Source organism: Molossus molossus, unplaced genomic scaffold, assembly GCF_014108415.1.
Source record: "Molossus molossus isolate mMolMol1 unplaced genomic scaffold, mMolMol1.p scaffold_m16_p_8, whole genome shotgun sequence".
NCBI lineage: Eukaryota > Metazoa > Chordata > Mammalia > Chiroptera > Molossidae > Molossus > Molossus molossus.
The window spans coordinates 25,267,335-25,376,084 of NW_023425402.1; the positions used below are offsets into that span (position 1 = coordinate 25,267,335).

General features: G+C 36.5%; 1 protein-coding gene across 1 annotated transcript; it reads left to right on the forward strand.

The window, feature by feature from the left end:
* Positions 1 to 2,371: 2,371 nt before the first annotated feature.
* Positions 2,372 to 101,171, forward strand: HCRTR2 (hypocretin receptor 2). The gene is made up of 7 exons (XM_036248944.1): positions 2,372 to 2,956; positions 68,409 to 68,587; positions 77,453 to 77,696; positions 84,691 to 84,806; positions 95,304 to 95,524; positions 98,160 to 98,281; positions 100,769 to 101,171. The coding sequence occupies exons 1-7, from the start codon at positions 2,734 to 2,736 to the stop codon at positions 100,996 to 100,998; spliced, it is 1,335 nt and encodes a 444-aa protein (XP_036104837.1). The 5' UTR covers positions 2,372 to 2,733; the 3' UTR covers positions 100,999 to 101,171.
* Positions 101,172 to 108,750: the final 7,579 nt, after the last annotated feature.

The following is a 108,750-nucleotide window of genomic DNA, read 5'->3' on the forward strand; positions in this document are numbered from 1 at the left end:
ACAACCTTTCCCAATTTTTTTTTTTTTTTAATCCTCACCCGAGGACATTTTCCCACATTTTATTCAGATAGAGTAGGAGAGAAAGAGAGAGCGAGAGAAGCATCGATGTGAAAGAGACACATCGCGTGGTCACCACCCACAGGACCCAACCAGGGCCAGGGACAAACTGCAACCAAGGTACGTGCCCTTAGCGGGAATCGAACCCGGGTCTCTCTGGACCACAGGCCAACGCTCTAACTGCTGAGCCAAAACGGCCAGGGCCAACCTTTCCCAATTTTGAAAAGAATAGTACATGGAGGAGGTAAATACAAATATTAATAAATCAGAGGAACACATATACCACAGGATAAAGTTAGCAGAGTTATATCAATGTACTTGAATGAAGCTACAGAAGGCCTGCTTGTCAAATGTATTGATGACAAGAGATCTGGAGAAATGGCTAATGCCTTGGGTAATAGAGTCAGCATTTAGAAGATTTGTTTAAACATAAGTTTAACAAAGTTAAATTAATATATGCATATTTCATTTGGGTACCTTACTTTGATGTCACCTCTTCACAAAGGCCTTTTTTTTTTATTTGAATTTATCTATTTCTAATATGGCCTTTGGAATTCTACACTCACCACCATTTCACCCTGTTTAGTTTTCAACATAGTACTTACCCCTTTCTAATATTTTTCTTATGTATTTATTAGTTTATTTGTGTTCTCTCTAACATCAATGGAAAGTAAAATGCATGAAAGTAGTAACCTTGATTAACTTGAATCACTGGGAGTGGAACAGGATCACCAAGTAAATATATGTCCCCAAAATAAAATGCCTATTTATTCCTTCTCTTAAAGAGAAATTTGACTAGGGAAATATGGGTTAATCCCACAATAGTATTTCTTGTGAAATACGACATCTGTAGAAAAAATAGCAGCACCAAGCGTGGACCAGAAGAACTGGATGGTTTTTCCCCCAAGTAGTCGTTTGACCTTTGATCAATCATGTAATTTTTTCAGGAATAGTTTCCTCATCTGTGAACAAGGGTTTTAAAATAATGTGTATAACAGAGTTTTATAAACTATAATAAACAAAACAAATGTGAAGAATTATGATTGGAGGTTGGGGTACAGTGTTGACTAAATGTGCAGTATGAACCTTCAATGTCTTATGACTTGAAAAAATAATAGGATATAAACATTGGTTACATCTAAATAGTAGTAGACATTTTGTACTGGCAAAGCCTAATGACAATTTTCTAAAGGAAGACCAAGCAAATATAGGTTGTAAAGATAGTGTCATTTGAAAAACAATGGAAATAGTTGCAGAAAAAGTGAAAGGAGGGAACATGGAAAGGGGAGCGGACTGTGATGTTTATTTTGAACTAGTGAAGAATTGTTATGTGGAAGATTTATTTCATGGAGCACCAACATGCAAACTAGAACTTGGGTATAAAAGACAGAGAAAGGCAAATGTTGGTTAAAGACCTTGTTTCAATGTAACGAACAGTTTTCTAACCTTTAGAGCAGTCCTATATGGTTAAGGTAATAAATCATGGTGGTCACATCCAACTAGGTAGGGACACATCAGCAATGTTATCAGAAGGCTTCTAAGGTCAAGCTGAAGTTTAGAGTAGATGATTCTAAAGTCCTTCCCAAGTCCAAGATTATAATCAATCAAGTACAATAGTCCTGTCATGCTTATTGAGAATGAAAGAATCCTGGACTCAAACTCAGACAAATCCCAAAATACTTTTCTTAGAGACCAAAGCAAATAATGAGAGAATGGCAGGTGATATCAGTCCTGAATTAATGAGAAGAAAGACCAGCGGGGTGTGGTAATCACCAGAGGGATACACCACTCCATCCTACTGAGAATCTGTTTCATGCTGTTTGGCATGTCTCCTTTGCTTGACAACATTAGCTATAAGCACATTTATGACCCTTCGTGTCCTTTAAGAATCTGCTGCTGTATTTCATATGCCACTTGCCATTGCGAATACGAATTCTAACTAAATATGCCTTAAATAGGGTCTCATTTCCCACTTTGGAGGAAGAGATGCCTTAAAGGTTCAGCGAGTGCTACATTGGCAAAGCCAAATAATGTTAAAATATTTGCCTGAAATGACTTTTGCTTACTCCTGCTGGAGGAACACCGTGGCTCCTCCTCGTTCCCTTTATGTTTACATTACAGAGACAAATATATCGATCCATCCTGTGTTAACCATGTGTTGACAGGCTTGCCATGTTCACAGACACATGTGTGGTTTATAGAAACTGCAGGTGAGAAGCGCAGAAGAAACAAGTAGGAAAAAAAAAAACAACAGAGATTGGACCCACAGAGAAACAGGTTAAAATAATTTTCATTACTTTTTTTTTCTCTCCCACTACAGCTCTCCACCAGCGCGGGAGGAGGCTGCGGGCTGCGGACTCAGTGCTGGAATGAGGAGTAATTGAGCTTAAGCCGAGCCGAGGTAGCGTCTCCTCCCGTGTCACTGCTGCAGCCTCCAGGGCCAGGTCCCTAGGTTCTCAGCCGCCTGGTCCTCCGTACAGAACCGCCCTGCAAAGACACCAAAGGCGCGGCAGAAGTTGCCTGGCACAGGACTCCGGAGGCATTGGCTCCTTAACTTTTCACGTCATTTTCTGCTCCGGAGCCCCTTCTCGCCTCTTCCCACCGCGAACCCCCAGAGCTCATGGGGCAGCGGAAGAGCAGCTTGCAGCACTGAGCCGAACCGGACTCGAGCCCGTGATGTCCGGCACCAAATTGGAGGACTCACTCCCTTGTCGCAACTGGTCATCTGCTTCGGAGCTGAATGAAACTCAAGAGCCCTTTTTAAACCCCACCGACTATGACGACGAGGAATTCCTGCGGTACCTGTGGAGGGAATACCTACACCCGAAAGAATATGAGTGGGTCCTGATCGCCGGCTACATCATCGTGTTCGTGGTGGCTCTCATTGGGAACGTCCTGGGTGAGTCTGGTCCCCGGCAGCCCTCCAGAGGGCTGTCACGTCCCCTTCGCCCCGGCTGCAAGGCTCTGAGACCCCTCCCTCCCCCTGGGATGCAAACAAAGAGGTCGCTGCTATCGGGGTGGGGTTTTCTATAAAAGAAAGAAAGTTTTCTGATTTTAGGAATCGGGACCCAGCCTTGGAATGGTGATTCCCTTTTTTTTTCTGCAGAGAGAAGCGGAGGATAGCGTTTCTCTTGCCAGCACCTGGGTTACAAGTGCCCGTAAAGGGGCAGCGGAGGTGTCTCCAGGTGGATTTGAGTGTGGGGAAATTAGTCATCCTTTTCTGGAGCACGGCTGGGGGCTTCCGGGAATGGGGGAGAGGTAAAGCTGGCAGGATGAAAAGCTGTGCCTGTAAGGAGCAAGCTTGCTTCGGCGTTTGAAATCACTAAGGATTTGTGGGCGAGGGACAGTGCCCTTTGGCGAGGAGGTTTAGGCTCTGTCTAGAGGTAGTAATAAAAGGGCAGGGAGTGGAGACAGAGGCAAAGCAGGGAAGGGCACTCACACACTGAGTCTGAATTACACAGGAACCATGCTGGGAGCAAGCTAGAAGGAGGGGCATCTGAGAAAAGTGCCAAAGAGATCGCAATCATTCGTCCATTCATTCATCTGCTGGAGATTATATATATATACCCCCCCACCACCACCACCACCCAGAATGTGCTTGTTGCCAAGCTTCCGAAATATTTGTAACTGATTTTTTTTTTTTTTTCAAAAACTAGATCAAGCCTAATGTTAGGCTATCTCTATCTGTTCCCAAGTGTGCATGCTAATCTCCACACTTCCTACCTTTGCACAATTTCTGAGGGTTGGGGAATGGGAGCAAAGGCGACATGGTGGCTGTGGTGGCGGAGTTTATTAGAGCAGCTGAGTAATCCACTTAAAAAGAGCTTCAGGAGGGCTTTGAGGACTTAACATGACTTGTGAATGGACTGAGCATGTACCTTGATGAATGGAGAGTGGGAGGCAGGTCATATGTAGAGGGCAGTGTGGAGGGAATCTCTGTTGAAAAGAACAGGAGGCGATGGGGGAGGCTAGGAGAAGATGCTCTTTCCGTTATAAAAAGGGAAGAAGAAGCGTAAGTTGACCTAGGCTGGGAGGTTTTGGAGTCCAAAGCAAATCATTTGTAGCTGCAATGGAGGATGACAAGGAACTCATCCGGCTTTCAGCACTAATCTCATTTTTGCTTTTTCTCTCCAAGTGTGTCAGTCTGCACAGGAGGCACTCAAAGTAGTCTCTCACCAGTTCAGCAGGTAGCGTAGTTGGTAGTATATGTATGACTAAGAGGCCTTCTGGAGAAAGTTGGTAGAATAGTATTTGATAAGAGAAGTAAGACTCCTCTGAGAACTTTACTTTGCTCTTCCTGTATTATTTTAGACAGTTTTTGTTGTTGTTGTTGGTGGTGGTGGTGGTGGTAGTTTTTTAAAGGTAAACATAAGAGAATCTTTTGGGCATGCAAACAAGGTGGATGAAGGTGGAAACACACATGATTAGGACCCTTTGTTATAAGGATACGTCTGTCAATAACAATGCCCATATTGCATTTCTTCTTTTTGCTATCCATCCTTAGGGTTGCTAACTAATATTAAGACACATGGCCACTGGTATAGCAACATGTTGCTGCATTATGCCAACATTATAATAATAATCCAAATTGAAAATCTGTTGAGTACCTAATGTGTGCCAGACCCCTTCATATTTATTCTCTTACTTAAACCTCAGAGTAACCCACATTTGACAGAAGAAGAAGCAAGACTTAGAGAACTAAAATGACTGATTAAGGAACATGATTCAAATCCATTTTGTCTAACCTCATGTCCAGAAATCTTCACTGATATCCCACTTTAGAGCTAGAAAGCATATAGAGATTGTCCCCAAGCCTAGTAAATGCATTTCCTATTCTCTTCAGTGCCCATGTCCAATGCCAATCAATTATCACAAGGGGTTAATGGCTCTCCTATTCTCTTCAATAAAAACTTAGCCAGAGAGAAATGTTACTGTGTTGCAGTAAAGTTTTGACATGTTTTGGGAATAGATAAAATCATAACTATTTCCCTTCTCTAATTTTATTTCAGGCTTAATCTTGGTAATAAAATTTGCTCCTCTTTTGTGATTTCATTCTGGCTTTGCACAGACCTGTGATGCATAATCTTTATGTCCTAATTGAATAGATTAGGGGTACATGCTTGCTAATCGGGGGAGTCTTTTAATCTCAAGAAGGAAATACCTCTATAGTAAGACAAATTGTTTGACTACCTAAAATAGCACTGTCCATAGCTCTAAGTGCTGAAATGGCCAATTCCATTTAGCTTAAAAAGAAAGATTTTCTCAATGCAGTCTGCTCTCAAGATACTGACAACTGTTTTGTTCAGCACTGAATGACACTGAAATCCTCTTTGGCTGAACTGAAATGCATTCTTTACTGACATATTCTGAAAGTTGATGAGGTTAAGTTTGACATTTATACAAATGAGCAGTGTCATTACTCACAGACAACTTCCTGCTCTTTGATGTCACTGTCAAATTTGCAAAACAGATTAGATTGAGAGTTGCTTTTTAGCCCCTCTGGTATAAGTAGTTTTGTGTAGAGAATGGCAGGACAAAAAAATTACATTATTCTGCAAGATAAAGAGGCAACATTAGATTTGAAGGTGAAATACCACAATGTAGGTAGCAGATGTAATCACTGACCTTTTAGGTTCATTCGCCATTTACACTTGCCTGTAACTGACTGCTTGGAAAACCTCGTTGAACTTACAAACATAATGTAACAGTTAGAAGTCATTTCCACCATAATGTCTTTTTGTGCAGTGATGTAACAGGATGACAAAGTCTTGATCATCTCCACCTTATTTTCTTTACTCCACAGTTCCTCTCTCTCATTATATGCCCTCTCCACTATCAGGTGATGCTTTTCAGAGATGGAAAGCAGTTTCCTGGGGGAAAATGTGACAAAAGTCATTAAAAATAAGGCAAATATTATTCTATATGGAATTTTATATGTATATACATTGTAATAAAAGACACACAGATGTTTAATTATAAAATTTAAGTCCCAAGGGGAAGGTGAGACAGTGTTCTTTTTGGAAGCAGTGTTTTTCCATTATCTTTGAAATTATGCCCCATGAAACCTATGCATAGCTTGTACTATAGCCAAGTATATGCATCCAATTATTTGACCCACACATTTTGAGAAATATTAGTTTTCAAATCAATGTATTTAGGGGGAAAGGACTCTTGGGGACACTCAAAGGAAAATGTTGAATGTAATTTCTACCTCTTATATTTTGAGTTGAAACTGGGTGGAGAGATGGGTTCTATTCAGTTCTAACATTAAACATTTGGAGGAAGTGAGCAATTTTCTGCCTCTCTCCTGCATTTAAATATATCATTTTTTAAAACCTAGAATGCTTTTAATTTTCCTGTTGTTTCCATATAAAAAAAATAAGGAGAAAATTCAACAAATAACCTGAGTCCAGCTGTGCTTCTTACTTCTTGTGTGACCATTAACAAGTTATTAAACTCTCTGAGTCTGGGTTTTCCTATTGAAAATGAAGGATGATAATGCCTGCCTTGTAGAAATCTGATGAGGATATCATATATAGATTTCATATATATAGATATATAGAGAAATATACACACAAATATATATGTCTGTGTGTCTGTCTATCTATATACATGCTTTTATACCATATGTGTGTGTGTGTGTGTGTGTGTGTGTGTGTGTGTATATATATATATATATATATATATATATTCATGTTTTATCCCCTCAACACATAGTAAACACTAAATGCCAGTTTCTATCCTTTTATTCCTATTGTTGAATTCTCTCCTCAATGTGATTTGCATTCACCTTCTGCCTCCATGGCCAGTCTGTAGTTCTGTAGCTCTTTATGGCTTCTGCTCTAGCCTTCTTCTGAATTGAGTGTTTTACTAAAAGGTATTGGTAAAATGGATCTAGCCTTTTTCTCAATTGAGAATTTTGCTACCAGCTATTAGTAAAAGATAGTTGGCCCATGTTTCTCTCATTTTTCATATGAGCTCCACCCACCCATCTCCTAACAGGTGCTTAGTGCCTTTACACTGACTATTTAACATTGCCTTCCCACCTGACTATAAAAAGCATTCCTATTATGATCATTTTTTCTCTCTTTAATGGTTTAAATTTGCCTGCACTGGGTCCCTTTCACAGAGATTTTTAATTATTAGTTGGTTGGTCTATCACTGCTAATATTTTAAAGAGAACCCCTCCACACACAAACACATACTGACAATAATATGTTGGTTTAACTCAGTTGAATCACACTGCCCATTAGGGATTTACTCAGTAACAGTTAAGCTAAGTTGTGTGGGTGGGATAGGAAGAATATCTGTAGTAGGGTTGCTTCGTCCACAGTTAATCTTATGTTCCAGATGTGGAAATGGCAGAGTTACAGGTTCTTACTACTCCTAAGCCTAAGAGACATTTTTTTTTTTTCATCCTCACCGGAGGACATTTTTGCATCTATCTTCAGATAGAGCGAGAGGGAGGAAGAGAGAGAGAAGCATCGATGTGAGAGAGACATATCGACTGCTTGCCACCCACACGGCCCCAACTGGGGCCGAGGACAAACTGTAACGGAGGTACATGCCCTCAGCGGGAACTGAACCCAGGACTCTCTGGTCTGCAGGCCGACGCCCTAACCACTGAGCCAAACTGGCCAGGGCTAAATGTGCATGTTTTTAGTAACAGAATACAAAACATATTTATTTGAATAAGCATTAAAGTGGTACCTCCACATTTTTACTAAAATTATAACCACTTAGTTTTACTGTGTAAAATAAATCATGTTTTTTACTTGAACCAAATCTCAGTAATATTTTTTTAAATGTCTGTCTCATAGATAACAGCAACATTTATCATGAACAGACACTAATGTGATACCATGTGCTACTAATAATTTGAATGTAATGGATTCTTCCTATTGAAAAAAATACATGAGTAAAGTGAAATATGAATAGCAATTTGCAAAAGACACCCAATCTGACACTCAAATACAAATGCAATATTTCAGCTTTAAATTTTCTCTTGATTTTTATTAGGGCATACATATGCATTTCTTACATTTATATGATTTTAATTATTTCCTATTTTAGAATATATTTCCAAATCCTCATGTACTGCAGTGATTTTAGCATCCCAAAGTCCCTGAATTCTCACTCAGTGCCTCAGATTTCAGGAATGTCCACCGCTGGTGTTATTTCCCTGGCGAAAGATCTTTCCACCTTTCTCCTGATAGCATTCTAACATATCCTACACCCTCAGTAATGTTGGCTCCATTACGTAATGGCTCACTCATAAGATTCAGTCAATGTCAAGTGATGAACGCAGCTGAGGGTATTCATTTCTAGTTCCTTTCCTCACTGCAAGGAAAAGAAGGGTATTTATTGAGTACTGTAGGCCAGACTCCACAATGAATGTCAGAATGTCACTGAGCCCTCATAACAAGATTTTACCAAGGAAATGGATAGCTTTGTTTTATAAATAAGAAAAAAATGAAATTCATAAAGCTATCTTAACTCGTTCCACAGTTTAGTCATGTAGTAAATAGCAGCGCTAGATTTCAAATACAAATGTATTGGGTTCCGTGGCCCACTTGTCTTCCATTACTTCATCCGGTTTCCCTGCTTTGCTTCTAATTCGGATTAAGAAACACAAAAGAAAAGAAAGTGGAAATGATACTTAGGTGTGCCCTCCAGACAATGTACAGAGTTGTTCTGGCATGTTGCCATGGCATTTTCCTGATAGGCTATAGCTGTGAGCTCATTTGATAAGCTTACTCAAGGTCAGGCTACAGTTACTTCACGAGAGAAAATTTCAAGGTAAAAAGGGTGCTGCCAAAAATGCTTTTGCCTGGTAAGGGGGTGATTCACTGGATACATGTGAGATAATTGTGACCAAGGATTATTTTGTTATTGAAGGTGCTGTGCTTAGATGTAACATAAGATTGAGGGTCTATCATTCAATATCTCACATGAGCTAAAGATCTTTTTTTTTTTTTTTTTTAAGTTTTCAAACCTACATATGCATTTTTTCTCCTTAAATAATATTAGCCGTTAAACAATTACATTTCTTTTGATTTGACTAAATGGGTCAATCCGAAGAGACATTACCTATCCCTCAGATATAAAATGACCTTTAGACACTGACAAAATAATTATTTTGAGATGCTATTAGATTAAATACATGACATCTATGACCAGTATTTTCATAGATTACTCATAGGGCTGAATTTGTTTATTTCGCCTTTGTTCTCAATGAGAGATGATCTCTTAACCAAGTAAATGGATTATATATGTATTTAAAATGGTGTTAAATTTCTTGCCAGTAGAACTGTTTTCTAATAAACAAAAACTAAACTGTTCAGAATAAAGATGTACTTTATTCTTGAAAATATTTTGGAATAATTAACATCAAGTCTTTTCCAACAATTTGCTTTCAATATCAAATACATATAAACAGTGTTTAATATTTCTATAGTGTTTCACTATTCAGAAGACATTGTTACATATATTGTGTCTTCATGACACTTCTATCAGTCAGGTCTTATTTAGTGGGGAGAAAAAATTCAAGTGCTTGAAAGGATTTCAGATCACCTTGAAAGAAAAGTTTGAGTACATGGGAATATCAAGGGGCTGTGTGGCAGCTTGGGAAACATTTGCTAGTTTTTTTGTGTTAGAAGAGGGCAGAATTAGGGGTGCCAACTACCTTTGTCTGGCCTTCAGCTGTGATGTCTTCAATACCTGATTTTGGCAACATGCTGTGTTTGGATGTACATTAACTAAATTCATATACCTGGCAAAAAAAGAAAATGAAAGAGTTCCAAAGTTTTAGTATAAAATAAGAAGTCACTCTTACAAGTCCTAGAATATTTAAAGTCCTTTCAATCATCACAGCCTTCTTCTGTAGACATATATTATTATTATTATTATCTTTAATTTATTTTTGTTATAGATATTTCTCCTTTTTCTCCACAGACCCCCTCCTCCCTATCCCTCCCCCCACCCATGCATCATTGTCTATGTCCATTGGTTACACATACATGCACATAAGTTCTTTGGTTTATCTCATTCCTCCCCCTGCCCCTCTCCTCTGAGGTTTGTCAGTCTGAACCATACTCCTTTCTATGTCTCTGGGTCTGCTTTGTTCATCAACTATTTCTGTTCATTATATTCCACAAATAAGTGAGATCATGTGGTATTTGTCTTTCCCTGATTGGCTTATTTTGCTTAGCATAATACTCTCCAGGTCCCTCCATGCCATCCCAAAGGATACAAGATCTTTCTTTCTTACAGCTGCATAATGTTCCATTGTGTAAATGTACCACAGCTTTTTTATCCCCTCATCTATCAATGGACACCTGGCCTGCTTCCAGATTGTAGAAATTGTAAATAGTGCTGTTATGAACATCGGGGTATGTATATTATTTCTGATTGGTGTTTCAGGCTTCTTAGGATATATTCCTAGAAGTGCAATCACTGGTCAAATGACCGTTTAGTTTTTAATTTTCTGAGGAAACACCATATTGTTTTCCATAGTGGCTGCACCAGTCTGCATTCCCACCAGCAGTGTACTAGGGCCCCCTTTTCTCCACACCCTCACCAACACTTGTTGTTTGATGATGTGTTGATGACAGCCATTCTGGCAGGTATGAGGTGATACCTCACAGTCCTTTTAATTTGCATCTCTCTGATGATTAATGATGTTTAGCATTTTTTCATATTTCCCTTGGCCATTTGTATGTACTCTTTGGAGAGGTGTCTATTTAGGTCCTCTGTCCATTTTTTAATTGGAGTCTTAGTCTTCCTTTTGTTGAGTTGTTCTGTAGACATATCTTTATGAGAGCTTTATTGGTGTGAATAAGTAGACTCTGCCATACAAGCAAATAATCCCTGAATTCTCATTGGCTTATTATCACAAAAGTTTACATCTTGCTTATTTAATATCTCATGTGAGTTGGAGAGTCTGTTTCATCTAATAACTCATATTCAGGTGTCCTCTGTGTTTTATGTACCACCTTGTCCCATGGTCTCCATGGTAACCAGCCTCCCAGTGTTCCTTCATTTTCTGGTCTTCACATCCGGTATAGTCCCTTTTTACTTTGTGCCAAGATTAGTCTGGGTGACCGACAACATACAGCACAAGGAATAGTACGTTACTTTCATATTTACATTATAAAGGATTACAGCTTCTGCCTGGAGTCCCCCCCCCACCCCTGCTCTTGGATTTCTTGCTCTAGAGAGAGTAAGATGCCTCGTGTGAGAGACCCATATGGTAAGAAATTGAAATAATCCATCCAACAGCCATGGAGGGAATATGGCCTTCTAACAACCACATGTATGATCTTGAAAGCAAATCTTTTAGCCAGATTGTCTTGGGATGACTACAATAGCCCCTTCACTAAGACTGAATAACAGACTCTGAGACAGAACAATCTGACTAATTTTCTCACAGATTCCTGACCCTTTAGAAACTGTGAGATAATATATTTGTTGTTTTAATTTTTTTAAAAATCTGGGGTTAAGTTGTGATATGGTCTCTTAAGTTGTCATGGTAGGAAAAGTGTAAACTAGAAAAAAATATACTGGCTTTTAACTACCTTTGCCCCAAAACTACACATGTCAGTTGTATCCATAATCATTTGGCCAAAAGCAATCACACTGTGATTGAAAGTCAGACTGAAAAGTGTACATGAACCTCATGTCTCTCATAGAGACCATACGAAGAGTGAAAAGACTTTTAAGCTTGCATAGACTGAAAACAGGGCAATTTAGAGGAATCATGTACTTAATGGCCTAAAGCTAACACAAGCTGGTAGATATTTCCACTTCACATTTTGAATCTCTGCCAATAAAAGTAACTTATCATATTGGGAAACTTTGCTAAGTTGATTACTGTGCAAAGAAGCTAGGGTACCAAGATAATAGAAACCAGGGAAGTTGGAGAGACAAACATATTAATAGATTATTTCAGTATAAAGTGGCAAGTGCTCTGGCAGATGGTTATAGGATGCAGTGGAAGCAGAGAGAAGAGCACTTTATTCCATTGGGGGATTAGAGAAAGCTCCAGGGGGAGATGACACCTACACTGAGTTCCAATGCAGAAATTCAAGTTACGCAGATGACAAATATTGGGTAAGGATGTTCTAAGCAGGGGAAACAACATGAGCAAAAATCAAAGGTGCGTGAAATAGCATGGGCTATGAAGAGAATGTTCAGCAATTGGGTAACTCAAGTGTAACTGCAGATGAGGAGAGTCTGGGGATGAGGCTGGAGCATTAGATAAGGGTTGGGCTACGAAGGGCCTTGTGTACCACACTGAAGAACTTGGTTGGCTTTGACACTGAATTTAAAGGGAGCGTCTAAATGTTCTAAGGAGAGTGCTGCCATTGGTTTAAATTTTTTATGAGAGCATTCTGGGGATAATGTAAAGAATACATCCAAAAGGAGAAAGACTTGTGAGGCTTTTACACTGGAGTTTGAGTCCTATTTGGGGCTCATTAAATCAAGTCTACTTCAACAACAACAACAAAAAAAAGATAACAAAAGACAATCAAAATTCTCTAAATAATTACCTTGAAGACATTTTCTACATGCTATATAAGGGAGGAAAAGAGAAAAAAAAAGTAAGAAAATGAGAAAAAAAATAAAGGCAGGGAAAAGGAAGAAGACTAAATAGGAAAAACTGGTGCTATTTTTGCTTTGCTGAATATTTAAATTTGAGAAAAAATTTCAGTTTAAATAATGTTTCATATTTTTTTTCCTGAAAGATGTATGTATGAATCTTACATGTCATGGCTTTATTGACTTTTCCAATACTCTATACAGTTTTCATTAAAATCATTTTTATAATAACTTATTTTGGGGGGGTTTCAAAAAGTTACTATACTCCTAGCCACCCTCAGCCTTTATTTATTATTTTTAAATTTTTTTTCTTTTCTTTATTGGCTTTAAAGCAAGAAGAAGGGGGAGGGGGAGAGAGAGAGAAACACTAATGAGAGAGAACAATGATTGACCGCCTCCTGCATGCCCACCAGTAGGGATTGGGCCCACAATCTGGGCATGTGCCCTGACGGGGGTTTGAACCAGTAACCTCTTGATGCATGAGTCCACACCCAATCACTGAGCCACACCAGCTGGGCATACACCCTTAGCCTTTAGATAACTTTTTAGCCTCACACTAAAACCCAAAAGATGAATAATTTTAGATCTAATAAAAATGTTTATGTTTTCCAATGAAATACCCAATTTTCACTCCCACTTCCTTGTAATTTTCTGAAGATGCTTATTTGAAAATACATTCTAAATGGCATTTTTATCTTTCAAATAATCAATGGAGATATCACATTAACCCCAGTTCAACCCTAAGAGAATTACAGGGAACATTTCTCTATAATTTGACGTGGTAACACTTCAAAATGTCTAAATCTGTAGTTAGTTTAAAAAAACTTTACACAATGGAGTATGGAGATGTTGTATTACAAAGTTAAACACATGAAATTTATATAATGTTACTAACCAATTTTACACACAATGCAGTTATTTTTAAGAATTAAAATAAAATATAGAGGAAGTTTTAAACATATATATGTATATATATATATATAAAACCTTTCATTTGCTATTCCTGGGTCACAATGAAAATACAGTGGTGATTACATATTGTAATATTTTCTAGATTTTCAGTGAGTTCTTATTCCTACAGAGTGACTCTAAAATAAATTAATACTGGACATGGTATGTAACCATGTGGGACCTCAATGTTACCACTACATGGCTAGCAATGTGGTCAAAAAGGCACTGTCTTTAATACATTTCATCAGTTCAGAATGAAGTTGATGAGTCATCCACTTTCGGAGGAACTGTTTTGCTTATCAATATCATTTCGAAGCCAATTTATTTTTTCTAAAATGTGCAGATTGTGGGACTCTATCTGGATAGATGTGTGAAGGTATGGTTAAGTGCTTATGAAACCATTTGTTCATTGGGTGAAACTGAGTCAACTTTTTGTTTTGATAAAATAGCTTAAAACTTAATCTCTCCAATTAGAATACTTATGTAAAAATTTCTCAATTTTAGAAAAATTAATTAACAAATCTCATTAGCTGGTACAGGAAAGGACTTCATAATTATTGGGACAGTTACATGCTTGGGCTTGATACATTTCAGACACAAGAAGCCCGGGAAGACCTTGTTCTTTACAGTATCAGAAATGGGGATGGTGACTCATACTCAGAGATTCCTGAAAGGCAGTCACCTAGTTTATAGATTTATGTGTTTTATTTTTCCCAAGCACAGTGAATTTTGTAACTAGTCACTGAGAGGAAGCCAAACTATTTCTGTGGAAAAGGGAAATAATTTAAGAAATTAAATACTCATAAATGGAAACAGGTGCATTTGCACACACATGCACACACACACACACACACACAGTGAGACACATTTGGGAGATTGCATAATATGGCTAATAGGATTTTAACACACCCTAGTTTTTTTTCACACACTTGTAAGAACCTACCTCCTGAACTTTAAAAATCTCAAAACTGGTTACAAGGCCTTGATTTTCTGTAAGTCGAGATATTTTCAACTATCCTCTGAGTTAAAAAGCAAACAAACTAGCTTTTAGGGAAGTAAAAATGATAAATACACTAGAGATGAGTAAGTCCTTCAATTAACAGTCATATAGGAAGGAGCATTTCTTGGTCTCTTGATAATTATACTATAAGTTAATTCTCTTGAACAGACTCAATATATTTTTGTTTTAGAGCCTTCGCAGTTTCTAACCTCTCTGACCCTCTCATGGCTGGCTCCTTCCCAGTTCACATGTCATGTCTTCAGTCAAGGTCTCTAAGAATGCCCAGTCTGAATCATCACCCCTGCCCCTGCCATGTACGATAATGCCATCCCATTTTATATTTCTCATAGAACTTATTACTACTTGAAATTATACTCTTGGTTTATTTGTTAATTTTTCTGTGTCTCCCTTAAGTATCATGTAAGTTCCCTGAGGATAGATCCTTTATTTTTGTTTTTGGCAGGTATATCCTCAGTATCTAGAACAGTGCTAGGCATGCAGCAATTTTTAGCTACCAAATGAATTAAAATATTAGACTTCCACCAGAAGACCTACTTTAGTTAGGAGTGCATTTTTCGAATAGGCATTACAGGCTTAAAGTTTCATTGATATAAACATTTTATATGAAACTGCAGTAATTTGAATTATATTTGTGATAATTTGGTCAATATCTTAAGGAACACACACACTTTAAAATGAATATTATATAATGACTAAAGTAATGATTTGGGAGAACATTTGCAAATCTCTCCCCAGTACTGAGATCCCCTTGACATTACCATGGAATTATTTGGCTCTTGTCGTGAAAAACAAGTGGGATTTACAAACCGTGCTGGGTTTGTTTATTTTTCTTCCCCTCCCTCAAGTAAGTTATACTGAGATCCTTCCAAATAACATGATATATATCTGCAATAACTGAGGAGAACGTGGAATGTACAAAATTCTTACTTAAGCCCTCTTTGCTCTTGGTTTCAAAATAATTCTTAGGTGTTTTTTTTTTTTTTATGTTTTTATGAAAGTCAAAGGAAACATTTGACCATTTGTTTCCCAGATGCAGTAAGAGAACTGAGACTGAATGTTACCAGGACTCCACACTTTCTATAATAAAAAGGGCCCAATATATACTCATCTGAGCCTAGGATGTTTCAAGAATACCCACAGAGCCTCTGCGTCAAGAATCCTTTGTCATTCTGCCCATTGTCAGTGACATGACTATACTGGTCATAAATATACTAGATGGTGAAGACAATTGTAAAAAGTCATACTTTGAGACAGAGCCCAAGAGCAGTGTTGGTAATAGCTGAATAGTTCCAGACACTTCATTTAATGAGGAATAAGGAAAAAAATAAACCCTTTTGACTAACTCTGGACATCAGATTTCTGAAATATTCATAAAATTATAATTTTTTATTTTTTGATTGATTGATTTTTTAAATATTTCTTTATTGATTTTTTTTAGAGAGAGAGAGAAATAGAAACATCGATGTGAGAGAGACCTATCAATTGGCTGCCTCCTGCATGCCCCCTACTAGGACTTGAGTCTGCAACCCAAGCATGTGCCCTGACCAGGAATCAAACCTGAACCTCTCAGTTCATGGGATGATGCTCAGTCCACTGAGCCACGCCGGTCAGGCTCAAATTATAAATTTTTTAAAATCAAAGTGCTGTCTTGCCCAGAGAAGGGAGGCACTGATAATTCTAGAAAACCTTGACCAATTAAAACAGTTTTATCAATATTTCTCATTATTGTGAATGAAGTAAATTGCAGTAGAATTTACACATTAAGCTTTTTAGAGTTCTTATATGGTCCTAATTACATAATTCTTTAACGTTTTAGTTAATCCTACAACAACCTGTGTGATTGGGCTATTAGTCACTCTATTCCCAAGGTAGTGAGTGACATTTACTATTAGAGAGCTGCTATTGTGTTAGTGTTTGAATAGCTTTCGATACTATCACTTTGCTTCCCTATTTCTGAACATGAAATAAACACAGTGCTCTGTTCTCCATTCCCGTTTCTCCTCTATGCTAGTGTGCATAATAAAAATATAATGTGTGATTTAAGGAAAACACAAATTTTCACATGCATTTTTTTTTATAAACTCACCTGTAAAGGTCTAGAGTTTCAGGGACTGATCACCACTGCCCCAGTGATCAGTAACTTGCAGTAGGTACCTGGCCACAGAGAAGGGAAGAAGAGTAGCAGCAAAATTAAGCCTGGCCCAGACTTTCTTCCCTGGTAAATAGGAGTTTGTAAGACTTCTCTGAGTGTTCAATCATAGCTAGCAACAATGGCAGTACCTACAGATGGTTGGTGTGAAGTCATGCAGATATATTTTTATCATCCAAATGGAGGTAAAAGCAGCAAAGGGCTCAGCCCAACTGAAGCAGCAAAGGGTGCACACAAAAAATAAAGCAACCTGAACCAAAACACAGGTTTTCTAGGGCTTATCTAATTTGGATCTATTTCCTTTCCTTATTTCATTCAGCAAATATTTATTGAACACCCACAAGGTGTAATCTGTTCTATTACATTCTGTGGAGGAAACACAGGAGCGAATGCAACATGGTGCTTACCTACAAGGAATTTCTAATCTTGTGGGAGAGAATAGCATGTCAACAATAGACTACAGTAAGGGTGTTACTAAAGAGGCATAAGTACTAAGTGTTAGAACATGGAAACAAAAAGTTGGATCTGACTTGGGGTAGAAAGTACTCCTTTGTTTAGGAGGTAGCATTTGAGGAATTGGCATGTAAGTATAATTTTGAAAAGTTCCAAAGCACCTAAGTTGATGAAGTAGCCAGAGAAAATTTATGATTGCTTACAGATATATAAATAACTATGCTGAAATGTCACTCAGGGAAGACTAGTAAACACAGGATTTCGTGAACTTTTCTGGGTAATTTCAAGTAACAGAGACTTCAAGTAATCTCCTCTGATGCTTTGTATTACTTTTATGGCTTTTTAAATAGGTATCTGCCACACACATACCTGTTCTGTTAAATCATGGTAGATTTTATGTGAAAAGTTTAAAATCCCTGGAGTTCTTTGAAAATAAGTTCTGACATATCAGAGCTCCCAAAGGAAGATTAGTCTTGGGCAATGGTAAGAAGTGAAAGTTATGAGAGACCAGGTACTGGGAAGCCAGTTCGGAGCCTGTTGAGACTTTTTAGAAAAGTGATTATAAGAGTAAAACCAAGACAATGGAGTTGAATACAGAAAAATAAATGAAACAAATGTACAAGACATTCTAGAGATAGATTCTGGCAACCCATCAAATGTAGGGATTTGATGGGAACAGAAATAATCTTCTGAATAATAGACATTTTTGCCTAAAGAAAGAACATTGATTGTCTTATTATTATTATTTTTTAATCCTCACCTGAGGATACTTTTCTATTTATCTTCAGCTAAAGTGGGAGAGAGGGAGGGAGGGAAGAAGGGGGAGAGAGAGAGAGAGAGATTGATTGATGTGAGAGGGACACATCTACTGGTTGTCTCCAGTATGACCCTGATCAGGACCGGGGACGAACCACAAGTGAGGTACGTGCCCTTGACCAGAACCGAACCAGAGACTCACTGGTCCTCAGGCCGATGCTCTAACCACTGAGCAACTGGCCCGGGCTGATTGTCGTATTTGTCTTTTTCTTAACATAGACAGAAAGTGTAGAAATAAAATAAAATGTTGTGAGGAGAGGGGTCAACATGAATTTGGCCAAGTCAGGTTGAGTTAGAATTACTAGAGTATACATAGCTGTTCAATAGGAAGTGGGCCTTACTTTCCCACATGCCACTCACAATTAGTTTACTACTCAGAGATTGTTTTCTTTTTGTCCATGCAAGCAATGTATACAGTTTATGTGAGAATTGCTTAGGAAATGTTTTCTGGAATAATTAAGAGCATACAAGGAAATGTAAATTTGTTACTAGGTGAATCAAGTGGCAAGACCTTTATTTGCAACAATAAAATTTATTGGTTCATTAAATAGCTATTCTGTGCCCATAACAGCTTAACAAAACAGACAAAGCTCCTTCCCTTAGGAAATTTATATTCTAGTGGTCACATTTCAGATATATTTTGACAGTAGGATCAACAGGATCTGCTCATGGATTGAATACAGATGTGAGAAAAAGAGAGGAGTCAGCATTGTCATGACAAGTAAATAGATATTGGTGCCATTTATTGAGATATAGGATGCTGGGGTGGGGGACAGGTTTCAAGTAGGGAGTGAGAGAGAATAAAAAGAACTATATATTTGAGATAGTTCAGGGAGATGTATCGTGAGCATTTGAATATCAAGTCGGGAGTTTAAGTATCAAGTCAAGCCAGGTGAAGTAAACCTGTGATTTATAAGCAGTCATCTTTTATGTCCATGTCTTTGTACATATTCCCAATATATATGAAAGACTATACTAGAAGGAACTGTATAGTGAATACAAAATTCTTTCTTACATATTATTTTAGTCTTGGCTTTCTCCTGTATGATATCATTACAGATATGTTTCCTTAAATTGGGAAAAGGATCACCTTGAGCCATAAATCAAGAAACAAGAAGAAAAATTAGGGTGCACGGTAGAAATTTCATTTCAGGGCCTATGTCCGACTTACTTACTGAGTCAGATTTTAAGGGGTGGTAACTCTAGAATCAACGTTTTATTTTTTATTAATTTTTTTCTTGTTTATTTTTTTATCCTCACCTGAGGACATTTTTGCATTTATCTTCAGATAGAATGGGAGGGAGAGAGAGAGAAACATTGATGTGAGAAAGACACATTGAGTGGTTGCCACCCACACGGGACAAACTGCAACCGAGGTACGTGCCCTTAGTGGGAACCGAACCCAGGACTCTCTGGTCCTCGGGCCAATACTGTAACCACTGAGCCAAACTAGCCAGGGCTAGAATCAACATTTTAAATAGGGTTCCAGTACACTAAATATGAGAATGTCTGCCGTAGGAAAAGGTAAAAGTTAGCTTCCTATTATATGAGGCCTATTTGGGACAGCCAATTTGAAAGCCAGGTGATTTTACACTTGACACAAATTCAAGTGTGCCTATAAAGAGGTATCAGAAGAGAGAAGATGAAAAGACCTGCTTCAAAATTGGCTTAGGGGAAGGAAGGAAGGAAGGAAGGAAGGAAGGAAGGAAGGAAGGAAGGAAGGAAGGAAGGAAGGAAGGGCAGCAAAAAGACAACAGGAAGTGTTGAAGGAGAAAAAGAAAGGGTTAAATGTGTGGGAGTTCCAAAAGTCTAGTGATAACTTTGAAGTAATAGTTACATAAAATTTTGAGCAGAGGTATCAGTGGGCACATTGGCTCAATTTATCATTATTGTAGTCAGTACACATTGTTTGTTACCCAACGTTAGCAAAAAAGGACATTTCAGAAGTCTGGCATGACAAGTAGAATTCACAGCAAAAATAATTAGTAATTCAAAGATTTAAAAAATTCTGGAGAAAATAGAATTAGTAATGCACAGTTTTTTTGCAATTTTTCATTTATGATTTTTATATATGAAGTCATTGTTCCAGGATAAAAATGAAATGTACTTCCTTTTACTGTGTCCCTTGAACCATTAAACAAAATCTACATGTATATTTCTATGCATAATAATTGTAGTTAATCAGTATTTCATGGAAGGAATCTGAGGGTTGCTATGAAAATGTGTTTGATCCCACAAAAGCATGTGAAAGGCTGGCTTTGATTTAGATCTATTAATTCTGATGTATTCAATTATATATGAGCGGAGGTATTAGTTACAGACTAGATACTAGAATTATTTGAAAAATCTTAAGTTGGTTGTCTATCCTGGTAACACTAGGCAAATTTTTATTTATTTTTTTCCTGACAGGTTTAAAAATAGTGGCCTAAAAGTGTCTGTGTTTCATTTGTCTAAATTCCCATCTTCCATGGTTATAGATAGTTGAGTTTCAAGGGAAGTATCTTCTACATTTCCATTATTGACTCATCATTATTAGGAAAGGGGAGTAGAATATAACAAATCTTAGAGTGCAAGTTTCTGTTCCAAGTGTAAAGGCTTAGGTTTTGCTTATTTTCAATAGCTTTGGGATGAACATATTATTGGAAACATTAATTATTTTCAAGTTCATTTATTTAAAATCCTAATAGGAGAATATACAGGAGTAGGCAAAAATAGGTTAACAGTTGTGGTATGGAAAATACAGCATTTATTCTTGTATTATGATAATCATTACCTGCACATCTTTTTCCATATGAACAACTGTAACCTCCTTTTGCCTACCCCTGATTTGCAATAGTAAATGAAGAATTCATTTTAAACATGTTCTTCATATTATAAGCCATATTTTCTCTCTCTCTCTCTCTTTTTAATATGTTGTTTTTTATTATTGATTTTTTAGAGAAAGAGCTAGAAACATTGATGTGAGAGAAAAACATCAATCGGCTGCCTCCTGTGTGCCCATTCCCCGGGCATGTGTCCTGACTGGGAATGGAAGTGGACCATGCTGAATCCACTGAGCCACACCAGCTGGGCCCTTTTTCTCTTTTAAAAAGTAACAAGAATGTCATCTGAAAACACTGATTAGTTATTAGAATTTTTTAAATGATTTAATATATAATTAAATATGGACGTTCAAATTTCAAATCAGGAAATATATCTGAGATGCTAACTAATCTCAAACTATGTTATTTCTACTTCACTATCAAGAAGATAGGACTTAAAATATTAATATTAGAGTCTAATTTTATAATAAAGAGATGAACAAAGTCAGAAATAAACTTGAGATTTACTTTGGGATATTCTGTCCTGTTCTGTTTGGCCTCAAAATAGTTAGTTTTCATAGTTTGGTATTTAATTATGTTTCTTTGTCACTCAGTGGGCTGGAAGTATGACTTGAAATACTAAATCAATGAGACATTAATTATAGTTCTTTATTTTTAAATCTGGTGCTTTCTTAGTGAAGAAGACAGAAAATGAGATTTAAAAAAGGAAAAAAGGGAGAAAGAACATGAGAAACTCTGACTACCTTTATTCCTTTATTCTTTGACATGTGTACACTTCTCAGAGATTGTTCTTCTCTAAGTTAATGAAGAAGGATGAAGATGATATCTATGCTTGTAGCCTGGGTGGTCCTCCAGAGAACCCTGATTGAATGAGTCAAGAACAGGTTATTCCCTCAGGAACCTTAAATCTACCTTTAAGTCCAATCATACTGTAATACTAACAAGAAACCCTAACTGTACCCTAACACAATGCTAACTAACCCTAACTTAAGAGTAACCCCAAAACTAACTCTGAATCTGATTATAGCCATAACCCTATTGTCCCCTAATTTTGACCTGAAAACCAGACATAAACTAAACTCAACCTTACCTCTAAAATTTAACCCTAAAACTAACCACAGTCCTATCTCCATAACTAGCCATAAAACTAACCCAGCCATAGCTCTAACACAAGCCCTAACACAAATCCCAAACCTTTCTCAAATCCTGCCTCTAACCATAATTGAACATTTACCTCAAACCTATCTTACACTAACCAACCTAACCATAATCCTAACCACAAATGTACCTCTAATTCCAACTCAAACTCCACTCTGCCCCATCACTACCTCTTACCCCAAACCCACCTAACCCCAAACCTACCTAAGTCCCCCAACTAGAATATAAATTTCAATCCTATTCCCAATCCTAGCTCTGACACTACACATAATCCCAAATGTATCTCTGTTGGATAGTCTAAAACTAAACACGACCCTATCTTGAACCCCAGCCCTTACACTAACCTCAACTCTACCTATAATCCTAACTCTAATTTCAGCACCAAACCTGCCTCTAACACAATCTATAACTCTAACTCCAAACTGACCTCAAGTCTAATTCTAATTATAATCCAGCTCTGCCTCAAACTATGACCCTAAAAAATAACCCTAACCCTTTTCATATGCTAACGCTAACACTGACCCCAAATCTAACTCTAATTTTAATTTTAAACCCATTTCCTATGATTAACTCAGAACCTGTCTTTAATCCTAAAAATTCAGGCCTACTCCTAACCCCACCCTAACTGCAATCTACCTCAAACCCCAAATCTAACACAAAATTTACCTCAAAATTTAGCCTTAAACAAAACCCATATTCTATCTATAACCTCAATCCCATACCTAGCAGTAAACCTAACTCTAAAACTAATCCCAATCCTTATCTGGACCCCAACCCTAATACTGCCCACAACCCCATTTTTGACACCAACCTTAGGTTTTAAAGTAACTCCTAATTATTTTAAGTGGTCTAATGCTACAAGAAAGCCCAAACCTACTTCCTACTCTAACCTTGAAATTAACCCTAACCCTATCTCTAACCCTAACATTAACCTCAAACCGACCTCTAACTAACCCAAATCCTGCTCTAACCCCAACTATAATTTCGAACCTGATCCATAACTTATCTTAGCGCCCACTAGTGTTCTGAGCATCACTGTTTGCTTCATTCCCTTCCTTCTTTCCTCGCTGCCTTTTAATAAGGAATCCGAAGAAAACACAGAGCAATCTGGGTGTTAGAACTGTTGTATTATCCAGGAATGTTCCTACTGCAGGTGACAAGGTACAAACAAACTAACTTAACAAAATTAAGTAAATGTGTGTGTTTTGAAGTGGGACAAGGGGCAGGGATAACTGGCTCAGGAACTGAAAAGTCCAGATTGCCTGGATTCACAGATACCTGAATTCAAAAGTCCCAGTACTGCCATCTGGCTTCAGTCTATCTCCAACTCCAGACTCTCTCTGTTGGCTTCATTTTCAATTTTCCTCTGACTATATGGCTACAATTCCAAGCCTATAACTTACCTGGACCAATTCCAGTGGTTAAGAGTCTTCCTTTTGGCCCTGGACGGGTAATTGGGTTTGTTAGAGTGTCACCCCTACACACCAATGTTGTGGGTTCAGTCCCTAGTCAGGGTACATACAAGAATCAACCAGTAAATGCATAAATAAGTGGAACAACAAATCAATCTCTCCCCAACCCCATCAATTAAAAAAAAAAAAATGCTCTTCCTTTTTTTATGGTTGTTCAAGCCTAAATCCCAGGACTACTTTAGATAGAACCTAGTTAATTTTGCTTGGATCAAACTGCATTATTAACTAATCATCATTAAACTGGAATTATTATCTGCGTATGCCCCTCTCAGACAGAACTCTAGGGGAACCATGCCATTGGAGGCATTTATATGAAGAGTGGGAGGCTTGGGGTTTTCTCCAAAAGAAAAATAAAGTTATTGTTAACAGAAGAAAGAAAATCAGGCACTTGATGGCAAAAAAAAACACTAATGTCCTCTACAAATTTTGAGGAAGAATTTTTCTTCATTATGTCTAGCCCAACTTTGTAACTTTAGGAATGATAATATTGTGGATTTGATCATTATTTTAATGCAACATGTCACAAAGTTGGGGATGGATTAGCATCTTAAAAATTTGGAGACAGCCCTGGCCGGTTTGCTCAGTGGTTAGAGCGTTGGCCTGCGGTCTGGAGAGACCCGGGTTCGGTTCCCGCTAAGGGCACGTACTTCGGTTGCAGTTTGTCCCCGGCCCTGGTCGGTCGTGTGGGTGGCAGCCACTCGATGTGTCCCTTTCACGTCGATGTTTCTCTCTCTCTCTCTCTCTCTCCCTCCCACTCTATCTGTACAAAAATTGCAAAAATGTCCTCGGGTGAGGATAAAAAAAAAAAAAATTTGGAGACTACTTAACTAAAGATGTTTAGAAAAGAAAGAATTGAATACTTTCAGGAATGTAAACACTGGCCTATCTTGGGTAAGGCAGGTACTTGCTAGGAAAAGCTGACTCATGACTTCATTCTCTTTCTAACTCTTAATATTCCTTTTTTTACTGTAAAGTTATCTTCTTTTTTTTTTTTTTTTTTTGCTAATTTATCTATCCCTAGTACACATATTCAAATTTAAACATTAGATTGATTTTCCTAGTAATATATTATTTTAAAAAACAATGGGAAGGTATATACAAAATATAATCACACATTTAAGAATAATAGTGTTCGATGTCCTTTGTGCACTTGAAAAAAAACTGCATTTGTTTTATTTTGGGAAAGAAAAGCAACAAGAAGATGTAATTGGGGGATGGTTTAAAGCTAGCAAAAAAAAAAAAAAACATTCATCATAATTAATGATATGAAAAAAATATTATATTAAAATTCCAGATATCTCCTGTTTCTGTGAATGAAATGAAAAATTCATAAGGGAAGGATTTAATCAGTCTGTCAAAAATCTAAATCCATCACAACATTATTCATTCACTGCACACTCTCAATGTGTTTGGGACTTGAATGAATACATTTTGTAAAATCTACATTTTGTGCTATGAACGTGAATGAAAACAACAGTGGTTAAGGGCTGATCTTTGGGGCCTGGGAAAGATGGGGTCTGCCACTCGCTGTCCCAGGTGAGCACCCCCATCTACCTGATTTCTCCACCTGGAAGACCCACTCTGATGGCAGCAATCAAGATAAAAATGTTTATTATTTATTATCTTTTTGTAAAAAAAAAAAGTAGGTGAACCTAAATGCTCTTTCAGTATATGTATTATCTATCCTTACAATGTTCTTTTTAAGAATTTAATTGTACTCTGTGCATGTTTGTTTTCTTGTTTCCTAAAATTTTTTTAGTTATTTTTGAAAGTGGGACTTGCAAGCTTAATTCTACAATGGTTTCCAAACATGTCAATTGTTTAGCAAAGCCATCCATTGTTCTTTCTCCCTTTGCAGTGCTTAAAATTTTTCATGATTCCATATGTCTCTTTATAATTTTCTAGATCCTATTCTCAATTTTAAAACCTATAGAGTAATTTTTATTTTTTGCCATTTGAGAGAAGACATTTAGTATAATTTTGACTCTTCTTATCTACAATTACAGGCTCAATATATTTTTCATAATACTAGATATTCTATAAATTTTATTCTGTATAATAGCGTTTAGCATTTTTTTGAATGATATATACATATTTACAAATTATTTTTGTTTTTTAAATAATGTAATTTGTTACACTATTCAACTATTGTTATTCATACTTTGTTTTTCCAGGGTTGATGTCTTGATTTTGATACATTTATTGGTTTTGTGGATCCAAATTCCCCTTTCCTGGCAGACAGTATAATTTTATTGGCTTTGCAAGTGAACATAAGATTGATTGGACATAAAATTCTTTAGTAATAATGTTTTAATGTTTTAATGTCTGATTCTGTACAGATTTGTCCAAATGTCTTTACACTTTAGTGCTGTAAGGAAATGATTTTAATCAAACCTGCCCGTTTTGCTCTTTAAGAATTAACATTTTTCTCCCTCGCTGGTAATCATTCATATTATATGAAATTGTATGAACATATTCCACCAGTTTGAGTCTTATGTTTAGAAAATATATCTATTCTTTTCCTGGTGCTTTATTTTTGTAATAGGGCATATGATTCTTAAGCTATATCTATGTCAATTCTATTCTCTTACATAGTTTTATATCATTCTCTTTTTCTACTGAATTTTGGGATGTTTCTCTGCACAGTGTTGGTTTTAGATTATAGTACCTTGACTGTGTTTTTAAATTCTTCCCTTGAATTTCAAGTCTCATTTTATTATTTTCAATTTATCTACCTTTTGTTCTCTATCCTCATCTCATTCTTGAATCTTTACTCTTCTTCCAGAGAGGTCACCATATTCCTTCAATTTTGGAAAAACTCAAGGAAAATGTTTCCCAAGATTTTCACCTGTTTCTTAGAATACCATTTGTATTTTATTTTTAAGTTGGATAAATAAGGATCTCGTTTTCCTCCTGTTTGCCTCCACATTGCATCCTTGTATGGGTACAGAAAGAGTTGAACTGATGAGAGCAGCAATTAAGGTAGACACATTTGGTGAGTTTTGTGAAATTGTAGAGGATGACCATCCTTTTTTCTTGGGCATTGAAGCTGTTTATATCTTGGAATTGGGGGCAGACAGAGCAGACGTATCCAACTTTCTCTGTCTTCCTTAGTGCCATTTGTCCTGTTGCACTTTAGGCAGAGAAGCAAACGCAGTCCAAGAAGTTCCATCCAGCTACATCAATGATGCGACTAGTAAAATTCCACTCACACTTAGAATTTTGCTGTCCCCTTTTCTCTGTGTTTACGTCATGCTCATTATTCAGACAATTGTGAACAGCAAGCTTAGAGAATATATTAAAATACACATGTATTTTCAAACATATGTATGAAATTCTAAAAGTAAATTCTAAAAGTAAATTTTCATGACACAATTCTAATTTATAATGAGAAAAATGACATTACTTTTGGCGATTTCTGTGCACTTATAAATATCTTATTAAGTAGTAGATGTAATATACAAATTATTGCTTTTCTTGCTTAGTAATATTGGTTTATTAGTAGTAAACAAAAAGCCCAGGCAAAAATAATTTTTCATGGGTATCAATGAACTCATAAATGCTATATAGAATGCTTAGGAGGGCTTTGTATAAATTTAAGAGTTCCATTTCACTTCCTACTTAACTAGAGGTTAAATATTCTATATTTGAAGAAAATTTGGGGTAGCTCTAGCTTTTAGCAGGTTATTTAGATCCACAAGCTGAAATTTTACAGCAAATGTCTAGAAAATTAAGCCAGAAACATCTACTAACATCTACTTACATTGCTCAGATGTATGGTATGATTGCTGTTTTTGTTGCTTTTGAAAAGTTGTTTGTTTGTTTGTTTGTTTTTACCATAGGCCTAAATAATAAATTTATTTTGGAAACAATTTTAAGAATCTAATATTAGAAAATAACTAGAGATAAAACAATATTAAAAATTAAACAAAAGTTTCTGCCTTCACAGTGGAGGTAAGTTCAAGGTTATATGAGAGCTCATAAGCTCTTAGATTTGGGAATAAAAGTAGAGAAAACTTTCAAATAAAATAATATATTAATTAAATTTTAAAGAAAAGCTTTAATAATCTGGATAAAATAAGATTTTTAAAAATTTTTATTTTTGCTATTTAGGCAAAAAATAACACTTTCTAGCTACATAGATCTGCTACTTTCTAGCTACATAGATCTGTTTCTTTTTTATCCACCTCCTATTCTTGTTAACACTCCTTTTTGCCCATTCACAAAATTGAATCTCATTGAAAAGTATTTATTGACTATCCATAGTGTAAGCTACCATTTTTTTTTTTTTTTTTAGAGGTAATACCTCAATTAAAGGAAGAGTCTATATAAATGTTAGCCTTTGTCATCTTGGCCTTAATGTACATGTCTGACTTCAAGAAATGAGCTATTTTCATTAAATGGCTTTTTGCTAGATAAAACCAGTCAAAAGTATGGCAGGAACAGCCCTGGCCAGTTGCTCAGTGGTTAGAGCATAGACCCGCGGATTGGTACCTGCTAACGGCATGTACTTTGGTTGCAGTTTGTCCCCTCCCTGGGTGGGGTCCTGCGGGAGGAAGCCACTCGATGTGTCCCTTTCATGATGTTTCTCTCTCTCTCTTTTTTGCTCTCCTTTCCACTCTATCTGAAAAAAATAGAAAAATGTCCTTAGGTGAGCATTAAAAAAAAAGTATGGCAGGAACAAAGGGTATGGGGGACAACACCCCCCCTACACATACCCAATTTAAACTTCAGTAGCTCCAATTTTATCAATGTAATATTTTATTTAATATCAAAGCTGTTTTAAATATATTTCCATTGTAAAAGCAATTGTTATTTGGAAGAAAAATTCACCTTCCATTTTTCAGAGTTCTCCATGCTTTATTGACATGTCAAAATAGAACTGGAGACACCATCATAATTTGGTCAAGATACTCAAAACACTGCCTCTCAAAAATTTTCTCTATAAAGAGGTACTCTGTGTGTTCTCTATGTATATGAATGTATAGAATAAAATTCCTCTCAAGATAGAAATCTGTCCTTTGTCTTATATACACAAACTCATTTGACAAATAACATGAAATAACATGTTCAAAGTTTGAGAAATTATTTTTTTTGATTACTTGCTATATTTCTTATTAAACAATGGTATTCGATAGTATAGTCATGGTTTGTTTTTGTTTTTTGTTTCTCCCTTGTGGGCCTGTGTGTTACATGCCTATTTGTGTTAGAAGTGTGAGGGATGGAGTAATGAAAAAGCAGAAAGAATCCCTGTCCTTGTAGATCTCATTTCTATTGGGAAACAAGAGACAATGAACAAAAGCAGTAAGTAAATATGTACATTTAAATTTTACATAAAATTAAGTGCTATAAAAAATATTAAATTGCACCCTGGTCAGTTTGGCTCAGCGGTGTTAGAGTGTCAGCTTATGGACTGAAGAGTTGAGAATTTAATTCCCGGTCAAGGGTGCATACTTAGGTTGCAGGTTTGATCCCTGGCCCTGAACAGGGTTTTGCAGGAAGCAGCCAATCTAAATGTCTCTCTCACAATGATGTTTCTTTCTCTCTCTCTCTCTCTCTCTCTCTCTCTCTCTCTCTCTCTCTCTCTTTTATTTTCTCCCTCCCTTCCACTCTATCTAAAAATCAATGGAAAAAATATCCTAGAGTGAGGAGATATATATATATATAATGGGAGAGGAGTTAGGAAATGCCTGGTGGTTATGGGTTCACTTTACAATGGATAGTTAGAGAAGTGCTCATCGAGAAGGTAACATCTGAGTAAAGATCTTCAGAGGGGAGAAAACAGCCCATGCAGATATCCTAGGAAAGAACATTCCCATCAAAGAAAATTGCTAGAGAAAAAACAAACAAACAAACAAAAAACCCTGATGTACAATTTCACTGAGAGTATATGAGGAAAAGTTAGTGGCAGGGAAAAGGGATACAGTTGAAGACCATACGGAACATCTGATAAGAACTTGTAAGCCATTTTAAGAATTTATTTTTTTTCCCCTCTCCAAGTGAGATAGGAATTCATTGGAAGGGTTTGTGCAAAGAAATGATTTACATTTTACATGATCACTCTGCTGTTGGGTTGAAAATAGACTGCAAGGGCACCTATTTGATGCTGTATTGACTTTACCTTATCTGCTCAATGCTTAGCTCTCCAGCCTGATTTTTCATTTTTATGACATTTTGCCTAAAGGCTTCTTCTGTGCTCTCTCGTAAGAGCTGTACATAGTTTTCATACTGCTTTTGTTCATTATCTCTCAATTCTCAGTAGAAAAAAAGTACCATGGACCACAGATAAGAAGCACACTCTCAAAATATCATTCATAGTAGTTGGTGGTGGATAAATACCCCAGTTTTCTCTATCTCTCCTGGGTGGGGAAATTCTGAGATGTGTGTTCTATAGTATCTCCATGAGGGCTCCCTCTTATTTAAGCTCAACGTACTGACAGCCATATCATGCTCCTTGACATCATTTTGTTAGATAATTTTTTTCCTTTATTGATTTTTAGAGAGACAGGAAGAGAGAGATAAAAACATCAATGAAAGAGAACATCAATTGGCCACCTCCTGCCTGCTCCCCACTGGGGATTAGGTCCACAACCTGGGCATGTGCCCTGCCTGGGAATTGAACCAGCGACCTCTTGGTGCATGGGTCAATGTTCAACTACTGAGCCACACCAGCCGAGCCTTGACATCATTTTTATTAATTTTCTTCTCTTCCAACCTCACTTCTCTATTTCTCAACAGTATGTTTGGTGAACACTTCCTAAATCAACTATATTTGCTTGAATCCTTTTCTTACAAATTTTTTTTCTAGGGGAAACTGAGCTAAATCTGGGCCAAGAGTAAGAGTAGGGAGGGAGGAACAGAGGGAGAGAGAATTCAGTGATGTCACCAAAGTTGCTGCTCTAAGCAAGTGGAAGCCTGGATTTGGATCGTTCAAATGTTCAAAATCAAGAATATAAAAATTTCACTTTTAGTTATTTGCATTTGAGATGGCTATTAGATATCCAAGTGGATAGGCCAAGTGGGTACTTAAATATATGAGCATGGAATTTTGTTAGAGAAGTCCAGGTTGAAGTTATATATATTTGGGAAATGTCAACAGATACTTGGTATTTAGTGAATAGCCCAGATGAGACTACTAAGTAAATGAATATAGATAAAGAAGAGAAAACATCCAAAGTCTGAGATGTGGAATATTTTAATAAATGTTAGAAAAGCAATGAAACGTAAGAGCAGATTGAAAAGAATGGCCAGTGGAGAAGAAATCTAAGGGAGCCAAGGTTTAACTGTTCAAGACGAGTGCAGTCAGCTGTGTCACTGTCAGGTGCGATGTGGAATGAGGATGGACCATGAGGGCTGACACTGTGAGAATCATTATTAACCTTAAGGAGAACACGTTTGGAGTAGTAATAAGGTAGAAGAAGGATAGTAATGTGTGTTCAAGAGAGAATAGAAGGAGACGAATTAGAGATTGATACAGACCAGTGATTTTCAGCCGGTGTACCACAAGAATTTTTAAAACATGCAACACCTGACTATTTAATCAGGGACACTAACTTCTTTTCCCTTAGCCTGTCCAAAAAAAAAAGGCAATGGACAACACAACAATAGCTGTGTCTGGTGTGAATGAATCAAATTGTACCTATTTTTTGGTCAGATCAGCAAACAATACATTGTTTTGGTGTGCCACAGTATTTTAGTAATTAGTTTATGTGTGCCATGAAATGAAAATGATTGAACATTGCTGATATACACAATCACTTCAATGAGATTTACAATTAAAGAAACAAGAAATGGGAAATGCTTAGAGAATAGAATAGTCTTGAGTGATTTCTTGAGTTTTTTTGTTTGTTGGTTGGTTCAGAGTTTGTTTTTCAGGTGGGAGAAATATTCATATTTGGATCCATGTTTGTGTCCTTGCTCTGGCTGCCTGCTGTCACACATTCATATGTATTGTTAATCTATCATACAAAACCTAGCCTGGACGTTCTCAAGCACTTATTATATTTGCGCTTTCTTTAATAAAACTTTTTGTGATCTTTTTACATTTATTAAATAATGTTGATTAACTATCGTTTATTGAAACCATTCTTTTTGTGTTGTGTGGTACATGCCCCTATCGGGAACCGAACCCAAGACTCTCTGGTCTGCAGGCCAACGCTCAACCGCTGAGCCAAACTGGCCAGGGCAAAACCATTCTCTTTTTTATTTTATTATTTTGGAATGATCGAGGCCTAAATAAGTATTTAATATGGCTTTGTGTGGAAACATTAAATATGGAAACATTTAATAAAATGAAAGGAAGGCTAAGTATTGATTGAAGAAAATTTCAGATATTTTGATAGTAGGAAAGACTAAGTTATGGCTCAACCACTTTTAAAAAATATGTTTTTTTTCTTTATTGATTTTAGAGAGAGAGGGAGCTAGAGGGAGAGAGAAATAGAAACATCGATGAGAGAGATCACCGATTGGCCGCCACTGAGAACTAGAACCACAAACTGGGCATGTGCCCTAATGGAAAATCAAACTGGCAATCTCTTGGTGCATGGGTCGAACACTGAGCCACACCAGCCGGGCTCAACCACTTTTGATACAAGTGTGTGGGTATATTTATACAAATTATCAATTAATTTTTATAAAAATTAAAACCTATATTTGAATTTATAATATTTAAAGCAATTTTAAAATTAGTGAACTTCTAGCTATAATTATAAAAATATAAAAGTGCAAGAGAATTATAAACAAGAAATGATCTATGACTGAGATTATACCTGGGAATTTTCTTCACATTCTTAAAAGAAAAATATTTAATCTTCTATTTATATTTCTTTTATGAAATTATGTGTTTCAAAGATAAGCTAAGATATAGTATGAGAAAAGATGAAAGTAATGTTTCAAACAGAAACTGGAAGTAATGAAAACTGTGTGAGGCTAATAAGAATTGATAAGCATTTGGTTTATTTTAAAAGAAAAATCACTACAAGAAATATGGTTAAAATAATATCTACCTATCAGGATTTTCAAAGCCACTATGCTTTTGAAAATGTCAGCTATCTAGAATTAAGGTTCATGTCCTTAGTTCATTCTAACTAGACCAAAAATAATGGCTGCAATAATAAGATATGTGACATTTATTGAGAATAAGAAAGGTTTTATATGCATTATTATATATCAGAAAGATTTTATCATTTAATTAATTTCAAAAAAATTTAACATGTTCCTCTTATAAAGATCAGATCAGAAAAGGGAAAAAACATAATTGAATAATTGGAGTGGGATAATTTTTTTGTGAGTATTATCAAACTAGAGTCAATTTCCAAGTTTAGGATTTATCATGCAATGAAAAAAAAATCTAGAAGACAGGCATTTCATTGTATTTCTGTCTTTAAAACTAATTGATATATGACCATATAAAATATGCTAACCTTCTTAGCCTTGGTTTTTTTCTCTATAAAATGAGAGGATTGAGGATAATGTCCAAATTAGCTCATAACTTAACCCTTTCATTTAGGTATGAAAATTTATATTCATCAATAAATAAACACATTTTACTGAAAAGGTAAGAAAAGTTTATTTTACAGGTGTGAGTGTCTGGCTTGTAAAATAAAAACACTCAATTATGAAAGCATTTTTTGACATTTTAAATGAAATATTTAATATATAAATCAGACTGTTTTCTTTGTTTTGAACTCAGTTAAATGTAGAAGTTTATAAGTTAAGGATTTGAGTTTTCTATTAGTTTAATGATTATTTTCTTTCTTTTCAATGGTTTCCATATCAAGTCTGAAAAATGTGAGTGTGATTTGTTTTAAACTTGCCATTTGACAAAACCTAAAAGCCAGTTAGATTATGAGTATGGAGGAGACACGAACCAAATTGATACGTTTGTGGGGTTGTGTTAGGACAAAAGAGTAAAAATAATAGGGAGGAAATTTTAGCCTACAATAGGGAAGAACTCTTAAGAATCATTGCAAATAATGTAAGAGGCTGAAGTAATGACTTTAGTTCCTAAATGCTTTAAAGGTTTAAACGTTTCACTGTAACAGGAATATTTTTTTTTTTTTTTATCCTCACCTGAGGACATTTTTCCATTTTTTGTTCAGATAGAGTGGGAGGGAGAGAGAGGAAGAGAGAGTGAGAGAGAAACATCGACGTGAAGGGACACATCGAGTGGCTGCCACCCTCACGACCAACCAGGGCCAGGGACAAACTGCAACCCAGGTACGTGCCCTTAGCGGGAACGGAACCCGGGTCTCTCTGTACCGCAGGCCGACGCTCCAACCGCTGAGCCAAACCGGCCAGGGCGTGACAGGAATATTTTAATGAATATTTTTCTTTGGCTGGGACATCAGAAAGGTGGCCCATAAAGTTTCTTCTAACAGTAAAATAATACTACTCATTTTTTTTTCTGTCCTTTAAAAATATCTAGTATCAAGAGAATTTATGCAATAGACTATAGCTGAAATGTCATTATATCAGTTTTTGTTTGTTTGTTTTTATCCTCATCCGAGGACATTTTTTCCATTTTTTGTTCAGATAGAGTAGGAGGGAGAGAGGAAGAGAGAGAAAGAGAGAAACATTGATGTGAAAGGGACACATCAAGTGGCTGCCACCCACACTACCAACCAGGGCCGGGGACAAACTGCAACAGAGGTACGTACCCTTAGCGGAAACCGAACCCGGGTCTCTCTGGACTGCAGGCCGAAGCTCTAACTGCTGAACCAAACCGGCCAGGGCTATATATGTATCAGTTTTTATAGAAAAAAAAAAAAATCTGCTACAACTTCAGACATTGCAGAAGAAAAAAAAAAAAAAAACAGTTTGTAATCATTGTAATCCTAGAACAAATTTAGCCTTTAAAAGCAAGCCAACCTTTCTTTTTTTTTAATATCTCTTTCTTGGATCTGGCTGAGCTTCAATGACATCATCATGGGCTATGGCTTGAGCTTTTCATTTGGAAAAGCTTTGAACAACCATGGATTGCTACCTTAATGAGGCAAGACATTCAATCTTTTTAACAGAAGCTATTTTTTGTTTTACAAAAGAAGCAGAATTCTGAAGTTTATCTGTAAACCTCCCCTTAAGCATGTATTACTCATAAATTTGCCAAATTAATGATTAGATCTAAATCCTCAGGGATATATATTTTTATGGAATCAAGAAAGTTAGCTGAGGTTGTTTCCCAGGAGGTCTATTGATTTCTGCTCTGATACACACAGATAAAGTTGCACCGCACACTTTAAGCTAGTGCCATTCCTCCCATTTTTTTTCATGATGTGCATTTCAGGACCTCAATATTAAATCTGTAACAGAATTTGGCAATAATAAATATTTATAGGTGTATATAGATGGACTCAATGCTGAGCCATGTTATAATCAACATCAGTCTTAGATGAACTATGTAAATGGAAGGACCATGCATTGAGTTGACATTCATGCAAAAGCATTAATTACTCAAGTTTACATGATGCTAAGCAGAGTACTTAGAGTGCAAGGACTATCTTGAATTACACTGTCACTTAAATCATATTTTTTGGACCTAACTCAAGGCCCAAGTATGGGTACTGCTACTGAGGCATCTCTCAGAAAGGAGATGTGAAGTACTGAATAAACATTTGCAAGTTGAAAGATCCATTTTATTTTACTTAGCATTATTGTTTTTATTATAAATGTATTTTCTAAGTTAATTCTTCACATATTTACATTTGGGCTATGTTAACATAATGATAAAATAATCCAGACTGTCTTTTAAATCCATTAAAGTGGAGGCCACTAAGGGAATTACAAACAATTATATTCTACCATATGTTATTGTTATGCCTCATGAGAGATGATTTACTCTCTAGGCTACCTGAAATCACATGCTAAAGAATCATATAATAAAAGAGTCTTAATCATGCTGTTTAAGCATCATTGAAAAGGGTTTGTCAATCAATAAGATTTACATAGAAAAAGATTATAGAATACCTTACTGAATGGAACAGTTTTCCCAGAAAATGTCCATTGGTGTTCTTTTCAGAATGATACCATTGGAAATTATCTAACTCAGCATAGCTTCTTTGATGTTAAAGAAATTACATAAATAAGGAGAATTATAAGAAATGTGTTCTTTTTTAAGCTGGTATGATAATAGATATAGTATGGCTACATCTTTTAAATTACTAAATACAGTTAATCACACAATTATTAGACTAGAAGTCTTTGTTTTATTAGTGCTGTAATAAAACTTTTGGGTTCATTCCTAGCTCAAAAAAAAAAAAAAAAACAAAAAAACACCTTTTGGGGGGACCTGCTCTCCAAATCCATAGGACTGAATGGTCTCCAGACATACACTGTAATCCTGTAATTCTGACCTTCTCTGAACAGACCAGGAGTGGTTCAAGAAGATGTTTTCTTCTTTAAATTTATGGTATGAACTGAGAGGCTGTAGCTAATCTCTGCCATCACTTACATTAGAATAAGACAAGCACTCATATTTTACTTTTTTCAGTGGGGATCTGAGGAACCCGGCCCACAGAGACAGCAAAAGAAGAGAATACAATAGTTAAGGAAAGAGAATGAGATGTACAGAGATGGCCCTGGGGATTTTCTCTTTCCTGATCACAGTCCCTTCCTGTGGCCAGATATAAACACGTCTCTGGGCTCTGAAAGACATGTTTGTGTCTTTACAACAGACTTCTATTTATTTTCATAAGCTGGAGTTGGTTTCTTTAATGCAGCAAAAAGACCTTGAACAGTACAACCTGACTTTGCCACATTCTCCTGGATTTAAAAGCCCTTTTGGACATCGGTTGGCATTGTTTTTACTCCTTAAGAGTATTGTGAAGTCTGTTTTATTTTATAGCATTACATTTGATCATGAGGTCATTGAAAACAAATACAATTTGTAAACTTACAGTAAATTTTCAACAGTGAATGACCTGGACCATCCATCTCACATGTATTTTGCAGAGCATAAAATGGTTATAATTCATATCCCTATTAAAATACCTGTTGCAATTAATACTCTGCTTGGTTCTGGAAAGAGAACATCGTCTAACTGTTTATAGAAGACTATGGATCTTTACCCTCCCCACCATTTAGCTCAGTACTTCATTTAATTGAGGGGTTATGTGTTGCTTGTCCATATCGGCTCTTGAGTGGAGACAAATCCCAAATGCCTTGGTATTTTTAAAAGCCTTTGATGGCCTAACCCCATCTTTTATGACTTTCCTTTCCACCCCTATTTTCTGCCCTATGGATATCCCTCAGATTGTTGAACACAACATTTCCCCCTGAACTTTGAACCTTTTCCAATACAGTATTCCTGATGTGGATCTTCTTAAACAATCCCTACTCCTTCTGGTCACAGATTGGACATCACTTCCTCTGGGATGCGTTCTGGGAAGTCCAAGATACTGGGATATGTACTTCCACAGTGTGCTGGGCTGTGTGCCACAGCACCCGCCTTGTTTTATTGTTATTGTTTATTCAATGATATCTTACAGCTAGACCATGAGTCCTGGTAGAATAGAAATGACATTATCTGGTGCCCTGTTTAGCATGGGGTCTCTTTATAAGTAAGTGCTCAATAACAAAACGACAAATGTTAAATGAACACTCACAGAGGGAAATAGCCATCTTTGCTGACATCCCATGAATTTGCTGAATGTCCAGCATTTGTTCATAAATTCCTATGCTGGCACAGAAGATGAAAGATGAAGATGACATCTCCCTTAGAACCTCCTCATGGCTAAAGTTCTATTCTGAGGATGAGTTTTGCTTCTAGTGGGATTGAAGGACTTTTGACCCCTCAAAATGACACTATTTGGAAATGACACTGAGGTGGACATGATTAAATACCTACCCATGTCATTTCATCTTTTTCCTTATGCTAGGCATCCCAACTTTGTTCAAGTAGCAATGTATCAGTTTCCATGATGAGTCTTGATTTTTCCAAAGCAACTATGAGAGTCCCGTTTCCTTTTCCCAAAGCATGGTATGGATCTGGACACATCAATGACTTCCATCCAGTGGACTTTAAAGGGAATTTATTTTTGGAGATTTTGATAAAAAAAATTTCTTTCTTCACCCTGGAAAGGTAGCACAGTTGTTTGAGCACTGTCCTGGTACACCAAGGTTTTGGGTTCGACCACAGTCAGGGTACATACAAGAATAAACCAATGAATGTATCAGTAAGTGGAACAACAAATTAATGTTTCTCTCTCTCTCTCTCTTCCTTCTCTAAAATTAATAAAGTAAAAAAAAAAAGAAAGAAAAAGAATAAAAATAATTTGTTCTCTAATAGAAAATAAAAGCAGTACCAGGAGAAAATCCTTAAGAACTTTCTCCTCTTCCTGGCTTCAATGTGTGGAGAAAGTCTGATACCATGATTTGAGGTAGATGTTTTTAAATTTTCTGATGACTAACTTGAGAAGAAATAATCATCTGCTGAAATGGCAGAGTGGAAGAAAATAAAGAAATTGGGTTATTTTTACTTCATGAACTAGTGGCCTGTACCTGAGACAGAATTTATTGGGATTCTTGTTAAATAATGTGTCCTTGTAGTTTAAACTGTTCTCTACAAATAGACACATCATAAATGATGCAATATTCCTTTGCTCTCATCAAAATGTACCAGACAAGAGGTCAAAAGTGTAAGAAAAGATACTATCAAGGTGTTCATGTGTTCAATGGGGATATCTTCCTGTATCACTGGTGTTGTGACCATAAATCTTGGTGTCCTTCAGTGTGGATCAGATCGTGGCTAGACTACTATGGAAGTAATAAATAAAGGGGAGAAGGAAACTAAAGTACATGAAAGTAAAGAGAGGTAGGAGGATAGAGGGAAGAGAAGAAAGAACAGCAGGACAAGGTCAAACCCTGGGTAGAAATAAGGAGGTGCCAGTGAAGAATGTAAAGTCCTGAGGTGTTGGGGAGCTTGGGGAGGTATAATGGAATAAAGTGAGCATGAAACAGCAACATGTGGAGCCCTGTGGAGGGAGTGCAGAGGGTGCTTGGCTGTTTAGTAAAGATCAAGTGTCACCAAGGTGACAATCAATCTTGTGTCATCTTAAAATTATCAACATGAAAAGCAAGCAATAATCATTTAGATGATTTTCATTGTGTCTTGCCATGTATTAAAAATTTGGGGCCCAGCCCTGGCCAGTTTGGCTCAGTGGTTAGAGCATCGGCCTGAGGTCCAGAGAGACCCGGGTTTGATTCCCACTAGGGACATGTACCTCGGTTGCAGTTTGTCCCCAGCCCTGGTTGATCGTGTGGGTGGCAGCCACTCGATGTGTCCCTTTCACATCCATGTTTCTCTCTCTCTTCCTCTCTCCCCCTCCTACTCTACCTGAACAAAAAATAGAAAAATGTCCTCGGGTGAAGAAAAAAAAAATTAGGGGCCCAGCTGGTATGGCTCAGTTGGTTGAGTGTCATACCATGCACCAGGAGGTCAACGGTTTGGTTCCTGGGCAGGGCACATGCCCAGTTTGCAGATTCAATCCCCAGTAGAGTGTATGCAAGAGGTATCTAATTTATGTTTCTCTCTCTCTCTCTCCCTCCCTCCCTCCCCCCTTTCCTCTCTCCAAAATCAATACAAACTTTTTTTTTTAATTGAGGGAGAATTAAAAATGAATTAGCAACTGGATGGTGCCATCAGCTAGAGGGCAGAGGAGGAAACCGCAGATTCTTCTTCACCCAAGAGAGACATGACTCAAAAACTATACATGGACCAATTTCATTTGAGAGAAATTTAAAAACCAATAAAGAGGCTAATGTATCCCAGGCAAACATGAAATGAACCACCTTGAAACTGGTAGGAACATCTGTGGTACTCACTCCCCATAGTTCATCTTCTTGGCACACCACAGAGCAATGGAAGGGAATTCCCTGATTCTGATTTCTCTCTGGGAAAAAAAGAAGGCTGAAACATTCACGTGCATTCAGATTTGGGGGGGGGGGGGGGCTGTACATGGGGAGGTTTCTGCTTTTCCTGAATCTAAGTACTGATGGGGAAGGGAATGGGGAGGGGGGGCTGCTGAGAACAGTGGCAGTGTTTGGATTATCATGTAGTCATTCACCATAGTCCCTCCCCCAGCTTAGTGTGGGATGAGCTTGAAAAAACCCCAACACTCAGCTTCTCCCTGAGGAAGAAATGAGTTAGAGCATGTGTTCAATTTCAGACTCTACTATATATTAAAAATTTATTGAGATAATAGGTTTTATTTATGTTATGTGTTTTTACCGCAATTAAAAAAAAAAATAAAAAGAACCAGTTGCTAAAGAATTTGCCAAATGTACTTGCAGTAATTTGACTTTGCATAAGATGCTGCTAAGAGAGAGAGAGAGAGAGAGAGAGAGAGAGAGAGAGAGAGAGAGAAAGAAAGAAAGAAAGAAAAAGAGAAAGAAAATAGTAGAGTCTACTTAATTTGTCAATATATCTCTTGTCATTTTAGGGATTTTTTTTTTACAGAAGCAGAGTATATGAAGTATGTCTTTGTTCTAATGTTCTAATGCCCATTTTTTTTCCTAGCTTATTTCTCTATTTTTTTTAACTGCTAGTAAATTTACCTAAATTATTGACACTATATTTGACATTTTATTATATTCTTGGGTAGCAATTAGAAACCTTTCAATTACATCTGTGTGATGCCAAGTAATTAGTAGATCTGGTTAATTTGTGACAACAGTCCATCTGGTTTACTTTGGTGAATAGGCCCTTACTCAGTTTTCCTTTATGCCTTCTCTGAATTATGATCATCCTGTAACAATGAATTAAAAATATAGCCTGATGAAACTTCTTGAAGGGATTTTTATGCCAGTATATGAGATAAATTCCCTCTGTTTGGTGTGCTTTGATCCTAATGGATTCTTAGAAATTCTTAGCAAAATCATTGTTAGTTGACTGGGGTCAGGAGGGATCTTTTTTTATGTATTTTGTTACTTATGTTAATATTGATTTTTATAATTAACTCTAGGTTTGTTATTTATTGATTCTTTTATCAGTTGAATACTTTTAATACTCTAGTTTTTCAAATTACTGTATGGTGAGCATCTTCTCCAAATTTAAGTTAAACTGCAGATTAATTAAAAACCTGGATATCATGAAGAAAACTGAAGAAAACCTGTGACAGTTCACCTGGCATAAACTGTAATCACACTTAATTCATATACATCACATATTCACTTTTACATAATAGATCATTTTAGAATAATTTTGTTCATTATGAATAAGGATGAAATTTCTTATTTAGCTCCATCAAATACAGTAAGTAATAGTTGAACAAACACACATTTCCAAGTGGGTGCATTTTCTGTAACTCACATTTTAGAGACAGTTGCTAACACTTTTTCAGATGTGTAATCTAATCGTCTTATTTAGATGATGAGGTATTTTTTTTCCTGATTTAGAGTTACCTGATATTCTTTAGTCTTAATTTAAAATAAATATAAAATGTTCTATTTTCTTAAATAATTTTGGTTTTAAAACATTAGTATTGATAAATGCAAAAGTTAGAAATTAAGATGTGAAAATGATTTGTAGTGTATATTATTGGGCTATATTCACATAAGTCTTTATCTCTACAGATTTATTATAGAAATATGCAAACAGAAACATGACTTTACAAAAATGGTGCATATGGTCATTTATCACCATGGGTATTTTTTTAGCCTGATTCCTTTAAAGAATAAAACAAAACATGTTCTCATTCTCACTCCCAACCTCCCATGAGTTGAATTATGGACCATCATTCAGAGCGGTGGTGTAATGCTTCCCTCCCAGATGGTGAGCCAAAGGCATGAGTTGTTGTAAGCATGGTCTCTATAGGCAAAATAAAAAACTCAGCAAATGTTTCTTGAAAGGTTCTACTACAATATGTTCTATATCCTGTACAAAGCACAGAGAATAAAACTGGGAACATAGTCAGTCACTCTCAGGTATTCATTCAACAATGTCCCAGTACCTAGAAATGCCAGTGTAATACATTTTAATTCTATATACATATAGTGTTTAGATGTACAAAGAATGATGCTATAATTAATAAACTGTAAATGCATTCAAAGAATTCACTATAATCAATTTGCAATACTTTGTTAATCCGTAGGAACTAAAAGTATAACCTCTGTTAAGTGTAACTTCTTTTAAGTTTAGTTTCAATTAAATGCCTTTGACATTCTTTACCTTATAGAAGAGTCTATGTACTTGAAATGTTAGGTAAGTCCTACTTCATATGCTTATCAATGACAAGATTATTTTTATGTGGTCCCCACCACAACACTGAGAGGCAGGCTAAGCTGTTTTGTGCTTCTTCCCTAAGTGAGCATCAGCGTGTAATGGAGGGGTAAACAAGATGGTTTTAAGGTCAGGAAGACTGGGTTATGGCATCGTTTGGAGATTTATAAAAGCAATAGTTATTAAATGTCACCAATGCACATATCTTTAAAGTGTGCTGATCTTCATGCCTTTTCCATTATTCTTTTTTAAACACCCATTTATTTTATTTTATTTTTGATCTGTATTTTTATTCTACACACCATTACAGTTGTCTTCATTTTCCCACCTCCACCCAGCCCTACCCCCTTTCCTCTGGCCATCACCATACTGTTGTCTGTGTCTGTGGGGTATGCACATATGTTCTTTGGCTAATTTTTTTGGTTTATCCTTTCTTACTCTCTTCCTTTTCTTCCCCTCTGTGGCTTTATGGGCTTCATTAAACCTATATTACAATGTAAGAAGAATAAAAGAGCCCTAAAGTACTTTATATTTGTTCAGGGTGGACTCCAAAATTAAAAACTAAAAACAATGATCCTCATGGCATTAATAAAGTATAAGGACATCTAAATTCACTGTACTTATATTCAGTCTCTGAGCTATGTAAACTGTGGAATGATATCAAGTCCCAGAAAATTTTTTTACAATAGGAAAGAACTCACGAAAACAGGATGTGGGAATGACTGAAACATTTTTTTTTAATTAAAAATGTAACCTTTTTTGCCCTGGCCAGTTTTGCTCAGCGGTTAGAGCATCGGCCTGCGGTCCAGAGAGACCCGGGTTTGGTTTCCGCTAAGGGCACGTACCTCGGTTGCAGTTTGTCCCCGGCCCTGGTTGGTCGTGCGGGTGACAGCCACTCGATGTGTCCCTTCACGTCGATGTTTCTCTCTCTCTCCCTTCCTCTCTCTCCCTCCCACTCTATCTGTACAAAAAATGAAAAAATGTCCTCGGGTGAGGATAAAAAAAAAAAAAATGTAACCTTTTTTATTTCAAATTTAATTCATCTATTTTACAAAAGGGATAATTTAAATTTTAAAATATGGGTGATGTAAAACAAGGGAAAACTAGCATAATTTAATAATAATTATAATTGATGTTTACTGAGTATTTTATTAGATGACAAGCATTGTTCTGTTACTTGGATTTCATTAACCCTTAGAGCATTCTGTGAGGTCAGTACTCTTTTTATCTAGATGTTGTTATAGATAGGGTGTAGTTCTATCCGACTCCAGTTTCTCTCCCCCATTTCATGCATGTACACACAACATAAAAACCCAGTCTAATGTTCTGTAACACAAAAAGCATTAATGTTTAAAGATCTTTGTTTGAGAGAGGAATTCGGTACTGTATAAAAAGCTGCCTTGAACAATATACCTAGCCAATCACACAGAACTAATATTTGATTGTTGATTCTTTGTGTTTCTGCAGTAGTTTCCTGTTTTCATGAAAACCATACTATTCTATGAACAGGTATTTCATCATCTCTATTTCCCATGGCACACAGTACTTGATTCAAAGTAGATTCTCTTAAGGGAGAGGGTTACAGGGCTGGGTAAAAAAGGTGAAGGGATTAAGAAAAAAATTCATAGACACAAACAACAGTATGGTGATTACCAGAGAAAAAGGGGAGTGAAAGGAAGTAGAAGAGCGTAAAGGAGGGATACATGGTGATGAAGGAGACTTTGCTTGGGGTGGTGAACACAATACAATATACAGATGATGTATTATAGAATTGCTCCCCTGAAACCTATAGAATTTTATTAACCAATGTCACCACAATAAATTCAATTTCAAAAAGTAGATGCTCTTGGTTATGTTTGGTGAGGAAAATGGTGGTGGAGGGATTAAACATGATGAATCAATTTCTATTGTGAACAAAGGGGTAAAAGAAAGATAAATAAAATTGAACTAAAAGTTAAATTATGATTTAGAAGTATAGATAAAACTATGTTATGAAGATATCAAAATCCTGGACAAAGTGTTCAGAAAAGATATATAAGGATAGTCATAACAATTATCGTTTATCCAAATAAGTAGTAACTTGACAGGTGACAGACAGGAGATTATTTAGGCACTGGTTGGAGTCTGAGAGACGATTCAGTCTGTGAGTTTGTTTGGGTCAAAGGCACTGTGGTGGAAACAGTAAGGGAGGAGTCCGTTAAGAGTCAGAACAAATGCAGAAGCCATGGTTGAAGTAGTAAGAGGATTACCAGGACAGTGATGAATCACGGAATCACAGCAGAAAGAATATGTGGTCTTATATCATAACATGAATAATGATAGAACCAGGGGGAAATAAGTCAAGCAGAATGGGAAGAAAAAAGGTTTGAAATTTGTGTGTAGAAGTGCAAAAAGGGAAGTTAAAACCTGTAGAACAAATCATTTTAACTTCAATTTGGAAAGAAGAGAGTTTAATAAGCAAAAATCAAAATGTAGACATTCAATATGTAATACTTGAACACTTTCATAGCATCTTTAGCTTGAAATGTAGGACTTTCTGTGTCTTACGTTTTTGTGTCTGTTCAGAAGTCAGGGCCATAATATTCATTATATTCATTTTTTATTAATTTAAAATATTTTTATTTTATTATTTTTTAATTTAATTAATAAATTTATTTTTGTTGCAGATGTTTCTCTTTTTCCCCCTACTGATACCCCCTCCCTTTCTCTTCCCTCCCTGTCCCCAGTTTTGTTGTCCGTGTCCATTGTTCATGCATATATGTATATAAGTTCTGTGGTTTATCTCTCCCCTTCACCACCTCTTCTGGGGATTGTCAGTCTGTACCCCACATCCACGTCTCTGGAACTACTCCATTCCTCAGACTGTTATGTTCATTATATTCCACAAATAAGTGAGATGATGTGATATTTGTCTTTCTCTGCTTGGCTTGTTTCACTTAGGATAATACTCTCCAGGTCCCTCCATGTCATTTCAAAGGATAAGAGATCTTTCTTTCTTACATATGCATAGTACTCCATTGTGTATATGTACCACTGCATTTTTATCCATTTGTCTACTGATGAACATTTGGGCTGTTTCCAGATCTTAGCTATTGTAAATAGTGCTGCTACGAACATGGGGGTACATATATTCTTTCTGATTGGTGTTTCAGGCTTCTTAGGGTATATTCCTAGAAGTGGGATCACTGGGTCAAATAGAAGTTCAATTTTTAATTTTTTGAGGTAACACCGTAGTGTTTTCCACAGTGGCTTCACCAGTCTTCATTCCCACCAGCAGTGTATTAGAACCCCCTTTTCTCCACAACCTCACCAATACTTGTTGTTTGATGATTTGTTGATGGTGGCCATTCTGACAGGTGTGAGGTGATCCCTCATTGTTGTTTTAATTTGCATCTCTCTAATGATTAGTGATGTTGAGCATTTCTTCATATGTCTCTTAGCCATTTGTATGTCCTGTTTGGAGAGGTGTCTATTTAGTTCCTCTGCCCATTTTTTTTTTTTTAATTTTCTTTTTTCTTTATTGACTTGAGAGAGAAAGGAAGGGAGAGAGAGACAGAAACATCAATGAGAGAGAACATCAACTGGCCACCTCCTGCTTGTCCCCCACAAGGGATTTGGCCTACAACCTGGGCATGTGTCCTGACCAGGAATCAAACTGGCGACCTCCTGGTGCATGGATCGATGCTCAACTGCTGAGCCATATCAGCCAGACCCTCTGCCCATTTTTGAATTGGGTTCTTTGTCTTCCTTTTGTTGAACTGTATGAGTACTCTATATATATATTGGAAATTAAGCCCTTATCTGATGTATCATTGGCGGTTATGCTCTCCCATAGAATGGGTTGCCTTTCCATTTTGGTGGTTGTTTCTTTTGCTGTGCAGAAGCTTTTGAGTTTGATGTAGTCCCATGTGTTCATTTTTTCCTGTATTTCTGTTGCCTTAGGTGATGTATCAGTGAAAATTCTGTTGCATATGATGTCTGAAATTTTGTTGCCTATATTTTATTCTAGGATTTTTATGGATTCTTGAGTCACATTTAAGTCTTTTATTCATTATGAGTTTATTCTTTGTTATATTCATTTTTCCCCACTGGAATCACAATGATTTCTTCAATAAACTACAAGTTATAATGTTGATAGACATTCTAAAGTGAACCAAAATTTTTTCCTATAACATGTCCTAATCTTTTGCAGCAAACAGCCCCTGAGATTTCACCTACAGTCCATTTTTCTGTTCAGGCCTCATTCAACTTGCTAGATCAAGTGGAAGCAACTTTCTAAAACAATGAGTTCATTTGTGTTCTTAAACCTTTTTAGACTAAAGAATTTATGTCTTTATCTTTTTTCTAAAATGACTTTCTTTAACAACATAGCAATTGAAACATTTTCAAGGTCTCTTCATTCCATTTTCAATTCTGTGGTATAGATCTAGATATAATAAACTAATATTATTTGTCCACTGACCATAAACATAATGCTTTTATGGATGCTATTTGCACTAATATCTCTAGTAATACTAACAATGGAACAGGAAAAAGCTTGAGATGACAGGGTCCTTAAAACCCAAGTATATAATTCATAGCCCAACAGCAATAATCCCCTCATGCAGAGACTTCAAGAATTTCTTCAAAATGTATAATATAAATGAAAGAAAAAATAAGTTTATCAATGAAATTAATTGAAATCAATTTAAATGAATGAAAATAAACTTTAAAATGTATATAAATTACCAAAAAGATAAGTTATAAAAATGATGTTATGTTTCCTGAATATATATCCAAAGATGTGGAGGGAGAAGTATTAAAAAGATAGAATCAGAACATCTTTTATCATTACTTAGCATGGTGATACATAGCATAATAACATATATTAGTAACTATATAAATCCCCACTTAATATGAATGGATACATGAATACTTGGAAACAAATTGTTAACATCCAAACTACAGTATGTAGTTTTGTGTTTTGCACAAAATGAACATGTGTTGAAACATGTGAAAGTTATTAAAAACAGAAATATTATCTTTAATAAATACATTGAAAGAATAAAATAATAAATAAGAATTCAGGCAAAAACTGAAGTGTGGGTCGGTCATTACCCAGGGCAACAATTCAGAGACTTCTTTTCCTGTTTATTTCTAGCCAGTGAGATCTAGGCCCTTTCCCCTGTAATTTCCTGTCTTCAGAACCAACCAGCCACCCCTTACCCCACCTGCAGCATATCTGCCTGCAGTGACAGAGAATTTACTTCACCTGAAGTCTTTCATTGAGGGCTGTGACTCAGTGAGAAGGATTAGGTAATTTACTGTTTTCCAGGATTAGCCCAGGTAATTGCTACTTCCCATAACTCCTAAGCCCCTAGGCTCTTTCCCACACCACTTTCAGACTAAAGTGCCATTCACAGATGTGGTATGATTAAGCACCCAAAAAACACATTTTTTTTTTCTTTCTGAAAAACATGGTCCAGTCAATATCCTACTTATACTAGTCATCTACATATTTCAATAACTAAGCCAAAGTGCATACAATTTATAGATAGCAATTTCTTATTTTTTTTAAATAATGGACATAGACTTGGATATTCTATAAAGGGTACTTTTAAATTTTTGACCAGGAAAGATATCAATATCCATTTTTATTATTTTTTAAAGTTACTGGAACAAAATTAAACATGTGAAGCAAGTACTAGCTTTTAAGAAGTAAACTAAGATATCTATATAAAATTATATAGTGGATTATAGTTCTCGTTTTAATAAAAAACAAAGTTTAAAGGAACACCTACTTTAACAATTAAAAGTACCAGTGTTGCCCGGCCGGTGTGGCTCAGTGTTTGAGCATCAACCCATGTACCAAGAGGTCACCGGTTTGATTCCTGATCAGGGCACATGCCCAAGTTGTGGGACAAATCTCCAGTGGGGTGCATGCAGAAGGCAGCCAAATGATGTTTTCTCTCATCGACATTTCTGTCTCTCTCTCTCTCCCCCTCACCCTTCTTCTCTCTCTCTAAAATCAATAAAGAAAAAAAAATTTAAAAATAAAATAAAAAGTAGCAGGGTTGTTGATTTCTAATTTAAACTATGATACTTGCTTTTCTTTTTTTTTCTTAATGAAAGGAAGCAAAGATTTGTAAAATCAATTATCTAATACGTATCTTTTCAAATTAGAAATGTATGACTCTAGGATGGCAGGTTGAGTCATTATAAAATAGTATTTGACAAAAAAATATGAAGGGAAAGGAAGAAAAAGCAATGAACTCAGCCATGAAAAGGAAAAGACTGTCAAGGCTTGCAAATGTATGAGTTGGTAAAATGACAAACTAAATACAGGCCAACATGAGCTATTTTGACAAGCCTTTCTTTTAATAAATGCTCTGTCATCCTAGACAGGTCCCTATCTTCAATCATACATTTTGTTGTTGTTGCTTTAAACCTCAGTGCACAACAGCATATGCCCTTGTATAAGCAACTTAAGCACATCAAATGTAAATGTCCACAATGACACTCATGATCTCCTCATCTCCATCCTGCTCCTCCTACTGTGACTAATTTCTCCACCTCTCTTAATTGCCCAACATCTTCCACAGAACAGATGTGTCCTAACCCATTTTCCTAAGCACAATTGGGTATATCAAATTATTTCCTTTTTTTTTATTTCCAAGATCTATTCCAACAGAAACATTTGGCCTCAGCATATAATTAAAAGCTTAACAATACTAATAGTTCCTTCAAAAAGCGTCTCTTTTTTGTCAATGTGCAACTATTTACATTCATTTGCATGTAATTCACTTTCATACCCATTCACTGGGGTATGAATATTACTTAGTCAAATGGGCAATTAATTAATACAATCTTTACATATTCACTTATTGAAATGCACCACGCAATTCCTATTTCCTTGGGAGTTCTCACTGAATCCATTGGGTGTGAATTTTGAACAGCTGCGGCCACTTACTCCATTGCTTTTGTTGTCCAGAAGAACCAGGTGGACATTCATTTTTTGTTTTCTCTTCATGCACTGGGTTGAAATTTTAAAAATCTCACTTCCTCTGACATGCTGCTAAAAGGATGTTATCTTACTGTACTCAGTCTGAGCCCTAAAACTATGAAATGTTTATCTATCACCGATTGCCAGTCAAATTTTAAGTATGGAACAAAGGTCAGAATCTTCAGTGAAATTTTAAAAATAGCCAGTGCTAGAATCTTTTGTTGTTGGATGACAAGATAACTTGTGGAGAATTTCATTAAGTTTCACTCCGTTAAAAATATAATTTTTAGTGGATTCCCGTTGCGAGCTCTGTACCAAATATTATTATGCTCATTAACACAATTCTAGGAGATAGGTACAGGTATCTCAATCTGATACCCGACAAAACTGAAGCACAGGGAGGTTAAGTAAACTTTCCCAAGTTTGAAGGATTTTGAAGCTGGAATTTTAATTAGGTTTATAAACTCCAAAATGGATCATCTTTACCTCTGCAAAATCTATTTTGTTTGAAGAGAAAATGTATAATACAAGTGGTTTGATCATTTAAAAACGAGGCGCTCTTTTTTCTTTCTTTCAGAAAACAATATTTTTATCCCACTCCAGGTGCTTATCAGTGATTTGAAGAATGGAATGTTTTATGATCTAAGAAAAGTGAGATATATTTTATATAGCCATGTGGGAGAAAAGGGTGCCATTTAAAAATTAATTAGCCAGTTTTTTAAAAAGGGTTGTCATACACTATTATCAAACTTCACTTGAACGTCATAATTCTAGACAAGCCTAAAATTAGTAATATTGGGATAAGATACAAATAGTCTTTCCTTCCACTTACTCAGTTATTGCGATTATATTCAGAGCTACTAAGTGAAATATGATTTAAATTTATTTAGTCAAGTTAAACATGTAGCAGATTCACTTATATTTATTAAATATAAATTACTATAAAATAGAAATCAACATGGTTTGCAGTAGATATTGTACTTTTCATAATTATAATGTACCTATGCCCCAGCAGAAAGGTTTTTCTTCCATTTCTAGCTTAGGTGCAAACACATTTAATGTGGCCCATTCTATTATCTGAAAGGTCATTCTGTTGTTTTCAGCCTTCATTCAAGACTCTCTCAGACACTCACTCTATCAGAGATATGTGTGAGCAGAATGATGTAAAATGCCAGAGTGGAAATAGGTACTGTGATTTACATATATTTAATTCTCCTTTTTCTCTCCAGGATTAAAAAGTCATGATAAATTCTCTAATGTACAAAAAAAAAATCTGAATCATGCAAATTTTATGCAATCAAGCAACCATTCAGCAACCATTTATTGGATATCTACTATATTCAGAATAGATGACTTGCCTTTAGAAAATAAAATATAGGTTATTTAAAATGACACAATTTTAGGAAAGATAAACTATATTAGATGGTAAAAATATAAAAGTTGACAAACTACTGTAGAAAGAGGGGCCAGAGATGGCTGGAACAATTTGAGGGATACCAACTTTTAAAACAAGTCCAGATTTAAACTCGGGAGCCCTCTTGTAAATTGTAAAAGAAATTATATCTAGCCCTGGCTAGTTTTGTCTAATTGTATAACTGGCAGTATTTCACCCATCCACCCACCACCATCCTATATGGCAAACATTTGTTCTCTGTATCTATGAGTTGATTTCTGTTTTGTTTTGTTTATTCATTTATTTTGTATTTTTGGGTTCCACATATAAGTGAAATCATACAATATTTATCTATCTCTATTAAACATAGCATAATATCCTCTAGATTCATCCATGTTGTTACAAATGGCAAGATTTCACTCTTTTTTTATGGCTGAGTTATATTATACTGTATACAGTTATCACATATTTTTTATCCATTCAACTACATTTAATATTTTTTATATTATTTTATTTTTTATTTAATTAATTAATTTATTTTTGTCACAGATGTTTCTCCTTTTTCCCCCACTGATACCACCCTACCGCACCCTGTCCCAAGCTTTGTAGTCCATGTCTATTGGTCATGCATACATGCATATAAGTTCTGTAGTTTATCTTTCCTCCCCACCGCCTCTTCAGGGGATTGTCAGTTTGTATCCCACATCCACGTCTCTGGGACTACCCCATTCCTCAGACTGTTATGGTCATTATATTCCACAAATAAGTGAGATAATGTGATATTTGTCTTTCTCTGCTTGGCTTGTTTAGCTTAGGCTAATACTCTCCAGGTCCTTCCATGTTGTCTCAAAGGATAAGAGATCTTTCTTTCTTACAGCTGCATAGTAATCCACTGTGTATATGTAGTTTTCTGTGACTAGGTCCTTTATTTCTTTGGTTAAGTTTATTGCTAGGTATCTTAATTTTTTTTGCCATGATGGTAAATGGGATTGTTTTTTTAGTTTCTCTTTCTGTGAGTTCATCATTGGTGAATAAGAATGCCATCGATTTCTTGACGTTAATTTTGTATCCTGCTACTTTGCCAAATTCACTTATTTCGTTTAGTAAATTTTTGATGGAGTCTTTGGGGTTTTCTACGTATAGTATCATGTCATCTGCGAATAATGACAGTTTTACTTCCTCCTTTCCAATTTGGATCTCTTTTATTTTTCCTTCCAGTCTGATTGCTGTGGCTAAGACTTCCAGTACTATGTTAAATAAGAGTGGCGAAAGTGGGCATACCTGTCTTGTTCCTGTTCTTAAGGGAAATGCTTTTAGTTTTTGTCCATTGAGTATGAATTTGGCTGTAGGTCTTTCATATATGGCCTTTATTATGTCGAGATATGATCCCTCTGTTACCAGATTGCTGAGCATTTTTATCAGAAATGGGTGCTGATTGTCAAATGCTTTTTTGGCGTCTATTGATATCATCATAAGATTTTTATCTTTCATTTGTTTATATTGATTTGCAAATATTGTACCAGCCTTGCATCCCTGGGATAAATCCCACTTGGTCATGGTGAATAATTTTTTTGATGTATTGCTGGATCCAATTTGCTATTATTTTGTTCAGGATTTTGGCATCTATGTCATCAGGGATATTAGTCTGTAGTTTTTGTTTTGTTTTATTTTGTAGTGTCTTTTTCTGGTTTTGGAATTATAATTATGCTGGCCTCGTAAAATGAGTTTGGAGTCTTTCTTCTTCTTGAATTTTTTGAAATAGTTTGAGGAGAATGGGTATTAGTTCTTCTTTGAATGTTCAGTAAAACTCCCCTGTGAAGCTGCCCAGGCCAGGGCTTTTGTTTACTGGGAGAGTCTTGATTACATCTTCAATTTCCTTAGTTGTTGTTGGTCTGTTCAAGTTTTCTATATCTTTCCAGTTCTGTTTTGGGAGACCGTGTTTCTAGAAATTTGTTCATTTTGCATAGATTGTAGAATTTCTTTGTTGCCATATAATTGTTCTCCTTTCCGTTTGCTTGAAAGATTTTTTTCCATCCCTTCATTTTCAACCTATATGAGTCTTTCGTTGTGAGGTGGATCTCTTGTAAACATAATATATGTGAGTCATGCTTTCGTATCCAGTCAGCTAACTCTGTGTCTTTTTATCGGAACATTCAAACCATTCACATTTAAGATGTTAATTGATATGTCCTTATTTATTGCCATTTTTGTTTAGTGTGGTTCTATTTTTCTTCCTATTTCTTCTACTAATGACAGCAATACTTTTAGCATATCTTGCAGTGCTGATTTGGTGTTAATATATTTATTCCCTTAGCCTTTTATTGTCTGGGAAGCTCTCTATTTGACCTTCTATTTTCAAAGATAGCCTTGCTGGATAGAGCAGTCTTAGATTCAGATCCTTGTTTTTCATGACCTTGATTACTTCACGCCATTCCCTTCTGGCCTGTTGTTTTTCTGTTAAGTCAGCTGAGAGCCTATGGGTGCTCCTTTGTAGGTAACCTGTTGCTTATCTCTTGCTGCCTTTGGGATTCTCTGTTTGTCTTTAATTTTTGGCATTTTAATTACTATGTGTCTTGGTGTGGGCCTGTTTGGGTTCTTCTTACTTGGGACTCTCTGTGCTTCTTGAACTTGAATGCCTTTTCCTTCACCAAGTAAGGAAAGTTTTATGTCACTATTTTTTCAAATATATTCTCTAACCCTTGCCCATTTCCTTCCTCTTCAGGGACTCCTATGATGTGAATGTTATTATGTTTTCAGTTGTCCCACAGTTCTCTTAACCTATCTTCCTGTTTTTTAATCATTTTTTTCCTTTTGGTTTTCTGATTGGTTGATTTTTTTCTACCCTGTCTTCTAATTCACTGATCCGGTCTTCAGCTTCCTCTACTCTGCTGGTTAGTCCTTCCAATGTGTTCTTTATTTCTGCTATGTCATTCTTCATTTCCACTTGCTTGGTTTTCAATGTTTCTCTATCTTTACTCATGGTGCTGATGCCCTTACTCATGCTGTTGAGCTTCCTCAAGATCATGGCTCTGAACTCTACCTCTGATAATTTGCTCAACTGCATTTCATTTATCTCATCTTCAATAGAGTTTCTTGTTCTTTCATTTGGGATTTGTTTCTTTGTTTCACCATTTTGGCTATCTCGGTGGGTTTTGGAGCCTGCCAAATTTTCCCTGTGGGTGTTGGTGTTCTGCTGTTTGTGACTCCCTCCACTGAGTTTGATTGGGCCTGGGCTGACCCTTGTTAAACACCATTGTCACGTCTTACTTTCCTATGTAGATTTGCAAGCCCAGGAAAGTTTCAGTTATCCTCTAGCTTTTTCCTGGAGGCTAGTAGTCTCAGTTACTCAGGGCTTTGGAATGTAGCTCTAGTGTTCTGCATAAGAGAATTTCCAGAGGGTGGGATAGATGCTGGTTGTTAATCCTCAATTTGCATTTCTTTGCCTCACCTGGGAAAGGCTGAATCTCTGGGGTGGGGTGGGCTGCTGGTTTCCCCACAGCTCTGGGAAGTAGCACACTGACCACTGTCCTTTGTTGGTGCAACTCAGCAAAAATTCTGAGTGTCCTCCAAATCCCAGGTGTCCCCACAGAGTTTTAGCCCAGTCAGCCCTCCCTCTGCTGTAACCCCCAGGTGAGTGACTGTAGCTATTTTAGTGCTCTGTCCTGGTTCTCTAGGCTGTAGAGCGGGCTTGGTCTTTATTCCCCAAAGGCACTGCTCACAGCTAAGACTGCTGCTGTCCCTGGACTCCAAGCCCACCACCCTCTCGTACCTCCGCAGATCCTACCAGTGTCCCTGGTTATATGTTTCTGTCCTGCTGCTTTTTTTTCCCCGAGGATTTGTTTTCATCTTAGTTGTAATTCCCATTTGGTCCTGGGAGATCGTCTGTGTAGCTTCTATTCACTCTGCCTCCATTTTCACATTCTCTATGCCTATCTTGTGTGCAGCTGGGTTGCACAGGCCTCTCTGGTTCCACAGAACCCTGCAGGTCCTGAGGGTAATTGGATGGCACAGTCCTTGCTGGGTAGCACAGGCCTCTCTGGTGCCCCTGCAGCCTGCCGGTCCCGCAGGCTGACAGCTGGATCACACCAGTCTCTCTTGGGGTTCGGGCTTCCCACTGCTCTTGTGGGCTGCTGGACTGCACAGGCCTCTGTGAAGCCCCAGGTCCCACTGCTGGCAGCTGGGGAGTGCTGCTGCCCCATGGGGCTCAACTCCTGCTCAGCTTTTGCTGTAGTTTTGGGGGATGGGTCTCAGCTGCTGTTCTGTGCTTCTGTTGCCTGGGGATGGATTTCTGCTCCCCAACCTCTGTTGCTGGGGGTATATCTGGACTCTGATGAGGCTTCTACTATGGGGGATGGCGTTGGGCTCCCAGCTGTCTGCAGCTTCCGTGGCCGGCACCTTGGAAGCTTCACTACTGTGCACTGGTCTGTGTTGACACAGTGTCCACTGGTCCGATGGTGCCAAGTGCGCTGGTGGACTCAGGTTGCTGGGCCCTAGCAGCTCCCACTGACTCCTCCCAGGGAAAACCTAGGATCTTCCAAAATGGTGGGATCTTCCCGAGGTGCAGGGAGAAGTGCCCTGAAGAGCCGCTTATCACGGTCGCAGGCTGCTCCTGTCACAGCTCAGGAATCTTCTGCTCCGTGTCTCTACACTGCACGAGTCATCCACTTTCATGTCCACTCACACTCTCACACACTAGCTCACTCTCCCACACACTCACCCTCCCTCTGGTTCTGCCCGCCACCATCGTCAACTACATTTAATATTTTTGAGGAAATCTGTTTTTAAGAAATGCTTACCTACCCCAAGATCATAATGATATGTCATTTATATTTTTGTCTTTCATTTTCTTTAAATCTATAAATGACTTGGGATTGATTATTTGTATATTGTATGATAGAAAAATCAAATTTCACTTTTTTCCTATAGATATTAACTTGGCACCATTTATAGAAAAGAAATTCCTTAATGGAGTGGGGCACTTTTGTCAGACACCAGGAGTCCATGCATGTGTGGACCTGTTTCTCGACTTTTGACTACTTTCCATTGATCTGTTTTTCTATCTTTGTGTGAATCTGCACTATTTTGTTGCCTGAAGCTTTATAATAAGATTGGGTAACTGTTAAGTGTGAATCCTTTAAATATAAGGTCTCCTTATATTTAATGTAATTTTTGGTACATTTGGGTTAAAATTATCATCTTAACATTTGTTTTCTCTTTTTTCCACTTGTTCAACTTGGGTTTTTTTGCCTTTTACCTTCTAAAATTATTATTTTTCTCTTCCTTAGCTTGCTTATTTAATATTCACTTGGTATTGTTTTGGAGATTTCCCTAGAGATGAAAATATGTGTCACGGATAATACATTTTAATATAAATTGGTATATTTTTGTATATTTGTTTCTATTTTTTTAATTTTTCAAATTTTATTTTTAAATTATAGTTGACATTCAATATTATTTATATTAGTTTCAGGTGTACATTATGGCAGTTAGAAAATTATATAATTTCTGCAGTCATCTCCCCAATAATCAAGTACCTATCTGACACCATACATAGTTATTACAATATAAATTTGTATTTTTTAACACTTTCTGAACACTGCAATAAGCTTGGAACACATACTTAACTCCACTCACCTGTGCCTCCCATTCTGTGATTGTTGTTTAAATTCCACAAAACATTATGTTCATTATTATTCTATATAGTGTCATGTAATCAGCATTTATTCACATATTAGTTTCATTATTCTTCATTACTTTCTACGTTTTTGCACTTTCAACTGAGATCATTTTTCTTCTTTTTTTGGGGGTGGGGTATCTAATTCCTTTTAATTTTCCCTTTGGTTTGAAAATGTTGGTGACAAATTCTCTCATCTTGTTTTGTCTTCAGAACATCTTTCTTTCACCTTCATTTATCAAGTATATTTTCATTCAATATACAATTCTAGATTGTTATTACTTTCATCCATTGTGCTGAAGAAGCCCTTTTATTTTCCTTTAACTTTGGTTTTCTTTATTTTGAAAACATTATGGTCAATTCTGTTATGATGCTTTGAAGGTGATGCATTTTGTTTTCTGAATTTAGATCTTTTCTTTTTGACATTGGTTTTTAATCAGTTTTACTATAACATTAACTGTTTCTCTATATTTACTCTTGTTGAGATTTATAACACTAGAATTAGTTTTTCTTGTAATTATTGGATAATAACTCTTCTTGGCTAATATCTTTTAAAATAAATGTCTGCCTTGTTCTACATCTTACGTATTGAAAATCTTATTACATAAATTTTAGAATTTGTACCATATATTACTTACATTGTGTTCTGTATTTTCAATCTTTTTTCTGTATCATTTTTAGTTAAAATATTTGATTAGTTTGGATAGTTTTATTAGGTGGCTTTATCTACTGTTAAATCCAACTACTGTATTTCCAGTGAACATATTTTTAAGTTCTACAATTTCCCTTTGGGCATTTTCTAAATGCTTTATTAATATTTTGCATAAATTGTGTAATTATTTGAACTTAGGCTAATTATTTTTAAAATTTCAGAAAACTTTATTATATTTTTGTATAGACTTTGTCATGTGCTATTGCCCTCTTGTATGCCTGATGGTTTTGTATTGAACGGTTGACGTTTTGTATGAAAACTTGTAGAAGTTATTTCATGCTCCACACAGCCATCTTCTTTGCTTTTGCTTTGGCAGTGTTGGGACAGAAAACGCCAACCCAGTCAGTAAATGGAGGCATTTGAAGCTGGCTTCCTTCTTTAGGAGCATTCGTCTCCTCCAGGTTTATTCCTGTTAGAATTTGCCCTTTGGGATTACAGCCGAAAGCCAAGATTGTTGATTTAGTTGAAAGACTGGGAGCTCCAGTTGTTGCCCACTGCTCGATAACATCACTCAAGTTCCTGCTCAACTTCTCATATTATTGGCTGTTGCTTTTCCTTCTCTTCTGAGCTGGTGTTTGCAAGTTGCCAAAAGCTTAGAGAAAAAAAGGGGTACTGGATGTCGGGTGAACATCTTGTCTTCCGTTCTTTTCTCCAGAATAGTGACCCTTGAAGTACTCACTGCGGTGGCAGCTTTCCAGGGTCCTGAAGAGATGTGTGAACTTCTGGCTGTTTAAGGTGGGAGGTTCGCTCCACAGCAAGCTCACGCCATGACCGGAAACGCAAACTACTTCGTAATCGAAAACCAGTGTACCCTTAGATACTATAATATTTAGTACTTTAGCAAAAAATGAGCCCATCTTGAATATTTTCCAACCAAAAATATGTGGCTGAAATTGCAGCGTTCTGTAGATATGATTTAAGTTTTTCTCTTCTTACTCTTACTCTAACCCTGGATGATCTTATCCACTAAACTGGCTTTCATCACAATCTTTACTCTGATGAACCCCAAATATGTGTCTGTAATTGGAATATATCTCCTGAAATATAGACCCATACATCCAAATGCCAAATTGATATTGACAGTAGGATGACTCACAAGTGTTTGAAACTCACATATGCAAAATGGAAGTCCTCACCTTCTACTCATTATTTCCAAATGAAGCCACCTCTTCCTCCTTTGCTCTGTAGGTCAATGAGCAACATGATCTTCTCTGAAAATGTCAAGCAATATGCCTGGTGACCACCCTCAGTTCTTCCCATCCCCTTATCCTCATATTTAATTCCTCACTGAGGCCTCATATTTCAACCTCATTATTATTTCTTGAATTCATTCATTTTCTCTTTCTCTTGTCAGCACCTTATTTCCTTGGGATTATAAAACAATCTTAAAATTGGTACTCCTGCTTCCAGTTGAAGAGTATATATAGTATCCACTCTCCCCCTAAGTCATCTTTGAAAAATAAAAATAGGGTCTCGTCACTGCCTTGCTGAAAATCCCTAGTGATTCTTCATAATCTTTAGTACAATATCCAAATAGTTTAACATGAAATAAATACATTTTATGAGTCATGAACTGAATGTGAAATAAGGATTGAACATCTAAAGGCAAAAAAAAAAAAAAAAAAAAAAAGGAGTTAGAAATTTTTGTATGGAAAGCAAGAGAAAACACAATATAGAGTTATCATTTTGGAAATTATTCTCCTAGAGATGAGAATTGAAGTTGTGGGAGTAAATAATAAAGAACAAGGAGCATAAAAGAAGAAACAAGAGTTGAAAGAGGAAAATCATTTGTTCAAGGAAGGACAAAAAATAAGTTCATTGCAGACAGGAAGATAGACAGAAGTCAAATGTCATAGGAAGGATAGGTTGCTGCTTGGGTGCCAAGCAGCCAAGGATGAGTACTGACCATATATCTCCGAACAGCAATGAGGACAGTGTAGAGACCCAGATGTAATTCTGAGAGGCTGCACTGGGAATAAGCACCTTCTAGTGACTTGCCTGTAGACAGTAAATGACTTGGGTAACCAGGAAGTTAATATTCCTCCATAAACAAATTCTACTGAAGTGAAATTACAGCTACTAGATGTGGCCATCAATAGAACTTCAGATGCTGAGACCACGGAGCTCCCTACTCTCCTAGACTTCTTCACAAACCAGCCTTAACTAGAAATATGTATTCACAACAGCGATGTATGGCCTTTGACAGCTCCTTCCTGTACAGAAGCCATGGTGCCAAGGTGAGCCCTCTCTGAGCAGATCATGCCCCTCACAGACAGGTGAAAAGTCATGCCTAGTTTCCCACTCTCCTCACTATGTTTTCCCTCTCTGAAGAATTTTTTTGGACTCAACTTTCTTAAATTATCTTCTTTGTGTTTCTGTTTATAACATTATTTTATGCAGTTTCTTCCTGCCCATCTGTGTGTGTGAAGATACTGTTTTCCTAAATCCCTTTCCAGATGAATTGTTACTTGTGGTGTCTTAATTATTCCCCACATTGCCTCCCTGATATCAACACCACAGTGACATCAGTTAGTCTCTATGAGAATTCCTGCCTACATTAACATAATGAGCAGGTGCCAATGAATACATATTTGTCAAGTTATAGACTTTTATATCTTCTTGAGGAAACAGAAACTGAAATGCATTTTAGACGTATTGTGTATGCATATAAAATAACTTTTTTAAAAGTTTGCTTTCTGTTACTATTAGATAACCTTTCGGGTGGCATATTTCACACTACAGATGTCGTTTTTGGCAGTGTCCCATCTGTCAGATTTGTGTTTTTTTTTTTTTTTAAAAAAAGTGTCACAGTTGTCTTCTGAGTACCAACAGAGAGATTTATAGACAACCTTGTCAAGAGGGGAGATGGAGAAGGGGAGATCGAGCCTGGCACATTGGCCCAGAAAGAGAAGGAGGCAATACTAAGAATAGGACGGAGGGTTAATGCCAGAGTGCTGGGGTGCCAAGAAAGTGAGAAAAAGGAAAAACAAACCTTTGGATTTTATTCAGTTTGTAACACCTTTTCAGGACTACTAGTCAACTTCCCTGCTTCTTAAATCTGCATTCTGTAATGATTCTGGGTGACTCCGTGTCTGCCTGCTTTCCTATGGGAGTTAAATATATGCTATTTTCCATGTGTATTCAATTGCTTTATTTGTGTGTTTTTTTGTTTTGTTTTGTTTTTTAAGCTAGAAAACTTCTTATTTTACCTTAACTTATTCATTTATATTTAATTGAGAAGATGGTGCCCATTTATTGTTTCTAGAAATATTTTTGGTCTAGAAAATTACAGTTGAAAAATATATATTCATTCATATATATTCATTTCCACGTTATGAAGAATATTACGATTAGTTTGATGTCTAGAACTCACCCCTGCAGTGACAGGGTAAGCAGTTTGAAAGGCTTTCACTGACACAGTGTGGCAAAAGGTGGAACTGCAGTGTTCTTCTAAAGATGTTCCCTGACCTGTTTAGTTATCATTTTATATATGTGTAATACAGCAAATAACAATCAGGGAATCATCTTACATATCCATATGCATATACTTGTAAGATAAATTTTAAAAACCTAAGAAACTAAACAATCTTTTATTAGCATATCTAAATGATATCATAGCCTACAATAAATAATACTTTGATATCATAAATAAGTAATTAAAATTGTATATAAAAACCATGCAGTTACTTTCTTTAACACTGCCATTAATATTGTGGCACTACAGTATTTTTGAAATTCTGTTTTTTTTTTTAAACTGTTTTAGCTTTAAATTTTTTTTCTTCATTTTCAAAATTCATAAAATGAGTAATTAAGATTGCTCCTTGGCATTTCCATTTGTGTTTAAGATTATTGAGGGACACCATTATGGTTCAAATTTTTACTTTCTATTTTATAGCCTCCTTTTTCATTAAAATTTATTTTTAATTTTTTTTATCCTCACCCGAGGATATTTTTCCATTTTTTGTTCAGATAGAGCGGGAGGGAGAGAGAGGAAGAGAGAGAGAGAGAAACATCGATGTGAAGGGACACATCGAGTGGCTGCCACCCGCACGACCAACCGGGGCCGGGGACTAACTGCAACCGAGGTACGTGCCCTTAGCGGGAACCGAACCCTGGTCTCTCTGTACCGCAGGCCGACGCTCCAACCGCTGAGCCAAACCAGCCAGGGCTATTTTTAAAATTTTGATAAGATATACATAACCTAAAATTTACCATTCTGACAATTTTTTTTTTTAATCCTCACCCAAGGACATTTTTCATATTTTGTTCAGATAGAGTGGGAGGGAGAGAGAGAGAGAAACATCTACAGAAAGGAACACATCAAGTGGTTGCCACCCACACAACCCAACCAGGGCCGGGGACAAACTGCAACTGAGGTACATGCCCTTAGTGGGAACCAAACCCGGGTCTTTCTGGACCACAGGCTGACACTCAAACCGCTGAGCCAAACCGGCCAGGGCCCATTCTGGCAATTTTTAATGGTACAGTTCAGTGACATTAAGTACATTCATATTGTTGGACAACCATCAGCACTATAACATCTCCAGAACTTTTATCATCTTGTAAAACTGAAACCCCAGTCACCTTAAAAAGTAACACCCCAGTCTCCCTCCTCTCAGCTCCTGGCAACCACTATTCTACTTTGCATCTTAATGAATGTGACTTGGTACTTAAGGTCAGTAGAGCTGCACAATCATTGTCCGTTTGGGCCTGGCACATTTCACTTAGTATAATATCTAAACCTTGTTTTAATGTAACAAAATTAAATAAATTTGAAAATGCCTAAAATAAAATTGATACATTTAATACAGATCTTTTCAAAAAGCTCAATCACACATAATATCCCATGCATAATTACCTCTTGATATCATAAAATCGATTATTACTTGACATTTCAAATCACAAATGTATGTTTCATAAGAGATGCACTCTCACCTGTACAGTTCACATGTTTTAATTAAATTATACCACCAACAGTTTAAGAGTATATCACTTAATATGGTCTCAGTTTAATTTTTCCGAGTACAAGTGTTGATTGGAGAAAGTCACATTTTTCCATATGTGTGTCTGATAGATGTTAGAGTGAAAAAAAAGAAACATTTTATTATAAGTGCAGAGTAAAGTGGCAAAGATGTTTTAAAACAAATAATTCCTTTTCCCATTTGATAGTAAGTTAAATCTTTGGCCCATGCAGTCACAGGGAAATAGCTAAGGTTATATCTAGTGACTATAACTATATATTATTTTTTTAATTCCTCCTTGCATCACAAGCGCCTGATGTTCCCATACCTCTTGGGCCACTTTTCTATGTCTCAGTCCTGCAGAGGAAAGCCAGGAGATATATATCATCAGCTTCTTACAGAAGGAGAGAAGGGAAACCGAATGAGGGGGTGAGAGAGAAGGGAGCAAACAGATTTTTATCTCCTTGCCTCCTCTGCATCTCAAAACTGTTTCAGTCAAGTCTGTGTGAGAGCTGGAGTTTCACTGACTGCATTCTTGCCCGCAGTGATGTCCTTTCATCCCTACATTCTCAACCCTTGTTCCTGGTTAACTTTAAAGTGTAAACTCACTACAAATGGACATTAATAGTGGTGCATCATGATCATTCAGAAAACTGATTTTAAGAGCAGTGCCAAGCTCATGTCTTGGGACCTATCAAAGCTCGTCAGAATGTAGTGTATGGAGAATTGTGAGCCAAGAGAATAAATGACGAGCAGGTAAGTTATCTGTCAGCTGTCAGATTTGACTCAAAGAGGAATGAAGAAAATAAATGCTTCATTCAGCCAGTAGGGCTTTTCTCTCCTTTTAAAGAAGCTCATGGGTAAATGTACCATACCAATGGTAGCAATGTGCTATAAGTTTATAAGCAAACCAAGGCCATGAATATTTATTTATTGCAAAGTATGTTCTAGGCAGTGTTTATGTTGGGGAAAAGGCTATTGAAACCAAAAAGTGGAAGAGAAAGAGAAAGACCAGCTTAAAATGATAATAAAGAGCCTTTGTACCAGCAGGAAAACAAGGGAAAAAAAATATGCAAATACCCATAATAATTCATAATAATCTCAGATTGTGATTCCTGACCAGGAAAGGTATAACATGTGATAGGGTTTAAAGAAGAAAGATGTCACATTGTGTTTGGCTAACAAAGAGAAATTTTGTGAAATAAACTTTTTTGTTTATTTGTTTGATTGGTTTGGGTAGGATTTAATTAGTTGAAAAAGTGGTTTAGATGGAGTATGGCCATTTATACACAAAGCAATGACTTAGGCATAGAATATGTTTGATATAAAATGAGATATGCAACATTGTAGCTCTGAGTATTTTATGGGCAGCATCGTAAGATGTAGGGTAATAGTTCTACTAGAACTTAGCAGTGAAATGGCCATCTGAGGACCTTTTTTTTTTTTTTTTTTTACTTAATGAAGAAGAAAAGAAAAGTTCCTGGTGAAATGAATAAGTTAATGTAAGTGGAGTGAATGGTATCAAGGCATAAAATGGATAGGGATAAAGATAGGCAGGGTGCAAACAGAAACTATTAGGAGTTTATTACAGTGCCCCAGCTAACAATTACCACAATCTGACTGAATAATTACAGTAAGAATAGAAAAAAGAAATTTCAGAGGTAGGAGGTATCAAATATAGGTAATGGGGAGAAATAGAAAGGATATTATATTTCAGAGAAATATAAAATCCAAGCTGAAAATATAGGAAAAGATGGTGAATTTAATTTTGCATATATTTAATGTGCTATCAGGAAGGGGCAGTGTTCAACTTGTATCTTTACTACTTCAGATGGGTAAATAAATGAACAAATGGATATTTGTTCAACACATATTTGGGAAATATGCAAAGTGCTTGATAGCTCCTTTTGAGACATCTACTGGTAATATACAGAATTCTCATAATACAAAGACCAAACTGGTGAGAGGAAAAATCCTGCTGTTATATAGGAAGATTCTGGTAAGAATTAGTCCAAAGAAACAAAGTCTTGAGAATAGGCATGGCCATCCTCTTTAATATTTGAATGTAAACAGTGTGCAGACCATACTTCAGATACTGTAAAATGACACAGTACTATCTAACATAAAGTTCAAATTCAATTTTCTTCAATTGTGCAAATAATGTTCTGTATAGATCTTTTTCATTTTTCTTCCCAAGATTGAAAAGTAAAAAAGCATCTACACAAGAGAACCAATTTCTAGTCATTGTACACATATATAATCTCCAAAAGTATGACCTGGCTGTTAGGGAAGCTAACATGACCTCATGCTGTCTTAATAGAGAGATACTGACCAAAGCAATCGCCCTGTTCCTTTCTGCCCTGGTTAGATCACACTTGGAAACGTGTGCAGTTACCAATAGCTCATTTTGATCCATTACTGATAATTTTGAGTGAGTTCAGGATAGAGGTATCAGGGTGATGTGGACACAAAGCCCTAGAATTGAACATGAGAGTTTAGAGAAATATTTAGCCTTAGTAAACAAAGGCTTGGAGAATGGTCATAGCTATGATCTTTAAATATTTGAATGGGTACTGTTATGGGTTTAATTGTATCCCTACAAAAAGATAATATGACATTCTAACCCCCAGGACCGCAGAATGTATTCTTACTTGGAAATCAGGTTTTTGCAAATATAATTAGTTAAGATGAAGTCATGATGAAGTAGATTAGGCTTCTAATCCAAAAGGACTGGTCATTTTTTAAGAAGATGGTTATGTGAAGATAGAAACACAAGAATATCATGTGATGATGAAGGGAGAGGTTGCAATTCAAGGAATACCAAAGATTGGTGGCAAACCACCAGAAGCTAGGAAGAGTCCAGGAAGGCTGTCCCTACAGGCCCTCGAGGGCAGGGCCAGTACGCCGGGCTAGGAGAACAGAGCACCAAGACTTAGAGAATTAATCCTAAACCTTAAAACTAATGGGGCGTGCCCTTGTGAGTTGCAAACTTGCTTTAGACCAGTGGCCCTTTTTCTTTCCAGTTCCTCACTTTTAAAATGGGAACATGTACCCTATGCTTGTCCCACCGTTGCATTTTGGAGATAGATAACTTGTATTTCTAGGTAAAGAGAAATTTGCCCTGGGAAGGACCATGCCCAAAATCTTACCTATTCTTTTTTTCTTTTTTTAAAAACTTTTTTTTTCTTTATTGATTTTAGAGAGAGAGAAAAGGAGAAGGAGAGAGAGAGAGAACATTGATTGGCCACCTCCTGCATGTCCCCCACTGGAGATCAGGCCCACAACCTGGGCATGTGTCCTGACCGGGAATCGAACTGGGGACCTTTTGGTGCATGGGTCGACGTTCAACCACTAAGCCACACTGGCCTGATTTACCTGTTCTTGATTTAGATAATATTTAAATAAAATGTTGGATTTGGAGTTGATGTTGAAATGGGTTAAGAATTTGGGGACTGTTGAGATGGAATGAATATATTTTGCATATAGAAAAAACATGAATTTTTAGGGACGAGGGGACAGAGAGTTATAGGTTGAATTGTGTCTTCCCCAAGAAAAGATGTTGAAGTGTTAACAATCTGGACCTCAGAATGTGCTCTTATTTGGAAATAGAGTCCTTGCAGATATAATTAGTTAAGATGAAATCCTACTGGAGCAGAGTGGGCCCCTTATCCAATGGGACTGAGGTCCTTATAAGAAGACGGCCATGTGACGATGGAGCCACAAAAGAATGCCGTATGATGATGAAGGTAGAGACCGGAGCAATGCAGCTGCATGCCAAGGAACGCCGAAGACTGCCAGGGGCTAGGAGAGAGTCAACGAGGAATTTCTGTACAGGTTTCAGAGGAAGCATGGCCCTGCTGACTCCTTAATTTTGAACATCTAGCCTCCAAAGCTGTGAGACAATAAATTTCTGTTGTTTTAAGAGACTCAGTTTGTTGCACTCTGTTACAGCAACCCTAGGAAACTAATAGAAGTGTAATGTAGAAAACATAGATGAGATTTATTCCTTCAGTTCCTGGAAAAATAAAAAACCCATGAACAGACAGAAAAGGGAAGTAGTTATCAACTCCACATGAACAAGAACTTGCTAGTAGTTAAACTCACCACAAAGTGAACGCAAGGTCTTTAGCAACTCATGAGTTCCCTGCTATTAAAAATGTTCAAGCAGGATGAATCGGGGATGTTCCTGAGGGTGGTTTATGCATCAGATGGCAAGTTAAACTGAATGATCTCCAGCTCTAAAATTCTATAGACCTCTGTTAAAGTTCTGTCAAATATATGCTGGCTGCTTCCTGTTCATTCTCTGCTTCAGTAAAGGGCATAATATAATGGCATAGCATGGTGGATACGATTTAAATCTAAGCTCTAGCACTTACTGGCTATGTCCCGTAGGTGGGTTTCATGACTTCTCTAGTCTCAGTTTCCCACCTTTGAAATAGGAATATTAATAGTCATCACTTCAAAGTGTTATTATGAGGGCTAAACTAGTTAATAAGTTAAATTGCTAAGACCAGTGCATGGTGCATAGAAAAGTACATAAAAGTGTTGGTTGAAAAAATCCTTGCTTTCATTCTGGTTAAACAGAATATGTTAACACCATCTCTTATCACTGCCTTTTCTCGCCTCTAAAATATGGAGAATTGGGAGACAAACTAGAAATGCTTTATCCAGGCTTATTTTTTGTTTTGGGGGGTGTTTGTTTTTTTTTGGGGGGGGGTAGATTCAAAATGATGCTATTTGGACCATTTCTTTTTTTTTTTTTTGATCCTCACCCGAGGACATTTTTTCATTTTTTTGTTCAGATAGAGTGGGAGGGAGAGAGAGGAAGAGAGAGAGAGAAACATTGACGTGAAAGGGACACATCAAGTGGCTGCCACCCGCACGACCAACCAGGGCTGGGAACAAACTGCAACCGAGGTACATGCCCTTATCAGGAACCGAACCCAGGTCTCCCTGGACCGCAGGCCGACTCTCTAACCGCTGAGCCAAACCGGCCAGGGCTGGACCATTTCTTGACCAAGTATTGGCAATATAATGCTTTTTAACAATTTCCTTATAACAAGCCTTGATAATGTTTTAGTCACCTGCTAGGCTGTGTGTGTGTGTGTGTGTGTGTGTGTGTGTGTGTGTGTGTAGTGTTTCTGATAAATAAATCATTCTACAGCATCATTTGCAGATAATAAAGACTACAGTTTGCCCTAATAAATTTCACCCAAGTTTTTGGGTCCTTGTATGCTGGAGTTAGATAAAGATGTAAAGTTTTTCAAAATTAAACCCCCAGAAATTCAGATATTTTATTAAATTAGCATATCTTGATGACTGAAGGGTAATTTCAGCTTTGGGAGCTAGTAAAAGCATTTTTCAGCATATGAAACTCTTAATAAGTGATATATAATCGTCAAAAAAGGAATCATCATTCAGTGATTTACATTTAACAAAATGTACTTTTATTTCTTCATTGTATAAGGTTACTAATTATTGCATCATTTGGGTGCACAGGAGACAGCTCTGGCAGGTTAATGATACCTCAGACAGATTCACAGTGACTTTCAGTGAAGCAAACCACCAATAAACCTGGTTGCAGTACTTGCACCTATATAATTCTGAAGCCAGTTATTATGTAACCATTGGATACACCAGACAGAGGGAGGGCACAGAATCAAGGACTGATTGTTCCTTTTGTAAAGAGCAACTGGGTGAGATAGCACAGCCCTAAACATAAGGATATGCTGACAGGCAAGAGGAACGCTGAGCTCTGAAAGCGTTGCAAAGGATGTTTGATTTAAGGTGATGATCAGTGGCCATCAAGAGCAACAGAAAGAAGGATTGCATTGCTAGAATGTACGTGTGCTTTGCTACAATGCCTCCATTCCCACAAAAGAAGGCAACCTGTGCTGTTAAAGACCAGCTCTTCACTTGGTGTTTCATCCAAGTTCTTCTCTGCTTTATGCACCATTTGTCCTTAACCGCTGAGCCAAACCGGCCAGGGCTGGACCATTTCTTGACAAGTTCCATGAATTCCTTGTGTCTCAATGGCCTCCTGTTGGTCATGATGTCTTCCCTTGGGGTTGTTATCCAAATGAAATAACCTAAGCATATACACTGTCTAGCTCAGTATTTTGCAATAATAGGAGCTGAATAATGTTTGACATTTTTCTTTTTAGCTTTTCCATCTACCGAAGTTCCAGGTGCAGATTTTGAAATCAGATAAGGGTAAATGTCATGGATAAAACCCTACATACAGTTCACTGACAATAGCTCCTAATTCATCTCAGTTCAGTAAAGATTTCTTCAGTATCTACTACATGTTGAGCACTGAGGGAACAGAAAAAAGAGTCAAAAATTCTCCTTTAACTTCTGGGAATTGCAATTCAACATGACATAAAAGCTAACGCAGCCTTCAGATCCATTGAGAAATGTCTTGCAAGGCAAATGAATCAATTTTATATTATATTCAGCGTTCACACAGATGGACCAATTCAATGAAAACACAGCACAACCTTAAATTTTCTTTTCAAAATTTACTTGTGGAGTTTATAGAAGTATTAATAGGCTTGACAGTGTTTCCTCATGAGGGCCTATTTTGTTTGTTTGTTTAGTTGACTGTCTTTTCCTATTTGGTATTATGGTATTCTACTATGGCAGAATACCATAATCTGGATTGCTTACAAACAACAGAAATGCGTTTCTCCCAGATCTAGAGGCTGAAAAGTCCAAGATCAAGACGTTGGCAGATTTGAGTCTGGTCAAGGCCCACTTCCTAGGTTATAGACAATAGACTTTTTTGCTGTGTCCTTACAGGTAGGCAGAGATAAGACACTAATCCTATTTATGAGGGCTCCATACTTATGACCTAATCACCACCCAAAGGCCTACCCCCTAATACCATCTCTTTGAAGGTTAGGATGTAAACATCCTAACAAACAAGCAGTCAGTCCATAATAGTTAATATTTCTTTTTCTTTCCAAATTAGTTTGTGTGGCAGTGTGGAAGAACCACCACATGAGGACGGTGACCAACTACTTTATAGTCAACCTTTCCCTGGCTGACGTGCTCGTGACCATCACCTGCCTGCCAGCCACGCTGGTTGTGGACATCACTGAGACCTGGTTCTTTGGACAGTCCCTGTGTAAAGTGATTCCTTATTTACAGGTAATTGTTTTTGAAACTTTTTTGGTTCAAACACAGAAGCTACTAAAAAAGTATTTGAAATGATAGTCATAGTGCTCTGTTACCTCGTTAGCTAAGAAAGAAATAGACTTTCCCAAGGGACTGGCAAACATGGAAAATAAAGGAATCAGCAAACTTAAGTAAAAGACTTCCTATCAACAGGTTAAGTTCTGGGTTAAAATAAAGCAACAGCATCTTCAAGTCATTATTAGATGCTGCATACACCTTTTACTTCTTCCATCTCTAATTTTCTGATCATATAATAACAAACCTGAACAAAGTCATTGTTACCAGCAAGGAGACCTGGACCTTCATGGGTCTGCTTAGGGCCAGCTGTGTGTGAGCTCTCCGTGCAGGAAAAACTTCACAGCTCGAGTCCAGGTGACTAAGAGGGAACATTTATGAAAGCTGGGGACAGTGAAACAAGAAACGGCTTAGCATGAAGAAGCAATAGGAGAGCCTAGGCTGGGCTGCCTTAGCTCTTTGGGCCATCAGAGAAAAAGGGGCCTTGGGAACAGGTTCGGATCCCTTGAGTTTGGAGATGATGCCTATGAGGGAAGAAGAGAGGAAAGGGAATGGTAGGGGCTGCTCCTCAGAGAGAGAGCAGGAGCTGGGTTCTTTGTCTTGAGTCTTTCATCTTTCTCTTGTCGGTGGGAATCTTAGCGGAAGTCTCAGGGGAAGATTTCAACAGAATATCCATTGATTTTCTAGGTGCCTCCTTCAGGCTCGTGATCTTCACTGATTGGTCAGTGCAGGGCATGGGGTCCTTAGTCAGTGCTGTTCCTGGTGTCGCCCACCTGAGTTTGCTGCTTTTTTGGGTCTGGAGCTAAAATACAACTGGGGTCTAGATGCTATTTCTAGGGAGGTGACCTTCTGTATCTGCTGTAAATTGCTCTGTCAGTTTGCTCCACCATCTGTCTCAGTTTCCCTATTCCACTTGTCCTTGCTTACTGGCCTGTCTCAGAATGATTGAACTTCTCCCAATCCAAATAATTGAGGGCTATCTGTTTGTATAAGTGGTTTCACTTCATGCTGAGAAACGAGGAGCCATGTGATCAAAGCAGCACAGCAAATAGGCTCCAATGGCAAATAGGTAGGTTCTGAATCAAACCACCGGGTCGGGAATATCTGTTCTGCCACTTACAAACTGCATGCTGCCAAATACATAAGACCTTTGTGATTCACCTATTTAAAAAAATAATAATTTTAATTATAGCTATGGTCTATAGTTGTTGTTAGTCTTCTTACATAATTTATATAAATAATTTGGCATAGTGATTAACCTCTGGAAGTTGATCTTATGAAAACATAGTGTGTTCTCAGTAACTATCAGTAGTCATCTTCATCACTAGATGTTTTATTTTTCAGTGGTGAAAGCACCTTCCCTATAACTAATTGCCTACAAGAAGATAAAAACAAATACTTTCAGAGAGTCATTTTTTAATTGATATTTTGATAGCTGTAAAATCTTTAAATAAAAAATTACTACACCAGGGGCCACAGCCATAATACTCAAAGACATGGATGCCCTTTAGCAATTGGGCTATGAATAAAATGCTGGCCACTTTCTGTGTGTGATTTCATACCCCATACCCGTATCTGTCTTCCACCCCTCAGCCCATATGCCATCAGTCTCCTAGGTGGTGATCATAGTATTGGGGGAAACAGAAATGTGCTTCTAATTATGAACATTTAGCATAAGTAGAACAATTAAACATTTATAAGCAAAAATATGAATCTAGACACAGACCTTACACCCTTCAAAAGAAGTAGCTCAAAATGTATCACAGCCCTGGCCAGTTTGGCTCAGTTGGTTGAGTGTCATCCTATGCGCTGAGGGGTTGCAGGTTCAATTCCCGGTCAGGGCACATGCCCTGGTTGCAGGGTAGGGTATGCAAGAGGTAGCAGATCAATGTTTCTCTCTCATCGATGTCTCTCTCTCTCTCTCTCTCTCTCTCTCTCTCTCTCTCTCTCTCTCTCTCTCTCCTCTCTCTCCTCCCTCTTTCTCTCCTCCCCTCCCTCCCTCCCTCCTTTCCTCTCTCTCTAAAAATTAATAAAAACATGTTTTTTTAAAATTTATCATAGATCTGAATGTAATACACAAAACTATAAATCTCTCATAAGATAATACAGGGAAAACTCAAATGCCCTTAAGTATGTGGATGATTTATCGATACAACACCAAAGGCATGATATATGAAAGAAATAATTGATAATCTGATTTTATTTATATATTTTTAAATTTTTTTAATGTTTTTATTTTTTTCTTTTAGAGAAAGAGAGAGAGAGAAACATCAATGTGAGAGAGAAACATGAATTGGCTGCCTCCTACACACCCCTCACTGGAGATCAAGCCGGCAACCCAGGCATGTGCCCTGACTGGGAATCAAACTGGGACCTCTCAATCCATGGGATGATACTCAACCCACTGAGCCACACCGGCTGAGCAAGCTGAGTTTTTTTAAATTAAAAACTTCTCTATAAAAGACAATATTAAGTCCATGTGAAGATAAGCTACAGACTGAGAGAAAATATTTGTAAAAGGCAACCATAATGAAGGACTGCTGTCTAAAATTACAGAGAACTCTTACAACTCAGAAATAAGGGAATGAACACCCCAATTTAAACATGGGCCAAAGATCTTAACAAAAAACATACCAAAGAAGTTGCACAGATGGCAACGAAGCATATGTAAAGATGCTCCTCGGCATATGTCGTTAGCAAAATGCGAACTAAAATCACAATGAAATATCATTACACAACTGTTAGAATAGACAAATTCTGGAACTCTGGCAACACCAAATGCTGGTAACGAGGTGGAGTAATAGTAACTTATCTATTGGTGCAGGTGGGAATGCAACATGGAGGAGCTACTTTGGAGGATGGTTTGGTGGTTTGTCACAAAACCAGACATAATCCCATCATTTGATCCAGCAATTGCACACCTTGGTATTTAGCAAAAGAATTGAAAAATGTATGTCCACAAAAAACAAAAAACAAACAAACAAAAAAACTTGCATACAAACGTGTATAGCAATTCTATTCATAATTACCAAAACTTGGAAGCAGCCAAGATGTCTTTGAGTAGATGAAGAAATAAATAAGCTGTGGTACCTACAGACAATAGAATGTCATTTAGCACTAAAAAAAAAAAAAAAAAAATGAGTTACCAGGCCATAAAATGACAGAGAAACCTTATTACTACATGAAAGAAGACAGTCTGAGAAAAAAAAAAATATATATATATATATATATATATTCTGTATCATTCCAATAATAAGACATCCTGTAAAAGGCAAAATTGTGGAGAAGGTAAAAAATGTCGAATTGTCAAGGATTGGAAAAGATGACTAGACAGAGCACAGAGAACTTTTAAGGCAGTGCAATGATAATATATAATGGTTGATACATGTTGTTATGCATTTATTTAAACCCTCAGAATGTACAGCATCAAGAGTGAACCCCAATGTAAACTATGAACTTCAGATGACTATGATGTGTCAATGTTGGTTCATCAATTATAAGAGCTGTACCACTCTGGTGGGTGGCTATGCACATGTAGGGGTGGGAATATATCGGAAATCTCTGTATCTTCTCCTAAAGTTTGATGTGATCTTAAAAGTGCTCCAGAAATTAAATCTTCATAAAAACAAATGTTGGGGGATATCACAAATAGCCCATGAATAGAAATTATATTTATCGGTCGTTTGGATCTGAAATGTTACAAAAATATATGTAGCCCAATAGTTTTTCAATTGACCTCTTATACAGAGAAGTGATAATTTTTAGGTTTATATTCTTGATAGAGTAGTAAGTGGGAAATAATAAGTGGAAGTTTTGAGCTTCATTGCAAGCACTATGTTTAAGTAGGAGGTTAGTTTGTGTCCTTTGGCTGAAAACCATGAATGGGTCACAAAAATAAACTGCAGCAAAATTCTTTGAGAGAAATAGTACACTGAGCAACAGAGAAAAATATCCTCATTAAAAAATAATCAATAAGAACAGGGTCTTTTGGTGTTTTCATGGAAACAAGGGAAAATCATACTAGCAGAGAATTCTAATATTTCATCGCCCTATGGTACTTTCAGCAAGCTTTGTATTTCTCTTGGTTCCAGTTACTATCCAGGGGGAAATCTGGGGAATCCTCTTAAATTTCAAGATGGCTTTAGTTCCACAGAATCAACTTTTTTTCTGGGAGAGACTATTTTATATTCTCTTCATGAAACAGAAGATTCCTTTGTTAAGACTGAGGAGATGAGGGAGGGGTGTATCACTCTAAGGTAGGTACAGTCCTGCTCAAGTGCATAGGGGTCCCTTGATACAGACGAGGTATTCCAGATTCTACTGTTAGCACCTGAGGACAGACTGGAAGCGATGGGAAACAGTGAGTGATGCAGGCTATCAGTCTCTCTTAAAGCCATTGACCGTAATCTTTTACCCAGCACAACTTACCCAGTCCTACAGTTAAAGGAACATTCACCTCCTAATAAATTCTGCTTCACTACAAACACTGTCCAGTCTAATCAACTCCTCAGTTGATCTTCTCCATAGGCCAAGGAGACAGCTGCTGAGTATCCACATGATCCATGTCAGATGGAAAAGACTAGATCTATTTGTTTCCTCATTCAACATTACCTGTTGATGGAAAATTTTAAACACACAAAAATATTGACACACTGGTAAAAGTAGTATCTCCTAATTCTTGCACTATGTATTGCCTATTTTCCATAGCATTTCCCTAAATGGAATGAACAGTGTCAGTGGTCAGTAAGCCAATCATTTAAAATTGAGTAGTTTTTTTTTTCTTTTCCTTAATTGTAATATTCTGGAACTGATGGCTTTTGTCCCTAATATGATACTTGTGTCCTACTGAATATTCTGAATACTTTAAAACATATTACAAAATGCCCAGACAATTTTTAAGGTTATTTGGTTGTGTTTAAGATTCTTTGGACAGCCCTGTTCAGTTTTGCTCAGTGATTAGAGCATTGGCCTGCGGACCAATGAGCCACGGGTTTGATTCTGGTCAAGAGCACGTACCTCACTTCTGGTTCATCCATGGCCCTGGTTGGGGTCGTGCAGGAGGCAATCAGTTGATGTGTCTCTCTCACATTGATGATTCTCTCTCTCTCTCTCTCTCCACCTCTCTCTCCCTCTCTCCCACTCTATCTGAAGCTAAATAGAAAAAAAATATCCTCGCGTGAGGACAAAAGAAAAGATTCTTTGGACATTTGCTAATTCTTTTCTTCCGAAATACAGTTCAACACAACCTTTAGATTTATGAGTGATGTACTATACTACTTAGGCAAATGTTGAAAAATCTTCAAAATCTCACAAATAAAACAAATTGAAGGTAAATAATTAAAATGACACTTCTGTATCATTAATAATTCTATAATCCAAGACCATTGACATGTATTGGGTTATCTGCTGAATAGTTATCACAAATTTCTTGAAAATTATATTTTAATTTTTTCTCATACTTAGAGGAGCAGTTGGCTCCTTTTTCAGAGTGATTGTTTTTCATAAGCACAGAAAAGGCTCTGCACAGGAAATGTCAGAAGAACAAAAACCAACTGAGATATAAGTGGTGGGCGCCTGGTAGTTGGACAGCCTCCTTTGCTCTCAGACATACATTTCCACCTTCCAATCTATTAGTTCCTGTCATTCAAATCTGGGATGGGGCAGAACTTCCACTTCTTCCTGTCGTGGATCTCTGAGGCCTTCGGTCATTTCTATATGCAAATAAACAGACTCAATATCTACTGAAGAAAGTCTCCCACATCATCTTGACCACAGCGTGCCCACAGGATGGGTGAGAGACCAAACCCCTGACAACAGAGGAAACTCACATTATCTCACCTTCACTTCGTGCACAACATTCAGAATCCCTCCTAGACTCGTTTTTCAAATGATTAACTATGTGGTTGATTTGAGAGGGTATCAAAATCTAAATGAGAAACACACTCAGAAGTGTACTCCTAGAATTGAAAAGCAGCACAAAACTCTTCATTTATAATCAACTATGAAAAATAAACTTTATATCACCCCCAAGAAAAGCATGTAAATTGAATGCTAGTGTGTATTATACACCGATAAATAAAGCCGTCAAACAGTAAATATTAAATTACTGATTGCCAAGGGTCCACTCAGTGGATTCGACTGCTGGACCAGCCATGGCAGCATGGTCTGCCCCATGACAGAGAAGGCTCTTCACTTTGGCTGTTGGTACTGGATGGCAGTCTTTCAAGTGAACTGTTTTGAATTGATTATCACTATCTAATAGTAGAGGGAAACACTAGAAATCACTCTGTCATTTGAAACATGCTGTGTCTATCTCATTCACCTACATGGATAACAATTTATGAATAATAAATCTCTAAGCCTTGTTGAACATTTTACACTTTTAATTTCTTGATTGGCTGAATGTAACCCTGGCCCAGCAGTTATGAAAAGTCAATCGTGCAGATCTAGACTGTGACAATTCTATCCCCAAGTTAGGGATAGTATTAAGGGACCTTGGATGCTTGGCATATTGACAAGAAGGTAGTGGAGGTTGGGAAGAGAAGGGGTTTGGGTTTGGGAAAGAAATTGAATGCACTCAAAGGTATTCCTGGGAGTCATCGGCCAGTGTAAGCCACTCTCATAGAGTTCAGCCCTTTAAGATTATACTTAAAGTGGAATTAACCTCCAATAATTTAACACAGTTTAAGCTTTACTTGTCATTTCTATGACTATTTTTCACTGAAATGTGGTCTGTTCCAAATAAAAGCTAGAACTCCAAGCTTGAGAATGAAAGAGAACCCTGATGGCATATTAATCATTATCATTGCCATAATCATAATAAGTAACAACAAACACACAGCATTCATATGCTAGCCCAGAGCTGGGCATTTCACATTTCAACTGATTCTTCCTGCTGTTAGCATCCAATTTTACTGATGAGAAAACTGAGGCATAGAGCAGTTAAGTGACTTACCAAGATCACACGTTTATCAAGTGAGATGGGATTCATGCCCAGAAAACCTGCTTGTATGACTGCTGCCTTTCTCAGGGAGAAGCAAAGCAATAAGTGGCAAGAATCAAATCCTGTCAGTTTCACTCGACAGAAAAAAAAAATGATAACACATACACATTAGGCCTAAATCAATGTGAGTGATGGAGTCTGCATAGCTGGCTGGTGGGAGAGTGAGAATAGATAGGTCACCCTGATGCGTAGCCCAGAGCCCTTCCTCCCACACTGTGCTAGCTCTTAGCTGCCTTTCACTGGTATGCACCTGTAGTCAAAGCATCAACAAGGAAGGTCCTGATGAAAGGAGCAGGGATTCCTACCCTTCTATATGTTGTGAGAGCAACAGAACCAGAAAAGGGAAAAGAGAAAGATGACTGGACAGCATCTATGACTGGAGACTTGAAACTATATATTAATTCAATATATGTAGAGATATACCTGTATCTAGATAGATAGATATATTAAACACATAAAACACTGGGCCCAATACTGGGAACACACTGGTGGAGGGAAAATAAACACAGTAGTATTTTTTTTTTTTGCTGTAGAGTTTTGTTCCAAACTCAGTGGACTGAGCATTGTCCCATGGACTGAGCGGTCCAGGTTCGATTTCCTGTCAGGGCACATGCCTAGGTTTTCTGGCTCGATCCCCAGTAAGGGGCATGCAGGAGGCAGCCGATCTATGTTTCTCTTTCACATTGATGTTTCTATTTCTCTCTCCCTTCCTCTCTCTCTCTAAAAAAAAATCAATTAAAACATATTTTTAAAAAATAGATGGGATTTTGAGAGTGATGTCACAAATGATTCATCCAGTATAATATATTAAATATAACTGCATAACTTGATCATGTGGGTGTAGGCATGCTTAACATCTTTCTTTAATATTTCTTAAATTTTCAAATTAAAATGTTAGATGTGGCATTATTTATTATAGAAATCTAGACTAGGTGAATTTATTTGAATTTTAGGAGCAAGTTGCTTTTCCTTCAATGAGCAAACTATGGTAAAGAGATCTATAAACAGAATTTTCTTTTAACATTACCCGTGCCTTTCTTCAGATGCAACATATTGGAAGTGAACTGATACACAAATAGCCTTTGCTATTTGAAAATATAAAATGAGATACCCATAATTAAGAAATGCCAATTAAATGCAATTGTAATCAAATTCCTGCATGATCATTTCAAAGAAAGACATGTCATGTTATTCTCTATAAGTGAAAGACAGTTTTCCAGTTCAGACTAAACATATGTGTTTCATTTTTTCTAGTTGAAGATATGATTTCCTCTATCAATGGAAAAGTTTCAATTCAACATGGTAGTGATCACTCAAAGACTACCAGAGTATAAATTAAAACATTCAGCAGAAAGTTTGCAGTGTTGCCCTAGCCCCATGGTTCACTGGGTTGGAGCATCGTCCTGTACACTAGAAGGTTGCAGATTGAATCCCTGATCAGGGCACATACCTAGGTAGTGGTTTGATCCCCCATCAGGGTGTTTATGAGAGGCAACGGATTGATGTTTCTCTCTCTCTCTCTCTCTCTCTCTCTGTCTCTCCCCCCCTCTTCTCTATAAAGTCAATTTTTTTAAAAGGCTACAATGTTTTCATAGTACCTTTTTCATTTTTAATAAGAAATATATATTTTTTCTAATACATTTTAAATATTTTTTGGCAGAGCTTACTTATTTTTAATTGGAAAGCACTGCATGAAATGTTTTTTATCAACTTCAAATATGGTTATCTGTGGTGACTACCTTTCTAATAAGGTAAAAATATTGAGAGTGATCCATTTGATACTGGGTGCTTCTCTTTTACTCTATTGTTTTTTTCTCGAGACGGTGTCCGTGTCTGTGTCCGTCCTCACACTGAGCTGCATTGCCTTGGATCGATGGTACGCAATCTGTCATCCTTTGATGTTTAAGAGCACAGCCAAGCGAGCCCGGAACAGCATTGTTGTCATCTGGATTGTCTCCTGCATTATAATGATCCCTCAGGCCATCGTCATGGAGTGCAGCACCATGCTCCCAGGATTAGCCAATAAAACTACCCTCTTCACTGTGTGTGATGAGCGCTGGGGAGGTAAGTGCATCATGGCCCAGGGGCCGACATTTCTATTACAGCTGAAAACTGAAAATTGTATTTGCATGGCCATTGTGAAGCTGGCCTTGCATATTTTATTGGCATTGGATAGGGTTGTTTTGTAAAAGCATGCAAACCAAGTTGAAACTCAAAGTACTTCCACAGAATGACTGCAACTGTCTTGGTCCTTTAGAAGTGCTGTGTATTGTCATCTCGTTTTCAGATAGGGGATGAAAGGAGGAGCTTATTCCACAATTCAGATCTGATTATGATAATTTTTGTTGAAACCAAAAGAATTTATTTATATGTATCCAACTATGCATTCTGGAGTGATTCACACTTTATAAGATGATACAATATTTCAAGTGTCAAGTTCCCTAATGGGCCTCAAATACAACTGAATTTATGTTGTTGTTGTTAATCCTCACCTGAGGATATTTTTCCATTGAATTTTTTAGACAGAGTGGAATGGAGGGAGGATCTCCCTCCTTCCTTCCCTCCTTCCCTCCCTCCAAGGAAGGAGGGAGGCAAGGAGGGAAGGAAGGAGGGAGGGAAGGGAGAAAGAGAGAAACATCAATTGGTTGTATCTCACACATGCCCGGACCAGTGCCTGGGATCAAACGAACAACCCAGGTTCATGCCCTTGACCAGAAATTGAACCATGACCCTTTAGGGCAAAGGCCAATACTCTAACCACTGGGCCACACTTACCAGGGCTGAATTTTTTTATTTGAAAACCATGGCCTGCCTGGAAACATGACAGGAGCTGAGTGTGTGGTCCAACGCTGTTTTCTGACACAAATCATCTAAATTTGCTTTCTCTGTTCATACCGTATTAAGTTAATAACACTTACCTCTGGCATAATTATGACACAATTTAATAATTAAATGAATTATGAATCCTTTTTGTCCCCTATCTGATATGTATTATAGTAGAATTTAAACAAGAAGAAGCTTGGAGGTTTATGCTCCTTTGGTCCAAAACTCTCAGTGACTGTGAGGTTTTTCCATACCAGTGGAGACACTCCTATCCGTGCCTGGGGATGGCACAAATCTGAACCCAGCAGAGAATGACAGGAAATTTAAAAAATTCCTGCATTTCAGCATGGCAGGCACTCATTACAGAATTACTGCATGAAATTTGAAGAGAAAAAACCCTGTCCCTCTTCTGAATAAATGTGTAACAATGGCCCATAATTATGGAATTTGAATATTAGGAAAGCATTGTTTATTAGAAAGCTGTACATTTATGCTTATTTAGAAAATGTAGCCCAAACAAGCAGTATACCCAAGGGATTGCTTATGAATCTGATATTTTCAAGTATATAAATTTTTTAATTCACGTGAATTCCCACCCTGGTACTTTTATTAGAACATTGAAAAGAGGAAAAGGTCAGAAACTAAAAAATTAGGCATAAGCTTTCACTGCAGCAAGATTAAATTTAAAAGGCACTAGTATTATTTTGTACATTACCTAGAGCCCTATAATAACTAAATGTCACAATTTGCTTTTTCTATTACTCCAAATATTAAATATCCTGTTTGTTGTTGAGATTTACTCTTCTATTCTAACACTGGGACAACAGTTGACAGAGGGCCCCCATTTCAGCAAAGCGTTAAAGGTGAGCAGGGTTTCTTCAGACAGGAAAGAGGTGAAACGGTGTCCCAGGATGCAGAAAAACCCACACGCCGGGCACCATCGCTGGAGGAAGAAAGTAAGAGGGTTCCATCTGACAATTTCAGGAGCGTGGGGTTAGGTAGGCTAATGAATTGTGTTTGGAAAGGAGGTGGGTTGGGAATCAATTGTGAGATGTCTCTCAGGCAATCGCTTTACAATGAGTTGTGTTTGGAAACAGCCTGAAGATCTCTCGGTCAGAATCCTTTTTTTTTTTTTTTCTCTTTTTTAATTTTTTTTCTTTATTGATTTTAGGGAGAGAAGAAGGGAGAGGGAGAGCGAGATGAAAACATCGATGAGAGAGAACATCGAAGGGCCGCCTCCTGCACGTCCCCCACTGGGGATCTGGCCCACAACCTGGGCATGTGTCCTGACTGGAAATCAAACTGGTGACTTCTTGGTTCATGGGTTGATGCTCAATCAGTTAGCCATACCAGCTGGGCTCTTGGGCAGAATTCTTTAGATAATTTATAATGAAACTGAACCATCAGTTGTTTACTCCATATTATGAAGCAAACCAAGTACATGTTTATAAATCTAAGCTCTCAACTCAGAAGTTGGGGTTCTTTAGATTTAAGGAAATAGTGATTTGATAAAGCACCCACCTACTATTCAATGTGTCAGTAATACTTTTACTAAAGTGGTTTAGTAGTTCCATGTATAAGTTTGTAGGCAGCTTTTAGAGACTTTACCTTTTTTTATATTGCCCTGAATAATCAGGTAGCATTAATTCCCATTAACTAAACATTTGCAGAGCTAGGGAATTTTGACAGTTGTTATGATTAAGTAAATAAGCACATCAACATCTAATTATGTTTGAGCAATAAATATATAAAGCTCATTTCAACCTCAAGTATTTTTATTATCTAGGTCTAGCAGGGACATCCCTCCTCCCCCCCAAAAATATTGTTGAATACCTAAAAATCTAAATTCAACCTTCAGAAGTTATTTAGGAAAGCTAATTAAAAATTATTTTAGAGTAGCCCATAATTACTTAAAATTATTATAAACACTATGCACAAGTGTCACCAAGTTGAATTTGATCATCTTTAAAATAAAACAAAATCTATGAAATTAACTTTCAAATATTAAATTAAATTGTTCATCAAAATGTTTTCAAGAAGAATAGAAAAGAATCCAGGTTTTTATTTTGCTCATTAGACATTTAGTTTATAATAATTTTTATATAGCATGAGCTTTGTCAATTTAGGGTATTTATAAGTTCATGCTCAACTTAAAGTGTTATAATTTGGACATGTGCAATACTTACAACCATAAAACTACATAGGGATTATATTTTACAGCATCAGCTCTCTAAAGTTTAAACATTTTTAAAGTCTGAATACCATTTAGCACAATTTTAAAAAATGTGTTGTGAACTGTGTTTCTTTATCCTAAGTTATATCAATAATATAGTTAAAAGGCAGACAGTGCTATCATAATTGTCTTACAACCAATATCACAGTGTGGAAAGAGTCAGTAAACAATGTGGTCACTGGATTAATATCTATCAAATCACCTTTGCCAAAGTCTGGAAAATGCTGTCTCATTCATTGTGCAAAATAACTGAGAACTCTGTCATACTGAGAATATACCAAAAAGATGTAAAATTTTATGGAACTTGTAATATTCATCATTGTCCATGGCTTGTTCAGAAAAAAAAAAAAAAAAAAAAGACCACAAACCATAACTTTTGGCAGGAACATTCGACTCTCAAAAACAAATAAAATGTATTCTTATTTATTTTAATAATCATAAAATATATCTTTTTATATGTTCACTGCTTGCTTCAGTGACATCAATTCACACTTCTAAAATTTAAAAATCCTTCTAGAATTATATCCATACTTGCTTGATTGCTTGGTTTATAAATGCATAATTTCACAGGATGGATCTGAGTGGGAGGAAAGTAACTTTCTTTTTGCACTCATTCAATAATGTAATTGTCTCATTATACAATCATCCAGTGTTTAATGAGCATGTACTATTTGTCAAACATAGTTCTGAACACTGAGAATTTATCATTTCTTTCCTTTGGGATTTTATTGCCAAATTGTTCTTTAGTGGTTTGAAAATAATGAGCCCTGGCCGATTTGGCTCAGCAGGGTTAGAGCATGGGCACAGAGACCAAAAAGTCACGGATTCAACTCCAGTGAAAGACACGACGTACCTTGGTTGCAGTTCGATCCCCACCCCTGGTCGGGGTCGTGTAGGAGGCAACTAATGGATGTGTCTCTCTCACATCGATGTTTCTCTCTCTCTCTCTCTCCCTCCCCTCTATCTGAAGATAAATGGAAAAATATCCTTGGGTGAGGATTTAAAAAACAAATAGAAAGAAAAATAATAACAGATCTCTTCTTTTCAAATTTATTAATGTATCTGGTCTTTTATGAGACTGTGAAAACATATAAATATCTATGTATGTGTATTAAAACATTTAATAAAATATTTATTTGGGAGAAGATAATAAAATATATTACAGATTCAGGTAAACTTTAATGGAGTCATCAGCTTTGATAAGGCAGTTCAAATTAAACATTTGGAAAATTATTTTTAATTTACTTGTCCATTAAATCTCTGATATGTGTACCATGAAGGAGAAAATGTTTGTAGTTTTCAGATAACTAAATTAACATGTTGGCTCAAAATGGACCTTAACTCATCTGAGAGAAAAGTGTCATCTAATATATGATACTATCCTTTAATCTCCGATTTCACAACTGAAATAAATTTCCTCATTTGCTCCTTATTTTTGGTTTGATATATATACAAGAATTTATTCAAATACGCCTATTCATCGGTTGAGTAGAAACACCAATTTTTAATGGTTGTTAATCTTCAAAATGCTGTTTTCTAATTTAGATTATCCTCAAGTGGAACAAATTTTATGTAGCTACATTCTAGGTTATATATAAATGTTTGAAAATATATTTAAGACATTGCTCATCAAGTACAGAGAGACTACAAAGACAATTTCAACACATACCATTTAAAATTTCCATGGTATTTCTGCATTTCCAATTAGCTTAGACTCTAAGCATGAAATGAGGAATTTAAGATTATCATGTTACCGCAATTATCTATAATAATCTCTTTATTAAAACAATCTATCCTAGCCTGAAAGTATAATTTTGCTTGATCCACTTTTCTGTGTGGGTGTTCATTATCATAATATGCATTTACCAGCCAATTATATATTTTTCCAAGTATTTGTATAAATATTCTGACCTCTGAAAGAGCCTCTCTCCTATCTTTTAAAACTTCAAACTGTCATCACAATGATGGTAGCCATAGCTGCAGTTTAAAAAAAAAAAAATGCCTGTCAAAATCTACCTTCCTCCACTCACTCAGTTTAGTCTGATGCAGACATCAAGGCTTCACAGGTATGTAAGCTTCAAAGCAATATTTTTATGTGGGGAGCTCATGTGACAAATTCTTTAAAACCAACAGAAGTTCAAAGCCACTTGGGTGCCTGGAAAGTGCCGAAGTCACTCTCCCGTGTCTTTGAAATCGGTTCACCAAATGCTGCTGGGGCTGCGGCACTTCAGACGCAGAGGCTGTTTGTTGTTCCTCCAGCAGGCTGCTGGGATTCTATCACGTTTTATGGAACTGGCCTGTTTTACGGGATACACTTGAAAGGTGGTTAGAAACCAATGAGCCAGGTGGAGTATCTCAGGCCACAGAGAGGCTGCAAAGGACACATTGGGCTCTTGACGCCCTAGCAGCACACGAACCCTGCTGTCCCCTCTGGAGATTATGGTAGGTGAAAATATGTATCAGAGAAAAAAGACTTTTAGAAGGAAGAATAAGGAGAATATTAAACTCAACCAACTCTAGAAGATAAGGCTAGAAAATCAAATGGATGATATTCCATTCAAAGATATGTTTAAAATACATTCAGTAAAAATTAACTGAATGATTGCTCAGTAAATGTTATCATTAGTATGGTGATCGGCACAATATTATTAATTGATCCTGACAATAAATTGCCCTTACCACATTTCATGGCATAACTGGGTCTTCATGTTTCTATATGCCCTTTCTGAAGTAATAAAAATAATAAAATACACAGAGGTGATATAATTATCCCTCAATGACAGTATGGAACAAACTCCATTGCTAATATCAAAGTCAAAATAATGTGCAGTTTTTAGAAGTGAATATAAAAATGTTTGTTTTGTTACCTTTCAGTTAGAATTATGTCTAATTTTTGTATTTAATATCCCTGGAATCCATATAGGATATTTTCTGTTTTACATTTAAGTAAAAGTGGCTGGATCACTGTGATATATTCAAATACTAGTGTAAAGAAAATATCCTTTAAAACATTTATAAAGTCAGTAATATATATATTTTAGGAAAGCAACAAAAAAAATTAATGTTAAGCCGGAATGCCATTCATTAATTGATTAACTTAACCCTTTAATAAATGCCTAATCTGTGGTAAGCATCACTTGTGTTCATAGATTTAATGATACGTAAGAAATAGCTATAATCTTACAGATGCTTATGTCTAATAAGTGCGAAGGATGTAAAAAAGAAAATACCCATGTTGGTTTAAAAACTAACTGTTAAAAACCCTAAAAATCTCATTTTTATTGAAAGTACATGAATACATACATACACACTCACACAACATATTTAAAGATTAACTTTGTGTATGTCCCAGTAAGTCAACAAAAATAATTATTATCCAATGTTTGCCATATTTATTTTTCTGAACTTTGTCCACATTTGAAGGTACAGCTGGGGATAGCATCCGATTTCTCAAGGAAGTTATATCCTAATGAGGAGGAATCACCTGGGTTTACACTCTCTTGCTATTTTCACAAAAGCATTAGTAGTTAGGTTTTGATTGAGTCGTGTCCCCTCTTGTAAATGCAACTATAGGACCACCCAATGTAATTTTTATTAATTAGACATATGTAATCAAAACAAAAAAAGGGGCTTTCGATAAATGAACATTTGATTGGATAGTCTCTGGCAGCACAAATTAAGAAACAACCAATTGTTATTCCTCCAAGTCATTCAATGAAATTAAGACTTCACTTTAAGTGTGTGTATATATACATATATATGCATACATGCATACATATATATACATATATGTACATACATACATATATACATATATAACATATATACATACTGAGTAAATGTAAGTAGTTAATATTGTAAATTATTTTTCCCCTTTGTGTGTACATGTACCAGTGAAATCATAGAGAAAGTAACTATACCTTGAAAGCAGAACATTGACAAAGCTACCTTTAAAAGTGTCTATGAATTATAAAGGTTTCATTATTATGACTTTCATTGCAGGTGAAATTTACCCCAAGATGTATCACATCTGTTTCTTTCTGGTGACATACATGGCACCACTGTGTCTCATGGTGTTGGCCTACCTGCAAATATTCCGCAAACTCTGGTGCCGACAGGTATGTATATCAAATAATTTCCCTGTTTTCTTCAGGATGTGCTTGAAAACAAGATTTAAGAGGGGATTAAACCAACAGAGTATGCTTAGCAAAGGATTGTGTATTTTTCTAAAACAGTGAGACTCTAGCCATGGCAATATGTCCAGGCAATTTTTAGGGTGATACTTAGTGAATGTATTTTATGAACTGCCTTAATGGCTTTAAATTTTAAACCTCTGTGATTGAATTGATTTTTGTCTAGGTCTAATATTATATATTTTACTTTTTATGAGAAATAACAAATAAAAATCTCATTAAAGTTTCCTAAGACTGTAAATAAAGAACATTATATTTTTCATGAGATTTATGTGATGCATTTTTATTATTGGGTTAAATCTCTAACTTCAAAGAATTTTTTTTTTTTTTAAGAACAGTAGAAGAATCAAGCAGAATTTAGTGTTTTACAAATTGTTTATAGTGTTGATTGGGGAGTACTAACATTTGTTAGATAATGTTGCTTATTCCAGTTAATGTATTAATTCACTCAGTTGTTCATTCATCAAATGTTTATTGTATTTCTTTTCATGCATATCTGATTAAATGCTAAAAGTCTGTGTCATTGATGAATTCATAGTCTACAGTAGGGAAACAGGCAGATGCAGAGTGAAAATTACCCTAATAAATATAAGCACAGGGAATCAGAGGAAGGCTTAAGGAAGGGGGATCTCATTCACAACAGGTAGCATTTAAGCTGAACCTTGATTCATAGGCTATCACACACAGACACATGTTGTAGTTTATAAAGGTATAGACAAAGGATAAAACTCAGCTTCTTATATTTGTAATTATATATTTAAATGGCATTGTTTACAGGCGTATATCTCTGTCTCTAAATGTACTGCCAGTGCTTTGAGCATACCTGGATTGTGAAAAGCCATTCCCTTAGTCTGTTTGCTCAGACACATTGTATCCAACTGGAAGAATTCATTGGGCCCCTTTAATTCATTAAAATAATTTCACAAACCATTTATTAGCTTTTTGTCTGAGGATGTCTTCATTTGAATCTTCTTCAGCCCCTGTTATTCAAAGCAATTTTCAAGATCATCTTTTAGTGGTTGGATATGAATAATAGTTATATTTTTCAACCCTGTATGTCTCATAATTCCTTTTTTGTTCTTTTCCTCTCTCTTCGCAAAGAAGTCCTTTATTTTATGATCTCATGAATGAGACCAGTACCAACACTATTTTAGCATTCTGTTCCCCAGTTTTTTAACTAAAATAACAAATGTGTACCCCTGTAAAATATAGGTCGTGGTTTTCCACTCCTGAGGATAATTTCCTTAACACTCTCCACCTGACCATGAAGTCAAGACCACATACTTTAGACTGTTTGTTACTGTTGTAGCCCATTTCTTGATAACTATTATAGTGCTAGTCCATTTTTGTTTTGTTTTTATTTTTATTTTTTAATTTATTTTAGAAGAAGGGAGAGAGAGAGAAAGAAACCTTGATGAGAGAGAACATTGATTGGTCGCCTCCTGCATGCACCCCACTGGGGATCAGGCCCACAACCTGAGCATGTGCCCTGACCGGGAATTGAACTGGCGACCTCTTGGTGCATGGGTCTACGCTCAACCTCTGAGCCACACTGGCTGGGATGTTTCGTTTTTTTAATTCTCACTTAAGGATGTTTCCATTGATTCTACAGAGAGAGGAAGGGGGAGAGAGAGAAACATTGATGTGAGAGAGAAATATCAATCTATTGCCTCCCACAACCTAACCAGGATCAAAGCCACAACCTAGGTTTGTGTCCTGGCTGGGAATCGAACATGCAACCTTTTTGGTGCACGGACGACACTCCAACAAGTGAGTTACCCAGCTGGGGCATACTAGTCAGTTTTTGCTAAATTATCCAGCTGTTTAAAAAAACAACAAAAAACATTCCAAAGTACGTGGCTTGAAACAATCTTTTGTTTCACTCATGTTCCATGTCGGTGGTGAGGTGGGCTGGGCTAGGCTCCGCTTGTCCTCTCATTCCGAACCTCAGCCTGAAGGAACATCACTTCCTGGAGCATGCCATTCTGGGCCTGGGGCAAAGGGCAAGAGAGTAGAAGAAATGTGGAATGCCTCTTAAAATTCTGCTTTGAACTGGCATATGTATGTTTCCCCAGTTTTCATTTGTCAAAACAAGTCATGTGGTTAAGCTTGACCATGCAGAAGGGAAGTGTCCTTGACTCACAGAAAGACACCGCAAGTCAAAGGAAGCTGACAAGTGAATAACTGGAAATGACAGGGTGCAGACAAGTCATAAATACAGACTCGAGGTCTAGACTGCATGGGTTTAAATTCTGACTCTACTGCTTAATCAATACATGAGTGTTGTGAATTACTTCAACTTCTGTGCCTCTCTTTCATCTTTAAAGTACAGTTCTCTAATGTGTACATCACAGTGTTGTTCCATTTAGTGGATGAATTAATTCAGATGCCTACTACATAGAAAGCGTTCATTACATAAAACATTTGAATAGTGTATGCTATTATGCAGCCTTTTAACTAATTCTGTTTGTATTTCTAAAATAACAAGCATGAGTTGAATTAATTTATGTGACTAATTTCTGAAATAGTCAGAAATAATTTCTGAAATAGTGCTTTTGTAGCACTTTTAAATAACATTGTAATGACTTTTTCACTTGTCTATCTCCCCTACCCTAAATTGAAGACAGGACACTCTCACCTTCGTCTTGTATCCCTCCAATTGGTACATACATGCTTAGCCCCCATCAGTTGCTCAACAAATAGTTTATGAGAAAAGAAAAAGTGAGTAAAAGAATAAGTGCTAAAAAAAAAAGTTTAGATACAGAAAAATAAAGGAAATCTAGTGCCTAGTTACTCAGAAAAAATCTTCAGTGAAAAATTAGAATTTTAAAATATTCTTGAAGGAGAAAAAGCATTTAATGAACATGTAAGAATAAAATATTTTAGGCTTAGATTTAGATTTAGATGTTCAGTGTTAAGAGCATTTCCTGGTCCTATATTGTTACTGGTTAGTGTGCATTACATATAATAGGTGTTTATGTTTTATTCATTTATTTACAGATTGACATAATTTTAAATCTCGGTGGCGGTACCTGAATCTGTCTTGTTCATAATAGCAACCTCAGCAATTAACGTGGTACCTTGTATAAAGAAGGTATTTTAGAAATGTTTGTTTGAATAGTTGAACAACTACCAAAACCCAATCAATTTTCTTCTCCATTATTTAAGCTTATATTTCTCCATTTCTCAAACTCTAAAATACATTTAAAATTGTATTACATGTTTAGAAATAATCCACATTCTTTTGATGGATTGTCCTGGTGAGAACAAGCCACATGACTCATAAGATTTGCAGTAAATGCCTGGACTGTGAAACTAAAAACATTTACAAAACCTATCGGAATAGAAAATGGCAAGTTCAGCTGAGTTCACTTTAGCATTCACAATAAAGTAAATTAATCCCAAACGGATGATTACATAGAACTCTGCCCGAGCAGCTCTCAATTTCTAATCGCTAATGTCTTTAAACAGAGTTGCAAGGCATGAAGTGCCATAGGCTAAATCAAGTGAGCCATTAATGGAGACCTGTCCTATTTGCTCAAATTACGAAGATGCATAGAATCTGTTACATAGTTTGGAATTAAGTAAGATTATTAGAGAGCAAAATGCGTGTCCTTGTCTGACTTTCTCAAGAACTTTAAGTCTCATTAAAAGAATTATCTAATGCTTTGCTACAATCAATGACTTAAATTCTCTCTTTGACAGTGTGACTCAGAGAACTAACTCCATCTTTAAATTCTACAGTTTCTTTTCTGAAATTCCTCCTTTTAAAGACCTGTTTATTCTGCCCAGCCAGTGTGGCTCAGTGGTTGAGCATAGACCCATGCACCAAGAGGTCTCTGGTTTGATTCCCAGTCAGGGCACACGCCCAGGTTGTGGGCCAAATCCCCAGTGAGTGGCATGCAGGAGGCAGCCGATCGATGCTCTCTCTCATCGATGTTTCCATCTCTCTCCCTCTCCCTTCCTCTCTCTCTAAAATCAATAAAGAAAAAATATTTTAAGATAATAATAAAGTCTTGCTTATTCTTAGTTTGCTTGTCCTTCTGTGCCTCTGTCAGTGTTCTTTCACGTTCTAGTTCTCATATGTTTCAACACTTAGATATTAATCAATATGTGGACACGTGTGCATTTATTCCACAAGTATTTATTAAGCACCTACTATGTGTTTTTGTGTTGAAATGCAGATGAACTATGATAGATATTTGAGTCTGAAACTAAATTTCAACATTCCAAGTTCTTTTCAACCTTAAAAGAACTTCCCTTCTCAACTTTAATCAGTCTCTTCTACTTCCCTTTATTCTTCAACACTCCTCTAAAAGAACTTATTAATTAATATTAAGTGATGGCAAGTCAGTCTAGCATAAAAAATAGGCAAGAAATTATAATTGCAGAGTCAGAATCAAAAGGCAGTAATTCAAGTATGCACACAGAAATAAAGGGCACCAGTAACAGTAACTATGTACGTAAATATAGAAGAATATAAATGTATTTTTGTTTATAATTTTTTCTCCTTCTATTTGACTTAAAAGACAACAGCATAAAACAATCATTATAAAACTCTGAATATTCACCTTATAATGTGTAAAGATGTAATTCAAAGTAGAGAATGAAACTATGTTAGATCAAAGTTTTTGCATATTATTGAAACTAAATTAGCATTAATCTGTGGTACATGTCTTTCTCTATCTGCCTTATTTCACTTTGAAAAACACCCTCTAGATCCATCCATGTCACTGCAAATGGCAAGATTTTATTCTTTTTCATGGCTGAGTAATATTCTATCGTGTATATGTACCAAATCTTCTTTATCCATTCATCCACCGATGAACACCTAGATTTCTTCCATATCTTGGCTATTGTAAATAATGTTTCACTGAACATAGGGGTACATGTGTCTTTTTGAATTGGTGTTTTGGATTTCTCAGATAAATAAGCAGAAGTAGAATTGCTGAGTCATGTGGTAGTTCTATTTTTAATTTTTTAAGGAACTTCTATACTGTTTTCCATAGTGGCTGCACCAACTAACAATATCAAAAACAATGCACAAGAGTTGCCTTTCCCCTACATCTTCCCCAACAGTGGTTTGTTGATTTATTAGTGATAGCCATTTGTGAAATGATATCTCATTGTGGTTTTGATTTACTTTTCCTGATTAGTGATGTTGAGCATCTTTCCATTTGTCTGTTGGCTGCCTGTATATCATCTTTGGAGAAACGTCTATTCATGCCCTCTGCCCATTTTTTAATAAATTGTTTGCTTTGTGATGATCTATATACATTCTTTATATATTTTGGATATTAATCTTTTATCAGGTATATCACTTGCAAATATCTTCTCTCATTTAGTAGGTTGCTTTTTTGTTTGATAGTTTCTTTTTTTGGTGCAAAAGCATTTTAGTTTGATGTAGTGCCAATTGTTTATTTTTGCTACTGTTGACTTTGCCCTAGGATACATATCCAAAAAAATATTATGAATACCTATGTTAAGTAGAATCTAAAAAACAAAACAAATAAACAAAACAAAAACAAACTTATATACACAGAGAACAAATTGATAGTCTCCAGATGGGAGGAAGGTTGGGGTGGGGGGATAAGTGAAAATGGTGAATGAGAATAAGAAGTACAATTTGCCAGTTATAAAAGTAGAAATGAGGATTTAAATTACAGCATAGAAAATATAGTTAACAATGTATGGCATCAGATGAATAGTAGACTCTCGCAATGATCATTTGGCAAAAGTCCATAAATGTCTAATCACTACATTGTACACCTGAAACTAAAATAATATTGTATATCAACTGTAATAGAAGAATAATGGCTTAAGATAAAGTATTTTCAAGGAAGACATTAAGACAACTGTGTTACACTATGTTTGGACTTCCTCTTATTTACACTTAAGCCTAGAATTTCTCTTTGGGTAAATCAACGGCTAAATCCAAGACTATTTTTTATTGCTGAAGATTCTTGCAAACCATGAAGAGATGTTCTCACAGAGCAGAACCCCCCAGCTGGATAAGGCCCGTATATATATTTGTAAGCCTTGCAATGTGACAGGTAGCATCACTATATATGCAATAGTTGTTATGTAGACTGTCAAAGAATTTTTTTTCCTGGATACATTTGAAGCTTTGAGTGTTCAAGGTTTTCCTTAATAATTTCACACAGCCAAATTCTTGAATCAGTTAATCTAACCTGTATGTTACTGTTATTAATGTTTACTCTGTGGTCTGAACCTGGAGATTACTGGAATTGTTTTCCAAGAGGAAATAAATTCAGTTTACCATTAGGGTTAGGGTTAGGGTTAGGTTTTAAGTCTTAGTTATTTTAAAAATAGTAAAATTGTAAGTTTAGTTATGTAGAGTTAACCACAATAATAAGAAAAGTGGATGAAAAAATGGCATTCATCTAAACAGAAACAATAAGATAATTAAATTGATATACTAGAAAATATCTAACACAGAATAAAGCAGCAATGGAAGAATAGAGAACCAAAATAGACATAATATATATAGAGAACAAATAGCAAAATGTCAGATGTAAATTATACCTTCTCAGTAATTTCACTGAATATAAATTAATAAAATACTCCAGAGATTGACAGGATATGTAAAACAAACCGAAAACCATGATCCAATTCTATGCTATTTATAAGAGACACAGCTCATATTCAAAGACACAATAGGTTAAATGTAAAATATTGTAACCAAAAATAAAGTTGGAGTAGCCATACTAATATTAGACAAAAGAGACTTTATCAAAAGCATTGCTATAGATACAAAGGGACATTTTATAATGATAAGTCAATCCATCAGGAAAATATAAAAACTGAAACCCACAATACATGAAGCAAACACTACAGAACTGGAAGGAGAAATTGACAATTTAACAATAATAGTTGAAAATAATTTTCTTTTCAGTAACAGGTAGAAACAGTAGTCAGAAGATCAATAAGGAAATAGAAGACTTGAAAAAAACTATCAAACAAATAAGCCTAGAACTATCTATAAAACAATTGCTTAAAAAAACAAGAGAATGCACATTCGTCCTAAGAACACATGGGATCTTCTCCAGGCCAGATGATACGATAAACCATAAAGTAAGCTTAAAAACATGTAAAGTGATTGAAATAATGAAAATGTACATTGATAAAGTGATTGAAATAATTAAAAAGTGCATTACTCTACTACAATATAATTATACTGAAAAGAAACCATAGAAATAAAATTAGGACATTCACAAATGTGAAAATTAAACATTATACTTTTAAATAACCAATAAGTAAAAGAAGAAATCAGAAAATACTTTGAGATAAATAAAAATACAATATACCAAAATTTATGAAATGCAGCAAAAGAGGTGCTTGGGAGGGAATTGCTATATTTTTTTAAAATCTCAAATTAATAACATAACATTCTACCTTCAGAAATAGAAAAAAATATTCAAAAGTAAAGCAAATACTAAGAAGTAAATGGTAAAGATTACAGTGCAAAGTACAAGAAAACAAAAAAGATTTTTTTTTTATTGATTTCAGAGAGAGAGGAAGGGAGAGGGAGAGAAAGATAGAAGCATCAATGAGAGAGCATTGACTAGCCACCTCCTGCATGCCCCACACTGGGTATCGAGCCCACAACCTGAACATGTGCCCTGACCGGGAATCGAACCAGCAACCTCTTGGTGCATGGTTCGACACTCAATGACTGAGCCACACTTGCCAGGCAACAACAAAAAATTTTAACTTGCAAGGACAACAGTGTGGTGGTTGGGGGTGGGGGTGGCGGAGGGTGTAGGGGGATAAATAGTGATGGAAGGAGACTTGACAGGGTGAAGAACACACAATACAGTGTGCAGATGATGTGCCCATGAAATCTGTATAATTTTGTTAACCAGTCACCCCAATACATTCAATACAAAAGAAATGAGCATTAAAAAACAATCAAACTGATGCTTTCCAGAGGGGAGGGGGTAGAAGGACGGGTGAAAAACATGAAGGGAAATAAAGTCAGCAGTACTGTGATAACTACTCTCTGGTGACAGTTGGTTACTAGACTTATTGTGATAATCATATAGTAAAGTGTATAAATATCATATCACTAGGTTGTATACCCAAAACTGATACAATATTGCATGCCAACCATACTTAAATAAATACATATGTTATTAAAAAATAAAAATAATTCAATAAAACTGAAAGTTAGTGTTTTTAAAATCTCAATTAACTAAATTAGCCAAGAAACAAGAGGGGATGTTATCACATCTTTTTTTCCCCTGATTGCAAGGACCAGAGCCTTGCTCCCTGTGACAGGTTCTTTTCATGGGAACTGTTTTTAATGGTTGCAGAAGTCATCAGATGCAGACAGTTGCACCTCTCCTTCAGGTGCACTCAATAATGCAATTGCTAAAGTTGAAATGATCTCTCAGAGATCATTTAGAAAACAGTTCAAGGCCATTAAGCAGACATTTATAGGGTTACTCATGCTAAAGATCTTCTGGAGCTTTCCATTGCAGCTTCTCCTCAATTATTATTTTTAATGTCTATTTAAAAAGAGACTCATAGAGTAGGAAAGATTCTCCGCTCCTATCGCCTGCCAACCAATGGTAAGAAGATGGAGGAGCCCATATGAAGAGGTCAGTCTACGTGATGGGATAGATTGAGTTGGAAGAGAAATCATTTTCTAATTTTTTCTACTTAGGGACATATTTTTATTAACTTCATTTGTTCCTTTCTGAGAGAGAATAATTATAGCCAAAAGGAACTTCAGATTCATTCATCTGTGTGAGCATCAAAGCAAAATTCTGTTCTCAAATTATAGATTATCTAAGAGACTTGGATCTTGTAATGGATAAAGCAACAAGATCCATCCAACCTCCATTCTGAGAGGCCGCAGTGATACATGGATCTGTCCGCATTTGCAGCACAGACATAAAAACAACAGCTGAGTTATCTTAATAGAACTAAGACGACCGACCATTTGGTGTGCTTGCACATTTTCCCTTTTAAAAAATTACACATGCTGAATTTTATTGTTTTGCTCACTAAACCCTATCAATCTCCATGAGCTTATAATTACGAAAATATTATACTTGGAGGGACTCCCTGCTTTTATCAAATAACTTTGAACAGAAATGGAAAAGTACAAGTTGTATAACTGTCTTTACAAATTCCAGGTATTTGAAATGTTAATATAAGACCACGAGGGATTGTCCGTGTTTCTGTGTGCCTGTTAAAGTGCCAGACCATAAAACTGGTTTCATCACAATATGTAGTAAGCAACAGAGAATATTTTCTTTATTTTTTAATTCTCTTCATTCAAAGGTTTGCATTGGCCAAACTTGAGAAGCCAAAAACCTAATAAAAAGCAAAAGGTAGTTAAGTCCAATCTCTCCATCTGGCAGCAGGTGGCAGTAGTGATACATGAAAAATCCATTCAGGTGCCTTGCAGTTAACCTGCTAGGTTTTCCTTCTCTTTCAACTTAGGTATCTGAGCTGAACAAGAATTCCTAAGAAGATAATATGGTCATCATCCCTTTACTGTTCTAACCCCGTTTTATTTCTCTCTCTCTTTTTTAAATGAAGAGTTTGTTTTTATTTTGTTTTTGTTTTGTTTTGTTTAGAGCAGTTTTGGTTCACCGCAAAATCGAGTAGAAGGTACCCAGAATTCCATTTGCCCCAGTTCCATTTTTGTACAGCTTCCCCATTATCAATACCCACCCCCAAAGTGGTTACAATTGATGGCCCTACATTGACACATCATAATCACCCGGAGTCACATTCCACCTTAGGGTTCACGCTAAACGTTGTACATTCTATGGGTTTGGACACAGTATCCAAATGCATTTTATAATGTATAATGACATGAATCCATCATTAGGGTATCATACAGGATATTTTCATTGCCCTAAAAATCCTCTAGACTTTGCCTATTCATCCCTCTCTACTTCAGCCCCTGGCAATCACTAACCTTTCTGATGTATTCATAGTCCTATCTTTTCCAGGATGTAATGTAGTTGGAATCATATACTATGTAGCATTTTTAGATTTGCTTCTTTTATTTCGTAATATGCATTTAAGGTTCCTCTTTTTTTATGGCTTGATAGCTAATTTCTTTATAGCATTGCATAATATTCCTTTGTCTGGATATACAACTTCTCTTTTTATAAAGAGATATCTTTTCCATTTGCAGCTCTCTTTAGACCCTGACAAAATTGTGATTTTTCCACATTTTTTCCATTCAAACTCCTTTTTGGCACTTGAATGGATTTCTCAAGAACATGCTCCATTCAGCAAGCGTTCTGGGGAAACAGGCTCTTCAACCTCTCAGACCACGGGTGTCTGAGACACTCTCCTTACTGTGTCGTAGAATTACTTCTCCAAAGTGGAACTTCCCGAAGTCAGATAGCAACAGAGGGTGTCCACTTCTTTCAGATCCCTGGAACCTCATCAGTAGTTCAGAGGAAATGGAAGCCACTGCAGCCCGTTTCGCAGCCTCGAGGGTCAGGACAGCAGACCAAGTCCAGGATTAGCGCTGTGGCTGCTGAAATAAAGCAGATCCGAGCCCGACGAAAAACAGCCCGGATGCTGATGGTTGTGCTTTTGGTGTTTGCAATTTGCTATCTACCAATTAGCATCCTCAACGTGCTAAAGAGGTAATGTTCACCTATTATTTGAAAATGAAGTGACCTGTCATTTCTTGCTTCTTAAGAACTTTTTTTTTTTTTAAGCCAGAGAAAACCAAATCTCTCTGTCTAGATAGCTTGTCAGACTTTGATAACTGTGTTGTTGTTACCAACAGGTAAGGCAAATACCCTTTTGGAGTGCTCAGACGGTACATGCCCCTGTCCACGCAAATTCTCTGTTGAATGGCAGACACAAAGCAGATGTCCCCTGACCTCTCCAAGCGTATTGCCAAAAATTTTTCTAATGCAAAGAAACTCATTTACAGCTTGGAGTTCTCTTTTGATCAGAACAAATGAGCGTTCCAAAACTTTGTTTTCAAAGACAGGGGGAATTGTGACAGAATTCTACCTCATGGATTAAAAAGAGATAAGAATGTTCTGCGAGCATTCTAATTACACTTACAAGTACACTTGTGAGCACATGCGTAAAAAATGAAATCACAACACAGACTGTGTTTTGAATGTTTAAACAGAAAGAAAGAAAATCCATTTCCTAAAGTCATTGAATCAAGCTCAGGGTGAATGTGAATAAAATAAAAAAAAATACAAATTTTTTCAGCCAGAGAAAGTATGTCATGTGTTACACTGCAAACACACTATTAAGTTCACACAACTGACCAATGCAACACGGTGATGCAGGGGCACCAGCACCCTTGACCTTCACGCCGGCCAACTTTATTGGGAATCATCAGAACCGTTGCGCATAGACTGGCCCCAAGGTAATACTAATTCTGTTTATAATAGACTTAGAACTACAACTAGGATTGCTGCTCTCACTTTTCCCTGATTCTGAGTCCATATCATGTTCCTCACAGCTGGGGACTCTGGAGAGAGCTTTGGCTGGAGTCACACAGACTAAAGGTGGTAGAATCAGCTGCAAAGATTTCTCATTCTCTTTGGCCCTTCCATTGATTGCTCCATGACTTGTTCAATGGAGAAAAAGTGGTAAATGCACTTTCTGTTTAGTAATATTATTTACTGCAGACACCGTCCCAAACGTGAACTATTTCAGCCGTTTGGATCCTTGAGAACACACTAGTTCACAGGAAAATGAGCCATTGGACTCTCTGTATCTTTTATAATGTCCTAATTTTCCTTGCCCACAGCAATCCTATATACATTTATGGTGCTCTTTTGCCAAATGAAGTTTTTCTGCCCTTAAGAACTTTGTAAATATGCTGTGAAACTGGATGGGTTTTCTTTGTTCTTTTTCTTTTTTTCTTTTCTTTTCTTTTTTGACTTTTATTTTAGTTCATCTAAATTCTGTGATAATTAGATTCACTGCTCCCTGGATTGTTAATTTGGATTTCCTGCAGCTCAGCACTTATACTTTCCTTTAGCTATTTCCAAATACCTACTCGTCTGTAATATTTCTCTTATTCTTCCGACTTAAATACCTACCTTTCCAAGGGAAGAAAATTGATTTCTAAGGAGAAAGTCCATGTTTAATTTTAAAAATTTTCTATTTTTTGAGCATTCCGTTTGTTTGCACAAAATAAAAATAAATAAATGAGCTCAAAACTCATTTTTCTCTTTACCACACACACTTTCTCCAAATGTGCATCACTCTGTTTACCCTTGCATATTATACTGATTTTCTTTCTCAAATAAATTTCTAAATTCCTTTCCTAGAAACTTAATTTTTTGCCAGACTAGTCGAAACCAACCTTTTACAGCAGTTACAGCCATTCTGATTGACTAGGATTTCAAAGCTGTATCGTGGTTGAGAGTCATAACATTATTAATTACATTTGTTCATGTTTCATTTCATATTGTAGTTTTACAAAACTCCAGTACTCCATCGAGCATCACTGTATTCCGGAAACGCATTTCAATCATGGACACAAATTACACAGTGACTGATGACATTCTGACAGGAAATGCATTATAATCTTCAGCCTATAAATTTATTGAGTAGTTGAAAGTTACCTGCTGTTGGCTAGTGTTAGATAGATGGCATATTTCTAAATATGAAACAAATCTTTAAAATGACCATTCAGGATATCATAATGAAATATTTTTTCACAGTTAAAAATAATAAAAAATCAAAAAACGTGAATTTAAAGAAATTACCAGACTTTTTCCTACTGAGAGCCAGTTCTTCTAGGAGTATAAAAGAAGTCCCAGGGACAAATTTAACATGCCTGGAAATATTAAAGTTGAAGAAATGCAGTACTTTGATCAATGTACAAATGAAAGTAGAAACTCTTATAGGCTGCAATTTAGGACTGCTTTTTAAATGACACCCACAATGGAATATGAACCAACACTGCACAATTGTATTTAGAGACAAAATGAAAAAAAGGTAGATATATCTGCAACTTCTGTACTCTTACATAGAAGAAATACTATTGCATTTGCTGTTTACAGGAGAGAGAGCCCTTCTTCTCGAATCTGATTTGACTTTTTGATTTAGTAATTGTGCCATAGAGTTTCTGTTCATGTGCTGGTTATTCTAAACCCACTAGAGTGCCATAAACCTATTAGTGGAGGACAGGGGTCAGGCAGCTTCTATCGAGGGCTTTGTTCACCTTTGAATTTAATTATTGAAAAGGTATTCTCCAGAATCACACTAGATTTCCTGTTACCGTTTCTTTTCTTACAGAGTATTTGGGATGTTTACCCACACGGAAGACAGGGAGACTGTATATGCCTGGTTTACATTTTCACACTGGCTTGTATATGCCAATAGTGCTGCGAACCCAATTATTTATAATTTTCTCAGTGGTAAGTTTTCAACTGTTTCTTCTACGTAAACCATAGTTCTAACCAAGGGCGAGGGACCAATGACCAGAGGTTCTGAATACACTTGAACTGGATAAAGAGCTTAGATGCTCGACAATGAGAATTTTTTTTCCCTGATGGGATTTGTCTGGAGGTTTTTCCCTTATGAGTAGGAACACATTACCTAAGTCATCAGAGAAAATAATCGAAGGGATATTTTTCCCCATAAAATTTGGAAGAAATGTTGAAATAGGAGGAAAGTAAAAATTGTGAGAACTGATTGCCACAGAATCTTGCTTGTCATACATTAAACTTTAATTTATAAAAATGTAAAATAAGTTTATCTGAATATAAAACAGTCATGCTATATTATTTCCTTGGCCAACATTTGTAGCCTAATTGAGACTGAATTAGAACCTTTCTACTTTTAGGTACTTTTCTATTTACATTAATCTTGTGGGTAACATCTTTTGGGTTTTTCTCAAGATTTCTCACTGACCACAAAAAAAATGACATTTCTCCTAAATAACACTTAAGTTAAATCACACACACACACACCTCTCTGTGACTTATTTAACCTGTTTAGAAATCTATACAATGATAAAAAAAAATTATTTAACAAATTGTTGTTTAATTTACAAAAATTTTGCCTGAGCCCCACCATTGTGGCTCAGTGGATTAAGCATCGTTCCATGCACTGGGAGGTCCCAGTTTAAGTCCCAGTCTGGGCACATGCCCTGGATTTCAGGCTCGATCCCCAGTAGGGGGTATGCAGGCAGCAGCCGATCAATGTATCTCTCTCCCATGGATGTTTCTGTCTCTCTCCCTTCCTCTCTCTCTAAAAAAAATCAATAAAAACATATTTAAAAAACAAACAAACAAACATTTTGCCTGATTGACTTTTAGAATTGTGTTTTAATTAGCTACATCTTTACATTGTCTCATTTTCTAGCTAGTTGGCTATTTCTTTTTTATTTCTACCTCCAAATATGTGATCATTATATATGGAGTAATAAGCAATTCATTTTATTGCACATTTAATAAAGTATGTACATTTTGTAACTTTGTATTTGGCCTCCTGGGTTATAAAAATAAAAAAAGACAAAAAGGCAACCAACCAGTCAATAATTTTGTTCTCAAGCATTGCATACACCCTATATATATTATCTATTTTATTTCACCTTTCATAAAATCAGGTGGTGTGAATGTAATGTTTGTTTTGTGCTCAGTACCCCCTTTTCATGCCTTCCCCTGCCACATCCAATTCTAATTTCCAAAACGAAGACGACTTTTGGTCTGAGACACCCAGATAAGACTGCTCACGAGCTGTGAAGGAAGAAGGGGCATGTGAACTGTGGCTTAGCAGGCAGTGGGGGAGCAAAGGGTGAGGGGTAGCTAAAGTCTGAGCCTTGCACTAAGCAGGTAAATAAAGTTGTAGAGGGAAACATTTGAAACAGAAGCCACAGAACAAGTTAAGTGCAATTATGTGGTTAAGCACAAGGCAGGGAAAGCGACTGAAATCACTGGGGACTTATGTCCCTGCTATTGTGTTGGCCCTTAACCTTCACCTTCCCATTTAATCACTCAATACCCACAATTTGGTAATTGGCATTCAAAGAAAAGAAATGATGATTCCAACACTGCCGTCTACCCTTATAAAGGGAATGATTTCATTTTCCTACTCTCTCACTTCATGTCAGTAATTTAAAGACAAGGAACAACTTCTAAAGTTGTGATTTTTACATCTCTTCTGCCTGTGCGGATTGTAAAACTTTAGAGACTTTGTAGATATTTTAAGATATTTTTGTAGCTATTTTGGTCAACTGATTGTTTCAGTAGAGCAGTTTCTTCAGAGTAAAATTGGGTAACGTCTGTATCATTTGGGCTGTGTCCAACATAATAAGTTTTATTGTTTTTGAAATTATTAAATATTTCTACACATTCTTCTACTGATGATCACTTTAAAAAATGTTTTTATTGATTTTTTTAGAGAGCGAGAGGGAGGGAGAGAGAGATGGAAACATCGCTGTGAGAGAGACATATTAATCAGCTGCCCCCTGCAGGCCCCCTACTGGGAATGGAGCCCACAACCGGGCGTGTGCCCTGACCAGGAATCAAACTGGCACCTCTCAGTCCATGGGGCGATGCTCAATCCTCTGAGCCATATTGGCCAGGCTGATGATCACTTTATTATAGTTAACTACTTAGCATTCACAAATATATAAGCTTTGACTCAAAAGGAATGAAATAGATCCCAAATATCATGCATAAAAAGCAGTCTCATTATTTTGTGAAAATACCGTATTGTTTCAGGAGTCTCCCAAGCTTCCCATACCGCAATTTCCTCTTCCCATTTCCCCCATCTCTGCAAAATGTGGCACCTCATTGTTAGTTTGGCTCAAGGGAGCAACTCAGTTGTACCCTACTCAGGATTTGTTAAAACATATTTACGCACAATTCTTTTTTCTTTCATTCTCCCTGGTTTGCCAGGAAAATTTCGAGAGGAATTTAAAGCCGCATTTTCTTGCTGTTGCCTCGGAGTTCACCATCGGCAGGAGGATCGGCTCGCCAGGGGGCGGACCAGCACCGAGAGCAGAAAGTCTCTGACCACCCAGATCAGCAACTTGGATAACATATCAAAACTCTCAGAGCAAGTTGTGCTCACCAGTATAAGCACAATTCCTGCAGCAAACGGAGCAGGACTGCTTCAAAACTGGTAGAATATTTATCGATATGACAAGGATACCTGAGCGAAACTACTCTTGCTTTTTTTTTTTTAATCTTTGTTCACAGAAATTTTATTGGAATTATCTGAAGCTAAAATGACTTTGTGGACCCATTTTTGAAAGAAAAAAAAAACCCATTGATCTTTGGAAATAAAAGTCAGTTTAAACTAATTACTCAACTTTTGATTTAAATATGTTAGAAGTTTAACCTTTCCCTAAATTTATTTCAGGCTAGTTCACTTTTAGTTTCCTGTATCATGATTTGTGTCAATTAAATGCTTAAGCATTTCCAATTCTAATTGCTATTTCAATCTCACATTCAAACTGGTTGCTAAAAATTACTAAAAGTTATCCAATAATTTTCTTTTGATAGCTAAAAGAAGTAGCAGTTACTAACTCTGAATTAAAGACATGTTAGTTGACTTAATTGTAAAAAAAAAAAAAACAACATAAAGGATTGTCGTTTTGATGTCACATCTGAAAGAACATTTATTTAAAAAATAGCTTATTATATTAGATAACTCAAAAGCCACCTTTCAAAACTATATAAAAAGAAATGCTATTAAACTTTATTTTTCATGAATTTTATCACTCAGTAACACAATTTTCTCAGGTTTGTAACTTTGCCATTGCTAACATTTCTCATCTCAACATATGGCCAGTAAGACATAGTATTAGAATATCGATTTGGGAGTAACTACGAATACATAATAATTTTCATCTCTAAGATTTCAGCATTCAAGAATACATTATTATACTCTTCTAACCAGTGAAAATAATGTAGTCGGCCTTGGTGGATTAAATTAAAAATGTAATTTACCAAGAAAAGTAGTGGTGGACTGTTAAATCACAGCTGGGTTCCCTACTGGGCAGGTTAATGCCATGACATTTGATGGTAAACATTTGCTTTTGTTTAAATTCCATAAATATTTATCAAAGTCCTAAGGCAAAGCACCAGCTGTGCTAGGTGCTAGCAAATGAGGTGGAGGTGGATGTAAATGTGCCTTTAACAGAGCTCAGGTCTACAGAGGGAGGCAGGCTGGAGAGTCCGCAGGGCAGCAAAGCATTCTGGGGGATGGGTTCCGCCCGTAGAGCAGGGACGCAGCCAGCGATGCTGTTCCTCACCGACAGGTTGGCACTTTTCTTGTTTCTATTTAATTAAAGTGACACTGTTGATGTCAGCGAATGCCGCTGGGCCTGTGGCTAAGAGCCAGGTGATCAGGCTAATGGAGGGGCTTGCTCTTCACCTACACACAGATGAATAGGCATGCAGTGTATTTTGTGCAAATGTAAGCTCTGGGGTTCAAAGCACTGAATAGTTCACATTTGTTTTCCTGCAAAATTTTCCTGGTTCCAATATTCACTTCAAAATTTAATTGAAAGTAAATAATGTTTTCATGAAAACTTGCTCCTCTCATATTATAGTAGCAGGTGTTCTTATTTTACTGAAACAAGACACGGAGAACAACATTTAAGAAAGCTTTTCATACATGAAAATTATCTTTTTTTTTTTTTTTTTTTTTTTTTTTTGCTTGCCTGCTTTTATCCAACTCATCACTTTCAGAAAGAAATAGTACAACCAAATTATCCACAAGTTGTTTTCATATTTTAGAACTGGGGATTACTTTGTCCTTTTTACTATTCAGAGCAAAAACTACTCTCACATATGAGGTTTATTGAAATTATATTGCTAGTTAGCAAAACAATATCAATGAAAACAAGGTATTTTAAATCTATTCCGTCTCCCCTTTGTACATTTGAGAACTTTGTTCTTATTTATGCTGCATGAAAGGAGAGTTGGGCTTTTCAGATTGTGATGGAAGCTAGCACTTTAAATTGTTTGAAGATAACTTCAGATAACGTTGATAAAATGCCTTAATAGCTAAGTAATATCTCAGAGTAAGAGCTAAATCCCTTAGACCCTAATATATCTCGTTCTTTATCATGTAAGAATGAGAGAAATAGAGAGGAAGAGAGGGCAGGAGGGGGAGAGAAAAGAGAGAGGGCTCTGTTGTGTGATTATGTGCCAAGGCTGACTCAGAAGTCAGAATTCCTTTTCTCTAAAGCAGTGATTCTCAAAGTATGGTTCCTGAACCATCAGCATCAGCATCAGCATCACCTGAGATCTTATTAGACATACAAAGTTCCACCCTATCCCAGATCTGCTGAATCAGAAACATTGTGGGTGTGTCAGGAATGTGTGTGTTAACAAGCCCTACAGGTGATACTGAAGCACTTTCAAATTTGAGAACCACTGCTCCAAACAATACCACCTGGCACCTGTTTATCAGCCCATGTGATATACAGTATTTTACTGCATAGGTATCAACAATAGGGACCACTATTATTCCTACTGTTGACCTGGTTGAAGGTATGAAAGAAGAGGCTGAGGGTCAGTGTTGAATGTCACTCGATGTCATCTCAACAAGACTATGCTGTATGAAACAATTGTCCCTGAGTTACAAGTGCAGTATGAAAGAAGACAGATTTTAAAGCCTGTATGTATTTTATGGCTACCTGGATGACTTGAGTTTCTAACAAAAAACTTTCAAATTTCCAATACTGTTGACACTTATTAAGTCTAAGTTTGTGGAAGCAGTTTCTAAGAATAAATATTACCTGGGAGGTAAAGCAAACAAACACCAGTTTTTATGAGAAATGGAGGGAGTGGAATAATAGACTGTGCACACTGCTCTCAACACGTTAATATAGGAATCTTTCTAAGAAGTCTGGATCTAAATACTCTTACCTTAATGGTTACCTTAAAGGAACAAGGTAAAGAAATAGGTGTTCCCCATACCTGCCAATCTATGGAACAAAGGGTCAACTACTTACCTCATTGTGTGCTAATAACACAAATGAGAAGATGTCTTATAAAAGAATGTGTTGTGACTGTTTTATGCTATACATAGAATATGTATCTTCTTTTATATTTCAAAGATTTGATGTAAAATGTCATTAATGTTACTGAAATTTGTTAATAGAATGAGATAATTTTATCTACTATAGAATCCATTTGAATTTCATTATTTCTGAATTTCTACAAACCCATGAAAAGTTTCATGGTTGAATTTATTCTTGGCAAAATATGACTTCAGTTTCTGAGGGAAATGACTTCTAAAATCTTCAAGGCTTGGGGCATTTCTTGGATATTAAACAACTGTTATAGATCATCGATGGATTAGTTGCAAAAGTGTTAGGCACAATGATATTGAATTACATTCCCAGTGTACATTGTTTTAATGAAGATACAGGTAAATATGCCTATGAAAAATAGTTTGATTATACACAAACCTGAAATATCAGGATGACACACCCTGACGACACTTATGGACACAGCTGTGAGGGGGGCTATTATTATTTTAATACCAGTGTAGTGATAAAATGTTTCACTTGATATAAATCATAATAGCAATCACTTGCATTTCAAAAAAATCTGGATGGTCATTACAATTTAGAAAGCTTTTCAATTCTAGTTAATTTTACAGCAGATGACTTTTCTACTTTCTATCAGTTACAAGTCAAAAAAAGAGTACATTCGATTAGGTCATGTGCAATTAGTTTTCAAATGGCATGAAGAAAAATAATAGATTTTTTAAAAACAATATGTAAACAGAGAAAATATAAGTCTATTCTATTACCTTACGTACCACAGAAAATGAACTGCAAAGGCATGAAAAACACTATCATCTCCCGAAATCCAAAGGGGATTGTTTTCTAGAGATGACTGCAATGAAAGAGAGGGCAAAGAGCTCCCTCCCAGTTGCCACATATTTCTATTATCTTATGTTTTCCTTATGAACTTTGGAGTTAGAGTGTCTTTAAGTTGTTCATGAAATGTATTTCTGTAACTGTCATAACCCAAGTGTGTAACGTTATGTCACTTATTTAATAATGATCTTATACACTTAAAGTTCTTTATGCCTGATTTACTGTGTCTTCATGAAGAAGTTTTTTAACGAATCCAATGGGATAGCACAACGACTGTGAAGGATGTTCGTTATGTCATTTTTAAGTAAAAACTGTATTGAGAATTCAATAATCACATTCACACTGTCCTCTGTATTGTATGAAAAATCCTGTGGTTATTGATTAGATAAGTTGGATATTCCCTCATAACTAGTGTCAAGTCTTTGCAGTTAAGGATTGAATTAAACCCTCTGGTACTGTACTTAATAACCAAATATTTTTCCCAATAAGTTTACATAAGCAGGGTTAATCATGATATAAAAGGTTTTTAATGTTGTTTTAAGAGCAGGGACTGTAATAAAGATGGTTAACATTAATACAGAAATATTTCATAAAAATTATGTAAAAGCACATATTATACATAAAGCATTAAATTTTGAAGCTTTTATCTGAGTCAAAGACTTAGAGAAAATGATGACCTTGTAATTTTCAATTTATTTTTAGACTAGTAAGTAAAGCATTTACATAATTAAGCTTTTTTTTTTTTCTTGGTCATTATATATAAAACTTTCAGCACTGTTTTAAGTTTAATGATAGATTGTAAAAATGTGTATTTTCTGCTTTTCATTTATTTAAATGCTTCTGAGACACAACAGAATCGACTACCAAGGCTTTTGATTTAAAATTCATCTTTATCCAGCACTGTTTATTTTAACTTGTATCGAAAATGGGGCCGCAGTACGTGGACAAGGTAAATACTTGACTCCTAGTGAATATGATATGAGGATGTGGTGGTTTCTAAAGACAAAGTGAGGTTCTCAGGGAACATTATGAGAAAGACCAGCTATTTCATGGTGAGATGTTTTGCTTTAAGGAATCAATTAGCACAGATTAGATACTTGCCGCTCCTCCTCCTGAAGTCAGCAGGGAAGAGAGACCAGGTGTCTGCACTTCCATCCAAAGATGCTGATGGTTCAGGAACCATACTTTCATGGCCAGGATTGGGAAGAAGGGCAGCAAAGAAAAGTTTCTTAAAGGACTTCTCTGGCCTTGCCCTGCTTGCACTGTTTCTCCCTCTTCAGGTGTCGTTTTTACCCCAGGCCTATCCCCAAGCTAAGCATGGCTGACCTCCCTCCACAGCCTGCCCTGTCCTGCAAGTTCCTTGACCTTCCTTCAGCCCAACCCCAGACAATAGGATGAGTCATTGCCTGAGGTGGTTATCTCCTGTGGTCAACCAATGGCAAGTGGCTAATTAGAGAACAAATGAAGCAGAGCTCAAGGAAAAAGGAAAAATCTTCACATTTTTATACTAAAAATTTTACAATTTTACATCCTTAAAAAAAAAGTCATTTATTTTCTTCCCAGATGATCTCTGTATCTGTGTGGGCTCCCTTTCTAAACTCCAGCTAAGCGTGTTGCCTCAACTTCGAAGGGATACCAATTTTGGGATTCTTTTTTTGTGTGGTATGTGCCCCTAGTGGGAACTGAACCCAGGACTCTCTGGTTCGCAGGCTGACGCTCAACCACTGAGTCAAACTGGCCAGGGCAATGTTGAGATTCTTAGCCTAGGTCATAGCAGGGTGCTAGGGACATATGTATGAGGTACTGCTTGTGCCACTTTTGGAAACAAATATCTATTCCATCCATTACTGTTCAAAGGTCCAGCCTTAAGCCAAAACAGAAAAAAAAAAAAAAAAAACTCAATTAAAAAGATACAAACTTGTTTATTATGCAATTTCTAATTAATTTTGCAACATGTGAGTTAAAATGATAATTCCCAAAAGGAGAATGGTGCAAACATAATGTTCATGGGACTTGGAAATCCTTAACAGCACATGGCAACGTGAAGCTTAATTTATTGCAGTTGGATTAACAAGAGCATCTCCAGAAGGAAGCGATGTTCCCTATCACAGGAGCACAGATGTAAAAGCTCTCCTTAGATAGTTCAGGTAAATGAGGTGGAAAAGTTGTTTATGAAGCTGTGTCTAGACCATACAGAAAATCCATTAAGGAATGGGAAAAATGATCATTGTAGAATATTACCAACACGTATACATACATGTATGCATTTGTGTGTATAACTGAGTTAGAGGTAACTCATGTGATTGCTGTAGTTAGGTAGGTAGGTAGATAGATATCACTCAGTTATTTAATGTGAAAGTATCTCAAGATGCGTATTAATTTTATATCCCAGCCTTTTAGAGATTTCCCTTATTCATCTATATTACTCCTCTCTTAAATCATGTATTTTAGTTTGGTGGCTAGTTTTCCTCAATGTTCACAAATATCTAGGTTCCATATTTCTGCTAATCTAGATAGCATTTTCCCTAAGACCCTTCCTTCCTTCCTTCCTTCCTTCCTTCCTTCCTTCCTTCCTTCCTTCCTTCCTTCCTTCCTTCCTTCCTATTTATTCATTAAGCTAGCACTCCTATGTTTATAACAACAAATCAAAAGGAGAAATCTGTAAACTGCCTATATCCTCCAAAATTTCATGTAAATAGTCAATAAGAATCTAAGGTTCTTGATGCATGACCTTCTCTATGTTGATAACTGCTATATTTCTGTTTTCTAGAATGGTACCTGGCAGATAAATCACTTGATAAATATTTCTTGAATTAATGAATCAATAATCACATGTCAGTCCCCCTCCCCCCATTTCGTTCTTTTGTTCCATTTTCTCCCCATTCTTTCCAGGTGCTGTCTGGATCTTCCTTTCCACTGAGAGCAAAACACCCTATAGTCTCAGAGTCTACACCATTCATACTTTTTTTTTTTTTTTTTTGGTATGTGCTCCTAGCCGCTAGGGCCTAGCAGGAACTGAACCCGGGACTCTCTGGTCCACAGGCCAACGCTCCAACCGCTGAACCAAACCGAAGAGGGCCATACTTTTTTTTTTTTTTTAACCAAAATTAAGCCATACATTGAGAACACTAATTCCCATTCTCCAAACACTGTCTAACTAGGAAGTAGCACCGGCATTCTCCTTACCAATCCTAAACCCAGATGACTACTCTTCCATTCATAAGTAAACGTTGGCCCCTTTGTGGCGCTTTACCATTATTGACCTCTCTCCGTTGCTGGCATTGCCAGCCTCTTGTTCTCTTTTTCTTTCACTCATATACATTAGTACCTGGCTTGCAGTCAGACTCTCCATCCATGTAGTTGATACCCCAGAATCCAGCTTTACATTTCCTTGGTCGTCTTACTATGAAAGACTTTACTTCCTCTGTTCTTCATCACATCACTCTCCTGGATTAACATAATGCAGCTCATAGGCTGCACCTTATACCTTATCTCATCTGACAACAGATCCTCCTCAAAAAATGTAAGCTCTATTATCTGAGCCAACAATCACTTATCCATCCTTTAAAATCACATTTGTGTTCCCACTACAACTTTCCTTCTCATCCCCAATGGAACTACTGGGTTTTTTTATTTTATTTTATCCCAGTTCACTAATCCCATTCTGGACTTACTTTCCTCCCCAACCAGAGAAACACAAGACCATCGGGTGGTATGGCACTCATCCCGTAAATTATTTATTTTTAAAAAGTTATTTTTTGCCTTGATGAAGATCATGACAGTTCTCATACAACCAAGACCCTGTTGTCCTATTGAAAAAAAAAAAATGCTTCAGGCAAAACGTAAAAGCCTTATTCAGTTAGATGCCAGCCCAGCCCCTCTTCTTTCATAATGGATTGTACTCCAGAGACACATCTCCAAGCAGAAAGTCTACTGTGGCAATAATTACAGCCCTTTCTTGACCCTATCTCTGCTATCATTAGCCCTTATTATTCTTTCTGCATCAGAGCTGTTCTGAAAATAATTTCATTATTT

Coding starts and splice junctions, on each gene's coding strand:
- HCRTR2 (XM_036248944.1), top strand. CDS start 2,734: ATGTCCGGCACCAAATTGGAGGACTCACTCCCTTGTCGCAACTGGTCA. Junction 77,697..84,690: donor GTGTGATGAGCGCTGGGGAG/GTAAGTGCATCA, acceptor CTTTCATTGCAG/GTGAAATTTACCCCAAGATG. Junction 98,282..100,768: donor TATTTATAATTTTCTCAGTG/GTAAGTTTTCAA, acceptor CTGGTTTGCCAG/GAAAATTTCGAGAGGAATTT.